We start from the raw sequence: 144,179 nt of genomic DNA on the forward strand, positions 1-144,179 counted from the left end.
TGTCCCCCGCCGTGATGTTGCTGGAATATTTCTAAAAGCGGCGTAAAACTCACTCACTCACTATCTCTGACGTCGCCAAAGACATATAACAAGCCATGGCGTCAACTCTAATGGTGTCGATGTTTCGGGAATGTCAGAACATTTGAAAATAAGGCTGGTGCTCTGTTAATAATGGTGCAACATTTGTCAAACTTCTGCAAGACAATATGCGAATCTAAGAACGTATGTGCAGACATAACAGCGTCTTCCTTTTCACTATTGCTACCCCTCTCATGTTGAACGATTTCTTCATTTCTTATAATTTGTAATTCTACCCAACATTTGTACTGGAAACAAAACACCACGAAAATATATTTACTTGAGATTTACCACAAGTTTACCTGAGTTACAGTGTCATAATGCCAAGCGTAGCGGAGTTTTTGCCCCCTTTTTGTTTATGCATTTGTAACCCCTCTGCCGTGGCTTGACGTAATGGAGGCATAACTGTCCTTGTCATTTATGGAAAGCCAATTTTATATTGAGCACATAAGGTTTTAATTAAGCAAACAAATCCATAAATATCCATGTCGTTCAGATCTCAGGCAGCATTTTTTTCGCTTACAGTTTCGGTAAGAAAAGTTATAAAGTCGTCTTAGAGTCTTTGTAATTGTTTTCGATGAAAAGTTTACTTCAATGCATAAGAAAATTTCGGAAAACTCTTTGCAGAATCTTTTTTCGGCCTTTGTATTTGAATGTGCATTTCCACTACCGGATACGAAATTTGATATTCTGCGTTTCTGTGTACTTTTTTAGGACTATAGGTAGATCAAGTGCGATTCTCGTACAGCTTTAACGTTTCAGACCATACAATAATTGGCTTCAGAAAAAAATCGGCAGGCAGGGAATCGTGAATGGAATTTCAATCCAAGTTGCACAGAACGAATTGCCAGGTCAAACGATGCTTTGCACTGTACACAGGGAGATTTATTGTTCAAACAGTCCCATATTTTGACCATGCTATTGTTTCCAGTGACAGGTTTAGGTTATTTAGGCCTTGACACTTGCCTCGACTTTACCATTCAGCAAATGACTAGCTCTCTGAAACCCGATTTCTGGTGTCCCCCCACCGTTATATTTCTGGAATATTGCTTAAAGGGGCGTAAAACCTTACTCACTCACTCACTCATTCTGAAACTGGCGATCTTTCATAATGTCTATGTGTCATCCTAGAATTTGATGGCAGATCGGGCGTTTTTTCATGGAGTTACGGTGATATTCGTTATTATTTTTGCTTAGAAGAATCTAATCAATCAAAAAGTACTCAGTCTAACTATACTCTCGATGTCCAATGTTTGAAAAGCTTCCTTTTTATTATGAAAGCCAAAATTTCACATATGTGGGTAATGTGTTTAACGAGATATTAGATATGCATTTATTGCCGATTTTGCGTTTTGGGAGGTACCAAGATAAAAAGTAAAACAAATTGGGGATCGTGAGGCCGGAACACTGCAAAACCAATTTGCTTGATGTTGACAGATAATATGTAGAAAAATAAAGACAGGTGCATTTGTATCATTCTTAGTTTAGTGAGGCTGACTACTTTTTGAACGCCCCTCGTATGCAAGTATATCAGGCTAAAAGGCCGGACGGGAGAACGTCGGAATGGCCAGCAAGTCCTAACTGGACACACAGAAGTAATCAAGCTACAGAGACATTGTTATATAACTGACATGATCTGGAGGAGATGAATACAGATACTCAGTATGAAAGTGTCCACGTGTTCATAAACAAACTGGCTCTGAAAATAAATTTCTGCAGACATTTCTGGCAGAATTGTTTTCTAGCAGAATGAGTACAAATTAGGTTTAATATTTACTTTCTTTGAATGACGTTTTCTTCCTGATAACAACTACAAGTTGGAGGAAAATGGTTCCCAAAAGTAGAACGCCGCGCAAATAGACATATCTTAGCCTCTTATGAAGAAGAAATAAAACGAATTTGGTGATTTTTTTTTGACGAGTTTGTTGACCTGTAGGAAGATATTAACAGAGAACTTTGTAATGTCATATACATTGGGACCGCACATTTATGGTTCATATCTAAAACGTTATGATTTAACAAATAATGGAAAGTTCGTTTCCATATGTTCAAAATACTTTTTTTTCTAAAAAAAGCATCGTTTGGTAGTTTACCTAGGCTTTTAGTGGTATTACACAGGCTTGATAAACTTACTCATCACCACGTGGAAATGTATTCAAGTCACATGACTACAGTGCTATCTCTCGTGCTATCGCTTTCTCGTCTCGTGCTATCGATAGCACTTTCTCGTCTCATGTTATTGCTTCCTCGTCTCGTGATATCGCTTTCTCGCTTTCTTGCCTCCGAATTTTAAAGCGAGAAAGCGATGGCCCTAATCAGCCACCATACATCGTTCCATGCAACTTTTGGGTGGTACAAGAAAATGTAGGCGGCGCCTTCTATTTCCAGCTTAATATCTGTGTCACAAGAATTTCCACATGAGTAAAGTAACTGAGATTCAACAAAACCGTACATGCCTGAAAGGACGACGGTGCGATTTACATAATATACTTGGTGATTTCAGCAAATTACATTTAGATGAAAAGGAACTTCTTTCCTATTATGAACAGCTTAACACGTTACATTAATGGTAACCGCAGTGCACTGAGCAAACGTCTTAACATTGATGACAGCGCGTGGTTCGGGATTCTTGCTGTGGCGGAAATACAGAGCGCTATTTTTGACAAAGAGCAAGCAGGATGCTTATGCCATTGTGTGTTAACATGAATGGGATGGGACGATTCACAATATACCTGAATATATACAAGCAACATGACAAAGACGTTATTTACTGAAAATTCCGAGGTTTGAGACTGAGAAATGTAGTTTTATCTCCTTCCAATCCGATGATGGGTTACTGTGATTCATTCCGACTGATACAAAACTGTATTGTTGAGAGGGTCATTATAACCATCCAGAGAAGCAACCAAATAATACTCTTTGGACGCCATATAGGACGGGTAATTGTAACTCGACCGTGCGCACAGCTTCTGCCCATATTTACAAAAGCGACAGTGTGTTGAAAGGACGATATGAATGTAAGTCAGTCATGAATGTTTTCAGGTCGGATTTGGTTTAGCTTGGGTACCGGTGTTGTTAAACGCCGGGCTCGGCGATATTGCTATATGGCGGCGGATTGTAAATAATCAAGTCTGGACCAGACAATCAAGTGATCAACATCATAGGCATCGATCTACGCAATTGGGATACGATGACATGCGTCAACCCCACCCGATAGTCGTGTCTTACGACAAGCATGGGTTGCTGAAGACCAATTCTACCCCGGATCTCACGGGTGTAGACAAGCATGGGTTGCTGAAGACCAATTCTACCCCGGATCTCACGGGTGGGTAGCCTAGTGGTTAAAGCCTTCGTCACGCCGAAGACCCAATTCCGATTCCCCACATGGGTACAATGTGTAAAGCCCAATTCTGGTGTCCCCCGCCGCGAGTTTTCCGCCTGTCATCTTCCTTTTCAGACATTACTAACAAAGCACAAAAGGCAAGAATCAGTAAGGACGTGGTTTCGAGGATTATACATCTGCCATATACAATTCAGTGTTCTATTGCCCAGTTCGAGTGACCATAGACCATATTATATATTTTTTCCTGCTGAATTCAGAGTAGATATTACTGCAGAATTAATTTAATAATCATATGGTATTTACATCATATGGCCTTGTCCGTCTGTAAAGTATTCACATCATATGGCCTTATCCGGCAGTAAAGTATTCACGTCATATGGCCTTGTTCGCCTGTAAAATATTCACATCATATGGCCTTATTTGGCTGTAAAGTTTTCACATCTCATGGCCTTGTCCGGCTGTACAGTATTCATATAATATGGCCTTGTCCGGCTGAAAGTATTACAATCATATGGCCTTATCCGACAGTAAAGTATTCACATCATATGGCCTTGTCCGTCTTTAAAGTATTCACATCATATGGCCTTGTCCGACAGTAAAGTATTCACATCATATGGCCTTATCCGGAAGTAAAGTATTCACATCATATGGCCTTATCCGGCAGTAAAGTATTCACATCATATGGCCTTATCCGACAGTAAAGTATTCACATCATATGGCCTTGTCCGGCAGTAAAGTATTCACATCATATGCCCTTATCCGACAGTAAAGTATTCACATCATATGGCCTTGTCCGGCAGTAAAGTATTCACATCATATGGCCTTATCCGACAGTAAAGTATTCACATCATATGACCTTGTCCTACAGTAAAGTATTCACATCATATGGCCTTATCCGACAGTAAAGTATTCACATCATATGGCCTTGTCCGGCGGTACAGTATTCACATCATATGGGCTTATCCGACAGTAAAGTATTCACATCATATGGCCTTGTTCGACGGTACAGTATTTACATCATGTGGGTTTGCCCAACCGTATAGTATTCACATCATATGGCCTCATCCGACAGTAAAGAATTCATATCATATGGCCTCGTCCGACAGTAAAGTATTCACATCACACGTAAATCCATGTAACATGGATGAACAAATGGTAACATTTAATTTTAGCATCGATATAATCATAAAGTAACCAAAAATATTGATATACTTAATTGGTGAGTATAATAATGATGCATTTAAATGAGACATGTTCCTGCCAAGTGTCATTGCAAAATGGCCACATCATATGGCCTCATCCGACAGTAAAGTATTCATATCATATGGCCTCGTCCGACAGTAAAGTATTCACATCACACGTAAATCCCTGTAACATGGATGAACAAATGGTAACATTTAGTTTTAGCATCGATATAATCATATAGTAACCCAAATTATTGATATACTTAATTGGTGAGTATAATAATGATGCATTTAAATGAGACATGTTCCTGCCAAGTGTCATTGCAAAATGGCCAAAGCTCAGGTCATGGTTCGGTTTATTCCAAACGGCCGAGGTGACCGGGTGAGTTGACTGCGGTTCAGGGACTTTGACACAGATTACTACCCGGTTTTCACACTGTCCGCTTGGGTTCATCGGGTCGGTGGAAACTGGGCGTGACACGAGAATTTCACTGGCATCTCTAAGAAATATCAACACGCATCTCTGAACAATCTACATCTCTGAACAATCTACACGCATTTCTGATTGGTTACAGGTCTTGCCTGACATACAAACGTTATGCTCTTGAAACGATTTCTATCCTAGCTTGAAGTCCAGTATGTTGACACAGAAACGTACAAAACGTGTGGCAGAAAGTGTTGCCAGTCTTTCTTACTTTCTTAAAATGTGCACATTGTTTGGGGTTTTTTCCAAACCACCCTCATCTTATTTGTGCTAAATGTAAACGTGGAGTACCATGTTTTCACTTCTATCATGCTGAGGTATTTCGTAGTATATTCAGCCTTCATTGTCTCCCGTTGGATAAGTTGCCATGCATTAAATGCAAATTCCTTTCCTCAGTATCGATGCCAAAGCGTCAGCACGATGCCAATGCATATCTAAGGGCATCACACATGACAGGGAACTTTGAACAATGAACGCAAACTTCTACAAATCCACAATAATGTGCAAAGGAAAAACACAGTTAGCAACACAAAAAAGTGTCCAAAACGCCATTCTGTCTACTTCGTATGCTTACAAGAAGTGAGTGAGTGAGTTGAGTTTTACGCAGCACTCAGCAATATTCCAGCTATATGGCGGCGGTCTGTAAATAATCGAGTCTGGACCAGACAATCCAGTGATCAATAGCATGAGCATCGATCTGCGCAATTGGGAACCGATGACATGTGTCCACCAAGCCAGCGAGCCTGACCACCCGATCCCGTTAGTCGCCTCTTACGACAAGCATGGGTGACTGAAGATTCATTCTAACCTTCACGGGCCCTTACAAGAAGTGGTGGTGGTGATGGAACTGGGTTTAACGTCGTGCTTGAGAATATGTCGCTCATATGACGACGTGCATGCGTGTGTATGTGTATGTGTGGCTGCTTAAGCTGGTTTTATAGTGCTAGCTCACTGAGATACCATGCCGCAGCGAAGCATGAATACCCCACTCAGACACAGTATACTGACTCCGAGCCGACCAGTCCTTGTTGTGCCCATTAATGCCGAGCGTCAGGCAGGACCAACAAGTACCATATTTTAACGTCTTTTGGTATGACGCGGCCGGGGATCGAACCCGCGACCTTCCGCTCTCCGGGCGGACACTCTAACCACTACAACACGGTGGCGGTTTACAAGATGTAGAATCGTCATAGCATCGAATGAAGTTCATTCTCGTTGCAGCCCTGATAATGATGTGGCAGAAACGTTTTGGTGGAGGGTCACACGAGGCGTGGGTGGTGGTCAGTACACCACATTGCTTCACCCATGAACGTGAGCCACAGCGATAAGAAAATATGAAAAATGAAGCTATTAATTCGATCTTGAAGAGGTGGGGCTGCGGGGTAGCCTAGTGGTTAAAGCGTTCGCTCGTTACGCCGAAGACCCGGGTTCGATTCTCCACATGGGTATAATGTGTGAAGCCCATTTCTGGTGTCCCAGCGGCGTAAAAGCGGCGTAAAACCATACTCACTCACTCACTCTTAAAGAGGTACACCTTCAGAGTTGGTAGGAAACCGATTCCTGTTCTCGTGTCCACAAGATGACATTTATCTCACAACCCGGACAGACACGCGTGAAGGAATGTGTATATGACCTCTTGGTCCCGTGAACAATATGGTGAAAAGTAACGATGCCCCCTTGCTCTAGTCATAACTGTATCATGAGGGAAGCATACATGGAAAGTAGGTCATCTGTTCCGGAACCGTGACGGGCAATTCTCATTGGAAGATAGTCGTAGATATCAGAGTGGGAGAGTTCTCATAGTATACTTGCACTAGCACTGGTCTGTAGGAGCGGTCTGACAACTTGCCGGTTAATACGTTCCATATCACCCTGAAGGTAAGGTTCTACTGCTTTGAAGGGTACAATGCGTAATGCCAACGTTTTGTGCCCCGGATGTATTATCTCATGACTAATATGCTGAGTTTGTGAATACTTTAATAATGTACGAGTACGAGGTAAAAGTAACTGCTAACTGTATCTTAACTATAACTAAAAATGTTTCCTACTCCGTAAAAAGAACACCAACTAAATGTTAAAAAATAATCCATATATCACACGCTACAAGGAGAAACACAAGATGTACTTGGATATTCACAGAAGACAGAAAAGTGTTCTTCAGAAATGAGTTGAAACAGCTCGAAAGCTTTACCATAGAAGCCACGAACAATAACGACCTTTTCTGAAGATCCATCAAATATTCATACCATTGATTACTCTCAGATATGTTCCGCCCACCGAACTTACTACATGTAGAATACTTAAATACCTCCGGTTCATAATGCACAGTTTTGCAAGAGATTGTAAGCCAGGCGCAAACAGGTTTTTCAGAAATAAATTTACGTGGGAAAATACGAGACTTGAATAGCCACTATTCAGATGAATTACCTGATGGGTTTTAACGACAATTTGACCTCAACATTTTAATTAAAAGTGCTCATGTGTCTTCGCATTTAAGATGATCTCATACCAGTTTAAAAGGTCCCATGTATTACATAATTATTTCGGATGTTAAATATATTTTATACCAAAGACTTAGAGAACTAGATTATATTTAACATCGAGACTCGCCAATAACAGTAGATTAACACATTAATCCATTGTACTGTATGAATAGGACCAGATTTGTTTCTCGCAGCCTTGACTTGGCTAAATTATTATTCAAACCGGTTTAAGAAGGACATACGAGCTGTATGATAAGACGCAATTGATGGCAGGGCATTTCGCGTCATTGAAAAACACTGCTTTGTACTTACGCAATCTTGATAACCAAACATGTCTAGTCCGCTGTCTGTATGCCGTAATCTTGAATTGTCAGATCTGATGTCATGCTTCCGACTCTCTTCTCGAGAGTCTACGAGCCTGACTGAGGAGGATGTCTTTCTAGCTTATATACCGAGTCGTTATGATTTATAATGTCGACATCCATTCATTGATTCGATTCGTGAGCGTCCTTGGAGCTGGTCGCTAAGCAAGCCGCAGCATCAAAAGGAAACCCACAAATCATCTGACTCTGGCGTCGCCATTTTTCACCCTCAAGCAAGACAATCTATTCTAAAGTCTCGGCAGGGCGCCTAGCCACCGGCACCCCGGGCTCCTGCCCACCAAACAAACTGCAAGTACAACTTGCTCTTGTAAATATCACCATTTAAATCCAATCTGTAAATACCATAAATACCATAAATTGTTTTGTAAATATTTTATGTTTGTTTCCTCAACCTTATATGTTTCTATTGTTCTTCTTGTATATATTGTATGTAACACAAACCCCCCACACCCACTGCCCCCTCAACTCTCAACCCCCCCCCCCCACCCCACATGTCATCCCCACTACCATCAACATCACTCTCTCCACCCCAAACAAAGATTTCCCCCAACTCACCTCCCCAAACAACATCAATCCAATACCAATTAACTTCGGCATAGACCTAGAACACTTTCTCCCATCCCAACCCATGGAAACCAACCAATCCCCACCACCACCACCACCCCCCACAAAAAATCCCAATACTCAGCAAAACAAAAAACGCCCACATATCTCACCTGAAGCCTCACAACAAGCAAACAAAAAATCATGCGATAAAGATACACCACCCCAACCACTTCCCACCAAACACCTACTACTCGCCTTCGCCACAAACACCAACACACCACTCAACCAAACATATTCAACCAACAAATTTGCCCTCTGCCTCAAAAAACAAAATATCACTTACAAATACATAAACTTCTGTGGCAGAGGGTTTAAGGTCACATTTCCAGACGAACATGCACTAAAAAGTACACTCAAACACACACTCATCGATGGAAACACTATTAAATGGGAATACCCAAGGTGGCAGACGCAATCACAAGGAGTTATACATATCGACAACAGGGAAACACCAGCAGACATACAAGAGTACATCCACATAGCAAACAACATCAGCACCCAACCCAAAATCATCGACTACAAAACAATCAACACAAAGCAACCATCTGCAAGCAAGCCAAACACTCAAATCACCTTCCTCACATTCCAATCCACCACACTACCAAACTACATCACATTCGGAGCACTCAATTACAAAGTCCATCCCACACGCAAAAATCCCACACAATGCAAAAACTGCTTCCAGTACAATCACACTACAGAAAACTGCAAAAATTACTCACTATGCCCAAGGTGCGGGTCAGACATGCACGACATAACAGAATGTACACTCGCCACATATTGCATACACTGTGAAATACATGGACACTCTGCAAACCAAGACACATGCCCCATAAAACAAACACAAATACTAAAATTAAACAAGCACCTCAAACACACTGACCTGCCCAAACCTGCAACCTACAACCACAGAACAAATTACTCACTACTATCACTATCATCCTCTACCCCCTCAAACATCTCCTCTTCCTCCAACACCTCCACCCAATCCTACCATCCCCCCACCCGCCCCACCAAATCCCATAAATCCTGTCAACCTCCATCCCTACCTCACTCCCAACCACCCTCCCTCCCCCCACCAACCAAACCACCCCCAACACCCTCCCCACCCCTCCCCCCACCAACCAAACCACCCCCAACACCCTGACCCACCCCGCCCCAAACCAACCAAACCCAAGTCCCAACCCAACCCCAAATACCCACCCCCAAACCCATTAAAACCATTACTTCTGCTCCCCAACCCCACCCCACCCAACCCACCCACACAACCTGCTCCAAAACTGCACCCCCAACCACCAAACCCCCCAACCAACCACTCCCTCCCACATCCTCCATCCCCCGCCCAACCTTCTTTCACTGCATCACCAAAACCCCGGTCACTCCAACCTAAAAAATCCACTACATCTGCCCCTCAAACAAACCTCACACTCACCCCACAAAAAATAAACCACAACCTAAACCTCATCATAGAATTCATCACTGCAGCAATACTTATGCAAAATCCAACAGCTAAAAAACTACACAATATTGCACGCAAAAACAAAATATACCACAAAAGCCTAGTCAGTCTCATCATCGCAGTAAAATCCCTATCATAAACAACCCACCACTAAAGCTACCCTAGCACCTAAACCGCCCATTCTAAATTTCTGCCCCATCCATGGCTTTTTATAATATTCTATTCCAAATTACCGCAGTCATGGCTCTGATGCAATGGAACTGCAACGGCCTCCGAGCAAACGGACATGAGCTTAAGGCACTCATCGCCCAAAACAAAATCTCGCCCCAAATAATTTTCTTATCACCAAAATTCGCCTTCAAAATCCCAGGCTACAATTATATCAGGAAAGACAGACCTCGGCCAATAAACCTCCCAGGTCCCCCAGCTGGGGGCCTGGGGATATTTATTTCAAACAAACTTAACTATTCAGAAATTGACATTCCAACCACTAATCTAGAAGTCCTGGCTATAAAAACAACAATAAATAATAAATTATTAACATTCATAAATATCTACAGAAGACCCTCTATTAAACTTATACCCCAAGATTTAGACAATATAGCAAAATTCTTAACGCCCAACACCTTTATCCTCGGAGACCTAAACTCTCACCATCCATTATGGGGCACAAAACCCCATACTGACAATAACGGCTTTCTTCTATCTAACTGGGGGCGGTGGGGTAGCCTAATGGTTAAAGCGTTGGCTCGTCACGCCGAAGACCTGGGTTCGAATCCCCACATGGGCACAATGTGTGAAGCCCATTTCTGGTGTCCCCCGCCGTGATGTTGCTGGAATATTGCTAAAAGCGGCGTAAAACCAAACTCAGTCAGTCAGTCAGTCTATCTAACTGGCTAGACGACCACAACCTCATCACACTAAATGATAACCAACCAACCAGATACCCACTCTCCCACGTTCAATCACCCACAGCAATAGACCTAACAAACACCACCCCTACATATACAAAATCTTGCCTATGGGAGGTACATTCAGACACCTAGGGCAGTGACCACTGCCCCATAAAAATTACCATATCTACACTACTTACACCAGAACCACAAACAAATCCCCATACTACCCCCACCCCCAGCACAGAAATCAAATACAATGTACACAAAGCAGACTGGAATAAATTCACTAAACTATGCAATCAAGTTAACCCATCCAACATAATAAACACTGACACAGAAACCTTTAACTCACAGCTTACCAACACCATCATTGATATAACAAATTCATGCATACCCACTTTTCGGACCACTCAAGCACAGAAAACAGTCCCATGGTGGAGCCAAGACATTATCAATGCCAGAAAGGCACGAAAAAAGGCCCTCAATAAATCAAAGAGGGACCGTTCAAAATTACATTTGGCTAAAAAACTCAGAAACAACACAAAACAACTAATCAAGGCAGCAAAAAAGGAACACTGGAGAAAATTTTGCTCGACCCTGAGGCTAAACCAACACAACTCTAGAAAAATGTGGAAAAAATTTAAAGCTATTCAGGGAAATTCCAAATCCATAATTCAACCAAAACTTCCGAACCTCCCCACAAATAAAGAAAAAGCTAATACAGTTGCTGCCCACTTTTCGAACACTAGTAGCTCCACCAACTACACAGCAAACTTCCAAAACATCATTAAAACCAACCACCCTACTCACCTGAGCCACCCCACTCACACCTACCCATAAACAAAAACATAAACATACACGAACTTAAGGCAGCTCTCAAACATAAAAAAACAGCCTCAGCCCCTGGTCCAGATAACATTACATACACCATACTCAACAAACTTCCACCAAACATGCTAAACTTAACACTCACACTATTTAACCATATCTGGACCACAGGAAACATACCATCTTCATGGAAAACAGCTAAGGTGGTGCCAATTCTAAAGCCAGGGAAACCCATTAACTCCCCAGATTCATTTCGACCTATTTCCCTCACTTCACACTTATGTAAAACACTAGAGTCTATAGTAAATAATAGGCTAAAACATCAAATCCAAACCCACAACTTAATTAAGCAGGACCAGAGTGGCTTCACTCCAAATAGGCAAACTTTAGATCACATTGTACATTTGGAACACGATATTAAGGTAGCCCAAGCACAAAAACAATACACGCTGGCCATTTTTATTGACTTTAGCAAAGCTTTCGACATGATCTGGCACAACGGCCTAATCCAAAAACTACAAGAAAATGCCATACACGGGCGTATTTGAAATTTCATACAGGCATTCCTCAAAAATAGACAAATAATAGTCAAATCTCACAACACTGTCTCGGATCCTTTTCCACTAGAAAATGGAATCCCACAGGGGAGCATAATTTCCCCAACACTTTTCAACTTTATGATTAGCGACATATTTCCGGACAAGTGGCCAGAAATTTCTACTGCAAAATTTGCTGATGACATTTCCTTCTGGACATCATCCACCTCAGGAAACCAAGCCACAATCAAAACTCAAAGAATGCTAAATCACATACAAAACTGGGCCCATAAATGGGGGTTCCACATTAACGTTAAAAAAACCGTTGGCATCTTATTCAAAAAGCAAAGAATGCAAAATTATACACCCAAACTCCATCTTAATAACCAAGAAATCAAGTTCGAAAAAGAGGCAAAATTCTTAGGTGTAACTTTTGACCAACACATGACATGGACACCCCACATTAATAATCTGGTCAACTCATGTCAAAAAGATCTAAATCTCATGCGAGCTATCAGTGGTACAAACTGGGGAGCCGACAAACAAACACTTATTAATATATACAAAACTCTTATACAGTCTAGACTGGACTATGCTGCTCCGGTCATCCACTCCCTCTCCCCATCCAACCTTCAAAAACTCAATTCTATACAGTACAAAGCCCTTAAACAAGCCCTAGGCACTAGGACTGGCACCTCCCACAACACTCTTCTCCTACTCACAGGCATCCCTTCAATCAAAACACGAATAAATCAAACTGCGCTCAATTACTGGGCTGGGGCCCAACACAACCCAATATACAAACTTATCACAACTAAATACACCAACACTAAAAAATCCACTATTAAAAAATTTAAAAACAACCCAAACAAAGCCCCTCTACTCACTCACCTCAACAGTCTGCTTCACTCACAACACCTAAACACCATCCAGCACACACCTCCCATAACAAGCTACATTCATGACAAACCCCCACCCTCTACAGATACCACCCTAGTAGAAACACTCCAAAATCTCCCTAAAACCACTGACACCCAAACCAAAACAAACCTCATCCAAACCCACATCAACCTAAATTACCCCAACCATACCCAAATATATACAGACGCTTCAGTCGGTACAAATAAACGCATAGGCATAGGCATCCATGTACAACAAACACCCCCCTTAACAACAAACCTCCACTATACAAACCACACAAACATTAACACAGCAGAATTAACAGCAATCCTAACTGCATTACACCTCATCCCCACTATGCCCCACACCAACATCTTAATACTCACAGATTCCCTCAGCGCCGTCAAACAACTCCAACATAAGCACTCAAAATCACGTAACGACCTAATACACAACATAATTATACAGATTCACTCACTGCAACAATTCAATAAAAGCATAACATTAATGTGGATACCAGCTCACACTCACAACCAAGGAAATAATACAGCAGACATAGCAGCCAAACTAGCCACCACACAAAACTCACCAGCCATACAATTCCACACAACCAAAACTGAAATAAAACAACTCATTAAATCTCACATAATAAACCAAAACTACCAACACAACCTCAACACAAACAAATCCACCTGGGTCAAAGCCATCATAACCAAACCTATCACCAAAACCCTCACCTACTCAAACAACAAACACATGGACACACTCATCACTGGACTAATCACTGGCATAACAAACTTAAACCACGCATTATTCAAACAAAACAGACACCCAGATGGACTATGTACACAATGCAAACAACCAGAAACAATTGAACACATATTTACACACTGTCACCTGCAACAAACAAACATCACACAACTACACAGCAGTATACCAGCTAAATATCACAATAATATACATCTACTTTTTAATCCCCTCAACCCGTCAACTATCTTCCATGCCATAGCCACCTTCCTACAAAACTCCAACCTAATCAATAAAATTTAGAACTTCCCAAACAATCCCCACCACACTACCTCTCAATAGCTTATATATTTAGACCAGGCTTCCAAACCTCATTTATCCATACTATTACTCTATCACCAACATAAGCCTACTCAATTAGACCTGGGAAACAAATTTCACCTAACCATAGTTGTCTTATATTCGCTAAAACGTCCGCGCCCTCTCTCAGCCAATCAGCAACCTCTTAAATGTAAATAAACCCAGCACCAGCCCTCGTGTACAAAGGTCACGGCCTCCCTACCAAGCCAGCTCACCCACAGCCTTATAACCACTGCCACGGCCTTTGCCTTATCGTCTCCTTCACCCCCCACCCCACCCCCGTTACAAACCCGTTTTTTCTTTCTTTATTAGGTCCCCTATTATTAAATAATACAGCTTAACTGTACCACTACAATTTAACCCCCAACATGCTATACATTTACTTTATACTCACCCTCACCCCCACCCCACCCCCAACCCTCACCCCCTCACCCCCACCCCCAATTTTATCTATCACATACTTATTCCAACTCCTCTTATTATTAACAACTGCTTTATTTTTCTCTCTTTCTTTATAATTTCGGCTTTTTATTTTATTTATATTATATTTTTAACTATTTTATCCTAAAACTAGTTAAGCTTAATCCCCCATAATTTACATTTTTTGGGGTATGGTGGTTTATCCCTATTATTACATTATTAATTAATTATATATCAACCCCACCTACCCCGTCGGCGACATTGACCATGCTAAAAGCCGATGTTAAACTTTAAATTTCGTTCGTTTATAATGTCAAATGGGGCGGCGGGGTAGCCTAGTGGTTAAAGCGTTCGTTCGTCACGCCGAAGAACCGGGTTCGATTCCCCACATGGACACAATTTGTGAAGCCCATTTCGGGTGTCCCCCGCCGTGATATTGCTGGAATATTGCTAAAAGCGGCGTTAAACCATACTCACTCACTCACTCACTCACTAAAATGTCAAATATCGAGTACGTCAAATATTGAACAGGAAAAGCAATAATGCCAAATATAACCGATCTCAAATAGTTTGTTCCCAATTAAGCCTTGTGTATTGTCAGGTTTACACGCGCAACACGTTTCTCGTGACAGCAAATTATGTTTCTTTCATGAATATAGAAGACCGTGTATACTGTTTCTAGGTTAGGATCCATGCAAATAAATATTTATTGTTTATATTTTTCGTTATACTTTTGTAAAAAATCCATCCGAGGTGAATAGAATTTCATTCTGTTTGTATGCACAGTTGAATACAGCATAAAACCCCACCACCATGTTTCTCATAATGCAGCTGCAGAATTTTCCACTCTACAAACACTGACATGTCGTCATGCTCTTAATCCGTTCAAGAACATGACATGACTCAGGTCGATTAACCCGAGCTTCTTGTCGCATTTACAGTACATTAGAGCAGCAAAGCAAAACGTCTGAAGGTATGTGCAGCTTAGCTTCCTGATTATATAAATACACTGTTATTTTGTGTAACTCACCATTGCAATTTTTCACCTGAAAAACCTTTAACCTAAATCAATAATTGAACCATGGTTTTTCTGAATGGGAATCGATATCTTCAACTCATGCGTCTTCACTGTAGGTATCGTTTTATGTGCTATCGGTTCTCACTCAGAGAAACACATGCTTTAATTGACATCTTCAATCATATCAAATCGGATATCGCCTAAACCGCTAGCCCCATTTTATATGGTATCCAGCACGTCCGCCATGCTATTCCCCGTACCTTGTCTAAACCTGAATTCCACGCAGGATATTATAGGATATTTATATAGCGCACATATCCACGCACTAGTGCATGCTCAAGGCGCTGGTATTTTTCCCCTCGATCATTGGATGTCAATATCAACTGCACATCGTATTAGCAATCTCAACTCCCTGGGGAGTATACAACTTTTGCTGCCACTAGGCGCACCGAGTTATTGTGGCTTTCTCATCCTAATCTCTAGTGCTCATATGCAAAGACGTAACGGTGACGTGAGGTCCATCCACCAACTCTATCTCCCGAATGCATATCAGTAAAACCTGTGTTATGTTTCCCCCTATTGTTTTTCCGTTGTCCCACATTATTGTTTTCTGACGTTACTACCCAGCTAATACAGAAGCGATGTTGAAAAGTTTGGCTGCAATATTGCCGATGTGATGTTAAATATTAACTCACTCACTCACAGAAACTGCAAGTCGTATCAGTCTTGTGGTTCAGCTTTAACCACGGTGTTCCTACATATGCAGTGTCTACACAGTCACATCAAACTGCATTAAAACTCAATGGCAGAAAGCGACGAAGTGTACTCTTCCAAGTCCTCAACTGATTCTACAATATCGAACCTAGGAGCGTGGTCATTAACAGGACATACAGTACAACCAGAAATTATTGAGAATTTAAAGATTGTAAATTTGATTTTTCCACTTTTTTTTACTCACGTTTTAAATGTGAATATTAGCAGAATATAACTACTACTCCTCGAAAGTCATGAAACATGGTATGTTCATACTCAGCGTCTGTCAGTGTTCCTAATACCAAAACTAGCACCAGCATATATGATTTCGACCTTTATCAGTACTTGAACATTTCTTTGCAAAACCGAATGGAGAAGAATGGTATGTGACGCAATATCCTTGTATGAGGAAAATAGGTGGAAACTCAGATTATTACTGAGAAGATCTGGTCAGATACGGGTCAACTCATTCAAAATTTGAGCAGCATATACTATGAAAATTAGCATTAACCTATCCTCATCATAGATATTGCATCCAGTGTTCTCTTAAGAAAGCTTCTAGACCAATTACATCTCGATATTCCAAATGTTGCAGACATGCGTTTGATTATTCTGCAAATATGTCCTTCATCTGAAAAAAGTATTAGACAACCCTCTCTTTAGTAGTACTAGAGTGGGGGTTTTGCCGCACATGCGGCTTAGAGGCTTATTTTTATGAAATAAGTACCCCAGCCCCCCTTAAAAACGGCAATGGTCTATCGAGAGGCATCCTTCGATGTGCCTCCAGCAAAGTTCCGAATATTGACTGATCGGGAGTCCCGGTGGTATGAAGGTAGAGCGTAGGACTCGTAATCCAGCGGCGGAAACTTCTGCAAGTGAAACCAGCACCGTCGTTGCTATTTTAAACAAGATGGTGGTCCAACCTAGTAACGGCGGCCCTGGCAGATCCGTCGTTGCTAAGCCAAACAAAGATGGCGGCCGAGCTTAGCAACGCCGTCTAGACCTGACGTCAGAGTATTTCTCTTTTTGTGGCCTGTCACGTGGGTATTGAATACAAAGCAAGGCACACAGCCGTATTAAGGCTGCTGGCTGGTTGTAGCGAAAAGGATGTTTGAAACCAGACGCTGAAAAACATTTTTAGTAGCCACAATCAATTATTTTAAAATCGGGTTACATAAGCTTGGAAACCGTACGAGTTACATTGCTAAAAAACAATTTGCTTGATGTGCATGCATCTAAACAGAAGCTGTATCCTATCTGCTCTCGCCTGACTGCCTACGGTCGGGTTGACCTCGTGTGGGTTTCTTGAAAAGTAGTAGTACGATGAGGGTTTATTATTTTTTTACTAGGTTATGTTTGCATCAACAAAACAGTTTAAGGTAAATCTTTGATGAGATCTTTGTTCTTGGTAAGGAAGGTTTGAATGATTTGTTGTCGACCCCGTTCTATGAGCTTTTGTTTCTCGTCTTCACCGATGTCAGCGATTTTTCGAGTCTTGGTTCGAATCTCTTCTTTCATGCGGTGGTATTTCGCGATTTCGCGACTTCCTCGGAGATTTTGCTATCGATGATCGCGGTGAAAATATGATTGTTGATCATGTTTAACTTGGCTTCGGCAAGAACCCTGATCTCGTCATGCTTCAGCCCTTTCCGTTGCAGACGACGTGAAATGAATTTAAGGGCTACTCCCGCCAGCCCCGATCCCGCGACAGTTATTTCTAACCTGAGGACGACGGGTGTGGCCACGATGGTGGATGATAAGCCAACGCCTGCTGCGCCTAATCCCATGCTAACTGCCACGATGAGGCTCACGAGCACACTCCTTTGCGAGGGGACGTAAGACGCGATGAAAATCCCCTGATTGAGGACTTTCGTTAAATAGTGATCCTTCGACTCCGCAAACACGTAGGGAGAAACGAGGGTGGTATCGAGTAGCCAGGCGATTTGGGAGGAGATCAACGTCCATTGGTTATCATCGGTGAGGACGAACTGGTACAACGTGTTTTCTAAGAGACCTCGGGTCTCAACATTGTCTAAATCGCCTAGATTGCCATCGAATGCCGGGACCATCATCCATTTGTTATTGTCGTTGAGGACGACATTGTACTGGGTGTATTTTAAGAGACCTCTGGTGATGACATCGTCTAAATCCCCTAGGTTACCACCACCACCGCGGACGTCCGCTCGCCTGTAAGTGTTGTTTCTTAATTCTAAACCGTATATTTTGCCTTCGACCCCGGGATCGTCTCCGAGGTCGGAGATCGCTGCGGTAGGACAATTTCTAATTCGCATGACCGTTCCTGGACCCGAAGCTTGAGTCATCATTGTTTGATGTGCAGTGTGGCGCTTAGATAGCCGATATGTATGGGTTTATGTCTTATGTCTAAAACGGATAGTTTCAATTCCGCAATGTTGCCCCGCGTTAACTTTTTGTACTGTAAGGTCGAAAACGATTCCGTTCTGCCGTCGTTGCACTTTTCCGTTTTGACGGGCACGGATCTCAGCAGCGTGGAAGGGCGTTCGCCTTGAATGTTGTCCGTCATGCTTACGCGATCGAGATGAACGAACCTCGTTCTAGACCACGAGGCTCGGTAATTTCGAACCCGTGATGGTGTCTCGGGGTTGTACGTTGTTCGACGGGAACCCAAGCGTTCTCGCCAAGGGCCTACCGAATCGGATGGGTTTTTTCCCATTCGTGAACGTCAGCGTGCCATTCGACTCGTTGACTTTGAGGCTGGCTCCCATGGGTTTGAAAATTTCGTTGTTGAGCATGCAAACGCTGTAATAACTGTCGGACAACTCGTGGCGATTGCCATCGATGAATAGCTTGTTGTTCCCTTGACGTTGTTCCCTTGACCCGCCCATCGCGGGTAGTAGGTGAGATCGCAGAGCACGACTTCGAGGTCCCCCCGACATGCGCAGCAGTAAAACGGGCTCGACGTTCGTGATTCCCGGGAGCGTGACGTACATGTTACACATATACGGGACACTGCGGTATACTTTCAATATGGCTACACCCAAGTACCAGCCGGGAGTGATTTATCATAACAGCGATAATTTAAGTCACGCACATGAAAATCGTGGTGGATGCGAAGAAGGGTTCCCGACTTTCGAGCTTGATTTATCCTTGTATTTGAAAGGTATAGGCTATTGGTCACGAACGTCAAGGCAGTCCACACCTGGTTTCACAACCCGATGCAATTCTGGCAGCATCAATTCAATTTCGCCGTGTGGTGCGCGACGACCGGATGCGGCGTGACCTTGAACAACACGCGTCGCGATCCGCTGAGTAGGTCCGTGTTCTATTTCCACGTGTACTACCAAATCAGACGCATCCTGAAAGAGATAAACGGCCGGATTCAGTAAAGCTTTTAAAACTCGTTATGGTTGACCTGTGGCGAACATGGCCATATTTCACCAGTGAGACAAATGCCCCATACAATTGTTTTACCACATATTTAACTAATGCTCCCATGTTTTTCTTAAGGTGAAATATTTACTTGCTTACACAGTTGTTTGTTACGGATGCCACCGGTGGAGCAAGGTATGCGTACCTCTCTCCCCAACACGTGGTGTCCTCACTCACTTTGGCCGACATTCTAATGATTATTAAAATGTTTTCGAAGTTTTATTTATTTATACCGTCACAGTATTGTCTAAATGATTATTTACAGTCTGTCTTCCTATCAACGTGCCAGAGTGTAGTGTGAAAAACAAAGAAACAAATTTACAAAACTATTACAAAAAAGCTGGATTCACGCCTGTAAGAAATAAACTCTGATTTATCTACGTTCAACATCAATCAACAAACTGGCAAGTTATACTAACAATGTGATAATGAGGACATGTATGATTGTGTAGTTGAAACACGTACATATTATGTTTAAGCATTTACGTTCAACTCAATGCACTACAAAAATGTATATTTGGGGTAAATTGCATATGTGCAACAGCTGACATGGGGAAGTACTGTCAGGACAGTCTACAATGTCATCCAGTACCAGATTGTAGTATCTGACTGCATTTACGATGAAAACGTCATATATTCCGGTCAACTTGTAGACTGTGGAGGCACAGAAGCTGAGTACGAGTTATCCACCCTTGCTTGTCGTAAGAGGCGACTAACGGGGTCAGTGAAGGTCCGGGTTAGAATTTGTCTTCAGTAACCCATGCTTGTCGTAAGAGGCGACGAACGGGGTCAGTGAAGGTCCGGGTTAGAATTGATCTTCAGCAACCCATGCTTGTCGTAAGAGGCGACTAACGGGATCGTGTGGTCAGGCTTGGTTGACACATATCATCGGAACCCAATTGCGCAGATCGATGCTCATGCTGTCGATCACTCGATTGTCTGGTCCAGATTATTTACAGACCGCCGCCATACAGCTGGCATACGGCTGAGTGCGGCGTTAAACAACAACCAACCAACCAGCCATCCACTCAAACAAATTAAACAGGCTTCTAAAAGGATTGGAAGATTGCAAATTATATGTTCTTCTGAAAAACACTCCTTCATTAATCTGATGCTTTGTAATTTACATAACAGATTTCCAGTTAATATGGATACAGAAAATATTGCTTTGGTACAAATGGAAAGACTTTTGTCGCTTCTGTTTGTGTTATGTTGATGTCGACGAGCTCAGAATGTGCTCCTTCAAACTTCAGTTAAACGAGATTTGGTTGGTTGGTTGTTGTTTAACGCCGCACTCAGCAATATTCTAGCTATATGGCGGCCGTTACAACATATGTACAGACTTAGCGGAGGAACAAGTTAACGAATGGCCTAAATGTCTCAACAAATCTGAAACGACCTTTTCTGATCAAACACGAAATGCACGTGCATACTGACGGTATCAAACAGCTTACGCGACACGCGAGCAACACAGTGGTATAAACAACACAGACAATATGCCACGTTTGAGTCAAATCGAAAGAGTGAGTGAGTGAGTGAGTTTAGTTTTACGCCGCACTCAGCAATATTCCAGCTATATGGCGGCGGTCTGTAAATAATCGAGTCTGGACCAGACAATCCAGTAATCAACAGCATGAGCATCGATCTGCGCAATTGGGAACCGATGACATGTGTCAACCAAGTCAGCGAAATTGACCACCCGATCCCGTTAGTCGCCTCTTACGACAAGATAGTCGCCTTTTTATGGCAAGCACATGGGTTGCTGAAGACCTATTCTACCCTCAAATCGAAAGAGAGAGAGCTGTAGCAATGGCCCATCACACCGTAATTGCCAGAACCTTCGCTTGCACCCGAGCAACTGTCATCAGACTGATGCAACGACTAAGACAAGCAGACAATATACGCCAGGCGGGCCTAGGAGTGGTCGAAAAGGTTTGGCAACGCCCGTTGATGATCGCCACATCCGGACAATTCATCCGAGAAATCGACGGTACAAGAACACCATCAGTCGACATACAGCGTACCGGCGTCTACCGTGCAGTGCATATGACTCTTAACGTCGATTGACATTGGCCAGACGAATTCGACGTTGGCAGATGCGCGATTGGCGACGTGAGATGTTCACCGACGAGAGTATCGTTTTGCTTGTACAGTAGTGACGGTCGGGATCGTGTTTACAGACGATTATACCCCCATTTCACTGGGCTACGACCTACCAAGACTACCCCGACTAGTGCCGATTCGTCACCTACGATGCTATCGTTCTTAGTCAGCCAGTTTTTGTTTATATTTTCCTGTTCTACGCAGTATCTACGGTAAACGTACGTAATGGACGATGAAGAGACTGTAAACGTACGTATAAATGCCGATAACACTGCGATTGAGCACCCGTTGTTGATACGATTTAACCCAGTATTGGCCGATTGGCTACGTTTAAATCACGTTTCTGCGGCGGTTATTTCTACGATTCACTCCCGATTCCTCACGATGCTCGCCAACACAGTGATGTAAGGCTTACGATATCGAAGACTCATTGCCGTAATTGCCGATTACACGCGAAGATTACCGATCGACGCCGAGTAAAGTACGTATAAATGCCGTGTTAGACAAGTGAAATCGGCCTCCAAACCACAAAATGGTCCCGATTCTGGGCTATAAAAGCTGACGATGACAGCCGATTCTTATTATCTAGCAACACGCTCACAGCTGCACAACTACTTCTTCTGCTGCAGTTTTGAGTACGTCCATGGTTGAGGTTGGAAAGAAGATTGAACTTTGGAAACTATGACAAACTCATGTCTGAACTGCTTCATTCCCTGTCTCCCAGACTTACCCAAAACAAACTACAACTTCAGGAAAGCTCTGCACCCTGGTCTGAAGTTAGTAGTTATCATAAGGCATCTAGCCACTGGAGACAAGTACCCCTCCCTCTCCTACCACTTCAGAGTGTCAATACACACCATAGCAATCTTTCTCCCAGAGGTATGCCAAGCCATCGAAGACCAATACAAGGATACAGTGATTGCATGTCCTGTCACTCAAGGGGATTGGAAGACCATCAGTCTGGAATTCTAGCAGAAATGGAATCTCCCTCATGCTGTTGGTGTCCTCGATGGACAACACGTCGCGATTCGTAAGCCACCTGGTAGTGGAAGCCTCTTCCACAAATCTCCAATGCCTCAGAGTTGAAGGAGTGTATAGAAGATGGCAGCATATGCTTGCCCGAACCTGAACCATTGCCAAATGATGATCTGGATATGCCTTACGTCATACACCGCAGATGATGCATTAGCCCTTCGTCAATATCTAATGAAATCTTACTCAAGAAGAGGTCTGTCAGAACCTGAACTGCCAACTACAGGATCTCCAGAGAATGGAGAGTCATGGAGGATGCCTTTGGTATTCTTGCAAACCAATGACAATTTCTTCTCAACACTTCGCAACAGGGTTCAGATGTGGTTATGATTATGGTTGAAGCTGCCGTGTGTCTCCATAACATAATGCGAATGAGGTACACTGGGTTGCAAGAAAACATGGTGGATAAGTAGAACCCTCTTCCTGTTGGGTGTTCTTTTTGTTCTTGCCATGTTTCAATCTTTCAATTACAGCAGTTGAAATTGGAGTGATGTTGACTTCGATCGCCGGTGCTTTTATACCTTTTCTGTCAGACTGATGTGAATCGTGCAAATCGTGAGTAACGCGTGAACATTACGTAAGTGGATCGTGTCTTATTTGGGAGGAATCGTGTTTATGCGTGGCTTTGTCGGGAGTTTATCGTGGTTGATCGTGTGTGAAGCGTGGCATTACGGGGATGACACGTGGCCGTTTCTGCCTCTCAATAATGGTACGACTCGTTCACGCTTCACCTACGGTTAAGCCGATTGCTCATGATGCTTGCTGATGCATTCCCGATTAACTCCCGACACACTGGCGACTATCCCGATCAGTCACGCATAACTTACGACTTTTTCAATCGGCTCATGTTTTTGAACCTGTTCAAAAACTTGGGCCGATTCAAAAATAGCCTCCAGACTATGCAGACGCACTCATGTATCTTGCTGATCTCTGACGACTACTCCAGGTATATTTCCGACATTATACGATCGCTGGCGATTTTTAAAAATACATTCAACCGGGACCGATCGCAGCCCAGTGAAATGGGGGTATTAGGTGAACATTTAGCACCAAAATGCGTTCAGCATGTCCGACCGTTTGGAGCCGATAGCATGATGGTGTAGGGAGGGATCTGCGGAGATCTTAAAACGAGAATTCTGATTATTAATGGCAACCTGAATGCTCGAAGATACCGGATGAAGTTTTGTGACCAGTTGTGTTGCCATTTATCCAGCAACAACCATATGTCATTGTCTACCTACACAATAATGCATGGCCTCATACAGCAAGACAAACCAATTTCTGCATAACGCTAACATCGATCGTTGTTTTGCCGTGGCCAGCGTGTTCTTCCGACATGAATCAGATAGAACACTTTTGTGACTACCTGGATCGACAAATCAGAAGACCTGTCACCACTCAGCAGCTGGAACAATGTCTTTCCTGCGGGAATGGCAACGCATCAGACCTCGTCGTCTTACGTCATCAAAGCGTCGACGTTTATTGTCTCACTAACTATTGATTCAATATTTGATGACATTTTGAAGAAAAACGCCTTCTTGAGTTGTGTAAAAGTTCCGACTATTATACCACATGTATTTCAATGTCAATCAAACCGTACTTTAAAATATGTATTAATATATCTATGAATAAATGTATTTATAACACAATCTGCCGCTGCATAATGTATAACAATGAATTAAGTAAATCATAAACATACATTCATCGAGACAGATGGTCTCACAGATAAGTTCATCTTCATTTATCTCCAAGGGAAGCTGTGCTCATCTAAATACGTCCCTCCTCTCGACCTCTTGCTCTGGAAAGGTAGGTATTACTTCCGCTTATCGACTTATCCGGGTAGCCTAATGGTTAAAGCGTTCGCTCGTCACGCCGAAGACCCGTGTTTGATACCCCACATGTGTGAAGCCTTTTTTGGTGTCCTCCGCCTTGATATTGCTGGAATATTGCTACAGGCGGCGTAGAACTACACTCACTCACGTTTATACAGGCAGCGGTAGAGTATTCTGGTGGTTAAAGCTTTCTTGTTGCCAGGCAAAAGGTCCGGGTTCGAGTGTGTGGTTTCGCTGGCCGTGTTATTGGATTTCTGTTTGAGGCTCACCCACACACTATCTCACACTCTTCATTTACTATTTTTCTTTTATTCATTTTTCTACCATTCAATTTCCGCTGATGATACAACATTGCACCCCAAGATATTCTTAATGCATGATAAATTGATTTTCTATATTAATACACTGGTTATTAATTAAATACATTTGGATGATTTATGTGAAAAGCGTGTTCAGTAATATCAAGGCGTGTTTTCTGATAACATGGTATGTTTAGTGATATTATGTTGTGTTTAGTGATAACATGGTGTGTTTAGTGATAACATGGTATGTTTAGTGATATTATGTTGTGTTTAGTGATAACATGGTGTGTTTAGTGATATCATAGCGTGTTCAGTGATATTATGGTGTGTTAAGTAGTATCATGTCGTGTTCAGTAATATCAACGCATGTTTAGTGATAACATGGCGTGTTTAGTGATATTAAGGTGTGTTTAGTAATATCATAGCGTGTTCAGTAATATCATGTCGTGTTCAGTGATATCATGGCGAGTTCAGTAATATCATGGCGTGTTCAGTGATATCATGGAGTGTTTAGTAATATCATTGAGTGTTTAGTGATAACATGGCATGTTTAGTAATATCATAGCGTGTTCAGTAATATCATGGCGTGTTCAGTGATATCATGGAGTGTTCAGTAATAACATGGCGTGTTTAGTAATATGGCGTGTTCAGTAATATCATGGCATGTTCAGTGATATCATGACGTGTTCAGTGATATCATGTGATTACATGGCATGTTCAGTAATATCACGGCGAGTTCAGTAATATCATGGAGTGTTCAGCGATATCATGGCGTGTTCAGTAATATGATGGCGTATTTAGTGATAACATGGTATGTTTAGTAATATCATGTCGTGTTCAGTAATATCATGGCGTGTCCAGTGACAACATGGCGTGTTTAGTGATATTATGGTGTGTTCAGTAATATCATGGCGTGTTCAGTGATTACATGGCATGTTTAGTAATATCATGCGTTTTCAGTAATAGCATGGCGTGCTCAGTAGTATCATGGCGAGTTCAGTAATAGTATGCCATGTTCAGTACTATCATGGCATGTTCAGTAATATCATGGAGTGTTCAGTAATAACATGGCGTGTTTAGTAATATCATGGTGTGTTCAGTGATATCATGACGTGTTCAGTGATATCATGTGATTACATGGCGTGTTCAGTAATATCATGGAGTGTTCAGTAATAACATGGCATGTTCAGTGATATCATGACGTGTTCAGTGATATCATGTGATGACATTGCATGTTCAGTAATATCACCGCGAGTTCAGTAATATCATGGAGTGTTCAGTGATAACATGGTATGTTTAGTAATATCATGTGTTCAGTAATATGATGTCGTGTTCAGTGATATCATGACGTGTTCAGTGATATCGTGTGATTACATGGCGTGTTCAGTAATATCACGGCGAGTTCAGTAATATCATGGAGTGTTCAGTGATATCATGGCGTGTTCAGTAATATGATGGCGTGTTTAGTAATATCATGTCGTGTTCAGTGATATCATGTGATTACATGGCGTGTTCAGTAATATCACGGCGAGTTCAGTAATATCATGGAGTGTTCAGTGATATCATGGCGTGTTCAGTAATATGATGGCGTGTTTAGTAATATCATGTCGTGTTCAGTGATATCATGTGATTACATGGCGTGTTCAGTAATATCATGGCGAGTTCAGTAATATCATGGAGTGTTCAGTGATATCATGGCGTGTTCAGTAATATGATGGCGTGTTTAGTAATATCATGTCGTGTTCAGTGATATCATGTGATTACATGGCGTGTTCAGTAATATCACGGCGAGTTCACTAATATCATGGAGTGTTCAGTGATATCACGGCGAGTTCAGTAATATCATGGAGTGTTCAGTAATATCATGTCGTGTTCAGTAATATGATGGCGTGTTCAGTAATATCATGGAGTGTTCAGTGATATCATGGCATACTCAGTAATATGATGGCGTGTTTAGTAATATCATGTCGTGTTCAGTGATATCATGTGATTACATGGCGTGTTCAGTAATATCACGGCGAGTTCAGTAATATCATGGAGTGTTCAGTGATATCACGGCGAGTTCAGTAATATCATGGAGTGTTCAGTAATATCATGTCGTGTTCAGTAATATCATGGCGTGTTTAGTGATAACATGGTATGTTTTGTAATATCATGTGTTCAGTAATATCATGGCGTGTTCAGTGATATCATGACGTGTTCAGTAATATCATGTGATTACGTGGCGTGTTCAGTAATATCATGGAGTGTTCAGCGATATCATGGCGTGTTCAGTAATATGATGGCGTGTTTAGTGATAACATGGTATGTTTAGTAATATCATGTCGTGTTCAGTAATATCATGTCGCGTTTAGTAATATGATGGCGTGTTTAGTGATAACATGGTATGTTTAGTAATATCATGTCATGTTCAGTAATATCATGTGATTACATGGCGTGTTCAGTAATATCACGGCGAGTTCAGTAATATCACGGCGAGTTCAGTAATATCATGGCGTGTTCAGTAATATCATGGAGTGTTCAGTAATATCATGTGATTACATGGCGTGTTCAGTGATATCGTGTGATTACATGGCGTGTTCAGTAATATCATGGCGAGTTCAGTAATATCATGGAGTGTTCAGTGATATCATGGCGTGTTCAGTAATATGATGGCGTGTTTAGTAATATCATGTCGTGTTCAGTGGTATCATGTGATTACATGGCGTGTTCAGTAATATCACGGCGAGTTCAGTAATATCATGGAGTGTTCAGTGATATCACGGCGAGTTCAGTAATATCATGGAGTGTTCAGTAATATCATGTCGTGTTCAGTAATATGATGGCGTGTTCAGTAATATGATGGCGTGTTTAGTGATAACATGGTGTGTTTAGTAATATCATGTGTTCAGTAATATCATGTCGTGTTCAGTAATATCATGTGATTACGTGGCGTGTTCAGTAATATCATGGAGTGTTCAGTGATATCATGACGTGTTCAGTGATATCATGTGATTACATGGCATGTTCAGTAATATCACGGCGAGTTCAGTAATATCATGGAGTGTTCAGCGATATCATGGCGTGTTCAGTAATATGATGGCGTGTTTAGTGATAACATGGTATGTTTAGTAATATCATGTCGTGTTCAGTAATATCACGGCGTGTTCAGTAATATCATGGCGTGTTCAGTAATATTACGACGTGCATTCAAATTAAGAAGTCTCTTTATGTTCATCATAGAAGAAGTAATTTCGCCGACTAAGGTATCCTTAAGGGACTGAGTATGAGTATTTTATTTGTTTGAATCTTCCAATCATCATTTAGTTATCTTGTGCCAGATGATTTGGAGCTATCATGAATACATAAAAAACTCTGCTTAAGTTTATCGGGAACGTATATTGGTTGTTCATAAATAATACCCGTGAAGATCCGGGTTAGAATTGATCTTCAGCAACCAATGCTTGTCGTAAGAGGCGACTTACGGGATCGGGTAGTCAGGCTCGCTGACTTGGTTGACACATGTCATCGTATCCCAGTTACGTAGATCTCATGCTGTTGATCACTGCATTGTGTGGTCCAAACTCGATTATTTACAGACCGCCGCCATATAGCTGGAATGTTGCTGAAAGCGGCGTTAAATAACCAACGAACCAACCAATCTAGAATAAATATAGGTATACGACTCAATCTGCATCTCATAATGTATAACAATTAATGTAATTCATATAGGTTGTGAAAATGTTTATAAAACAGCTGACACAGAAAAGACGTATGCAGATTATGTGCATATTTTGCTAGGTGAACTCATTGTATATGACATGTATAGATATTGTACAGATCCCGTTACTTCAGCTCAATTACACATATCATTACAACCAAGCTCAAGTTATTAATGGGCATCGTCACGGAACCACCTCCATCGGTGTTGTAGTACTCTGTAGGTAGTGGACATTAACTCCACACCGAATATGGTGTGCGCCATCTGTTAATTATGGTGGCTGATTAGGGCCATCGCTTTCTCGCCTTAAAATTCGGAGGCGAGAAAGCGATATCACGAGACGAGAAAGCGATAACGATATTAACGACTGTTCGAACTATAGACCCGTTGCCTTAACATCTTGTTTATCCAAGGTCTTTGAAAAATGTATATTTAAATATGTCTTTAACTTCATGAGAGAAAACAATTGCCTCTCAAATTTACAATCTGGATTCATGCCAGGAGATTCAACAGCTTACCAACTCACGCATTTGTATAATTTTATTGCTAAAGCTATAGACAACGGAAAAGAAGTAAGAGCTGCATTCTGCGATATAAGCAAGGCATTTGATAAAGTTTGGCACAAAGGGATTATCCATAAACTAAAATCATGTGGGATAGATGGGAAGTTACTGAAATGGTTTGGAAGTTATTTGCAAAATAGAATGCAAAGAGTAGTTATCCAAGGTTACAAATCAGAATTAAAACCGATAATAGCCGGAGTGCCCCAAGGATCAGTCCTTGGACCTCTTTTATTCTTAATATACATAAACGACATAGTTGATGGAATCGAAAGTAATATACGCCTTTTCGCAGACGACACAATGTCATCACTCTACGTAATAATCGACGATCCCCATACGAGTGCATTTATTCTTAACTCAGATTTAGACAGAATATCTAAATGGGCGGAAACCTGGCAAGTAAATTTAATCCAAACAAAACTGAAACTATCCAGTTTTCACACAAAACGAAACCCTCTACGAAACCTCCCCTCTCGATGAATGGTACACCTATAAATGAAGTGCAGATTCATAAACACCTAGGCATGATTTTTCAGGAAAACCTCCTCTGGCATTCCCACATTAATGAAATGATAAGGAAAATTAGCCCTATGATTAATTGCCTTCGTAGTTTTAAATATAGACTATCACGCAAAACTCTCGAAACAATGTATAAATCTTTTATCTTACCTCTATTTGACTATTGCTGTCATCTCTGGGACAATTGTACAAACGAACAGTCCTTGTCACTAGAAAACCTTCACTTAGATGCCTTACGCACAATATGCGGTGCAGTTAGAGGTACAAGCCACGCCAAACTATATCATGAGACAAACCTGACTTCCTTATCGAAACGGAGAGAAACTTCTAAATTAACATTATTTTACAAAATGGTTAACCATATGGTTCCTGACTATCTCTGTGATCTTGCTCCAGGGAATGTTTCTGACAACAGTAACTACAATTTTAGGAATAATGCAAATCTACTAATTATGCCAAATCGTTTTTGCCCGATACAATTAAACTGTGGAATGACCTACCTACAAATGCTACAAACGCTTCCTCTGTTGGACAGTTTAAGAATTCAATCACACCACAAGTTAATACCAACACAATGTTCGATCTAAATTTTGGTAGTGGATTTTGTCAAATAATACACTGCCGCCTTAGATTGGGATGCAGTGACTTAAACAGTGATAAGTATAATCGTTTCATTTCTGATAATGTTTCTTGTTCCTGCTCACGAGATTATGAGGATGTATTCCATTGTTTTTTCATGTGTCCTAAATATAATACCATTCGATACGAATCGTATTTCTATGTGAAAGGTTTCTCCCTGCGGGATGTGCTAAATGGCAATAACTCAGTATCTCATCAGACGAATATGGATATTCTACGGTCAGTCCATCAATTTATTATTACATCAAAACGTTTTGATTCATAAAGTTTTGTAGCTTCTCTTATTTTTTTTATTTGTATCAACTGGCCACGAAACAAAGATAAATTGTTGATATCCATGATTGTTATTATTCAGAGATAACTTGTTATAACCACTATAAATATGTATTATGCACAAATGTAAACCTTCACATGTATTATGGAGCGGCATTAATATAAGCCATTTAGGCTTGTTTGCAATCCTTTTCTTTCTTCTTGAATAGAATAAAATATGTTTAAACCAGAAAGCGATAACACGAGACGAGAGCCCTAATCAGCCACCATACTAATCAGCCACCATACTATTCACCCCTGTGATAACTGATACAGGCAGGACACAACATGAGGAGCCTGATCATGCTCGCGGGAGCATGTGTGTGGGCGTTGCTATGAGTGATCAGCGAAATGTATTCAATGAGACACAACGAGCACCTGTCTCGGCATAACCTGCTGATCCCTGCCGCTGTCAACATACACACCTGAGTGGCGCTGTATGAAGCGAGCTTGGCGCTGAGGTGATCACAACTCCCGCAGTTACTTAGACTTACGGCAATCGTGAGTGAGTGATGTTAGTTTTACGCCGCATTTAGCAATATTCCAGCTATGTAGAGGCGGTCTGTAAATAATCGAGTCTGGACCAGACAATCCAGTGATCAACAGCATGAGCATCGATCTATAATTGGGATACGATGATATGTGTCAACCGAGTCAGCGAGCCTGACCACTCGATCCCGTTAGTCGCCTCTTAAGACAAGCATGGGTTACTGAAGACCAATTCTAACTCGAAAACAGTCGTCATTTGCAGTCATTACTTGCTTGAAGTTGTTTGCTAGCGTCGTTTACAATCCTAACCATTGTTCTTGGTAACCGTTAGAGCATTGGCGTTTAATGGTAAGAGAGGGGAGATCACATTATGAATATTGTCGAGCCTTCTTTCTTTTCTTTTCTCTCAGGCTGAGGCAGTGAATAACAATGTCTGGACACCGAGGGAATTGGTCAAACTGGCTGGAGTTCCTGTTCTCTGTGATTGGTTCTATGGTTGGCCTGGGGAATATATGGAGGTTTCCGTACATCTGCTTTCAAAGTGGAGGTGGTGAGTGTGTTGCTGCATGATCATGGTTACAACCAACACTGTCAAAGCTGAAAATATTCCTTGCAGTAGACCAAATGTTATTTATATAATCTAGGGTAACAAATGGATCGTTTCTTTTACATAGAGGCGTTCGCTCGTCACGCTGAAGACCCGGGTTCTATGCCCCACATGGGCACAAGGTGTGAAGCCCATTTCTGGTGTCCCCCGCCGTGATATTGCTGGAATATTGCTAAAAGACGGCGTAAAACCCAACTCACTCACTCACTCTTGACATAGCCTGCTTTGCCAGTTGGTCCTGTCTTACAATGTCGGATAAACCGGGATAAACCGGGACAAACATGACGACTTGGACAGTGCTGGCTAGGTGGACATCGGGTCTTTATACAGCAAGTTGAGAATATATGCAGTTGACAATATACTCAGTGTACCAATTGTGAATCATATGCCATGACACATCCGGGTCTCGAACAACCCAAACAGGTTGTTTTGTTTGATTGACAGTCAAGAAGTTTGTGAGTGAATAATAATGCATACGACTTTATGGATAACAACCATGCTACAGATGTTATTAACTAGCACCCTATTAGTCTGTTTTTGCTCTTTTCACTGGTAAATCCTCCTGCTCATTGGCTTCATGACCCCGTGCTATTTGTTATATATAGGTTATCACGCGAGTGTGTTTTGGGATGGTTAATATCCTGCATTAGGAATAATCATTGTATTTAGCGAGCCTTGGCGAGCTAAATACATAGTGTTTATTCCTAATGCAGGATATTAACCATCCCTAAACACACGAGTGTGATAACCTATTTATCATACAATGTCATTTTTGTGTTATGCTTTAAAAAAATGCGATTTCAAATGCTAAAATCATGAAACTAAACTTCGTTGAATGTCTATGACGTCACAAATATGTGCGGAGTAATACGTTACGTCACAAGCCCGGTGACATAATTTTCTCCTGATCACTCAGTGGTCATCTAGTTCCCATTAAGCTTTTATACTAAAGCACGTATTGTTGTCAACAAATCTTAGCTTACGTTTGAAAAATAACAACATACTCACGTGGACTTTCAGAAACCTTCAATCAACCTTTTGAACAACCAAATACGCTTTAATGTTAGCGTGACACTGTGCACCGTTCTCTCGCTAACACTGACAGTCGGTCGGGGAACTGATGTTGGTATTTTCGTAAGCCTATGAATTTCTATCTTCGCTTTGTAATCTACTCCATCTATCAAAACCAGGCATGAATTTTCTGGGATCAAAGCACTGACAGTACCGTAACCACGGCCGTTAATCTGGACACGACCGCCGACCCTTGACGCCATGTTTGTTTACACTGTGAAAGTAGTCCCTTAAATTTGCATATGACCTCTCTAATTTGCATCGATATCCGTATATGACCCCAACGGATACCGAAAATATTCGTTGGCTTTATCCTGCCGAGAACACTATTCATTGTATGATAAACTTATTCACAGTACATGTATGTATATATTCTTCTCAATGCTTGAATGTAGACACTTTTAGCTTGAAAACGATGTAAGAATCTGCACCCAAACGTCGCTCTGTTAAAAAAACAAGAAGTTGTTATCCAAGTCGTATGTTTTAGTATCAGCTCCAACAGGCTGTCGAGTGCGACCCGTGAAGATCCGGGTTAGAATATTGCTCTTAGTCACCCATGCTTGTCGTAAGAGGCGACTAACGGGATCGGCCCGGGTGGTCAGGCTCGCTCACTTGGTTGACACATGCCATCGGTTCCCAATTGCGCAGATCAATGCTCATGTTGTTGATCACTGGATTGTCTGGTCCAGACTCGATTATTTACAGACCGCCGCCATATAGCTGGAATATTACTGAGTGCGGCGTAAAACTAAACTCACTCACTCACTTTCGAGCGCGTGTCATCATATCCCTACAAAGCATTACTTATTACGCTGTTTGTCCGGTCAAGATCTGATTATTTAACAGCTAAATTACGAAAGCCTTAGAGTACACCTTATAAACTTACACTACAGCCCAAACTATTGTTAGTACAAGACGCTACAATGTGGTGGGTTCATCATCTTCAGAATCGTTTTTCCCACTTGGACCAATTTGAAGAAATGAGTTCCATTTCCGGTGGTAACCGATCTGGATAGCTCCTTTCTAGCGCGCAGCCCCCTTCCCCTACACTCCGAACGAATGCACGCTGACATCACGTGGGTGCAGTGATGCAGATGTTGGTAATCGTGAAAAGGTTGATGTTTTACATTTCAACTGACTCGGTCAATCAGACTTGGTGGTCTTTTGCAGATACATCCCAACGTTTCTGAGGAGCTGAAATACTTATAATGCAGCGTTCACTGAGATGCATGTACTTTTGATATTATCCAAGTACCAATAAAAAGGTAATGTGTGTATGTTTGCCAAATCCCGACAGCTGCCTTCCTGATCCCCTACTTCCTGGCCATGTTTGTGTGCGGAATGCCAGCCATCTTGTTGGAGCTGATGTACTCCCAGTACTCCAACCTCGGACCCGGAAGAGTGTGGATTATCTGCCCTTTGTTTCAAGGTCAGTGTTCGTTTCTCTATGTTGTTCATGTAATGTATTCAGGTCAGTTTTCGGTTTTATGTGTTGCTAATGTCATACATGTTATATTCCTCCGATAATTTGTGTAAGGTACCATGATATTGTCATGATATTGACAGAATCGTATAATTGACTCTTCTTTCAGCAGAGATTTCATATTGATGTGGAAAGGCTTTTGTCGTTTCTATTTGCAGTTGGCTCTTCGAGGTTCATAGCATTGTACATGGATATTGTTTGCCAGTGTGGAGATAATGATAGTAATCTAGAGTCACAAACAAAATATGTGGTGGAAACACTTAAAGGATCAAAACAGTCCATCCGGTGCTGATCAGTTCTTCTTTGTGACAACCAAAGTGGTTAATAAAAGAGATGAACACTTTCGTTTAAATCCTATCCATTTATCCTAATACCCCTTAGTGGTTTGACAAATTTCACGTGCACCACATGCCTGCCATTTTCGTAATTTGTTTACATGGTTTGGCATCAAGTGAGTGAATGTAAAGTATACTGAACCACAAAAGAAATGTCGCACCGATAGCGGTTTCTTAAAGCACACACTTTAAATCACTCTAATTAACAATCAAAACGGAGGATTGGGTTCAACTTAACAGTTATGGTTAACACATTCAAAATCACCAAAAATGGTACCATTAAGATACCCCAAAGTCAGTTTTTTGTGTGGCATCGATGAAAACGTTGCATCGTCTGTACATGGAATGAATAAGCCGGTTGATAAAGACCACAGACACTTGGGTCCATACTCTGTGAAATGCCTGATCGAGTCAGGCAGCGGTTGTCGGCCTTGGGTGGAGGTCATTCAGTCTTCTTTGAATCTCGTCCCAATGGTGTTCTACTGGACTCAAATCCGGACTGAGTGCAGGCTATTGTAGGGTTTGGATGCCATGTTGTCTTAGGAAGTCAAATGTTACTCTGGTAGTGTGGGCACGAGCGTTGTCTTGCTGGAAGATGTGATTTCTGTAACGTCCAAAATGTGGTACAACGTGGGGTCTTATGACTTGTTCAGTATAGCGAGCAGCTGTCACGTCATTTCCTCATCCTGGACCAAGATTCTGGAACACCACGGTGCCAGTTATCTGGTTCAGACACCATGATGCTTGGACCACCCCACGAGTCTCTTTCAACAATACACTCATTGGAAAACAGTTTCCCACGCCTTCACCATCCTCTCACTCTCTTATCGACTGTCGAAACACAATATCGGCTTTCATGAGAAAATAAGCACAGTTCCCTATTGTCGATAACGCCAATTTCGATGCTGAGTTGCCCATTGCAGTTGGTTTGGGCGGTGATGAGCGGTGAGGACAGGACTACGATATGGTCTGTGACAGCAGAGGTTTCTTCCGCGCAAACGTCTACGCACTGTATCGGCACTGGTTGGTCTGTTGTGAGTTCAAATGGTCTGGCGTGCTGTTTCCGTCGCTCGGGGGAAGCGCCCATGCAGATGTTGGCGCACACTCTGTCGGTCTTAACGTTGTGATGTTACTGAAGGTCGCCCAGTGCGTGGACGGTCTTGGATGCTGTTAGTGACCTGATACAACTTGGCAGTCGGTAGATTGTCCTAACATGAACATTAAAATGATTGGCTACCCTCAGTGCAGTCTGACCAACTTGCAAGTCCGAAGACTTGGTTCCTCTGATCTCTCGTAAGTCGTGCCATGGCGATTGTGTAAAAACAAAAATAATTTCAGGCGAGTGTGGACTCGCTTTCATTGGTAGGGTTGTCACGATATGCACGTGCCTTTGCATTTTCACGAATGTCATACGGAAGCTTTGACCACGATTTCCTTTTTAGGTGCGTTTGGTCGATATGCTTTTTCATCAGAAAACACACTGTTGTTGGTAATAACTGTCAATTTGGATTCAAAAACATGACAAAACGATACAATCATAATACAAAAACATTTTGTAAGAACAAAAAAATTGCATTTGGTTTTGAAAAGCGACGTTTCTTTTGTGGTTCAGTATATTTGAAACCCTCTCCTCCGGATGATACATTCATGCAAAAATGTGGTAGGTATTATTTCAAAATTGGAAAAGTTTGTTTTGTCCATGTTCCAGGCATATGCCATTGCAAATTGTTTAAGCTATGTACAAATTTAACTGTGTTCCAGGAATAGGTTACGGCATGGTTGTCCTCACCGCCATCATCAGCATCTACTACAACGTCATCCTCGCTTGGACTCTGTACTACATCGTGGGGTCATTCAGTTCAGTCCTACCGTGGAGCACTTGTGATAATGAGTGGAACACTGACCTTTGCCACGTAAGGACTGACCAGTCCAATTCATCACACGTGCCTCTGCATGGGAATGAAACTCAAGTGAACACATTGTCAGAGCTTGGAACAACCAACATCTCAAACGTGCTGCTGTCTAACATGACTAACCGGACGTTGACACCTTCGGAAGAGTATTGGAGGTGTGTTCCACGTTGACAAATATTGCTGCATGTTTGTGTGTATTCCCACAGGGGCTTGTAACACACAATACTGTCACCAAGGCATATACTGTTCCTGACGGGGTCTTAACACTATATTAAAAGAAAGGTGTGTAACGAGGTCAACACACCAAGTTCGTTTCAGGGCGAATTCAACAATGCCCACAGTCTAAACCTCTTTAAAGCCGTACACGCATTTCAGGCCATCAGATTTACTTACATAATGAGACATACATCACAAAAATCGAATCAGCACTTTGGAAACTAGAGTCTTCAGGAGCTAAAGAATTGTAATCTTTCGATCCCGAACCAAAATCCCTGCTCAGAATTTGTATGGGACATATTATATTCATAGCCAATCATATCGCTGGCTCTTGTCAGTGCGGGGTTGGTCAAGGCCAAGGTCAAGGACAAAATCTCGATTAGTGCGCTGACAGGTGCGATCAATTCAGTATGTTTGGGTGCGTGTCGTTTGTGTACACGATGAAATAAACACGAAAATCGGTTAGTTAGCAATACAAATTCTGAGCAGGGACTTTTGCTCGGAGCTGGCTACGTAAATATTTAGTACCGTCTAGCCTACATATAACATTATGTCCATGAAGACTTGGACGTTATAACCAGGGTGAAGTCAAAACTAGGGAAGCCATTCTAGTCAGTCATAACCAAGTTGTTTATAACATTCATATATTTTTGTGCCATATATTTTGTAGAGAGCTAATGGTTTCGTTGATCATTTTGAGTCATGCCAGTCATAAATGTACGGAGCATGAACTACATTCTGTCTTCCGCAACAATCCCAGGTCTGCACAAAGTGTTTTTATAGTGCAATATCTGACCTCCATGGTATATTCACGGCTGTGTGTAATAGAGTTTTTGGCGTCAAGGTATACACTTTTCTGGGTTTCATTCTTCAAGGTGCTTATCAGACATTTTGTGTAGTATTAAGCGGTTGCCTGCTATTTCCCTTTTCAGTTTCGTTTTACGTAAAATATTGGTACTAAAATCATATGATACTTGAAAAACCTTTACATATGGTGTATGCCGCTGGACTCTTTTTGAATATGTTTAAAATAATGCTTTCCTTTGTACATGCTAATATATCTCCTTTACAACAATCTTCACGTGTATGGGATTCCTTGCTGTACGCCAACACGCCAAACTTGCTTCAAAGACATTAAGATGCACATGAATTCTTAGTAAACTTCATATTCCCGAGTTCTATTTAGGAGAGGGGCGGTGGGGTAGCCTAATGGTTAAAGTGTTGGCTCGTCACGCTGAAGATCCGGGTTCGAATCCCCACATGGGCACAATTTGTGAAGCCCATTTCTGGTGTCCCCCACCGTGATGTTGCTGGAATATTGCTAAAAGCAGCGTAAAACCAAACTCAGTCAGTCAGTCTATTTAGGAGAAACATCTTGATCGTGATCCCAAATATTACATATGTTACATTTGACCACTATCTAAAAGGCATCGTGTATCTATAGCTTTCGGCCGTTGGAGCTGCTCCAATTTACACCTGTCAGAGGGGTACACAAAGTACGTGATTTACACTATCAGACTTCTAATTTTTGTCGAAGCCTCGCTGGCTGAGTGAGTTAGATGACTGACCTTGTGTGCTGGCTATTATGTGTCTGATTCTGGGTGTGTGGATTCGAATTCCGGAATGGACTCAACCTAACAAAAGTACTAGAATCTGTACTTTATTGAGAAAGTGTAATCCTAAATAAAACACATTTCACATTTGACCACTTTCTAAATGGCATCGTGTATTCATGGTATACTTCTACCTGCACCTTTAACTCGAAAACACTCTAGCATAGCATCAAACATAAGACAATTGCACATTTAAACCAAGTGACTAGAGCTGTGCCAACTCTTACCAACATCCATATATATTTTCATGCATATCTAACTGTTCCCAATACACTCGAGCGCATCCACCTGCTGTTATTACGAAGCTGGGGACAACACTCCATTTCCTATGCGATGTCTGCTAAATTTCTTCATTTTGCTGTACACCCTCTAAGGTACCCAAACACCAAAACAATGAGGTACTTAAAATATACGGACAAGATACAGTCAAGGTCTATTTATCTATTAAATTCAAAACTGAATTTCAGGGCATATGAGAGAGACACCAAAACTACATACATGCATTTTTTTAAGTCAAGAGATTTTTTATTATGCATCCTAAAGCTTTATGTGATCAAATCCCAGAAACGATGTTTAATCAATGTACTTCAGACACCACGTGCTTCAGATGTCCTCGGGCATCGAAGATGTGGGAAGTGTCCGGTGGCAGCTGCTTGTGTGTCTCCTGGTAGCCTGGCTGGTGGTCTTCCTCAGTCTTATAAAGGGCATCAAGTCATCGGGCAAGGTAGGGTCATTACAATATTTATTACTTATATGGGAAGGAGGACACAGGGTAGTATTTTCCTGTAAGTCCTTAAGGCGGTTACACCTTTTGGTGAACGTTGATTGGCTGTTTAAAAAAATAAACAGCCAATTAACGCGTGGGGATATGGGGATTCCCCACATCGAGGGTTTCCATATGGAGAATGCTGTTCATTTAGCATTTTTAGATCGAAAACTGATATGGGTAATTGACACAGATGGCACCATGGTCAGTTATGATGTGGTAGATCTTTTTACAAAGATTCCACTTGACGAAGCCCTGGACATTCTGCGCACCAACTTAGAAATCTGCATCAATGACACAGATACTTAATTATCCGTTGACAGCATCATCAATCTTGTACATAGTTGTTTTGAGACTTCTTATTTCAGTTGGCAGTACCAAATATACCAGCAAATACATGACTTACCCGTGGGCTCTCATCTGTCACCTCTCATAACAGAGATCTACATGACTAACTTTGAAGAAGCTGCTCTGTCCACCTCCCCCATCAAACCCTTATGCTGGTACCGGAAGGTGGATGACACATTCACTATCCTGGAAAAGAGTCTCCTCCATCCTGCTCGACCATCTCAACAAACAACACCAGCGTATCCAGTTCACCATGGAGACTGAGAAACTACATCAACTCCCTTTCCTAGACATCACCATTCAGAACTCCAACAACCAGCTCATCACTTCTGTCTACCGTAAGCCAGCCCATACTGACCAATACATCCACCATCACTCCAACCACCATCCCCAGATCAAGAGAGCCATCGTTTCAATGCTTGCAAGACGTGCTAAGAACATCTGCAGTCCCTCCAATCTACAACAAGAATTAGCCCACCTCAAATCTACCTTCATCACCCTCAGTGGCTACCCGAGACACCTAGTAGAAACCACCATCAAGAAGACATTAGAATATCAAGATCAACCTCCTACTAAGCCTGAACCATCCCCTATTTGCATAAATATTCCCTATGTTTGATCCATCAGTTATCACACCAGCAGACTTCTAAAGAAAACTGCCATCATTGACACTACCTTCTCATCTGGCAAAACCCTGAAAACTTTATTAAAAGCCAGTGGTAATGGAAGCCGTGAAACTATCCCTAACCCATGAGAATGTGTGTACAAATTGAAATGTACATGTAGCAGCACCTACATAGGTGAAACAGGCAGGCCTGTATGTACTCGTAAAGAGCACAAAGCATCGGTGAAAAACTCGGACATGAAATCAGCGTTATCAGAACATGTGATCAGAAATCCCAGCCATACCATCCATTGGGATGACACTGACATTTTGGCCGTCAACATCAGCGATTGGCGGAAAAGGATATTGATGGAGGTCATCTGGATCCACCGCACCAAACCTTAAAATCAATTGGTCAGGGTGTTTTTCTACCGAATGCATGGTGCATAGAATAATGCTTTCAATGTACATGTTTTCCCTTGTTCCCCTCAATCACTGTACATGCTTATTTGTGTTTTCATATAAGTGTTTTCCTATTGTTGTTTTCATAAGTGGCTTCCATCATCCTTCATTGATTTCATAAGTGGCTCCCAATCAATCCTATCATGTATGTCCAATCCTTTACACTGTATAAACATTCTGTACGTCCTTTGTATAAACATACCACTTAATCTCTTTGAACTCTGTACATTTCATCTAAACACATCACCTAATCTCTGTACATCTCAATCTGTAATACTATCTCACTGGCTTCCTGTACATTCTATATATATTGCTTGTATCATATTCTGTCATTGACCTGATGAAGGGACAAGAAGTAGGCCAGAAACGTCGTGTTGTAAATCCATACCATACGTTATTGTGCTACCTCCCAACTTCTCCCCGACCGCGTCATACCAAAAGACGTTAAAATGTGGTACTTGTTGGTCCCTGTCTGGCGCTCGGCATTAATGGGTACAACAAGGACTGGTCGGCTCGGAGTCAGTATAATGTGTCTGAGTGGGGTATTCATGCTTCACTGCGGCATGGTATCTCAGTGGGCTAGCACTATAAAACCAGCTTCAGTCTGGGCTAGTACAAGCAGCAACACATACACATACACACGCATGCACGTCGTCATATGAGCGAAATATTCTCAAGCACGACGTAAAACCCAATTTCACCACCACCACCTCCCAACTTCTAAATGCCCATCAAGCATCTATGCTGACACACCTTGATTTAAGTGAATAATGTTCACAGCAGCGCCAATTTTTAAGGAAACTCAGTCAGTCTCATATTTGAATGTTATTTATAACTGATATTACTTTTCAGGTTGTGTACGTTGCAGCCACCGTTCCGTATCTGATTCTGATAGCTCTGCTTGTTCGTGGATTGCTGCTTCCGGGTGCTGTAGAAGGAATAAGATACTATGCTATACCACAGTGGTCGAAATTACTGGATGCTAAGGTTTGTTTGTAGAATGAATTAATTTCATTACAACTCATAAAGGTTAAGTTTTGTTATTTTAATGTAAATGTGTATTTAGTATGATTATCCTGTCAGTCTGACCCGTGAGGATCCGGATATAATTGGTTTTCATCAGTCAATGCTTTTTACGGTGGTCAGACTCAATATATGATGGTCATGATGCGTAGATCGATGCCTAAGACTTCAATCACTGGATTGTCTGGTTCAGACCGCTGTCATTTAGCTGGAATGTTGCGGCTTTAAACTGCTGACTGCGGCTTTAAACAACAAACATATATCTTTCCTTAACTGAACCGAAGCCTTGAACAATGTCTTTTCCAAATCTAACAGTGAAGCATAACCAGAATAAGTTTTAAATTCGATAATTTTATGTTTCTTTCTTTAACGCTGCACTTAGCAAATATCACGAATATATGGCGGCGGTCTGTAGATAATCGAGTCTAGACAATTCAGTGATCAACAGCATGAGCATCGATCTACGGAATGGGGATACGATAACATGTGTCAACCAAGTCAGACCACCCGATCCCGATAGTCGCCTCTTACGACAAGCATGGATTGATGAAGCCCAGTTCCAACTCGGATCTTCACGGGTTTTAAATTAGATGATCAATAAATGAACTGTTCGTCCAGGTTTGGCGTAATGGTGCCTCCCAGGTGTTCTTCTCTGCTGGTATTGGCTGGGGAGGGATAGCTACCCTGTCCAGCTACAACAAGTTTCACAATAATTGTTACAGGTATGAACTGGGTATAGTATTATTGATTATTGTCTCTTGATATATTGCTGGTCCACCAAAAGTACCACAGAATCCCTGTTTCAAAGATTAACCAAACTCCTTCACAGATATTATTTGAGACCACTGGAATCAATGCCACATGCTTTCTCAAACACCTCTAGGATTCACGTGCATTTTTGCAAAAAAAATGAATCAAGGAAAGGGCAAAGTTCAATGGTGTTTCAAAATTTGATTGGTCAACTTCGTACTATACCACACGACAACATTTTCCTTGATTTATGAGGCATAATGAAGACTGGTTATCCTCTGGCGTTCTCTCGCGATCCCGTTTCTTATATACAAAATGGCGGTAGTTGTAGATTCACATTATAGAACTGGCAGCTGAACTGACCTCATGGACCTGTTTCTGTCTCAGGGATGCTATGGTGCTCCCTCTGTTGGACTGTCTGACCAGCTGGTTTGCAGGATTCATCATCTTCGTGTTCCTGGGTTACATGGCCAACCAGTCCAACCTGCCTATCTCGGAGGTAGTCAAAGAAGGTGGGTGTGATATTATCCTGAATATTCACAGGGCAATCTCCATACCTCATTCATTACATATATTCCAAACAGATATCGCTGTACAAATAGTGTACACGAATCATCCTGAACGACGAGGTTTACTATGGCTTCAGAACATCTACACAGAAACATCGCATATATTTCAATAAAGAAGTGTTATATCCATAGAAAAGTCCCCCTTGTTCACAACAACTTCCAACGGCCACTCAAAGAAGTGTGACTTTTGTAGACTGACATTCATGCCCTTTGGTTTACGTACAACTGTGATTCAGAGGGAGTTTGTCGTTTTTGTCACGTTTGATACAATCATAAGACACAACTGTACTCACCCACATACTTGTTTCGTAAACAATACCATACAGATGCCTTGACTGATCCGTTGTCGCGACCAATTCACAGCCGACATGTGTAGTCTGTTCGTGGAACTTGAGTTCTTGCTAAAGATCAAGGAGTCTTGACAGGACTTTATTATGGCAAACATGGAAATTTATGAAAAAGACCCGGGTTTCACTTCGATCCTTGTTCATACGTGTCGTATTTTCCAGGACCTGGTCTGGCGTTCATGGCGTATCCTGATGCGGTGTCGACTATGCCGTTGCCGCAGTTGTGGGCATGTCTGTTCTTCCTGATGCTGTTTACTGTGGGACTTGATAGTCAGGTAAATATTGTCCTTTTATTGTCTTTGACGACGTCGGACAAAGACGACATTAGTGCATCGATTATATATAACATTTCATCTTATTTACTGTTCACCTGAAACTGTGAGCTGATGTCGGGGTCTGTTCGTCAGTCGTCCCGTATCCCTCAAACTCAGCAACCACTGGACCATTGAAGTTCAAATTGTCCGCAGTCACATTAAAAAATGCCAAATTAATTTGTGAAACAGAAAACGAGAATTCTTTACCATGTCATCAAATCACTGTTTTTACCATGTTAATTGTATCTTAATTATTAAATAGATAGTTCATTAGAGATACCGTTCGGCATCATTCGTTTTACATCATTCAAATGCTAAATATAATATTTCTGAACAAATGTTTTTTAAATATTATATATGTGAATCGTTTCTGAATAAATGTGCACTCGGCGCATCTATAAAATCATTGTTTCGTCACTCTCACAATACAGTTTTAAAATGTTTCAAAATAAAGAAGGAATTAACACAGTATATTAAAATGCAATGCTCCAATTAATGAAAACATCCGTATCAGTTCGTCCACGTCCAGACCATTGTCACGGCCCTCACCGACGCCTTCCCAGCATTCCTCGGACACCGGAAGCTCCTGGTTACAGCTTGCGTCTGTTTGACTGGGTTTATTTTAGGCCTGACGTGCGTTACTCAAGTAAGTACAGACATATATCACTGTTTTGTCTCACATCTCACAGTGCGTCATCATGTTCATGCGGCACCAATCCCAGGACCTTACAATTTGCAAACGATGCTTATGGTTCAATCTGTTAAGAAGATGCAGTTGCCCAATTGTACAAGTGCCTTATACATGATTGTCCCTGAAAGTGATTCTCCATTTGTCAGCAGCATAGCCATCGCGGGTACCGACCACACCAGTGTAATATAATTCAAAGGGAAGTATTACACAACATAGTGAAGCAATAAACACACAACACTGATATGGGGTCTTCGCGGACATCTGGTCATCAACGATTAACAGTTATCCTTTCATGCAACTTTCACAGGTGTTTTGCCCTTAACGACATATGTAATATGAGTAGGCGGACAATAAAGACTTGTTTATACCTTGCATGTATCGACGTTTTATACTCTCTTAACTCGATTGCTGGGGCGGTGGCTAGCCTAGTGGTTGAAGCGTTCCCTCGTCATGCCGAAGATCCGGGTTCGATTCCACAGATGGGTACAATGTGTGAAACCAATTTCTGGTGTCACCCGCCGTGATATTGCTGGAATATCGCTAAAAGTGGCGTAAACTGAACTAACTAACTCACTCCATTGCTGTGTTGTTCGTACAGGGCGGTATCTACGTGCTGACGCTGATGGACTGGTACGTCGGGAGTATATCAGTCATGGTGCTGGCGATGTCGGAGATGTTGGTCCTTGCCTGGGTATATGGTGAGCCTACCTGTGGGGATTACATTTGTCAGAGTCACCAGTGGTAACGTTTCAGAGGTCACATGGGGCTTACCCCCCACTGAGTGAATGAGTTCAGTCACCTCTGCAATATTTCAGCCATATAGTGACTGTGACATTTCATACATTAGTCCTACACAGAAAGGACTGAAAGACACGTCGTCATAGGACAGGGAAATAACTACAATATCACTGATATATATCTAAAACTAGTATTAACCTTAACATATGACTAGTCATAACAATACATTATACAGCACCATGTCCACCAAAAACTTCAGTGAACCCTTGAATGTTGTAACCTTGAGTAAGAGTCGTATGATGCTGTTTACCCAATTGTACCTCAAAGGTTGAGAACTGTAAACACCAAGGGATGGAGCTGTTGGAATAGGATCTTTAAACCTCGCGAGGCGCCACTTCCGGTACTAAGCTGGTTCCTGGATCCCTATGCGCGCGCAAACTTGTGATATGCGAGACGGGGCCCAGCTTACTTCCAGTACCAGATTTCCGGTGACCAGCCGGCTTGGTTCCCTGGGTCTGTGGAGAGTTTGTGTCACGATATGGCTGAAATATTGCCGATGTGACGTTAAATAATAACTCACTCACTGTGGAGAGTTTGTTGTCAGCCTATGCATAGCTCTAAATAGATGCATATATATATTTATGTACGATATTAGATCATCGATATACCCGAAAGTTGAACTTCTTTGAAAAAATTTACATTGTTTTGATTTTGACAGTCCAATTTTGAATAATCTGCATAAAAACACACCCGCAAGAAGGAGAGAAAACGTGGTGCCCATGGGAATGCCTACTTCGTGTCTAAATGTTTTACCTCCAATGTTACACGGATGGTTTCAGTGAGGAAGTCGAGCATTTCAGATATAGTTTTCTCAGTAAACTTCAATTGACATTTGTTTTCATTTGTGACATATTGTCCTGAACCTCTGAAGATATATGTATATATGTATATATATATATATAGGTATATCTTTGTTCACAACGTTTATTAGCAAATACCACATGGGTAAAAAAATGAAGTTATTCCTTAAATTTGTCACGTGTGATTGTGGCATACACGGCTGAAAAATGAAATGTTTGGACAGAAGTCTGTCCATTCTGAGATTGTAAATATTTTGGGTCAAAACAGTGGATTATGTATGCTAGTTCACACATCAATATGGTGACTGGTGCCCTAGAAATACGTTGTTTTAGATGTTGCTAAAATATGGCATTTGTTGAAGATGTGTGACGTGTGTTTATTCAAAGCCTGCAGCACAAACGGCCCTAGCATATGCAAGCGCACACTTCCCCCATGTCTATGCGAACATTAACCTGAAAGCGTTCTCTGGGCTGTTTACACGTCTCGAACAATTTGGTAATGATGAAATTTGCTTCGTGTATAATGGCTCACACAGCAATATTTAAGTTATATGACGGCGCCTGTAAATTGTATCTTTGTCCATATTCCTTAAACTGAATTGTTGTCATGAGTCAGTGATAAAACCTAAACTGTCCTGTTATATACAGGTGTAAACCGTCTGTACGATGATCTGGAGATGATGATTGGCTACCGAGTGTCTCCTGTCTGGAAGGCCATGTGGCTTGTCGCCACACCTCTGTTTGTCTTTGTGAGTACTCAAGGAGTCAGACAGCTGTTGGGTTCCTTAATGTTGTGTAAATTCAAATCTCTGCAAATAATACCGCATTGTATATATCGTACTTATCACTAAGCTGTTCGCTCTGACGCACGGAAGGAAATAATGTGTCGTTGTTTCTTGTACAGGTTTTGTTCATTGCTGGACTTACCAGCATGTCTCCAGTAGCTCTTGGTGGGAGGGAATTTCCTTATTGGGCACAAGCAGTTGGTTGGCTGATAGCAGTTTGCCCTTTACTTCCAATACCTGTGGGCATGGTGCTGGCCATTTGGAGGGAAAAGGATGGGTCTTTGAAAGAGGTTAGTAAATGAGGAGAATTCTTGCAAAGCCAACAAAAAAGAAAGAAAAACGTTTCACTGACATGCAGGCAAACGTTCGTGACATTCAGACATTGTGAATACAAACACTAACACCTCCATATTCGTGACCTTTGCCACCTTCGGAGAAGATTAATCCTAGTAAGACGTTATCACAACACGTTCACCTTTGAATAGATTGTATTACAACTCATTTTGTAACATTCCAGCATAATCGCGATGGGGATGCCACAAGTGGGCTTCACACATTGTAACCATATGGGGAATAGAACACAGGGGCTAGCGAACGCTTGAACCGCAAGGCTCATACACATGAAGCATTGTTTATATACATCGACACCACCTGTTTAAAGGTATTCTTTAAAAAATCAATGTTACATTTGTTCGCTCGCTGTCATGAAATATATGTTGTGAATTAAACCTTAAATATGACATCCCCTTCCCGCTTAACTCCAGACTCGCAGCGGTGGCCTAATGGTTAAAGTGTCCACTCGCCACGCTGAAGACCCAAGTTCGATTCCCCACATGGGTACAAAGTGTGAAGCCCAATTCTGATGTCCCCGTCGTGATATTGCTGAAAGCGGCGTAAAACCATACTCACTCACTCACTCTCCTTCTACGAGAGAAAATGCTTGACAGAAAATATACCTTGTCTCATGTAACCACTAACCCCTGTCTCTTAAATAGTGGGGGCGGTGGGGGTAGCCTAATGGTTAAGGCGTTGGCTCGTCACGCCGAAGACCCGGGTTCGAATCCCCACATGGGTACAATGTGTGAAGCCCATTTCTGGTGTCCCCCGCCGTGATGTTGCTGGAATATTGCTAAAAGCGGCGTAAAACCAAACTCAGTCAGTCAGTCAGTCTTAAATAGTAGGTCTTTTTAAATTTATTGAAAGAGTTCTGTGTCTTTGTTATGTTTTTATCGATTGTGCATAATAGGAATATCATAACTGAGTGTGTTTACAGAGGCTGATCCAAGCAACCAAGCCCAGGAAGGAATGGGGGCCAGCACTCGGTGGTAAGACTGAAGAAGGGAAGGACGAGATGGACCTGAAGACTAAAGATATGCTGCTCAGTGACGCCCTTAGTTAATGAAAAAAGGCGAATTGTTCATGCTAGATTTTAGATAACAGTGGAACTATCAGATGGACTTTCCTCTTGTTGATTGGTTAGATCGCCCGAACTATGAATACCCTCTACCTCGTATCCCCTAAATGGAATATTGTTTTTTGCTCAGTTCCCGTTTGCGTTGACATCGGTGTCCTTGTCCCCCAACCTGTCCCAGCCAAAATTGTCCAGGTATTATAGTAGGCAATAGCAGTGCTTGTAGACACTGGTAGGTAGTCTTCGGTATGTGGCAGATATCACTGGATAATAGGCTATGGCGGATGGTAGATATGGCTAGTAGAACTTGGTGAGTGATGCACTGTACAAAAATGATTTTAGAACCCGACCACGAACCCAAGCACATTCCGTGTCACGTACGTGCATCACTCCTTTACAGGCTTATACATGTTAGCATCGTAAATTGTGATTCCAATCTAAACATTTCTACAGGTTCTGTAAATGTTTATGCCTCTAAACACGTTAAGATTAATGTTCAGGATCTAAATTCCTAAGTGTTACATGACAGTGTATTATAGATAGTTACGACAAAACCGTTTCCGGATCCAGTAGAAATCGCGTTGTAAATGAGAGTCGATTGTACAATAGCGACCACATTTGTTTGTTTGTTTGTTTGACCCCGCACTAAGCAATTTTTAACAGTATGACAGCTGTCTGTAACTAATCAAGTCTGGACCAGACAATCCAGTGATTAGCATCATGGACATCCTTCTACTCTGTTGAGGTACCATGACATCTGTCTACCGGGTCAGCGAGCCTGATCATCCTATCTCATGACAAGCATGGCTGCTGAAGATCAGTCCTAACCAATATCTTCACGGGTCTGCTAACTTTTATCTCTGACTTTATTGTACTGCATTAATATCACAGTATCATTTATAATTGTAATATCTCTACAGTATCATGTACTGCCATTGAATTTGGTAATATCACAGTATCATGTACTGCCATTGAATTTGGTAATATCACAGTATCATGTTCTGCCATTGAATTTGGTAATATCACAGTATCATGTTCTGCCATTGAATTTGGTAATATCTCACAGTATCGTGTACTGCCATTGAATTTGGTAATATCACAGAATCATGTACTGCCATTGAATTTGGTAATATCACAGTATCATGTTCTGCCATTGAATTTGGTAATATCTCATAGTATCGCGTACTGCCATTGAATTTGGTAATATCACAGAATCATGTACTGTCATTGAATTTGGTAATATCTCACAGTATCGTGTACTGTCAATGAATTTGGTAATATCACAGTATCATGTTCTGTCATGTAATGACAAAGTTCGTTATTATTTTGCAGTAATTTGTTCGTGATCCTATACATTACAGAAATACATTCACAATCAAAGATTGAAGTTTTAATAAACAATGTTTGAGACTTCTAATTCGTATTGTCTACTAACTATGTCTTTTCACGGCTGATGAGTCTATATACAATCTACACACAAAGGCCACAATATAATCGCCACAGAATGCTGATTATAGCTTATATCAAAGTGTGAATGTAGAGGCACGTTGTGGCACACTAATAGTGCCCGGGGCACTGATGCTCGCCTGCATTATATCATCGAAATGTTGAACATCAGTGACAAATGAGCCGAATTATGTTCATTTGGCGCAAAATAACGGTGAAAGGTTTATAATAGACAACTGAATGTGATGTGATGACACCAGGTGTTCACTAGAAGACTAGCATATGGTGGTGTGCGGTCGTGTACATAGAGGGCAGGTCACAAATCAGGGGAAGTTAAGCAGTGTTGGGTATGGAGGGTCCTTGGATGGGTGACCAGCTTGACTCCTGAGAATTTCTAGGACTTCTGTCCTGCCCCACAACGAAACAGCTATGCGGCCACACCCTAGGCAAGTGAGTTTGTTCAAAATTGCCTCTGTTCACCCAGCACAAAATGGGTACCCGGTGGTATAAGTCATGACAATTAACCTTCTAGCATCTCACAGGCAGCTTGGGTTATCTGGGGTAAGAATATCTATCATGTTGTGTGAGCTTAGAACATGGCCCTGCCCTGTGGAGTACCGCACTATATATTATTATTGCCCAATTATCATTAGCACCCACACCATTTGCATAAAAGGGTGTCTTTCTGGACAACAGACACTAGAACTCCCTCAATACATATTTCTTTGGGCACCACAAGGCGGTGGGGCAGTCAACCGGTTAAATCATCCGAATTCGATTCCCCACATGAATACAATGTGTGAAGCCCATTTCTGGTGTTCCCGTCGCGATATTGCTGGAATATTAAAAAGCAGCGTAAAAACACTCACTCACGTGCAGATGTCAGTGGTAGACAATGGAGGCGTACGTTGGTGGAAAGGATCAGTCAGGTAGTGGTCGCGTTAGACATCCATATCAAAACATGTAATGTCTCGGAAAGCCAGTTTAAACATGTTAAGGACGTCAGGTAATAGTATCATGTACTGCCATTGAATTTGGTAATATCACAGTATCATGTACCGCCACTGACTTTGGTAATATCACAGAATCATATACTGCCATTGAATTTGGTAATATCACAGTATCATGTACCGCCATTGAATTTGGTAATATCACTGTATCATGTACCGCCATTGAATTTGGTAATATCACAGTATCATGTACTGCCATTGAATTTGGTAATATCACTGTATCATGTACCGCCATTGAATTTGGTAATATCACTGTATCATGTACCGCCATTGAATTTGGTAATATCACAGTATCATGTACCGCCATTGAATTTGGTAATATCACAGTATCATGTACCGCCATTGAATTTGGTAATATCACTGTATCATGTACTGCCATTGCATTTGGTAATATCACTGTATCATGTACTGCCATTGATTTTGGTAATATCACAGTATCATGTACCTCCGTTGAATTTGGTAATATCACAGTATCATGTACCGCCATTGAATTTGGTAATATCACTGTATCATGTACTGGCATTGATACACACATCCATATCAAAACATGTAATGTCTCGGAAAGCCAGTTTAAACTTGTTAGGGACGTCAGGTAATAAGTTCATTGACAATCTGACACTAAATGAATAAATGTAGACGGAGAGCAGTTTCTGTCACCATCTGTGTTTGTGTGTGTGCATGTGCGTGTGTGTTTTAGTTCTAGCTTATCACGTAACAACATATAGCATTGAAACCGAAACATGAGTCTCATTAACCTATTAAGACAATGATCAACTTTTCAGCCGATCCGAATTTTCTCGTGTGAAAGTGAAAATACACATCACAAACAACTATGGTTACACTGCATCCCAATTTGTTGTGTCATAAGAAAATAGTATTTACGATTGAATTTTAATTTTAAACTTTAATAACATCGTATTTCTACATTTCATGGCGAGGTGTAGGCAGCATGACCTTAACTAAGACGTCACAGAATGCCCCTGTTTGATGAGGTCGTAAAATGATTCACAATGCATCTGACTAACTGGTTACACCTGTTATGTGTCTTGTTTACTTATTCCGTGTAGTTCTGTAGCGCACAATGTGATTGATATAATATCAATTCCGTACCAGACCGCCAAACATTTCTAGCGGCAGAGCCTCGTTTTGAGATTTCCACGATTTCCATGTTTCCGTTTGTCAGAGCTAGCCGTACGACAGAGCACTCTGCACAATGTGTTTACAAGGATTAGAAGGAGCGTAGTGTTGCAATAAACAAGTGCTTAGATGTATCAAATAATACTGATTAATATTTATGTATCCAGTTAAATGAATTGGTCTCAGAATTCTGGAGTGGTTATTGTACTAAGTTGCGCAATAGCACGGAACCCAGTCAAGAGTAAACGAGACTGTTGTGTAATCAATGTTTTGACTTGCAACACAACGAGGAGATCGGGAGTTCTATGGATATACAACTTCTATATTATCAATACGAGCGACGTTTCCGTGTAGGTACTAACACCGTTATCAAGTAAATAAAGCAGGCAAGGCTATATATTCATAATAAGTTTGAACAGTAAGTTCATTGGTGTTTACACAATTAATACGGTTGATGTCCTCGTTCAAAACACTTTTAAATGCCACTCGAAGAAGGTAACATACACCACTTTAGAGCATTTAATTATGCACACCAGCATCATTTAATTACCATATCGATCGGCCCTTTTCCTGACACACTTTAAGCACGACCCTTGTCATCTGGAACGTCAAGAAATATCCTCGACACTGAATATGATGCAACGTCAATGATCGAGCCCCACCAGTGTTTCCACGCCATATGCTGAAAGCCTGTAACAGCAGCGGCCAGCCATTCTCGGGCCAGTCACCAGGAAACAGCCAGTGAACCCACGTGGGACGAGGTAGGATACTCCAGCCATGATAATTGGGAAAACACTGGGAACTAAATTACATCACAGAACCAAAAAAATGAAAAGGATCGAATAGTGTGAGTAATCTAATTATGTTTCGCTGCTGTTACATTAATATTTGTATCCAGACAGATATATACATGTCAGCGAGATTCAGTGCATGTTCACGGTGTGTGTCCAAAAGCCTGCTTCGCCATATTATATATTCAGCGTCATCAATGAAGGGTCAAGCTATCGGTAACACTATTTTTTAAAAGTTGTAATACTTTCGTTTTTGTTTTTAATTATATACAACTGAATGTTTTACAAACTTTTTAAACAGTATGAAAAAAAACACACCAGGCCGTTGAAATGCCATTATTACGTTCTTAAATGTCAGATACATTCTGTTACAAATGGCACATTTGTTATTCAAATTGTCAATATGGAAATCTACCTGCCACCTGGTGTCAATGATTTCCACGTGCAGGTTGTTCTATCAGTGGAAAGTAGACGGGCGATACACGTGTTTTGATGCTTTTTAACTGTCGTTAACTGTTCAGGTACCTGTTTGTAGCTTAAAAATCGCAGCTTAAAATGATACATTTTTTGACACTTGCTGAAAGGGGTCAGACTATAGGCCTTTTGAAATCTGGTCAAACTGGTTGCTGTCTGCTTTAATGTGAGTCAGCGTGCTATTGGTAGAGTGTGGCAGAGATTTCAAGCCAATGGGTCCGTGGAATATGCACGTAGACCAGGTCGCCGCAGAGACACAACTGCCCGAGATGATTAACACTGCGTTACGTAACAGATTCCTTAACTCAGCAGAACTTCAGACAGAAAACTTCAATGTTAACAATGTAAGGATATACAGGAGCATCGTTCGTCGACGTTTAAGGGCAGCCGGATTGCGCTGTAAGCGACCTGCAGTTCGTCGACCACTAATAGACTAGTCAAATTTCTAAGAAATGTGGATTTTAAGGATGCATGAGGCATTTTTGAGTAAAAGCAAGCAAACAACATTTTCTGTGGTAGATTTTCGTGCTGAATACGAATCTGTTGTTTGCTAAGCTCAAAAATGCCTAATTAGGTCACAAATTGGGTTCAAAGGTCAATGAGTGCAAAATTCATGTTTTTTTAAAAAGTGTTTTATTTATCATTCTCCTTCCATACAATGAACTCAGTTTACAATATATTGATTAATAATGGTACCACAAGATTTGAAAATGTTGGATTTCATCGAAATGCTGAAGGAAAAATTTCATATTTTTGCAAATATCTCCCTTATGGAGCGGTTTTTAGTTTTTGCTTGAAGAGCTACTTTTTACAAGCATTTTTGCTCAAAATGCAAAGCAAGGCTGAATCTTTTCCTTTTGTTGACAGAATTATATTCTAGGCAAACTGTTTAGATCACAAATATCGCCTATTAAGCGCATAATTACTTCAAAGGTTAATGAGTGTGACAGGAAGTGATAGGCATTTTTACATGTATGCCACACGAATGCTTTTATACTGCTTCGCATGCATGTCAAATGAAACTGCTTTCATTCATGCAGTGAGTTTGATTAATGATTTTAGCAACATAATTACCCACAGAACAGTTCAGGAAATCACAGGAACAGGTGGGAACCCTATCCGATAATGTGTCAAATACATAGTATGAAGATGAAGGCGAAAGTGGAAAATATATGCATACAAGCCATGTTATGTGCTATCACTGAAGGATCGAGGCTGTACTAAAAGACTTTGCTATCACATGTTTGATTTTAGGAATCTTTGTGCTGGAGGATTTTGTTAGTTGACGCACTGCTTGTACTTTTTTATACAAAAGGTGCAGAGTGTGTGTACCAGGAGAGGTCACCAGTGGCGGTATATACTAGCACTGGTGTAAGTTTGTTTCTATTCACAGGTCAAGGTTTATCATTTGAGCTTTGTATCATATGTCAGGAAACCAGTCAGTCTAAAAATACCCTCTACAACCAGATAGAACTGGGCATCTCATCCATCTTTGAGGCCACCCAGCTCGGGCACAAATTGAAACATTGCAAAGTTCGGTCATCTGTTGACAGGCTTTCGTTCCTCTTTGAAGAACCTCCTGACGGCAACCCTAATCTAAAATGGCACAAACTCTGTTATTCAGCATACACACATTAGGCAAAAATAAATGAAAGGCTTGCCAAGGAACAGTCCAATGCTTCACAAGGAAATGAGCAGACTGGTCTTTCAGATGAAGGATACCAGCACCAGTGGATCTCCCAGGACTCAGCAGAGCTCTAGTAGAGGAATGGAATGCGATTCCGCAAGCTTTCTTTATGAACTTGATAAGGAACATGAGAACAAGATGCACCTTTGTCTTGGACGCGCGTGGAGGGTACACAAGATATTGTCATTTTAATTTTGGTAGGTTGGTCTAATCAACTGATGTTTGCTAGAGCTGTTTGAACTTTTTGTCTGTATGTCACGATGTGTCACGTTTGTCAACACATTAAACACTATGATGACACTCTTAGTTCTAATACTTCCGAGAAACTTTTATTTACATGTGCTGCATATCATTTGACCCTTTATTATATTCGCCTGAAGCTCCTAGTATTCATCTTGGTTAACACTGTAGTGTTAATGTGAAGAGGGAGCAGACCGTATCGAGTCGTCTTTCTGTTCAGCCAAACCCGTGAATAACAATGTCTGTGCACCGAGGGAATTGGTCCAACTGGCTGGAGTTCCTGTTCTCTGTGATTGGTTCTATGGTTGGCCTGGTCAATATATGGAGGTTTCCCTACATCTGTTATCACAGTGGAGGTGGTGAGTGTTTGCATAAGACCAGTGGGTATTCATTTTGCTTTAAATATGGTATTTTGGTTCTTTAAGAAACCTAGCGCTCAAGCTATAGTTCCCGGAATACAATACATCTGTAAGGTAGTAAGGTTCGGTGACTTCGTAGATTGGTATTTATGCCCCCAAAGATATTTACGTAACGAGGAACTAATACTTTTAAACAATCACGGTTGATATCATTACAGAGTACTGTATTGTCTCTCTGTGTGTTTAACGTGCAACCAAATGTCAATGCTTTTTTAAACATAATGTATATTTACTAGTACGGGGAGCACAAGAAAGATTATGTAATATTCACCTAACATTGCACAAAGAAAAAGATAAAAAAGAGTATTTTAAACAAACCATGACAGGTGCCTTCCTGATCCCGTACTTCCTGGCCATGTTTGTGTGCGGGATGCCAGCCATCTTGTTGGAGTTGCTATACACTCAGTACTCCAACCTTGGACCCGGAAGAGTGTGGATTATCTGCCCTTTGTTTCAAGGTCAGTGTTCGATTCCCCATGTTCTTCATGTAATACATCTCATATCCTGTTGTGGTTTAGGGCAAACAGTAAAAGTTACTGGTTGGGCAAACAAAGCTTGTTAGACATTTCTGGTGTTGTCAGCTGGGTTCTTGAACCGGAAGTAATATGAGACTAAACAGAAGTGGTCATCACTTCCAGGGCTCTTTTGGGTTCACGTTTTTTTCTGCAGAAAACAACTGTTTTCTGGGCCATACCGGAAGTACCAATGACTTTGCTACTAGCTGAATAAGGGTAAAGTGGATTTCCTACTACTTTATTGCAGAAGGCATCGGTGCTCCACAACTTGCAATGACTTAAACAGTACAGATGTAGGCTAAGTGAGCTAAAATCAAAGGACTATCTAGTTCCTCACAGCTACATTCCTGCCTGGTTTGGCGTTCTGTCGACCTTCATTTAACGGGAAGATAAATGAAGACCTTGAGTTTCTGTTCCTCGTTAATTTGACTGTAATCAAGGATGTCCTGACAGTTTAATCTGTGTTCCCGGCATATGCTGTGGCAAAATGTTCTAAGCTAGGTAGAAATTGTAACTGTGTTTCAGGTATTGGTTACGGCATGGTTCTGCTCACCGCCATCATCAGCATCTACTACAACGTCATCCTTGCCTGGACTCTGTTCTACTTCGTGGGGTCATTCAGTTCAGTCCTACCGTGGAGCACGTGTGACAACGAGTGGAACACTGACCTTTGCCAAATACGGACTAGCCAGTCCAATTCATCATACGTGCCTCTGTTTGGAAATGAAACTCTTGTAAAAACAACATTACCAGATCTTGGAACAGCCAACTTCTCAAATCTGGTTAACATGACTGACCAAGCGGTGACACCTTCTGAAGAGTATTGGAGGTATGTCACCTGTTGTAGGATGTGGCCGTGTATTTGATTCTGATGTATGTCTGATGTGATAAAAATATATTACAAATTACAACGATGGAAAGAAGATTAGAATGGCGAAAATCTTGTAATATTTGCTGAACAGGAACGATTTCTTACGGAAAGACAGATTCTTTATTTCAGTGGATGCGACGTTTTGGTGTAGATATATTTACTGAAACTTTTAGAAATTGTGTGCTAGGATATACAAAGTCAATAAATGTTTTATTGCCATCCTAAATAATCTTAATCCACCGTTATAATTTAGATTTTGTTAACTATTGTTTCTAAAAAATGACTTTTAATACGTGTACTTCAGACACCACGTGCTTCAGATGTCCTCGGGAATCGAGGATGTGGGAAGTGTCCGGTGGCAGCTACTTGTGTGTCTCCTGGTAGCATGGCTGGTGGTCTTCCTCAGTCTTATAAAGGGCATCAAGTCATCGGGCAAGGTAGGGTCAGTTTGTGTATGTTTGAAGCCCGAGAATCACAGAGGGCAGTCGAAACATGGTGTATAATCTTCCTTTATACCGTAGTGTTTAACCTTCCTTATATACCGTGGTGTACAACCTTCCTAATTTACATACTGTGGTGTATAATCTGCCTTATGTACCGTGACTATAGTGACACGGCTGTAAATTCGTAATTCGTCGATCATCATGCGTTAAGTTCAGGAAGCACCGTTGTGCCACACCAAGTTGACACGTCATGATATAGCTGAAATACTGTTGAATAAAATCAACTCATTCACTCATTCATTGCTTTTTATCACTGTTCTCATTTTATTCAGGTTGTGTACGTTGCAGCCACCGTTCCGTATCTGATGTTGATAGCTCTGCTAGTGCGTGGATTGTTACTTCCGGGTGCTGTAGAAGGAATCAAGTACTATACTATACCACAGTGGACGAAACTCATGGATGCAAAGGTTAAGAGTGCTATGTTTTAAAAGTTAATTATATTACTACTATTGTTGTTGTAAAGATCGGATTGTAAGTCCAGCTTTTCGTGTTCTCCAGTTCTCACTAGAATGAGGTTAAAACCAGATGAGGTGAGGTGAGGTGAAATTGGGTTTAACGGAGAATATATCGCTCATATGACGACGTGCATGCGTGTGGATGTGAAGATGCGGCTGCTTGTACTAGCCCAGACTGAAGCTGGTTTTATAGTGATGAATTATTGATGAACTATTCTTCTAGGTATGGCGTAATGCTGCGTCCCAGGTGTTCTACTCTGTGGGTATTGGCAGCGGAGGAATTGGCACCCTATCTAGCTACAACAAATTTCACAATAACTGTTACAGGTTTGAATATGTATAACATTCCGGTACATCGTATTGATTGTCGATGTGCTGTAGCGTAACGTTATTCTTGTATAACTGCATAAACATAACACATACGGTAACACGGGCAAGAGTCCACTGCTATAACTTTGATACTAGTTCAAGGTGAGCCTGTATTGCTACAAGCATGATACAGGCTACACTACCAAAGGTTGCCAACACGTCTAAAGCAACATAAATAGCTGTGTTGGACTTTGTTCCTGTCGCATGCCCTAAGACCTATGGGCAATAAACAAATCTCGGTTTCAAGAAAGGGGAAAACCCATGTCAGTGAGTACTTTACATTGTGCATATGACAACAGTTTTCTTGAGTTATGAGGCATTATCTAGACTGGTTATTCTCTGGCGTTCCTGTTACTTATATAAAGGGACGGTAGTTTGAAGATTCACATTACAGAGTTGCCCATTGAACTGACCTCATGGATCTGTTTCTGTATCAGGGATGCTATGATCCTCCCTCTGTTGGACTGTCTGACCAGCTGGTTTGCAGGGTTCATCATCTTCGTGTTCCTGGGTTACATGGCCAACCAGTCCAACCTGCCTATCTCGGAGGTAGTCAAAGAAGGTGGGTGGGATACTTCAAGTATCATGGCGAGGGCATGCAGTGCTCACGTCCCCATTGCATACATTTAAAACGAATAAAATAAATATTTTCATCAAAAACAAAATCTTAATATATAAATAAAACGAATATACCACTGTAGAGTGTGTTTCTTGTTCTCTTTTGGCTGGATCACACACAGGAAGGCACTGATCTGATAGATAGATCCCGATAGTTACTCAAACACAAACCTTTATAATCAATGCTTTTTTACACTGTATGTATCTCACACAAATGATTTGTACATTGAAAGTCCAAAATTTGGCTTTCAATAGTGTAGTGTATATACGCGTTTGCTGTTGTTTTACACGAGTATTTGATTGTATACTAAGACAGTTCAGGTACTTTGATAGTGAATACTGGGTATTCTTTAGCGCTGACGTATATTCATCAGGGTCGGAACAGTTGTGGAAACAGAGTCTGATATCACCTCGTCCGTTGTTCTCGCTACATGTCCACTGTCGGCCCTTCTTTGTCTGAACCCTTAACCTGTCTTGTGTCTCATGGTTCCCAGGACCTGGTCTGGCGTTCATGGCGTATCCTGATGCTGTGTCGACAATGCCGCTGCCGCAGTTGTGGGCATGTCTGTTCTTCTGATGCTGTTTACTGTGGGACTTGACAGCCAGGTAAACAACCTGGGTCAACAAATGAATAAGTAGTTTGAAAATCCTACCATCTGAGCGCCTGACCACCCGATCCCATCAGTCACCTTTACGACAAGCATGAGTTACTGAAGATTCTAATAAGGCAGTGAGTTGGTGATTTGAGACGCGTATTCCGTACACACTATGAGTGTAGACCTCGACTTTAAAGTCTCATGTAAGAACAGCCAATCCTTAAGGAAGTGCTACATCAAAGTCCTTCGAACGATGTGATGTGTCCAGGAAATATAAAACTGTGACAACCATGGACACGAGCCCCTCACAGTGTACAATGTCTACATGGTGGGAAACGAAGTTGCCAAGTGCTGGGTGTTTGGAGTATAAGGGAGGTCACTCTATCCTCACAGCTGTCATGGGAGATCTAGAATACCACTCAGACACGTGACCATTTACTTTTTCTGCCACTATTAATCATCTGAAATAATACCATTGTGACTATTATCTTAGAGATTTGAATTATTTCTTTTACATTAATGTAGTAAGTGTGATTTATATAAATGTTGAAGTCAGACATGAAAGATGAGTATAGTGTAACACAGTGGGGAACGTAGAGTTATATCATATATTATTTCTAATGCATGTACTTGCTATGGAGCTGTAGGTAGCTGAAGTCCCGGAATGATTTGCCGAGGACCGGTAATGCCAGCGTTAGGGATATCTAGCTTGTTCCGGACAAATTTGGGCAGCTGGATTAGTCCAGCAAATGAAGTGGAGAAATTACATCTCTTGTGTATGACTTTGTAAAGACTACCCCATATTATTTGACTTTCTTTTCGGCGTTCGCACCTTTTAATAACATGCTAAACTATTCAAGGGTTATTGGCAACGTTTCAGGGTGATCATTGGTAATTCTCTGAGTATTTAGAATTTGAAGAAGACTCGCAATAATGTCTTGCACTGTTCTGAAGTGATTTTACTTTACACAAATGTTCTTCTTATGATATGACAGAACAGAAACTTTCACACATCATGAAAAGTGAGTGTATTTGGGTCATTCTCAAAAAAAGGCCAAATTCGTGCTATGAAAAATATGAAAATACAAAGCATCATACTGAATTATCTCATTATTGTTTTGAATGGTCAACACATTAAAAAATGCGGTCATGATAATTTGCACACAGGAAAGTAATAAAATATTTTTAAAATAAACTTTTTTAAAGTATCAACTGAAAGTATAAAAGTACTCTTTTTCAAACTTTGATGTCAGATAAGGAATTTTTCACATTTGTCATTATTTACAAACTTTTTCTATTTTCAAATATAAATTAAATCGTTTCATTATTCTCACATATTTAATTCATTTCTGGTGTCCCCCCGCCGTGATGTTGCTGAAATATTGCTAAAAGCGGCGTAAAACCAAGCTCAGTCAGTCAGTCACATATTTAATTGTAAATTTGGCAAAAAGGGCTTTGTGTGAGAAGAATGTAATGGTAACATATATTTTTTTTCTGAAATAACTTGTATACTTAAGACTGAACATGTTTTATGTATACAGTGGTATTAAAGCTGTTTTCAGTTATCATAAAATATCAGTCTAACTGTTAAATTATTGTTAGCAATTAAATGTTAGCAAATATGCATGTTACACCACTGATATTTTTTTATATCCCTCCTGTTACGCCACTGAACTTTCTGCAACTTACTGGAACAGTAAACCAAATCAACAGCCATATGATGCTTTGGATTAATTAATAATCATCATTGGAGAACGGCTTTCCAACATGTTGCATTGGAAAACAAATGATATCAACAGTTAAGATTAAAATGTACAAATTCAAAGAATACTGTGACACCAATGACATGTTGTGTTACACCACTGATGTTTCTTTACCTCACTCTAAATATAAATTCAAATTAATTGCCTTTAATTGATAATTAACAGATTTAAACAGCTCAACAGCAAATTCTGAACACTCAGATTTTAAAAGGTTTTTAAAAAATAATACACAAAAGCAATAAAATGAACAAATTGTAGTAATATTGTTACACCAATGACATTTTTTGTTACACCACTGATTTTTATTGAATTAACTTCAAAGATAAATTCAAATTAATTGCCTTTAATTGATCATTAACAGAATTGAACAGCTCAATAGCAACTTTTGAACACTCAGATTTTAAAATGCTTTTCAAAAATAATATTAAAAACAATAAAATACTGTTACACCAATGACATTTTTTGTTACACCACTGATTTTTCTGAACTTTATATACTAATATACCAGAACAAATTACCTTCACAGACTTTACATGAGTTAATGGTCATAAAATATACTGGATAAATACAATGCAAAGCAGTTGAGTTTTGTGAACAAGTGACTTAAATGAACATTTTGTCAGTGGTGTAACAAAACCTGTCAGTGGCGTAACATTTTCCCATGTTATACCACTGACAGTTACACCACTGACCTATGCCCACTTTTATGAACTTTATAACAATTAATGCTCCCTAACCACAGACCACCTGGCATAAATGTTGATGTTTTAGCAACTTCGATGTACTTTAAATACACATTGTTATGAAAAAGAACACATGAATAAGAAATCAACGTTACTCCACTGACTCGATAAAAAGTTATGATATGAAGTAGACTCACCATCTGCATCAAACTTCAACATCAAAATAAAATTTGGCCTCCACAAAACTTCTAGGACCAGAAGAAAGTCATCAGCAAAGGGACCATTTAGTGTTTCATATTTTTTACTCAAACGAGATAATTATTAATGTCACAAGTTTATATTCGTTACACCACTGACTGTGACATTTTGGAAAGTCATTGTTTTCATTGTAATTATGTGTTTTCCATTCTGTTTTTTTCAATATTTCATGCAGGAATGTGTTTTTAATATTGGTGTTTCATTCTAAATCTTTAAAAAATATGCATAAATACCCTGGAATTTAAACTTTACTGCAAAGTAATGTCGCTGTCCACTGACAGTGGTTTTCTTTCAAAATGATGATAAAAACCCAATTTTGTCCCAAAAATAACAAACAGGTACACCATTTTACATCATTATGAGGAACAAAATACATTTTTCTTTCATAATATGATTTTAAAAAAAAAAAAAGTAAACAATATTTTCAGAGCAATGTGTTAGTGACCAAAAGTTGGGCAAATTTTGAGAATGACCCATTTATGTGCAGGATATATTTTGAGTGTTATTCAACTTCAACTGAGGATATGAAGAGAAAGGACATAAACGTTCCTATTACGTCTGAGATCTTAAACCAAGGGCGGTGGGGTAGCCTAGTGGTTAAAGCATGTGCTTGCCATCAAAAGGCGACTATCTTGTCGTAAGAGGCGACTAACGGGATCAGGTGGTCAGTTTCGCTGACTTGGTTGACACATGTCATCGGTTCCCAATTGCGCAGATCGATGCTCATGCTGTTGATCACTGGATTGTCTGGTCCAGACTCGATTATTTACAGACCGCCGCCATATAGCTGGAATATTGCTGAGTGCGGCTTAAAACTAAACTCACTCACTCACTCACTAGTGGTTAAAGCGTTGGCTCGTCACGCCGAAGACCCGGGTTCGAATCCCTACATGGGTACAGTGTGTAAAGCCCATTTCTGGTGTCCCCCCGCCGTGATGTTGCTGGAATATTGCTAAAAGCGGCGTAAAACCAAACTCAGTCAGTCAGTCTTAAACCAAATTCACTCACTCACTTTCAACACATTTCACAGCACAGCACAGCACAGCACAGCACTTATAAAGATAAAGTAACCTTAAACCAAATCCTTCAATAAACAACAAATATTCTTTGTCAGTTCGTCCACGTCCAGACCATTGTCACGGCCCTCACCGACGCCTTCCCAGCATTCCTCGGACACCGGAAGCTCCTGGTTACAGCTAGTGTCTGTTTGACTGGGTTCATTTTAGGGATGACGTGCGTTACACAAGTAAGTACAGACATATACCTTTGTTTTTGTCAAATCTCGCAGTGTGTTTCAATGCATAAACACCTGAAATCTCACCGTGCAGAGATTGACCTCCTTAGGGCAGCACATTATTCACGACACACTCAAACCATTGTCAATTACATCTTTGTGGTTGAGAGGTACTGCATTGCTGAAAGACTATGACGACATTGTTCCAACGAACTAATGTTCAAATGCTTGGAGTCATGTCCTGAACTCTAATCTGAGACCTTCAGTCCTCATGTGGCTAAGCCTCTTGTCATGGTGTAGCCTGTTGAGAAGACCGGGAGGCACAATTATTTGTGGTACTGCTATGACAAACTATGTCCCTACTGAATGATGGCACATTCGCACCTCACCAGTGGTCGTGGGTTACTTGGGAAACTTCCAGAAGCCGCCGACACGCCCTGGAACAACTACACTAAACTAAAGATAACCCTGCACAGTCACATAAACACATGAATACAATACAAACTACATTCACAAGCGTCCTCTCACCTAGATCGTCATGTTGTCTTTATAGGGCGGTGTCTACGTCCTGACACTGATGGACTGGTACGTCGGGACTATTTCTCTTGTAGTTCTGGCGATGTCGGAAATGTTGGTCCTAGCGTGGATATATGGTACGCTAGTCCCCCCAGGACTACATATTACATCAGTTTACTTACGAATGAGTGAGTGAGTGGGTTGCGTTTAACGTCATTTTAGAAAGTATCCCAGTTATGTCTAGATGTATCAGCTTGTGGTTGGATGAAAGCCTGAAGAGATGTAGGACTAGATCCTTAACTACTGTGGTAGATCCCACAAGCACGAGTAGGGAATATATATACTTACATTGTGCCATGCTCGATATGATATCTCCACGACTGTGTATGATAGCCTATTGGTGCGTAAGTACTTGTTGCCCGTTCGGTGATTTCCTTACTCTAAAGACCGCCTCCGTGGTGTAGTGGTTAGAGCGTCCGCCCGGAGAGCGGAAGGTCTCGGGTTCGATCCCCGACCGCGTCATACCAAAAGACGTTAAAATATGGTACTTGTTGGTCCCTGCCTGGCGCTCGGCATTTATGGGTACAACAAGGACTGGTCGGCTCGGAGTCAGTATAATGTGTCTGAGTGGGGAATTCATGCTTCACTGCGGCATGGTATCTCTTTGGGCTAGCACTATAAAACCAGCTTCAGTCTGGGCTAGTACAAGCAGCCGCACATACACATACACACGCCTGCACGTCGTCATATGAGCGAAATATTCTCCAGCGCGACGTTAAACCCAATTTCACCTCACCTAACCTTACTCAAAATCAACTGCAACAATAACAACATTACGCATCATAATATGTGCAACAATGACGTGTACGTTTAGACCATACCCGGAATTCGAACCGTGGATCTTTCTCCAGAGAGGTTAACCTCGGAATTAAATGACTCCACATCTGATATATTGATTTATTAAACTGCATTGTTGACATGGGTCAGTGATAAAACCCAAATTATCTTTTTATATACAGGTGTAAATCGTCTGTATGATGATCTAGAGATGATGATTGGGTACCGGGTGTCTCCTGTCTGGAAATCCATGTGGCTTGTCGGCACGCCTCTGTTTGTCTTTGTGAGTATATTTCAGGGATGATCACCTCTTATTTCTGTCTCCTCAATGTGTTCGCTCAATTTTTGGTTCCACTGCCGACCAAGCATACGACACAACTAGACTTTTCCCAGATGTCAAGGACTTAACAAGATAGTTTTCTGTACCCCTTTGTATCACGTAATTAAGTAGTCTTTTGCCCGGAACTATGCTAGTTTAAAGCACAAGACTGCGAGTGGCAATAGAACTGAAGATTTCGACTGAATGGTAACTATGGCAGAATAGAATACCGTATTAAAGTTAAATTAAGCACGTTTATAGAGTATAAAACATTACTTCTTGGCGCATCATTAGCGAGAGCAAGGATGTCAGGACCCGACCTCTGAGGTTGTCTCACCGGCAGCGGATCCTGGAGGCCTTGGTTCTGTTGGACCACCACAGGGATTGGGTCTTTGAGTCTTGTTTTCAACATATATTTCTGATAGGAACGTTTGGACTGCTTCTGCTTTTGCTTCAGTTGCTTCTTGTAGTTAGATCGTGAACAGATATACATGAGTGAGTGAGTGAGTGAGCATGGTTTTATGCCGCTTTTAGCAATATTCCAGCAATATCACGGCGGGGGACACCAGAAATGGGCTTCACATATTGTACCCATGTGGGGAAGCGAACCCGGGTCTTCGGCGTGACAAGCGAACGTTTTAACCACTAGGCAACCCCACCGCCCCAGATATACATGAACTGAAGTTGACGAAAGATTTGTAAACCAATAATGGTTATCATGCTCTCTGACTGACGTCTGACTGACTTGTTTTTTCTTGTACAGGTTTTGCTTATTGCTGGACTTACCAGCATGTCTCCAGTAGCTCTTGGGGGGAGGGAATTCCCATCTTGGGCGCAAGCAGTTGGTTGGCTGATAGCAGTTTGCCCTGTCCTTCCAATACCTGTGGGCATGGTGCTGGCCATTTGGAGGGAAAGGGATGGGTCTTTGAAAGAGGTCAGTACCAAAAGGAAAATTCGGAAAACGAAATTAGAAGATGCATGCCACTGAACGTTCAGGAGATCCAGACCACCAAGATAAAAACGCCCAAGCATAAATTCTCCTAAACTCTAATGCTTTACGTCGCTTTCAGTAAGATGGTGGGTCATACTGGGGCTGATTTTTAGTCCTTTGCAGCGTTTTCAGAGTCTCCACACGAAAAGTGAACTCTTTGTTGTTGTTGTTGTTATTGCTGCTTATTGCTTGTTTGTCTAAGAATATCATGTCTAAATATGTTTACAGAGGTTGATACAAGCCACCAAACCCAGGAAGGAATGGGGGCCAGCACTCGGTGGTAAGACTGAAGAAGGGGAGGACGAGATGGCCCTGAAGACTAAAGAAGTACTGCTCAGTGACGCCCACAGTTAATGAAATGAAGCAAATAATTGTTCATACTAGATTTTAGATAAAGGTAGATCTATTAGTTGAGCTTTGCTGATTGTTTAGTTCGGTACATAAGTTTGGTTGTTTGCCTTGTTTACAAAGAGTTTCATAGCAACGTGCCGTCATTGAATCGCATATCACTGTCGTAAATAAATGAAGATAGCGTCACAAACGTTGTGAGACGTCTTTGAAAAAATGAGAAATAGAGTAAAAAAGCAGTTGCCTCAGTTAAGATCATCATCATTTTTCTACATTTTCTAAGACGAAAGGATACTAAACAACATACTCTGAACAAGGGATGGTCTCTTCCTGGGAAAGATGTTGAAAGGCCTCGTCTTGGTACTTGGGTTGACAAGAGCAATTCGCTGGGGACATGAAACTACATTTGGCTGTTGAACAATAAATTCTGTATCCTGTTTCGCTTAGAAGAAATGAAACTGAAAGTAGATATACTTGGGTGATCGAGATCAGTGAGTGGTAGACATCGGTGGGAGGTAGACATCGGCGGATGCTAGACAAGGTCTGGGGTAGACATCGCCATCTGTTGGCTTAGTGTGTTTGCCCTCGGAAGCAGCATTCACCTCTCTTCATACAAAAGTGTCACTGGCTTCCAATCAAGTTCCGGATAGACTTCAAACTTCTTTGCATTGTGTATAAATGTTTGCATAATCAAGCTCCTTCATATCTCTCTGAACTTCTCACTGTGTACTCCCCTACCAGAACTCTCAGATCTCAAGACCAGTGTCTTCTCTCCATTCCCAAAGTTCTCCTTTCTTCCTTTGGCAAGAGGTCTTTCCAGTACGCCGGTCCTACTCAGTGGAATTCTCTCCCTCGTCACAAAAAGCAGTCTCCCAAATTGAAAACTTTCAAAATTAAGTTAAAGACTTTCTTTTTTTCCAAAGCCTATCCCTAAACTCAATCTTTCTGTCATCAATTTCAATGTATACTTATTTTACTATTTTATCCTCTGTATGCATTGTATGTATGCTTTTATGTAGCGCCTTGAGCATGTATCAGTGGGTGGAAAATGGCGCGCTAAAAATATCCATTATGATTATTATCATCAGTGGGTGGTACTCATCACCATGGTATCTCACTGGGCCATATGAATAGAACAATAATTACACAGCTTACTTGATATCTTAATGTGGGCAACACGAGCACCTTTTTAAACAGTCAAGTTTGGACGAGTACACCCACCCTCAATAACCTGTACGTACCTTGCTATATACTAGTAATTATGTGATCACGTTACATATATACAGAACCACACTAATTACCCTTTAGAGCCTTAATAATTTGCCTTTGGTAGCGCAACGTCACAACATCTATTATTTATAAAATGGGCAATACATTCACGTATTGGTAAATGATACTCCGGTGGTATTGGCGACACTGACTGTTTTAGGCTACTTAATGAACCGGGAGATCAGACTATGAGGTTGGTCGCGGGTCATAGTGACCTGATGGCGTGGGTCGTTGCTTATAATATCGACCGCTGGCTTGTCTGTTCCAGATTCAGGGGCAGTGGAGTAGCCTAGTTCTTAAGGCGTTCGCACGTCACGCTGAAGACCCGGGTTCGATTCCCCACATGGACGAAGCCCATTTCTGGTGTCCCCGCCCTTATATTGCTGGAATATTGCTAATAGCGGAGAAACATCCTACTCACTCACTGTTCCAGATTCAGTTAGTTACATGCTACATGAAATAGGTGATAATGTACAACAATATAACCCAATATAGCCGCAATATGAAGCTCCAAGTACCCCCTTTCCAACATCTTTATCGAGGTTGAGATACATGCCCAATTGTTTAGTTTTACCTTTGGTCTATCTGAAAGTACGAACTGCCATAGTTCCAAGTCGGTGTATAACAAAACTATTTGTACAATATTGACAAACTTTATGGATAACAACTTCTTTTACGATAACCTGCATCGAAACGTCGTAAAAGAAATTAAAAGAAGTTGTTATCTATAAAGTTTGTCAATAATGTACTTCCCACCTTCTAAAAACCCACTCAAAGAAGAAAACTACCTTTGTACTTCCCGTTTTTGTATTTGGTTGTTAGCTGTTTCGGAAAAAAACCACTTTCTTATTAAAATCTTGTTTCTAAGTTTATGATAAAGCTAATCTACACTTCACGTTTGCATTATGCGCTTTCGGGAAACACTTCTCTAATTCGATAGATCTATAAAACTGAATACTCACCTAAGCTGGTTTCACCTTAACGGGCAACACGTTTTGAGCACACTCGGTTTTTATGTCGCGTGTTGTTTTATGATCTCTGAAGACGGGTCGCAAGATCTTCACTTCAAAACACATGAAAGTATTATGGTTGTATCTTTACTTGTGGCTTACGCATCCCCGTTTAGATTATATTGTTTCCGGTACTGAAATATAGGCCGGAAGCCTGCCTAACTCTCTTAAACCGGAAGTCCTACAACAGTAGCTTAATCTATAGATAATGTTCTTTATTTGATTATTTCACTTGATGTTTCGGGAAAAAAATATACACCTCAAATCAAATCATTACCTCAATATTGTCATCAAGATTCAGAATTCTGTGGCACGAGGTGAATAAGGTCTACAGTTAGTACTTCCAGTTATATAGATTTTATTGCCCCACTGACGTTGACATTAAAAACATACGCTTGCAATGACAGACTTCCAATTAATTTTTTGCAAAGATACTGAGATTATATTTAACACCAGACCATCTGTAGATGAAAAGGTAGCTAACGGGATATGTTTCTTTGCAATTTATAACAATGAAGTTAAGTATGTAGAAAATGCTGCCAAAACACTCTCCCCAGCGGTACTATATTTGGTTTCGAAGAAGGGATCGATTCCCCACATGGATACAATGTCTGAAGCCGTTTTAAGGTTTTCCCCTGCTGTGATATTGGTGGTATATTGCTAAAATCGGCGTAAAACGATACCCACTCACTAATCCAATACTTCATAAATTTGAGACCTGTTTACATGGTCCGAGTGGTGTCTCCCCTCCAACCTTATAACGTCTCATCAATCAGGTCGGTGCCCCTTGTCAACCCTGACGTTTACAGACACCAAGATTTACTTACTGCCGCCTGCACTATTCGTCACCTTGGTCGAGTTCAGCATTGTAGAAGTCATGTTATACAATCAAAACATTTCACTTAGAAGATATTTCAGCTCAGTTGAGGAGCATTCTCCAGCGTCAGGAAGACCTGGAACGCCGGTTTGATCAGAATTTTAACTCGCCGGCAATTTCAGCGCCGGAGTGTGCCAATCGTTAATGGCGGCTTGACGGACGTTAGGCCAAATACTACAACTACTAGTGACCGGCATCCATCTGCTCAGTCGTCTGGTGGTGACTTCGTTGATCAGGACTTGCAAGGCCAGTTTCAAGCTATAAGGGACAGCCTTCAGAAGATCAGACTACCTCCAGAACTTCGACTCATGAATCTAAACGAGGTGTGAGCGCTAACAACAAAGCCCACTTCAACACGCTAGCCCGTTCGGCCCGGTACGTGGAGACGTCACTAGAGCTATTAGCTTCTTTTGATGAGGGCAGAACACCGAGTCTTGACCAGGTTGCTTCGCTGTTTACTATTCTTAAGGCTCATATGTGTTATCTTCAAGATGAGCATGCTGCCTTACTAGTACAAGGACAGATTTTTCCCAGCACATCCAGATTTCTTTCGCGCCTTACAGAACAATACTAGTGGCTTTTCCCCTATTGCTTTGGAATGTTTGAGGAGTGCAGCTTCAATCGCCGCTATTACTAGACATCATAATAGACATCACAGACATTCACTAGAGGTCGTGGTGGTCATGATGATTTTTCACAATTTTCGAGTCGTTCCTTTCCCCAGACTCGATCTCCAGTCGGATAATACCCATAATTATGATAGGGGTGGTAGAACTGGCCATTATAATTATTGTAGGCGATATGAGGTGTAGGCGATATGAGGGCAAGCCCCTGTGCTCCCTTTTTTTTAAGTACAGTCACACTTAATAGGTATATATACGATTAACATAATATAATTCATATGTAGAAGTACATCGTATACACAAATTTAAACAATTATTTGTTATTATTAAATTAAACCTCGAGTGTAACTCCTGGCTACAGAGTCGGTGGGCTTCTCTAGTTTTCTAAGGCCTAATTTCACCCCGGCTCAAAGAAACAAAAACACAAACCGGATAATGACATATTTTTATTCAAATATAACAAGCAATGTGTTACCCATGCAGCATACAGACTGCCATATGTGCAGTATGTTTATGTCCACATTTGAAAGAGATGAGTCTCTCATTCATCACCACTCGCCCCTTTCCGTAACCGCTATTCGGCTTGTCCCGGAATAACACGAGTTGGTCACGAATGCTGAGTCTGTTTCTATTCTATTCCAGTTCCTTTTCGTTCCTATTCGAGTCTCTTTCAAAATATTGTCTTCTTTCAAGTTATGTTGGAGAAAAGTTAACGTAACTAAGATGCAATCTTTGGTCATTAAAACACCTGAGCAAGTTCATAAGGTTCTGAAATTACTCTGACCACTGTCCATGAAATTTGAAATAAATACTGTATAACTAGGGACGACTTGCTACTCAACAATTGAACAAAACACCGGGTAATGGTTACCAAGGTAATTCACGTATCTTCCACTCTTGTCAATCTAAGGCCAACGTCAGAAGGCAAACCATACAAGGTATTTTCAAATTAGTAAACTAATAATAACATTCCAATCTAAAAATGCCTAGAGGCCAACAATATGATAATTCTGTGTGTGCATGCATGTGCGTGCATTTGTGTCTGTGAAAGTATTCCTGTTGCTCACAGATTCAGACCACATATAAATCGCTTTTCAAGGAAATTGAAGAACTCCTATTTAATGAACCCATACATTCAATATATGTTTGAGCAAGGTATAGCAGGGCATAACAGGGAGCCAAGTGTCCTGTAAAGTAGCTTAGGTCAAAAGATGGTTATTGAAACAAAAGTCAACATGATTTGTTAGTCCAAACAGGAACAACTATAAAGAATACATGGAAGTAATATATATTTGGACGGATGTTTGTATGGTAAAATACTTCATAACAAAACAATGGTTACCTGTATATAAGAATATTATTTGTGTCCAATTTTTTACGGACTAAATACAAGCATGCAGGATTTCCATGCTGAAGCGTCTGAAGCCATCATATTTGATGTATCACAGTAACAATATACAGGTACTACTGACTAGAGCAAGGCATCACTGGCAGACCAAGGTCATCTGCCAGACTGTTTAGCAGGGAATCTAACCATCCAACAAAAAAATAATGTACTCATAAACAAAATATTCTACAAAATCTCTTAAATAATGTGCATAATTATGTAATAGACTAAAACAACATAAATTACCTTGACTAAGAACGAATAACACTGTTGATTATTTTGAAACATCTACCTTCTGTTCAGTTGAAAAAATACATCTATCCTCAATGTGTCATCTCAACTTGACAGAGATTACCTTTCCATAAAACAATGATTCACTGTAGCATATGTTATATTTGGGACAACACTTTCTTAGTATAACATATGTTACATTTGACCAATTTCTAAATAGCATTGGGTAATCAATGATTCACTGGTCGGTCCAGTTAACTTTTCCAAAACATGAACTAACTTAATGGGGTACACAACTTGGTTCTGTCTTCCCCCTCTATAATACTGTGGCAGTGAGGACAACAACGTTAATGTGCAGCACCATTGGTAAGTAGAACTTCCCTTCTCGGGCTCCTCCTGGTGAGAGGTGGTGGGGTAGTCTATTGGTTAGTGTGTTGGCTTATCATACAGAAGGCCAGGGTTTGATTCCCCAAAAGGGTACAATGAGTGAACCAATTTCTGGTGTCCACTGCTGTGATATTGCTGGGATTTTGCTGAAAGCAGGTAAAAGCTTACTCGCACACTCCTGTTAGACATAGGATATGTGTCCATCTAGTTCTACTCTCACACTGACCATGTCAGGCCTTTGAGTTGTGTAGACTTGAGGCAAAATACATGAGCATGGGTTGTTTACAAAAATACATTATCTGCTCAAAGGAAAGCATGTTGAACATTAGGATGTATCTGATGGAGAAACACAGACATGCCATGGATATTTCTGATAGTGGGGTTGTACATTTTGGCTAACACAAAGATGTAATGGTGAGTTTTTTAACTAGTGCAGTCACTGTTGAGTACAGTATTGTCCAGACTAAGAATCATCTGCTTTCTTAAATTCTGGAACATTGTATTAATATTGTACAAGTACTCATTCTACATCATGGGTTAAACTGTTGGAACATTAGTAATAAACATCCACTCACAGGATGAACAAAGTTATTAGATATTTATACCTGTGCATGTATTGCACTTGTGTAGTGAGCGAAACTTGTATTTGGTGGGTGGACAGTACCGTTAGTATCTTGAGCAGAAGCGAGTCCACACCCTCATGCAATGACAGACAGGGAATACTTGGCTGTTTCCTTTATAATGCAGATGAGGGCAGCTCTGTTGTCAACCCTTGTATAGTATCAATAAAGCTATGTGTAATGCAAGGATGTTGTCACAACCTTCTATAGCAGTAAACTGGCAGACAGCTCTGTCTGTAGGGAGAGAGTTGCCACAACCTTCTCCAGCATCAAATGGCAGACATTGTGTCTGTAGTGAGTCTGTTATCACAACTTTCTCCAGCATCAAATATCAGACAGCTCTGTCTGTAGTGAGACTGTTATCACAACTTTCTCCAGCATCAAATAGCAGACAGCTCTGTCTGTAGTGAGACTGGTATCACAACTTTCTACAGCATCAAATGGCAGACAGCTCTGTCTGTAGTGAGTCTGTTATCACAACTTTCTCCAGCATCAAATAGCAGACAGCTCTGTCTGTAGTGAGACTGGTATCACAACTTTCTACAGCATCAAATGGCAGACAGCTCTGTCTGTAGTGAGACTGTTATCACAACCATCTACAGCATCAAATATCAGACAGCTCTGTCTGTAGTGACACTGTTATCACAACTTTCTCAAATGGCAGACAGCTCTGTCTGTAGTGTCACTGTCATCACAACTTTCTCAAATGGCAGACAGCTCTGTCTGTAGTGAGACTCTGTTAGAAAGCTGACATTCCCCACGAGAGTTACAAGCCATAATCACAAACATATATTCCGTGTTCGGCTCTAAGCCAAACACACGATGTTCCTGGCGCCCATACAAAGACACGCTCTTCCAGAGACAGTGATGACCCCGGTCTGATGGCCGATACAGCAGGAAGTGGGAGATCTTCTGCTCGATGGCAACGTCCAGGGGGCTGGAGCTGCACACCTGTATTGACGACATGAAGCGGCGGCACAACGTCTCCAGGATCACCGGCACTGAAACACAAGTTACAATCATGAAGTACATACTGGTTTAAAGCATGACTGTTCCTAAAAGTTCTAACAAAGTTGGCCTTCAGTTTTAAAGATACATAGCATAAAACAAAGACACTAATGTTGGTCTTCTATGTAAACACTACACTCTTTCCGTTTGTCATTGAGACAATTGCACTATACCTTTGACACTGTCTAGACTGACTCTGACTGAGAGTGCGACACTGCACCACCTCAACATACCTGGGACAACACTCTCTCTCTGACTGAGAGTGCGACACTGCACCACCTCAACATACCTGGTACAACACTCTCGCTCTGACTGAGAGTACGACACTGCACCACCTCAGAGTTGGCGCTCTTCCTCAACATACCTGGTACAACGCTCTCGCTCTGACTGAGAGCGCTACACTGCACCACCTCAACATACCTGGTACAACGCTCTCGCTCTGACTGAGAGTGCAACACTGCACCACCTCAACATACCTGGGACAACGCTCTCACTCTGACTGAGTGTGCAACACTCCACCACCTCAACATACCTGGTACAACCCTCTCGCTCCGACTGAGAGCGCTACACTGCACCACCTCAACATACCTGGTACAACGCTCTCGCTCTGACTGAGAGCGCTACACTGCACCACCTCAACATACCTGGGACAACGCTCTCACTCTGACTGAGAGTGCGACACTGCACCACCTCAACATACCTGGTACAACACTCTTGCTCTGACTGAGAGTGCGACACTGCACCACCTCAGAGTTGGCACTCTTCCTCAACATACCTGGTACAACACTCTCGCTCTGACTGAGAATGCTACACTGCACCACCTCAACATACCTGGTACAACGCTCTCGCTCTGACTGAGAGTGCGACACTGCACCGCCTCAACATACCTGGGACAACGCTCTCGCTCTGACTGAGAGTGCGACACTGCACCACCTCAACATACCTGGTACAACACTCTCGCTCTGACTGAGAGTGTGACACTGCACCACCTCAACATACCTGGGACAACGCTCTCACTCTGACTGAGAGAGCGCCACTGCACCACCTCAACATACCTGGTACAATGCTCTCACTCTGACTGAGAGTGTGACACTGCACCACCTCAACATACCTGGAACAACGCTCTCGCTCTGACTGAGTGTGCAACTCTCCACCACCTCAACATACCTGGTACCACGCTAACGCCCTGACTGAGAGTGCGACACTGCACCACCTCAACATACCTGGGACAACGCTCTTGCTCTGACTGAGAGTGCAACACTCCACCACCTCAACATACCTGGGACAACACTCTTGCTCTGACTGAGAGTGCGACACTGCACCACCTCAGAGTTGGCACTCTTCCTCAACATACCTGGTACAACGCTCTCGCTCTGACTGAGAATGCTACACTGCACCACCTCAACATACCTGGTACAACGCTCTCGCTCTGACTGAGAGTGCGACACTGCACCACCTCAACATACCTGGGACAACGCTCTTGCTCTGACTGAGAGTGCGACACTGCACCACCTCAACATACCTGGTACAACACTCTCGCTCTGACTGAGAGTGTGACACTGCACCACCTCAACATACCTGGGACAACGCTATCACTCTGACTGAGAGAGCGCCACTGCACCACCTCAACATACCTGGTACAACGCTCTCACTCTGACTGAGAGTGCGACACTGCACCACCTCAACATACCTGGAACAACGCTCTCGCTCTGACTGAGTGTGCAACTCTCCACCACCTCAACATACCTGGTACCACGCTAACGCTCTGACTGAGAGTGCGACACTGCACCACCTCAACATACCTGGGACAACGCTCTTGCTCTGACTGAGAGTGCAACACTCCACCACCTCAACATACCTGGGACAACATTCTTGCTCTGACTGAGAGTGCAACACTCCACCACCTCAACATACCTGGGACAACACTCTCACTCTGACTGAGTGTGCAACACTCCACCACCTCAACATACCTGGTACAACGCTAAAGCTCTGACTGAGAGTGCGACACTGCACCACCTCAACATACCTGGGACAACGCTCTTGCTCTGACTGAGAGTGCGACACTGCACCACCTCAACATACCTGGGACAACACTCTTGCTCTGACTGAGAGTGCAACACTCCACCACCTCAACATACCTGGTACAACGTTAACGCTCTGACTGAGAGTGCGACACTGCACCACCTCAACATACCTGGGACAACACTCTTGCTCTGACTGAGAGTGCGCCACTGCACCACCTCAACATACCTGGTACAAAGCTAATGCTCTGACTGAGAGTGCGACACTGCACCACCTCAACATACCTGGGACAACTCTCGCGACTGACTGAGAGTGCGACACTGCACCACCTCAACATACCTGGGACAACACTATCGCGACTGACTGAGAGAGCGACACTGCACCACCTCAACATACCTGGGACAACACTCTTGCTCTGACTGAGAGTGCAACACTCCACCACCTCAACATACCTGGTACAACGTTAACGCTCTGACTGAGAGTGCGACACTGCACCACCTCAACATACCTGGGACAACACTCTTGCTCTGACTGAGAGTGCGCCACTGCACCACCTCAACATACCTGGTACAAAGCTAATGCTCTGACTGAGAGTGCGACACTGCACCACCTCAACATACCTGGGACAACTCTCGCGACTGACTGAGAGTGCGACACTGCACCACCTCAACATACCTGGGACAACACTATCGCGACTGACTGAGAGAGCGACACTGCACCACCTCAACATACCTGGGACAACACTCTCACTCTGACTGAGAGTTTGACACTGCACCACCTCAACATACCTGGTACAACGCTCTCACTCTGACTGAGAGTGCGACACTGCACCACCTCAACATACCTGGGACAACACTCTCACTCTGACTGAGAGAGCGACACTGCACCACCTCAACATACCTGGTACAACACTCTCGCTCTGACTGAGAGTGCGCCACTGCACCACCTCAACATACCTGGGACAACATTCTCACTCTGACTAAGAGTGCGACACTGCACCACCTCAACATACCTGGGACAACACTCTCACTATGACTGAGAGAGCGACACTGCACCACCCAAACATACCTGGGACAACGCTCTCGCTCTGACTGAGAGTGCGACACTGCACCACCTCAGAGTTGGCACTCTTCCCGCCTGAGTTGACAGCAGACAGACAGAAGTAGTAGGTGGTGGCTCGGTACAGATTCTCCAGCAGCAGGACCTCACAGCTGCTGCTCTGACTCAAGCCCTTGATGATCTGCCTGTCTTCGGGGCAGCTCCTCACAGTCACTGTGTCCTGTCACATGGAAGGAACTGTGTCACAATCACACAGACAACAGAAAGTAAATGTCTCCAGTTTAGTTTGGAGTCAGAGAGTTGGTTTTAGCACTGTTACTTCAGTCAAGACACAATGGAGACATTTACCACTAATGAGCAATTCCAGTAATTTACAAAGTTTCTGTCAGTAGTCATTTTTATCGTGCAAGTAAGCGAGTGAGTGAGTGAATTTAGTTTTATGCCACACTTAGCAATATTCCTGCTATATGGCGGCAGTCTGTTAATAACTGAGTCTTGACCAGACAAGCCAGTGATCAACAGCACGAGCATCGATCTGCACAATTGGGATACGATGACATGTCAACCAAGTCAGCGAGCCTGACCACCCGATCCCGTTAGTCACCTCTCACGACAAGCAAGGGTTGCTGAAGATCAATTCTAACCCGGATCTTCACGGGTGTATCATGCAAGTAAGTCAAATTGACCTTACACACTTCCTAGGTGGGCGACCGCCCCCGTGGTGTAGTGGTTAGAGCGTCCGCCCGGAGCGCGGAAGGTCGTGGGTTCGATCCCCGACCGCGTCATACCAAAAAGACGTTAAAATATGGTACTTGTTGGTCCCTGCCTGGCGCTCGGCATTAATGGGTACAACAAGGACTGGTCGGCTCGGAGTCAGTATAATGTGTCTGAGTGGGGTATTCATGCTTCACTGCGGCATGGTATCTCAGTGGGTTAGCACTATAAAACCAGCTTAAGTCTGGGCTAGTACAAGCACATACATACACACGCATGCACGTCGTCATATGAGCGAAATATTCTCAAGCACCACGTTAAACCCAATTTCACCTCACCTCCTAGGTGGGCATTTTAGAAGTTGGGGTGATGAAAAATGATGACACTTTTTACAGATATACAACTTCTTTAATCTGTGAAAGGTGACGTTTCGACATAGATTCTAATGTCGTTGTCAAGCAAGTGATTCACCTTTCACAGAATAAGGAAGTTGTATATCCATAAAAAGTATGATCATTCTTGACCTTACACACATTACAATAAATGAATGACTGTCCCCTCCTTGAGGCAGTAACACAGAGCTAGATCTCATGTTACATGTCCTTGTGTCATTGTCCTGATTCATCATGCAGTTTTAACATGTCGGTCTTAGTTGACATTGACTCACCATGGTCAATACTGATTTAACATCTATTTAGATGAAAAATTTGAAATATTATTACTTCATCAAAACAAACTTGTTTTACATATCATTAAAATCAGCAATTTTTCATGTGTCTTCTTAGTGAGCTTGTTCTATTGAAATCTGTAGAACCTACAGATAGCCAAACACAGTACTCACACAGTGTTTCATCTTGCAACAGAGGACATTAATAAATCAAACATGCCAAGGACTTGATCAAGGGTCAGTATAAGGACATTGTTTAAAACAAAAACAACCTGTTTGCAGAATGAATGCAACTGCCAAATGCCATTAAGACAACTACCAACAATCTGGCCCCGATTTCTCAAAACAAACTTAAGTCTAAATTTTTGACTTAAGTAAGAGTTTTTACTCAAATATGAGAAAACACAGGAAAATGCATTTCCCAGAATAAAGTGAAATCGATATTAAACTCAAACATAGTAGACAATTTGAGTTTGGTGGATAGATTACTTTACTTGTTTGGGCATTTTTATTTTCAAAATGCAGTTGAGTTAAATATTCAGCTGTTTCAAATTGTAAAACTCAGTTTGAAGTTTGAGTAAAAACTTAAGTTTGTTTCGAGAAATCGGGGCCTGATCTCTGAGTAGGACTTATTAAGTGAACATGAATCAATAGTAGCAATTCCACAGAGTGAAGATCATACCTCTATTCCTACACTCTTTTGTTCCTCGGTGCAGTAGCGGAGTTCATAGCTGTCAATGACCTCCTGGCACACCCTGGACGACGACACCACTAGTGCTACTGCGTCTTCACTACGGGAACACTTAGTCACATCAATGATGGGGGTGGAGGGGGCTGCAACAGCATGGACATTTGTTTGTTTAATACCACACAGTTATTCCAGCTATATGGCGGCAGTTTGTAAATACTCCAGTCTGGTCCAGACAATCCTGTGATCAACAGCATGAGCATCTGACCTCGATCAATGCCATTCAGAAAGTTGTCAGATGTTTCAAGTTCTGTTTGGAATTACACATTCCAAGTGCAGATTACATTCCTGTTTTGGGGTTGAGTCCCATCTGGGATTTGAGTCAGGCCAGCACACAAAGTCAGTGATCTAACCCACTCAGCCACCTCAGCTTCCACAAAAATGGAAGTCAGACAACTGGTAGTCAAGATCACATACTTTGTGACAATTGAAAACTGGCACGGCCAAAAGATATGAAATCACAATGCCATTTAGAAAGTGATCAAATGTAACATATGCCATATTTGGGATTACCCTTTCTCAGACGTTTTATGTAAGACATGGTGGCTGAGTGGGATAAATGGTTGTGTGCTGGCGGCAGTTTTGCGAATGCTGCAGTAGTGGTTGAGTGGGTTAGATTGTAAAATTACAAGATTCTGTACTTTACTGAGAAAGTGTAATCCCAAATATTACATATGTTACATTCAAGAATGTATCAGTGATGTGATCTCAGCTGTCTGAGTAAGTCATTACTCAAAGAACTACTAAATGTGATCTCACCTGTCTACTAATGCATGCCTCATTGATTCAGCAATGTGATGTCACCTGTCTACTAATTCATGCCTCATTGATTCAGCAATGTGATCTCACCTGTCTACTAATTCATGCCTCATTGATTCAGCAATGTGATCTCACCTGTCTACTAATTTATGTCTCGTTGATTCAGCAATGTGATGTCACCTGTCTACTAATTTATGTCTCGTTGATTCAGCAATGTGATGTCACCTGTCTACTAATTCATGCCTCATTGATTCAGCAATGTGATGTCAACTGTCTACTAACTTATATCTCACTGACCTCCTAAAGTCATCATTATATCAGTAATAACATTTCACCTGCCTACGAATTCATGTCTCGTTGATTCAGTAATGATATCTCAGCTGTCTACTAATTCATGTGTCATTAATTCAGTAATGGGATCTCACCTGTCTTCTAATTCATGTCTCATTGACCACATAAAGGGATCTCACCTGTTTTCTAATTCATGTCTCATTGACCACATAAAGGGATCTCACCTGTCTCCTAGTTCGTGTCTCATTGACCTCATAAAGGGATCTTACCTGTTTTCTAAGTCATGTCTCATTGACCACATAAAGGGATCTCACCTGTTTTCTAATTCATGTCTCATTGACCTCATAAAGGGATCTCACCTGTCTCCTAGTTCAGGTCTCATTGACCTCATAAAGGGATCTCACCTGTCTCCTAGTTCAGGTCTCATTGACCTCATAAAGGGATCTCACCTGTCTCCTAGCTCAGGTCTCATTGACCTCATAAAGGGATCTCACCTGTCTCCTAGTTCAGGTCTCATTGACCACATAAAGGGATCTCACCTGTTTTCTAGTTCATGTCTGATTGACCTCATAAAGGGATCTAACCTGTTTTTTAATTCATGTCTCATTGACCTCATAAAGGGATCTCACCTGTCTTCTAATTCATGTCTCATTGACCACATAAAGGGATCTCACCTGTCTCCTAATTCATGTCTCATTGACCACATAAAGGGATCTCACCTGTCTCCTAGTTCAGGTCTCATTGACCACATAAAGGGATCTCACCTGTTTTCTAATTCATGTCTCATTGACCACATAAAGGGATCTCACCTGTTTTCTAATTCATGTCTGATTGACCACATAAGGGATCTCACCTGTTTTCTAATTCATGTCTGATTGACCACATAAGGGATCTCACCTGTTTTCTAATTCATGTCTGATTGACCACATAAAGGGATCTCACCTGACTCCTAATTCATGTCTGATTGACCACATAAAGGGATCTCACTTGTCTCCTAATTCATGTCTCATTGACCACATAAAGGGATCTCACCTGACTCCTAATTCATGTCTGATTGACCACATAAAGGGATCTCACCTGTCTCCTAGTTCAGGTCTCATTCACCTCATAAAGGGATCTCACCTGTCTCCTAGTTCATGTCTGATTGACCACATAAAGGGATCTCACCTGTTTTCTGTTATGTCTCGTTGATTCAGCAATGTGATGTCAACTGTCTACTAATTTATATCTCACTGACCTCCTAAAGTCATCATTATATCAGTAATAACATTTCACCTGCCTACGAATTCATGTCTCGTTGATTCAGTAATGATATCTCAGCTGTCTACTAATTCATGTGTCATTTATTCAGTAATGGGATCTCACCTGTCTTCTAATTCATGTCTCATTGACCACATAAAGGGATCTCACCTGTCTCCTAGTTCATGTCTCATTGACCACATAAAGGGATCTCACCTGTCTCCTAGTTCATGTCTCATTGACCACATAAAGGGATCTTACCTGTTTTCTAAGTCATGTCTCATTGACCACATAAAGGGATCTCACCTGTTTTCTAATTCATGTCTCAGTGACCTCATAAAGGGATCTCACCTGTCTCCTAGTTCAGGTCTCATTGACCACACAAAGGGATCTCACCTGTCTCCTAGTTCATGTCTGATTAACCACATAAAGGGATCTCACCTGTTTTCTAATTCATGTCTGGTTGACCACATAAAGGGATCTCACCTGACTCCTAATTCATGTCTCATTGACCACATAAAGGGATCTCAACTGTGTACTAATTCATGCCTCCCTGACCTCATAAAATTATCTCACCTGTCAGGTAGTGGAGATCTCTCAGTGCTGCCTTCTCCCTCTTGAAATCCACAATCTTGGCCTTGAGGCTACCAAGGTCACATGGCTGGTACTGGCAGCTCTCACAGTCAGTCTCAGCCTTGGATATCCTGGAGAGAAACAAACAGTAAGTCAAGGAAACAACCCTATCGCAGGAGAACAAATGATTGTCAGGGAAACAATGAGTAAGTCAAGGAAACAACCCTATCGCAGGAGAACAAATGATTATCAGGGAAACAATGAGTAAGTCAAGGAAACAACCCTATCACAGGAGAACAAATGATTGTCAGAGAAACAATGAGTAAGTCAAGGAAACAACCCTATCGCAGGAGAACAAATGATTATCAGGGAAACAATGAGTAAGTCAAGGAAACAACCCTATCACAGGAGAACAAATGATTGTCAGAGAAACAATGAGTAAGTCAAGGAAACAACCCTATCGCAGGAGAACAAATGATTGTCAGGGAAACAATGAGTAAGTCAAGGAAACAACCCTATCGCAGGAAAACAAATGATTGTCAGGGAAACAATGAGTAAGTCAAGGAAACAACCCTATCGCAGGAGGAAAACAAATGATTGTCAGGGAAACAATGAGTAAGTCAAGGAAACAACCCTATCGCAGGAGAACAAATGATTGTCAGGGAAACAGTGAGTAAGTCAAGGAAACAACCCTATCGCAGGAAAACAAATGATTGTCAGGGAAACAATGAGTAAGTCAAGGAAACAACCCTATCGCAGGAGAACAAATGATTGTCAGGGAAACAATGAGTAAGTCAAGGAAACAACCCTATCGCAGGAGAACAAATGATTATCAGGGAAACAATGAGTAAGTCAAGGAAACAACCCTATCGCAGGAAAACAAATGATTGTCAGGGAAACAATGAGTAAGTCAAGGAAACAACCCTATAGCAGAAGAACAAATGATTGTCAGAGAAACAATGAGTAAGTCAAGGAAACAACCCTATCGCAGGAAAACAAATGATTGTCAGGGAAGCAATGAGTAAGTCAAGGAAACAACCCTATCGCAGGAGAACAAATGATTGTCAGGGAAACAGTGAGTAAGTCAAGGAAACAACCCTATCGCAGGAGAACAAATGATTGTCAGGGAAACAGTGAGTAAGTCAAGGAAACAACCCTATCGCAGGAGAACAAATGATCGTCAGGGAAACAATGAGTTAAGGAAACATGCCCCCCATTAGTCAGCGAAACAGCATTATGTCAGGGAGAAACACCAACACTGTAAGTCATGAAACACCACTGTGCTGCTGGGAAACAATCTTATGTCCACGAAGACATAAAGGTGAAACAGAACCGCAGTATTTTGCCTTCAGTTCGGTATACCTGTAATGCAATCTAAAAATTCAGTATTTTCGGTTTTTGTACCGTCATTTCTATCTGGTCAAAATGACAGTTTTGTTCATTCAAAATAACAAAGATTATGGTTATTGTTTTTCCATGTTATTAAAATGTAAGGTTTGGCTCTTGTTGTCAATTTTCTGCATTATGATCATATCTCACATACCAAACTGAAACGGACCGAACCAAAGGACTTGTACCGTAATACGTACTGTACCATGGTAAGAGTGTACCATTTCACCCCTTGGAAACATGACCACTGTACATGAGAGAAATACCACCAATGTATATCATCAACAACAAATCATGTTTAATTACTAGCGGCATATTTACTGCTTTGCCAGAACCTTAATGGATGATAATACAACAGTGTACCAGGTGAGAGTGATCACGTTCAGGTGTACAGAGTTACCTGATGTCCTCAAAACAGACATACAGGATCACATATACTCCTTGGATCATAACTGATATAGGTCTTTACAGAATAGGAACTTTATAAGAATGTTATCATACCTTTCATTCAGTGCTGAAGCAACCTGAAAAATAATGTATAAATTTACACGTAAGCCAGGTGTTTGATTAGTAGGAGCAGGTGACGATCAGTTTGTTGTGGAATTACTTGAAACAAATATCCAATAATGTCAACATAATTGCATCATGGAAAGACTTTCCTGCTTAAAACTGCTCCACGGGAATAATTCTACAAGAGGAATATAGTACAAGGAACGATTACACTACAGGAACATTCTGTAACACAACCACATGCTGACACATCAGGGGAAATAACTCTTCACCCTCAACTCACCTAGTTATGGTATTATGCATTCATAAAATCTCTTATTTCTGTATGATGATGCTGTTATGAAACTATGATTTGAGGATCACATTTTGAGCTTTATAACATTTTTTTGTTAATTAAAAAATAAAATATACCCATGTATATCAGCTTGGGAATTATCACATTTGTCATGTTGGAAGGCTGGTTCAGCATGTACATACTCATAGATTCCATGCATTAAGAATAAAAGAATACAGATACTTGATCTTTACGCTGAGCAGTGTGGACTGACTGACTGAGTTTGGTTTTACGCCGCTTTTAGCAATATTCCAGCAACATCACGGCGGGGAACACCAGAAATGGGCTTCACACATTGTACCCATGTGGGGATTCGAACCCGGGTCTTCGGCGTGACGAGCCAATGCTTTAACCACTAGGCTACCCCACCACCCCGAGCAGTGTGGAGGGAAACCAGTGTCACTGAGGGGTTTGATTTTAATCTGTGTTACCAAATATCCTGGTACAATAGGTCTGGCAGAGAGCAGACAGTGTAGTGGAGTGGCTAAGATCAAGTTTTCATAAGAATTGTGCATTTGATGATAAAAGCACCAAATTTGGTCAACGTATAAAAGAACATGTCTGAAATAATATCAGATATGGAGGCACCTCAAATTTTGAATCTTGTGCACATGCGCAGTACATAAACTTTGACATACTATAGTGGTGGTTTCAAATACCAAAATACATGAAGAGATGGTACATCTTGTTGCCCTGCCTGGATCTTGACTTTAAGTGAGTGAGTGAGTGAATATAGTTTCATGCCACTTTTAGCAATATTGCAGCAATATCACAGCGTAGGACACCAGAAGGGTTCACACAATTTACCCATGAAGGGAATCGAACCCATATGTCTTCAGCATGACGAGCAAACGCTTTAACCACTAGGCTACCCAATCGCCCCACTTGACTTTAAGGTGTGAAAACAAGGACAGGTCAGTAGTGAGCACTATAAAACCTGCATGGCTCTAAACTGGTACAAGAACCCACACACTCACGTCATACAAGTACATGCACATCACGGTATATGTACCATAATCTTAAATGTGATGTTTCAACCCATGTCACATTCACTTATTTCATATCAACATGTACAGACTGATTGACCTTGGAAAACATAACACTGACTGACTGAGTTTGGTTTTACGCCGCTTTTAGCAATATTCCAGCAACATCACGGCGGGGGACACCAGAAATGGGCTTTACACATTGTACCCATGTGGGGATTCGTACCCGGGTCTTCGAGCCAACACTTTAACCACTTGGCTACCCCACGGCCCCGGAAAACATAAGATATAAAAATGACCACATTTGGGGCCTACAAACCAGCAGCCACCAACTAAATCAAATATGCTGCTTTAGGTACATTATGAAAGATCATCATTATTATAATCGATTTATATAGTGCCGAGTTCAAGCTAGGCTGCTCACAGGCGCGCTTTGTTTTTCCCTCGATCGTAGGATGTCAGTCTCAACGGCACTTTGTATTATCAATCTCAACTCCCTGGGGGAGCATACAACTCTTGCTGCCACTAGGCGCACTGACTTAATGTGGCTTAACTGGCTTTCCCATCCTTACAGGTACCCATTCACAGCTGGATGGACTGGGACACATAGTCACAGTACTTTGTCCAAGTTTTACTGCTCGTTGCTGTACCCGCAACTAGGTGTTTGCACGTATTCATGTGGCCACCATCTGGTCATATACCAACGGATTCGTGGGTTCTTTTAAGTGCACAGACTTGTGTACTGTACACTATGGGTTGTGACAACACTGAAAGAGTCTGCACACAAAGTTGACTCCGAGGTTTTTACACCTGGTCACAGGTGGGCTCGATCCCGGCACCCCATGCTCGCTAGATTACTAGCCTGGCGCCTTAGCCAGCTCGCCCACCACGCCCCCCACAATGGTACATTTCTGTTGGAGGAACATAAAGTTGGGGATGTGTAGACATGTGTAGAGTACCGAGGGCTGTTCTCCCTTTGTCTCACCTCCAGGAAGGAAGCAGGGTCCCGCTTCAGTATGTCCTCGGTGTAGGTCTGAAGACTTTGGGAGGATCCCAGGATCTTCTCAAACAGTTTAATGACTTCCTCCACAGTGTTCTGTCTGACCCGCTCCTCGTTCTCAAGGTCGGCCAGGAAGAAGCTACGCTTGTTTTCTACCTCCGCCAGCAGAGAGTCACACTGCATGTTGATATCATCCCGCTTCCTGTCCACCAGCAGCTGGAGGCAAAACGTTTCTTAATAAATCCATAAGTAGATGAGGTTTCACTGTTTAGACTCTTTTCACAAAATTCCAGGCAATTTGTTTCTGGACACATTTAATTTCATTAGGACATTTCAACTATAACAAATTAAACTAAGTGATCATCATTTTAAACTTGTCAATAGAAAAATGTAAATGAATACCTACAAATATGTCACAATGCAAATATATATCTAATCAACTTTGAAATATCAATGGTTATCATATCCTTATACCACTAGGGTATGTTATGTCCATTGTTCTGGCAGGTTGATTTTCTGTGTATCAACCTTCTATCTGCACGTGCAGAGGTTGATATGTGGATAACAACCTTAGCGGTGCAGGAAACGCACGTGCACCCTCTGCGGGTGATATGGATTCAACGCTCTCGCCTGACGGCTCGAGCGTTGAAATCCATATCACCCGTGAGGAGGGTGCTAACATATACATATCCTGTTTTCGAAAGGTATGTCGTGTGTAAAACATCCTCACACCCTTGTAAGTAAATGTAATACACCTTCATGTCCTTGAAGTGGTTGTATATATAACATACCACCTTGTCCATCAGGTGATCCTATATATAACATGCCTGCATGTCCTTATGTGCTTACACCTGGAATTACACATAATGTACGTGCAAGTTCTTGAGGTGATCCTATATAACATACCTGCATGTCCTTGAGGTGATCCTATATATAACATACCTGCATGTCCTTGAGGTGATCCTATATATATAACATACCTGCATGTCCTTGAGGTGATCCTATATATAACATACCTGCATGTCCTTGAGGTGATCCTATATATAACATACCTGCATGTCCTTGAGATGATCCTATATAACATCCCTGCATGTCCTTGAGGTGATCCTATATATAGCATACCTGCACATCCTTGAGGTGATCATATATATAACATACCTGCATGTCCTTGAGGTGATCCTATATATAACATACCTGCATGTCCTTGAGGTGATCCTATATATAACATACCTGCATGTCCTTGAGGTGATCCTATATATAACATACCTGCATGTCCTTGAGGTGATCCTACATATAGCATACCTGCATGTCCTTGAGGTGATCCTATACATAACATACCTGCATGTCCTTGAGGTAATCCTATACATGACATACCTGCATGTCTTTGAGGTGATCCTATACATGACATACCTGCATGTCCTTGAGGTGATCCTATATATAACATACCTGCGTGTCCTTGAGGTGATCCTATATATAACATACCTGCATGTCCTTGAGGTGATCCTATATATAGCATACCTGCATGTCCTTGAGGTGATCCACTATATAGCATACCTGCATGTCCTTGAGATGATCCAATATATAGCATACCTGCATGTCCTTGAGGTGATCCTATATATAACATACCTGCATGTCCTTGAGGTGATCCTATATATAACATACCTGCATGTCCTTGAGGTGATCCTATATATAACATACCTGCATGTCCTTGAGGTAATCCTATACATGACATACCTGCATGTCCTTGAGGTGATCCTATACATGACATACCTGCATGTCCTTGAGGTGATCCTATATATAACATATCTGCATGTCCTTGAGATGATCCTATACATAACATACCTGCATGTCCTTGAGATGATCCTATATATAAAATACCTGCATGTCCTTGAGGTGATCCTATATATAACATACCTGCATGTCCTCGGGGTGATCCTATACATAACATACCTGCATGTCCTTGAGGTGATCCTATACATAACATACCTGCATGTCCTTGAGGTGATCCTATATATAACATACCTGCATGTCCTTGAGGTGATCCTATATATAACATACCTGCATGTCCTTGAGGTGATCCTATATACAACATACCTGCATGTCCTTCAGGTGATCTTATATATAACATACCTGCATGTCCTTGAGGTGATCCTATACATAACATACCTGCATGTCCTTGAGGTGATCCTATATATAACATACCTGCATGTCCTTGAGGTGATCCTATATATAACATGCCTGCATGTCCTTGAGATGATCCAATATATAGCATACCTGCATGTCCTTGAGGTGATCCTATATATAACATACCTGCATGTCCTTGAGGTGATCCTATATATAACATACCTGCATGTCCTTGAGGTGATCCTATATGTAACATACCTGCATGTCCTTGAGGTAATCCTATACATGACATACCTGCATGTCCTTGAGGTGATCCTATACATGACATACCTGCATGTCCTTGAGGTGATCCTATACATGACATACCTGCATGTCCTTGAGGTGATCCTATACATAACATACCTGCATGTCCTTGAGGTAATCCTATACATGACATACCTGCATGTCCTTGAGGTGATCCTATATATAACATATCTGCATGTCCTTGAGATGATCCTATACATAACATACCTGCATGTCCTTGAGGTGATCCTATATATAAAATACCTGCATGTCCTTGAGGTGATCCTATATATAACATACCTGCATGTCCTCGGGGTGATCCTATACATAACATACCTGCATGTCCTTGAGGTGATCCTATACATAACATACCTGCATGTCCTTGAGGTGATCCTATATATAACATACCTGCATGTCCTTGAGGTGATCCTATATATAACATACCTGCATATCCTTGAGGTGATCCTATATACAACATACCTGCATGTCCTTCAGGTGATCTTATATATAACATACCTGCATGTCCTTGAGGTGATCCTATACATAACATACATGCATGTCCTTGAGGTGATCCTATATATAACATACCTGCATGTCCTTGAGGTGATCCTATATAAAACATACCTGCATGTCCTTGAGGTGATCCTATATATAACATACCTACATGTCCTTGAGGTGATCCTATATATAACATACCTGCATGTCCTTGAGGTGATCCTATACATAACATACCTGCATGTCCTTGAGGTGATCCTATACATAACATACCTGCATGTCCTTGAGATGATCCTATATATAACATACCTGCATGTCCTTGAGGTGATCCTATACATGACATACCTGCATGTCCTTGAGGTGATCCTTTATATAACATACCTACATGTCCTTGAGGTGATCCTATACATGACATACCTGCATGTCCTTGAGGTGATCCTATACATAACATACCTGCATGTCCTTGAGGTGATCCTATATATAACATACCTGCATGTCCTTGAGGTGATCCTATATATAACAAACCTGCATGTCCTTGAGGTGATCCTATATATAGCAAACCTGCATGTCCTTGAGGTGATCCTATACATAACATACCTGCATGTCCTTGAGGTGATCCTATATATAACATATCTGCATGTCCTTGAGGTGATCCTATATATAACATACCTACATGTCCTTGAGGTGATCCTATACATGACATACCTGCATGTCCTTGAGGTGATCCTATACATAACATACCTGCATAGCCTTAAGGTGATCCTATATATAACATACCTGCATGTCCTTGAGGTGATCCTATATATAGCATACCTGCATGTCCTTGAGGTGATCCTATATATAGCAAACCTGCATGTCCTTGAGGTGATCCTATACATAACATACCTGCATGTCCTTGAGGTGATCCTATATATAACATATCTGCATGTCCTTGAGGTGATCCTATATATAACATACCTACATGTCCTTGAGGTGATCCTATACATGACATACCTGCATGTCCTTGAGGTGATCCTATACATAACATACCTGCATAGCCTTAAGGTGATCCTATATATAACAAACCTGCATGTCCTTGAGGTGATCCTATATATAGCATACCTGCATGTCCTTGAGGTGATCCTATACATAACATACCTGCATGTCCTTGAGGTGATCCTATCTATAACATACCTGCATGTCCTTGAGGTGATCCTATATATTACATACCTGCATGTCCTTGAGGTCATCCTATATATAACATACCTGCATGTCCTTGAGGTGATCCTATATATAACATACCTGCATGTCCTTGAGGTGATCCTATATATAACATACCTGCATGTCCTTGAGGTGATCCTATATATAACATACCTGCATGTCCTTGAGGTGATCCTATATATAACATACCTGCATGTCCTTGAGGTGATCCTATATATAACATACCTGCATGTCCTTGAGGTGATCCTATACATAACATACCTGCATGTCCTTGAGGTGATCCTATACATAACATACCTGCATGTCCTTGAGGTGATCCTATACATAACATACCTGCATGTCCTTGAGGTGATCCTATACATAACATACCTGCATGTCCTTGAGGTGATCCTGCTGCAGTTTGAGAGTGGTCATCATCTTGCACTGGCTGTCGGTCAGTCGCTCCAGACTCTCCTTCAGGTTAAGCTGAGATGCAAGAACATCTAATGTCATATCCATGGAATGATGGTTCAATCTCTCCTACTCCACACTGAGTGTGTATTTGTCACTTATTACCAAGTCAACATCTAAATCGTTTGCATTTAAATCCACTTTCATTCTGGGGGATTGGGGACTTTTGGTGAAATACAGGAACATATGCTGTGTAAAACTCCTACTCAAAACAAATAATACCTTCAAAACTGACTCAGGGTTCCCACATTTTTGTGATAAAAAATTCCATGATTTTGTCAGACAACATTTGTTTTTCCCAGACACAACAATATATGCCCTAGGATATACCTTTAAACATATACTGCTGTGTCTGAAATAAAACAATATCTTAAATACGGCCTCTCATCTCCACTTACAGCTGTCCATTCACACCTCTGTATGATAAGATGATATAATAAAAATGAAACATCAAGTGTAGCAATTTTTCTTTTACGCTTTAACTATCTTTATTGACATAAAACCAATATAAAACATGTTATTAAAATTGATAATGGTTTAATATCTTAAAGTATAAACTGCAGACACACTGCATAATAACAATCACTTTCCTTCTGTTGATATAGTCCAGTTACAGTACTACATTTCTTGGCTATATGTATAATACAAACAACCATGATATAAGAGCCTGCAACAAACTTCTGTAATTAACTAAAAACATTACAGGTCTGCATGCATGTATATGCATTTGAGAAAATCTGCAATGCAAAAAGTGCAGTTCTTCCAGCTCTGGGGGCAGTGGGGTAGCCTAATGGTTAAAGCGTTAGCTCGTCACGCCGAAGACACGGGTTCGAATCCCCACATGGGTATAATGTGTGAAGCCCATTTCTGGTGTCCCCCGCCGTGATGTTGGTGGAATATTGCTAAAAGCGGCGTAAAACCCAAAAAAAACCTCCAAAACCCAAAACCCTTTCAACCATCAAACATTGAATACATCTTATAATGTTTAGAGTTTTATTACCACATGTACCGGTATTTAATAGAATAGAATAGAATAATACTTTAATGCCTTTTCAGGAATTTGTGTTACATCATGTAAGCAAGTACTTACATACATGCAAATTAATCCAGATACACATGTTCATGGCTGCCATAGCCCTTGCAGTACTTTCAAGATATACAGTTTCGTTAGATAAAAAAACAACAAGATTATTCCATGATTTCATCCATTTTTGTCAAATTCCAAGGTTTTTCCAAGGATGGAAAATGGGGTGTTAAATTTCCAGGTTTTCTAGGTCTGGTGGGAGACTTGTGACTGGGTAAATCAACATTAATGTACTTACTTTCAGTTTTGCGTATCCCTCTTCAATGGAGACAGTAGGGTGGTCAACATGAAGCTCAGCTTCATCACATGCCAGACAAAATGGCCGCCGACATTGATGACAGAACAGACTCAGAGCTTCTCCATGTTCAGAGCATAGCGCTAATGATGCCCGGAGCTCCTTCCGGGGTTCAATCAGTTCATGATCTGTGAATGGTTCTCTGTTTGGATGTGACAAACGGAGACAGTTTGAGCAATAAGATGCATTGCAATCAAGACACGACTTCTTTGCAAGTCTGGGGGAATTCTCACACAACTGGCACAAAATTCCATCCGATGATGTTTCTGAGCTGACGGCGAGGGCTTCTTGTTCTTCCTGATCCTTGCGTCGCTCTGCCTTGTACTTGTCGATGATGTTCTCAAGGGTGATAACTCTTGGCAGACTCGAGATGCCTCCGCTGATGTAACAGTTGTCACGGCACACAGGGCAGCGGATGAAGTCAAAGTCAAACAGATTCTCCGCACACGGGGATCGGCACAGGATGTGAGAACAGGGGAGGATTATGGGATAGTTGAACAGCTCGAGACAAATTGGACACTGCAGGTCACTATCCACCTCCATGGTTCGACCTACACTGGACCGACGCCTCTGCAAAAAATATAACATATATGTAAAAAACCTGCTCCTTCCTTAGTTTACACCTTGATATATGGCAGCTGGAAAGATGAGTAAAGAAATTAATGTAGCTCCTTAACGATAACTGCTTTTGCAATATTTACAGGCATTGACCTAATGCATCATTAATTCACAACATTCAAGCAACATTAGTAAGTTATCATGCATATTATGTTCTGATTGGAGATGATTAAAAATTGTTTCAGTGGCAACATTTTTATCATTCAGAGTACAAATGAATTAACCATGGTGCACCTAATAAGGTATTTTCATATGATATTTGGAATTCAGTTAAAAATACTTGAGATCCATATTTAGGCTGGAATAGTTAGTCGTAACTTGGAAAGTGTGTCCGTTTCATTTTCACTGAGGTTGATTATGTCCGAATCTTTTTAATTTGTTTAGTAAATCCCTGTGTGCATTAAGAGTGTTCATGTGATCATAGACTTCCAATTTAATTAGCTGTTACAATGTATATTTATTAATGGTATCAGATGATTAAATTAAATGTAACAAAGTATTTTTATTAAATGAATACATTAATAAAAGGGCATTTTAAATCCTTACTATACTTTCTGAAAACCACCTGTGGGGAACCTAGTCCCACCAAATCCTTCAACATGATCTCACATGATAGCTCACTGTATCAATCACTGGATTGTCTGGACCAGACTCATGTATTTACATCATTCTATCGGGAATACACACATGAAAACACAGGCACACAACACAGATGCACACAACCACAGACAGACTTTCCATTTACCGAAATGCAGATGGTTGCTAATAACTACTGATAATGATAGACCTACTCTACATGTAAAGCTTTCATAAGAAATCACTAAAAGTATACAGATTCAGTGTTTTTGTTGCTTTTATTCACTGTCAACATAACTGAGTTATCTTATGTAAGTTTGTATATTGAATATGCCACTCTCTTCACCCAGCAGTGAATGGGTACCCAGAAGGAAGAGACTGCAATGTCGCTGTAAACCTTCTACCTGCCACCTCACAGGCAGCTTTGGATGTATACTCCCCAGGGAGGTGAGAATAGTGAGTGAGTGAGTGAGTAGAGTTTATGTTGTTTTTAACAATATTCCAGTAATATCATGGCGGGCACACCAGAAATGGGCTTAACACATTGTACCCATGTGGGGAATCAAAACCTTTCAAGGGTCTTCGGCATGACGAGCGGACACTTTAACCACTAAGCTACTGAGAATAGAATTCTAATGCACTCCGATCCAGTGACACAGGAATAATGTGCTTTGAGCATGGTTTTCACCATGTACATAGTGGCTATTAGATTGTTATTATTATCATAATTATCATTACAACAACAAAGGAGTTCAGTCAGGTGAATTATGTCAATCCATGTGCCGTCTAATGATGAACCTATCTAGTGAGTGAGTGAGTGAGTTTAATTTTACACCGCTTTTAGCAACATTCCAGCAATATCACAGCGGGGGACACCAGAAATGGACTTCACACATTGTACCCATGTGGAGGACAAGCTTAATTAACCCATAACCTTTATATAGTGCTATAAGATTGAATTAACGTACATGACATGACTTAATGGCGCGGCCACTGTGATGGTGTTGTATAGACATTTGGAGTATTAATTTCCCGGGCAAAGGAGCCGTCAGATTGTTGTGACTCTAAGCCGGGCGGTATTGTCGTAATCTGTCAAGTGTTAGTCTATGGCTGTAGAAGGCAGGTGTTGAAACCCTTATCACCTCCAGTAAGTCCTCTACCTAACTGCATTGATAAGACTCTTAACATCTACCTAATAAGATCCAAATATAATCTATCTAAAAATATGTTATACTGGAGCAGAGTTTTAAGTGGCTAGGAGCAATGTTCAAGCAATAGCGCAACAGGTAGACATAAATATTGTTAACATTGGTTTCATATTGTTTTGGTGAGATCACCGTTATAGGATACTATGATATATCACTACAATGAAACTACCTCACAAAGCATTGCAGATCATTGTGATGTCATCATGTACCATGATGTCACACTCTTCACTAATCTGTCTGGCATTGAAGCTAATCAGGTTAGCTGTAACTTTTACACACACACTCAGACAGTGTATATTACTGACTACTAACTGAAACGCTTATTTTGGATGATACACAGAAGCTTATCCTTGTGTCTTTTGATAGGATATATGTCAACTCTCATTGATTAAGCAAAGCTCACGGTTTTAAACATTTATCAAAAGACATTTGGACAAGTTTCTCTGTTTCCCATTGTGGTGATCAGTGAAGTCACTGAGGTTACAACCACAGAAGCAGAACAATAAAATATTTATCTACCTTGGGCGTGACAAGAACAGTTCTGGAGTTTCATTAGAATAAACAAACTAATAATTCAATACTTACAAATTTTATGGAAAATAAATTCTTGTTCTTTTATCATGAGTGTGATGTTTCGATATAGGTTCTTGTACAACATCATTTCTGCTTGACAACAATACAAGAACATGTATTGAAACATAAAACTCATGAAATAAAAGAAGCTGTTATTGTTAAAATCTGTCAGTATTTTACTTCTCAGCTTCTATAACGCCACTCAAAGACGGTTAACTGATAATTGTCCAGTGAGATAAAACCTAAATTTTGATACACCACTACAACCAGAGCTGTAAACTCAAAATATTATTATGTCTGAAAAGTACACAGGATTCAGGGTTTGAATTTAGGTCCCTATGTCCTCATAATGCTTGCCATACTTATTAAGGTGACCAAGGCAATCAAATGGTCAGACTAAAGAGACTTGATTGTGTGTAATCGTACCTCCCTGGCCTGGAACATTACTCATATACAGATCAGCCATGAATTTGTCTTGTCGGGTCACCTTCCTAGAGTGAATATTGCTCAATCCAGTAATAAATAAAAAACAACATCCCCTATTGATAGTGATAATGTGATACTTCACACTATTTACCGTTACACAGAAATGTTTAGTCAGCATAATATTAATCTGAAACAAGCCAGTGGCCTTAACAAAGACAGCTTTCTGACTAGTATGCCATGGTCATTGAATTACAAGAAGAATTTTCATAATCTAGTTGCATATACCAGTACTTTCCACACATACATTGTTATAATTTGGGGTTTTATAAATGAAACATCCATACACATCAATAATGGATGCAGAATTATCTACCATGACCCACTGGATAGGAAAGGGAATGCAAGTTGGAATGATTGAAACCAACTTTAATGAATACATATGAATAATGAGATATTTCTGTATAGGCCAGGACACCCAGTATTAGTCAATGCCAAGTGCTCGCTCACTAGTAAGTTTGGATTCTAACAAGGAAATCCCCATATACTGTAAGCTAAGTCATGTCAGATCTTGTTTGTCTTGAATCAAAATTATAATTGACACTAATTCCAATGTTTAAACCACAAAATTCATTATACAGTGTCCCAGTGACTAACAGATTATGGACCAAGGTATTTCCCTTCAAAATAACAACAAGCATAACTAACAATGTGTTGGGTCACCTTCACTGAATGACTGAATGACCGAGTCTGAATGAACGTCTATATTTACTCTGGACAGGTCCAAAGATCCTTGTGTCCGTGTTATAAATGTAACAGTTAATCAATTACAAGACCCATTAAGATCAGGAATATAATTTATCTTCACTAATGGGAAGGTCAGCACCCTAACTTGGTTAACACATGTTATTGAATCCCAGTTGTGCAGATCGATGCCCATTGATGATAATAAGTGGATTGTCTCGTTCAAGTAATTACCGACTTCCACCATAAAGCTGGAATATTGCTGACTGCAGCGTTCAAACAACAGACAAAGCAAATCAATCATAAATATTTAGTGCCATTATGCAACATATGTTCTATTTGCAGCTATGTTCTATCCTTCTTCAATGTCAGTGTGTCATAAAATCTTGGTAGGTCACTAATATTACCAGGGCTCCAGATAATTTTTCAACATCAGGAGTATGAACTCCTTATTTTTTCAAAATCTAGGCCCTGGACCAAGCAACCTCACAACACGTACACTAGCACCATCCAACATAACTTTCACCAACACAGTTACTGTTCTCAAACAATGCCTGTTGTCAACAATTCTTCATTTGTTTACATTTTCCAACCACATTAAACTCATAAAAATATTAATGGCAACATATTGCAACATCTATCAAAATAAAGATTTAAGTTTCTCAATATAATTAAAGGTGTTAAACAGCCCTAATATTATATATAGAAACACCACAAGTAGTGATCTTCGTCAATCACACTGAGTTGCATACAGCCCTCCCTGACCGTGTTCTATACAACGGCTGGTGTCAGACAGTACAATACCGCCACATAAACAGTCATGCTTCTGTGTACATCTTACCTTTAACACCATTTGTAGCATTGTGTACCTGTCAATTTCAAATGTCACACTCCCATACTGTTGTTCCTTCCATGTCAAACGTAATCCATTTCAACACTGACAGTCCAGCCATGCCGATATCACAGTGAATTAGCATTGGGTAATATCCAGTATCACACTCGACAAATTTATAGCATGAACTAAAAAAAGACGTCGATATGAACTCATTGAAATAGATTGGATTAGTCCGAGCAGCATAGTGAAATGTACATGCTTCGTAGGAATGTCATTACAATAGAGTAATGGAGTCTGCTGGTTTCTATACAGTTCTTGCTAATGCAGTCAGCTGTGTAAGCCAGCACCTTGCCCTCAATGACTGGGGAGTGGATATAAGCTTATTTACTCACTAGGGAGAAACAGCATTGTTAATTCACCGCCTCTACCAATGAAACTCACACCACGGTTGCTCATTTCGTTTGTACTGGTTGGGATATATACAGCATATCAGTGTTTAAATCAACACCTGCGATCTGTTAATGAAATGCACACCACCGCTCATTTCGTTAATACTGGCTGGATATACAGGGCTATATTGCTTCAGGCCAATGACGTGATTGGTAACTCTCTCTCCCCAAGCCAATCAGTCCTAAATGTTTTATTCCCTTACAGCATAGATCCAGGCAGGGTAACAAGAAGTGCCATCTCTTCACAGGTTTGGGTATGATGCAGCTTGGAATCAAACCACGGACCTTACTTCACTCAGGCAGACTCTCTATCCACTGGACCACAGATGGTCAATCAAGCACATAACAGGACGACCATTTAATATCCTGGAGAAGCACTTCTATTTAAGTCTGAAGACTATTTTCTCAAAGGCCCAGGATTCACACAATGTTTACAGAACACCACATTGTTTTTAACATCCACCTTGTCCATGTAGCAGGGCATGGAGTCATCCCTTAGAATACATCCTTTCCTTGTGAGCTTGCTGATGGGTTAACCTCTTTGGACAAGGTGTCCAACTTCCAATCAGAAGTTCTGTGTTCGAATCCCAGCATGGAACTCGGAAATGTTATGGGCAGATTTATAACTTTAATGAAATCCCATACACCCAGCCAACACTTCAGCCTCACCTTCCCTTCAGTATATTCTGGTGAATTACTTAGCAGGTCACTGTTTAAGGTTATAATTTTAGCAGTCAATGAAAATGACAGCTGGATCATGATCCTAAAACCAGGATATCATGAGATCATGATCCTATACTGAAGATAAGGACAGATATTGTCGTCCTGTGGCGGGGTCGTGGACGACAAGACAGCCGCCATTCATGATTTCAGGTTTGTTTACAAGCCGGCATTACCTGCTTGTACTCATCTCTGTGTTGCCAGGCAACAAACACATCTTTTTATGCAAACTGATTGAGTGGCTTTTGCTACCGGTAGGGCTGGATATGCTTACTCTTTACATGAACACCTGGTGTCATTACTGATTTTCTGTGATCAAATCATATAATTCAAAATTTCTTTATACATTATGTAAAGTGTTGCATTAGAAAACAAGATTGGTTATTTACAAGTGTCGAATTTTCACATCTATATCTCAATATGCAAATGCCTAAACTGGATAGCATGTCATATCTCATTAATGAGGGGGGACACACAAGTTTCCAGGGAAACCCAAATAAAAACTTGGCAGCAGGTAGAATATATTTCTACAACCTGTGGACATCAGAGTTTTTACAGCTTTAAGGCCAGACCAATTTTATTTCTTGTTTTACGGACTTTGGTCCTCAGAAAAATAAAAATAAAATCACCAGTCAAAATAATATTCCTTCTAAATAATAAAAGTATTTTACTTTTGGCAATTTATGAAGAGCATATGGGGCAAAAAACAATCAAAAAACATTTTCTTGTAAGTTTACATTTTTGGCCAATTAAAACATTAGGATTTTATTTTTTGAGAAGGGAAATTTTTCTTTTTTTTTTTTTCTTACGACCGGCGGATCCGTAAAACAAGAAATAAAATTGGTCTGGCCTAATGAAATAGATTTTTATAGAAATATCCCAGCCCCCAGCCCCCAGCCCCAAGTCTGAAGATTTACCACTACAAAATAAAAACAAACAAAAGGTATAATTTATGGAAAATCACACATTTTCAATTTGTACACAACAACATAATCCAGTATGACTAGTGTATCTGGGCATTGAAGTTGGTAGTATTGGACCCTTCTGTTTCCACCCTGGGGCAAGGCTCAAGCAAATGAGTTCTAGATCCCATATATAACAAAGTCTGAGCTTCAAGCATACTTAACTCTCCTATTAACAACTAATTCCTCAATTACAGTCCACACTGGCCATGGGTAACACCATTACCAGACAACACCCTAGGCAGGCATCAGATCTAGGGGACATATCATAACTGCCAAAGTTGAAATATATGCTTGTTACTTACTCAGCGGACTGTTGCAGGATTTAGCAGACATCTCAAAATATTGTTATACATTTTTATGTATATTGTTTAGTTGTCCATAGATTTATTCGAACAATATGATGTCATGATAAAGAAGCTGCCAAATTGTTAGACATCCATCAAATATTGCACATTCTTTATTATGACACCATGTTGGTCACATTAATCTATGAAAAACTAATAAATATACATATGCAAGGTAACTACATAATTGCAAAAAGACCATATTTCCACAACAAAGGCAAAATGTTTTACAACACAAGAAAAAAGCTTGATCTTTTTCACCATTTACCAAGTGGAATGTCTAGTATTTACCACTCATTGTATTAAACTGAAGGTTTTGTTGGTCTTTTGTTGACACCACAGTCATAAATATTCCAGTAATATATAGGACCGCAGCGTGACAAATAATCAAATCTGAACCGAACAAACCAGTGATATATGTTATTAACATTGACCAACACTGGGTACAATGACACACAATCTGTGAAGTCACGGAGCCTGACCACCAAATTCTTTCAGGTGGCTCTTTCAACCACGAGATGATGCCAAGAATGAATTCCAACTCAGAACCTTCACACTTGGAACTGTCATTTTACCAGTGTAAGTCACTGGTAACCTTCATCAATAATATAGACTCCTACCATGAGTACCTGCGCACTGAAGAGTGTATCAGAACTACTTCTAGAAGTTTGGTAGATGAAAAATGAGGACTATATTTATGGATATACAACTTTTTTATTCTATATAGACGTTGTTTTGAAATAGATTCTAATGTTGTTGTCACTTGCTTGAGCAATATTCCAGCAATATCATGGCAGGGGACACCAGAAATGGGCTTCACATACTGTACCCATGTGGAGAATCGAACTCGAGCCTTTGGCGTGACGAGCAAACGCTTTAACCACGAGGATACCCAAACGCCCCTCATGCCGAAGACTTGGGTTTGATTCCCCACTGGCTACAATGTGAGAAGCCCATTTCTGGTGTCCCCGCCATGATATTTCTGAAATATTGCTAAAAGCGGCGTAAAAACATACTCACTCACTGCAAACACTTGCTGAATATTTTAGTCAAATGTGAATAAAGAACTATGGTTATACCGAACTAAAGTCTGAGTTTGTTATAACAGTAGTGTACCATGTCGGCACTATAAAACTTTCACTACCAGCATAAATATTCCCACCGACACAGGTTACTACTACAATACTTGGAATACTCCTGAACGTGTCGCTCCAAATCCATTCCTTTCACCTCCCTTCACCATCCTTAAATGACACGAGTGAGACTAAGAAGCTGCAAGACTGAGAGTAGATCTAAACCAAACTCTCATTAAGAATTCACAAAGAGTTGTTCGGATTGGTTGTTGGTTTCACACTCGTTACTTCAAAAACAACAGCTAAAATTCACACTGGTGAAAAGACAAACATATCTTGATGAAACTGAAATAAAAGATGCATAGGCAACCCAAAAGTATAGCCAGATAGCGATGTACAAACAACCACTTATTGTGAGAATTTATGCTATATAACTTAAAACCCAAAAGTATAGACAGATAGCGACACATAAATCACCACTTATTGTGAGAATTTATGCTATATAACTTAAAACCCAAAAGTATAGACAGATAGCGATGCACAAACCACCACTTATTGTGAGAATTTATGCTATATAACTTTAAAATGTATTTATATATTTTGAGAGGCCCCCCGATGATTATCTGGCCAGTTATCTCCCATTTACAAGTAGGACCGGGTACCAGTGAAAAGAAGTCATTCAGTCAGTGTAAACGCTGGGTAAATACTTTTACAGGTTGACAAAGACCGAGCGGAGTCAGTGATTGATTGTTACGTACAGGTTCATGCACATTACCCGGCTGATCTACCTCTAGTCCTGCACTGGGGAAATCTATACTGTCAGACTACTGGCTTCAGGGATTTACCTGGACCGGCTCTGTGAATCAGCTCCAAGTCTACAGCATGTGTCAGTAAACATTCCCTAATTGTAATTAAATAATTCTCAATTAATGTTATCAAAGTTTTCCAGCTTTGTGGAAGTGTTTTGCATTTCACTGATAACACGAAGAAAATTTATCGTTAATTTTAAAAGCAATTTTTAAATACTTTTGATAATACAAATGTGAAAAATATATAAAAATCCTAATAATTAATGAATTGATGATGGTTTTGCAAAAAGTCTGGAAAGGAGACATTATTTTGCAAATTCTGGAGTTATGGTCACTGAGATGCAGAATCTCCAGATTTGACTATTTTACCGGTACATACAAATAGCTAAAATACAAAATAAATACATTTCACTTTTGTACAACTGGGACATAAGGTGATATTTCTACGATATACATGAATTTGATGACAGCATGTAAAATTAACTTGAGTGAGTGAATCATGTTTTGTGCCACTGTCTCCATTATACAAAACTTAACAGCAGTGTAGAAAACCAACACACAAATCTGAGACTAATGGATTATATGTCCCTTGTGAATGAATGCTGTAAGTCCTGGTCCGGGATCTAGCAGCTCAGACAGATAATCCATAACAGCTTTTGTCTGATTAATAGCTGATCTTTCACTGAACAGCAAAACCCTGTTTAATTCAGGATGGAAAATATACGCTCGGTAAACCCCCACAGTAATGCACTTCCTGATTAACTTATAATGGTGTAGAGTGAGTGTTGTCCATTTGTGATTATTTTTCCGACTGCGATAAATGGCAGCTGGGACTACCACTTCTGGATCACTATTACTGAAAAATTGTGCTCCCTTGTTTCACAGAGTACGAGACAAACGAAGGTCTTTAATGGTTCACTGTATCAAGATGAGTTAATTGAAATTAAATAACAATAGCAATATCTCATTAAGTATGGAGATAATACTTATGAAGGAAAGGATCCATGCACAGGGACAGGAGCAGTAAACGTCTAATGCTTCAGAAAATGTTTGTATTAGTAAGTTAGATCTTGCCGAGTCTAACCAAGACTTACATGCAGCGGTCGAAATTAATGTCAGTCCTTAGACCCGAAGCTGACTGAAAAACACTGAGATCCACAGCTTTTGTTTTCTGCAGGTACTTATGGCCGACAGATTTTACATCCCCAATAACTAAGAGTATTATTTCTATATTAAAATATTGGCAGGGGTGAAAATAACTTTAATATTGCTAGTGTACTCCGGTACAGTGGCACATGTAAAATCACTTGCCCTGATAATTTTTCCACTATACCGGCCGTTTTCTTGTTGATTTTTTAAAATAAACAACATAATTAACATTGGAAAGTCAACTGGACACCGGTACAGTGTGATATACAAATTTGCTTGCCCGAAAGAAAAAACACTGGACTCGGACGTCGGGCAATGGGTTATTTCCACCCCTGATAGGGCCTACACATTCTGATCAGGACCCACAACCTTTTATGGTTCTGGGTCCTTAGGGCCTGCAGCTATTCAGGGTTAAGGGCAAATACTCACGCAGCTTACATGGTACATGTATTATAAAGCATAAAAGAAATGTAAAAATCAGTAGGTAAATCCAATACATCTGACATCCTAATACATCAATACAAGAACACATCTACCTTGGACAAATCTTACCGTGACAGGACCATAAGAAATCCACACAGAAATCAGATCACTGATGATAAACTAACAATTCCTCACACTGTTCAATATCCCACAATACAGACCTTACTTCTCCACCATGGTGTTCCGACACAAAGCGACACAACAGCACTTGATCATCAAGTCCAACACTACACCGTTGCCTACCTTCAACCTGCACACATTACACCAATCACAGACCTCTCCGCTGGCTTATCAGGACCCGCCTCTCATCAGTGAAAACTCCCACAGTAATCAAGCTCTTGGTTTTCACGGAGGTGGTATAACACTGTATTGTTAACTGGAAGGGTACACAAACAAGCCACTTGGAAACGTGGGCCTGCAAGGGAGGAGCGTGGAGACTGGGGTCACCTAAATTGTTTATTTGGTTCAAACTACCTTTGAACTGACTGAACTTTTATTGGGATTACTCTGTTTACACATTGAAACTTTTTAAACCTATTATTAAGTCTGAATTATTTAGTGCTTCTTATAAGCTGCTAAACATGAAGTGATAGTTGCCTCCACAAATCCAACATATTGTATGTGATCACATTTGAGGCCATATAAACTGAATTCCTTGTTTTTCACACATTTTGACAAGATGCAGAAGGAAGTATAGCAAATAAAAAATCAGGTTCATTTGTGTGTTTTTTTCTTCTAACAAACATTTTAAAGAAGTTTTTCGACTGTGTGAGTTTGGTTTTACGCTGCTCTTAGCAATATTCCAGCAATATCACGCGGGGGGGACAACCAAAATGGGCTTCACGCATTGTACCCACATTGGGAATCAAACTCGGGTCTTTGGGTGACAAGTGAACGCTTTAACGACTAGGCTACCCTGCCAACCCAGAACTTATTGTTCAACGCTACATTCAGCAATATTCCACCACTATGATGCCAGTTTGTGGAATAATCAAGTCTAGACCAGACAATCCAGTGACTGACATCATGAGCATCGATCTATGTAATTGGGACACGATGACATGTGTCAACCAAGGCCAAATCTAACCCGGATCTTCCCGTGTCTGCAAAATTTTGATCAAGCCGGGTATGATAATCAGGCTGGGAAAAGTCAATACAAAAAGAGACACCATACAAATGTAAGTCGAGAGTCAGATAGGGCAAATCACTGAAGAAACACAAACAAAGACGTGTAAACAACTAAAAGTTGTACCGTGACCAAGCAGGCACGAATTAGTGTCTGTGTGCACAGCCAGGTAATATATATGAACACTTATGGTAGCTGTGTCCACTGTATGACCCCCTGTTGTCTATACTGAACAGTAGTGGACCTGCCAGTGTGTACTGTCAACATTATTACACTGTGGTGACAAAGAATCCTTGACAGCAAGCTATCTGGATTTTACCACCATCAGTGAAAGAGTGATTTACATTCAAATCTGAAATATTCCCACAATATCACTCAATTTGTAAGCACTCAACAGGGAACAAACAGATTCTATCACCCTTTTACAGCTAGTCAGATTTTAAGACATGGATTTCCTGTACCCAATGCTTATCTCCTTGTGGGAATTCCAAGACAGAATAATTCCTCAGTACCAAATCATTTTCTTCCTGTGGGAATTTCATGATAGAAAAATTCCCAGAAGTCAACATTTGTCTCCACCCATCATGTGCCAAGTCACATACTGTAACCACCCATTGGCACTCAGCATGTGTATATGAATGACGATATGAATCACTTTGAGAAAAGGTGGTGCATCCTGACCCACAAATGGCATACATCACAAACACATGCAAAGGGAAGTGAACTGTTCATCTGAAAACACATTGGAACATATGGTCACATGTAACTAGCTCAAACAGCTTTCTTGTCTATGATGAAAGGGTAATGAGAACCAATTCTGCCCCAGAGTTTCCTAGGAAGACAAGGATGGGGTTGATCTCCTATTCCATCCCAAGAATCCAAATGGAGAAACAGGCATGTGGTGCTTACACTGGGAACTATTCTCTCATGGAATGACTATGGATGAATAAGCATGGGCAAATTTTCTGTGTCCAGAACTGGGGAACTTCTCTGTCCCAAGAACCTCCATCAGGAGACAGGTATAGGGTACTGGTGATTTATTCTAACATGGGAATCCCAACAGGGAGACAACCCTCAGGTGCTGGGGAACTTCTCTGTGACAAGAACCTCCATGGGGAGACAGGCATAGGGTACTGGTGATTTATTCTAACATGGGAATCCCAACAGGGAGACAACCCTCAGGTGGTCGGGAACTTTTCTGTCCCTAGAACCTCCATGGGGAGACAGACATAGAGTACTGGTGATCTATTCTAACATGGGAATCCCCACAGGGCGACAACCAATAGTGCTGGGGAACTTTTCTGTCCTAAGAACCTCCATGGGGAGACTGGCATAGGGTACTGTGATCTCATTAAACATGAGAGTCCCCGCAAGATGACAGTGACCCACAGGTGGGTGACAAGCCTATAGAGAAAACATTGGGCTCTACGGACCAATTCTCCCAATGCTGTTACCTCATACCATAAAATATAGAAACAAGACACATTAAGATAAGTATTAAGAAAATGGTTACAAATAAATTTAATTTAAAAAATGTGTGTAAAACTTGAACTACTGCAGAAGCAATAAAAACAACTACCTGTTCTATATACTGCCTGCAAATATCTACTTCCCATGGTCTAACTAAAGCATTTTGGTAAATTGTATCATACATGTTGCAGTGAAGCCTGTACTAGAAGCTATATGAAGATACTTACAGTGAGGAAAGAGCACCTGTATCTCTGGGGAGAGTCCAGCAAGTCCATTGAGTATTGCAAGGGTAATTCCTCACGCCGCCACACTTTCCATAAATGATACATGTAAGTCGGCGCTGCCATGGAGCAAAGAAACAGTCACAACAGCTACCTTAATGAGCACACGTCATTAATGAGATGAACGGTTTATACTGGTGTCATACACTTAGTTCCTTAACAGTTGTAGCTGTAACGTGTTCCCTTCGGCTATCTTAAAATGGTTCATCAATATCAAAAGTCAATACAACCTACCAACCCTACATATATTGTCATGCTAATGACGAAGGATAATAGTCGACTTGATTATGTTTGATCAATATTTGTTTCCCCACTCAATCAATGAACAACATAAAATTGCTTGCAATGAAATACAATTTCGACTTTATGCTATAAACTGAAGCAATAACAATTTATTCTTCTATCGGAATTATATTTTGAATAGCATGTTGGTTAATATTTGATTCCAATGTCATCTTGATGCATTTAGTCCACATACTGAACACACAGTCCAATTCCACAAAATCAATCAAAAGTCATCAAAAACAAGGAGGCAACACATCCTCCCTGGCTGACTCCACGCTGAGAATCAGTCTGACCTCAATATATCTCCATATAGAGCTTGTCATCCTCACAAATCATATCCTCGCAAACATTATCCATCCAAACACAGATCATGATATTTAAGCACATAGACATCTAGTTTCGGTCCTCTGCAATCCTTAAACATGACCCAGCTCACCTCTTACTATTCAGACCTTTACACCTCAGATGTGAGAATTGAAAAATTAATGACAAGGACTGCACCAAATCATTTCATCAGCAAAAGTATGGACCAACCACCAACCAATCAATGGCACATCCGATGTCACATGCAGAGTCTGTCGTGCCTGGGAAACATTTGTCTTTCATTCACGATCAATTGATCCATTTAGATGCCTTTCTGAGTAAGCATTTACCATAGAGGTAATGCTGAACAAAATCAATACTTTAAGTAAAAAGAAGTCTACTCTGCTGTTCACAGGCTTAATTGTTATTGGTTGCCAAGTTATATGTAAAAGTGTAAATATTTAATGGCTTGGACTAATTGCTATCAGCCAGAAGTGCTTAGTAGATTAAATGGTGTAAAGTTGAATCCCAATTCTTCTACCATCTGGATGATTAATTTTTTTTAACCATTCTATAAAATACCATGAAATTAAATAGATTAAACATTCCAGAAGCAGTCAAGTAACACCATAACTTGTTACTTTGCAAATAAAACACTTTTATCAAATGTACAAAAGATTTGTAGACACAATAATTTGACAATTTTATCACCTAATACACCATTAATTTTGTTCTCACCAGCAAAACATTCTTCACAACTTGTAATCTCACAGGTGAATCACGCTATACAGGTTAAGAAACGTGCTGTAGACAAGTTTGAACCCTACTGGTAAAGGAAAGCACCACATCAACTTGTTTAATCACTGACTTGCTGTTGGGTTAGCAAGGTGATCATGACCTTACGACTTCAAACACATTTTAACATTTCAGAGCTCTGACATGACTTGAAATAATGTGATATATCACCCTCAAATATATCAATATACACTGGAATGGAAGTACAACATGCAAGAATTCATAATAAGGCATTCAAGAAATAAAAACTATTTCAAACTTTGCTGGAAACTCTATAGGGCTGTGTATTGGGATATACTGCAATTGAGGGACCTGTACAACATGTTGTGATATATTGGGAGCTAAAGTGTTTGACAGTGAGTGACACTAATTACACATTCAAATCCTATATTCTCCACACTAAGGCCCTAGAAATAAATGTTTTGGCTCTGATAACTGCAAGCTCAAAATAGGCTGGAAAGTTTGGGATTTATTTTCTTTTTTTTCACAATTTATAGAATGTAAGTATGCCATGTCAAATAATCACGAAGGGAAACATCAGTTGTGAGTGAAAATGTGTGTAAAATTTAACTTAAACCGTAGAGATAATAACAAAAAATAACATATTTTTTATATTATAAATACTGGTTCCCTGAAAAAATATTTAAATACTCATCGCTCGAAAAATGGCAGTATATACTATACTGACCATATACCAGGAATACTGTGCAGTCCTAAAACTTGAACGCTTTGCTCCAAACATAAGCTTCATATTTGTGTACAATTAGTAACCAAATCTAGCATTGCAGCCTTGATCAAATACATTCTTGTTTATTTCTTTACTTTGTGACAGCATCAAGAATAAATGAACTCTTCTGTAGTGAATAATGTACAGAAGCAGTACTAAACCCTGCTTATGGTAACAGTTAGACAAGCATTACTGTTGTAAATCTATGTGACAAGTGACACATTTCTGCCACATGGACAGAGAGAAATCAGAAATTACCTGAAACAGTACCTTCACCAGAATTGGTTTTAACATCTCCTCACTGACACAAACATGACCAGGGCCTGGATTTTCGAAACTCTCTTAGCGCTAAGATAGTCGTAAGTTAATGTTAATGTATAACACTTACGACTATCTTAGCGCTAAGAGAGCTTCGAAAATCTAGGCCCAGGAGTACAAATATATATTGTATACCGACTGACTGAAGAATGTGAAACTGTGTTGAACCCAACCTGCCTGTGAGCAACATCTGATCAATAAGTGCACCACACCTCCTCGTGTGATAGCTCTGCATGCACAATAATTTATTCATTCTGACGAGAATCATTTTACCATGATCATAAATAATGGATTTAGTTATTTTGGTTTTGATTTATGACATTCATCTACACATTCATATTCATTTCCAACATTTATACTGCCAATTCTTGATGCAAATGGAACTAACACCATCTGTCTGTGTTGTCTGCAGGGTAACAGTTCACCAGAACAGTCATTCTCTGGAAGAAACTTAAGGTTCTATCAAAATTCTGCGATGGAGGTTAATTTAAAGCTATTGATTAATGATCCATAAATGTTGATTCTTGTTGAATTCAAAGGTGCGCTAATACAAAAATGTTATTGTAAGTGTCATGATCAAACTGCTTTCAGGTGAGTGAGTGAGTTTAGTTTTTCGCTGCTTTTAATATTCCAGCAGTATCATGGTGGGGGGACACCAGAAACAGGCTTCATTTGTTGTACCCATGTCGGGAATTCGGTGTGATGAGCAAACACTTCAACCACTTGGCTACCCCACCAGAAATGGGATTCACACATTGTTTTCATAAGCAAACATCAATTTTTTTATTCACCAATGTTTTAAATGATTTGTGGTTCATATGAAACTGAGTACTAGTATATGCTTCATACTTTGTGTTCAACCATCTCATGTCACAGACAGACATGTCCTACCTGCAGTGTATCCTACTCAACACCAATCCTCCCTCCTGGAACTGTTGTTATACATCATTCAGCATTGAAGGATCTGAAAGAACATCAATATCCTTAAATACACCAAACCAGAATGCATGTATCCATCTGGTGTACCTTGACCAGTCAGTGTTCTGTGATACACCTTGATACATGCACAACCAAACATACAATACAAGCTCATCATTCTGAAAGAGACAGAATTCTTTAATATTTAGGCTTCAAATGGCAGGTGCAGCAGTATCAGTGATGATTTATTAATTTCCAATATTCAATCCGACATTTTGACTCTATTGACAGTACTGTAAGTTTGTAACGACAAACAAACAAACCAACCAACCAACCAACCATAAGTTTGTACACTTATTATTGAAAGAGTCCTTCTATTAACCTTCTCGGAGCCGCTATAGATTATGTTCGCCACCCATTAAGAAAAAGAAAGAAAGGCTTACCCTAACCCTAACATACCCTAACCTAACCCTGAGTATAAGAGGAAAGGGTTATTGGTAAACATGTTAAAATAGTTACAAAATAAGGTGGCGAGCATATTTTATAATCGCACCATCTGCTCATCACATTAGTCTCAACTTCTACATATCCTGTACTTAACGTTCATGTCTATTCAGAGTCATGTCCTAGGATTTGGTCCTAGGGTATCGTGTGTCCTAGTATATGAGAGGACTCCATATGACATCTCACTACAACCAGTACCTCTGCCGTATGGACACCCTCCACCAACTTAATCTCATAAGACATATTCAAAATGGCAGCTACCACTGAACATTTAGAACTGTCACTTTCAAAAGACTTTCCATAATTCAAAATAAATTTGCTGACAGCTTGATATGAGATATACTACTTTCCTGTTAACTAGACAAAGCATAATTGTGAATCTTAGCTCAGCCGTGGAATCTGCCATAATACATCCCACGTGATGGGATCAGAGGTGAGGGTAGCAGCGTGTTCGCTCTGTCCTGGCAAAGGCAATAGACAGTAGAATATAATCCAATGCTTGGACACACAATCTACAAACATGTCTCTCTTCTCACTGACATAAAGTCACATTGTAGTACTGTTTCTATACCCTGCGCAGCTTATCTGGACATACGCCTGTACACGCTCAACATGGGAAACATATCTGACAGAATCTCGTTGTACTGTCTGGAGTAAAACACTCTTAAATTTTACCCTGCTTAAAACAAGGGGAAAATTAGATTTGTCTTAAAGTTTGCCAGCGCCGTGAGTAAGGTGTTTGTTCAAACTATGATGTTTAAACTACAAGGAGTATACTCTCATCAATTTGTGAAATTTGTTAATATCCTTTTCAGTTTCTGAATCCTCAGGTTTAATTTGCAAACAGTCCTAAATATCTTAAATATGAACATGTGGTCCTTTGTCACGCATTTATCCAGTTTACTCGGGTGAAAGTATTGTTTGACTGGCTTAAGTGAACAATCTTGTTTTTCGGAAAATGAATGACTTCTTTGTGTGTCCTGGAACTATTTTATAAAACAAAATTACCCCTGTAGGAGCAAAAAACAATCTGTGTCATTACATACAAACTTCAGATATTTACTGACAAAGCTGTTTCTTCTTGATCGTTCAAGTGACATTGGTGTTTTACTTAAGTACAAGAATGTTACACAAATATCAGGTTAGAATATAAAATAAATCAAGTTAGAGGGTTGTGGTTCCCTAACAGATCTACATAGCATTTGTCTTAAATAACTTGTGATGATGTTTCATACACAATGGGGGCGGTGGGGTAGCCTAGTGGTTAAAGCGTTTGCTCGTCACGCCGAAGGCCCGGGTTCGATTCCCCACATGGGTACAATGTGTGAAGCCCATTTCTAGTGTCCCCCATCGTGATATTGCTGGAATATTGCTAAAAGCGGCGTAACATGATACTCACTCACTCACTTATACACAATGCAGGGAAAAATACACTTTCCGCAAAATAAACTTGACAAAAATGTACACAAATTTACACAATGAAAATAACTTCCAACAAAAAAATTGTTTTTCATTGAAACATATCTTTCTAGTCAGTAGACCTAAATTTCACCTATAAGCATTATTTTAAGTAAGACATCTGACAAAAAACTTCTGTCTATCCATGAAAATCATGAAACCACTGTTAGCAAACATAAATCCAAGTTTCCTTACCTAGGAGTGACAAGATACACGCAGGTGAGGTACATCAACCAACTGTCTACCTGTCTGAGCAGATACACCACACTAACCTGAATTGGCGTTCTTATTGCTCCAGTGTCATAAACAGAACACTGCACATACAAATCAACATTCTAGCAGGGAAATAACAACCTTCTTTGAAAGCCCAACACAAATGATTAATGCCAGCTCTACACAATAGCCTAACAGCCACATAGTGACTCGGTCTTGGAAACGTGATGTACTCAACTGCCGAATGTCGGCATAAGAGACAGTTTTTGCTTGTTTGTTGTGGAAGACTTTCAAGGGTCAGTAAAATATTTGTTAGAATAAGACTGAAGCCCCTCATTAAATGTGTTTGATGTCTGGCAAACTACCGGTTCTGGGGGACTTCACACTTCATATACCTGGCTCTGATAATGGATGTTTGTCTATACCTGTAATCTGACACTACATAGGTACCTTGTCCCTGTTTGACAAGTGAACTGTTAATATATATCTGCTGGAATAGCCTTGTCTCTTCTTTGATGTGTCTTTGATCTAGTTGTGGTACTTTTCCTTTATTTAAACCAAAACTTTGAATGGTGAATATATTCAATTGTTCAAATTTTTAGTCTGTGTAATCATTTTCAGGATATATTATTTATTACATTTTACAGACAAAACAATTTTACTTTTTGTGACATGTTAGTATTTTGTTTCACTAAAAACTAAACGAAAGTGCACTAAAATTCGAAATATTTTTGGATATAACTAATGGTGGTCCGATTAATTGAAATAATCGAAAATTGGTTGCTGTGACTAAACAACCAAGCAATCGATCATGTTTTCTCATAATTGACCACCAAATATTTTGGAACACTTGTTTGCATAACAATATTTTTCACAAGCTTGGTTTTGTCTGTGTCATTAAATTCACATTTCATAAGCACTACAAGCTTGTTCCAAGTCATGATTGAATTTATTGTAAAAGACTCAAGGAAATTTATGTTCCTAACATGCTAGTCATACTTTAAAGATGTGAAATTTTCAAATGCATTTTGTGCAATTTGCAAAAAACAACCAAAAAACAAAAGAACTACATGGGATTATTTTGTGTGTTGTTTTTTAATTTTGTGCATTAATAAACATAACATGAAAATTTAATAAATGATGCAAACTGATTATTTTTGATGGCCGATGGGTTGTAATGAAGCAATCATCAACTATGAGATTTCAACCAAGTCCCAACACATGATATAACAATCCTTGCCCAAAAAGCTGAATATGTCCACAGCACCTTTGCTATGGTAAATACATAGATTGTGGGGTCAGATTTGACAACTGGAATCATTATCACCTGACATAAACAGAGAGTGAGTGAGTGAGTGAGTTGGGTTTTACACCACTTTTAGCAATATTTCAGCAATATCAAGGCAAGGGGCATCAGAAATGGGTTTCAGACATTGCACCCATGTTGGGAATCGAACCCGGGTCTTTGGCGTGACGAGCGAACGCTGTAACCGCTAGGTTACCCCGCCCTCCTTTTATTAACAAAATCTTACATTTTCAATCCAATAGTTCTCAGAATGGAAACATGTAACAAAACCCCATAAAAATGGCAAATGTCTTTCTATTTCTTGATGGCACCGTAGATATCGGTCATTTTGACTAGGGCTTTAGGACTACAACCAATTTCTGCCACTGTGTGTGGCTCTTTGCTCATGATATCAATCACCAGTTTCACTGGCCCAGTCTTGATCAATCACAGATTGGGGCGGTGGGGTAGCTTAGTGGTCAAAGCATCCGTTTGTCACAACGAAGACCCAGGTTCGATTTCCCACACGGACACATTGTGTAAATCCCATTTCTGGTGTTCCCCGCTGTGATATTGCTGTGATATTGCTAAAAGCGGTGTAAAACCATACTCACTCACTATCCGCAGACTGCTTGAATATAGCTAGAGTATTGTTGAGTGAGATGTTACACAACACACATAAATCTACCAAATACACCCAGAACACAATTACTGTGTGTTTATCATCCAGTGTGTTGAGAGGGTCATAACTCCCCATGTGGCTGTGTAGTGCTACTGAGTATTTGTACATGAATGCTCCAGTTTGCTTCAAGTATTCCTGACGTAGCTCCTCAAACACAAGAAAGACAAAATTTTACTTACTGATAAGCCTTGACACAGTGTATTGTGTCTGTTGTAAATCATTCAATGCTATGAGATTTGGCCTAACAGTTGAGGAGTGTGCTGAGGGACTGTAGTAAAACATGTACTGTAGCGAGGATAGGTTGCAAAGCTTTATATTAGATAGTATTAAGGGCTTGCCCAAACTTTTCAGCAACAATCATGTGTAAGCTCGGACTTATTTTGTACAATGGTAGCTACGCCCCTGGTGTAGTAAGGGGCTGCAGTAGAACATACTGTAGTGACACCTTGTACCTAGCTCACAGTCAGGGTGTGCTGAGGGGCTGTAGTAAAATGTGCAGCGTAGCAAGTACTGGCACCTAGCTCACAGTGAGAGAGTGTATTGAGGGGCTGTAGTAAAACGTGCAATGTAGTGAGTACTGGCACCTAGCTTACAGTGAGACAGAGTATTGAGGGGCTGTAGTAAAACGTGCAATGTAGCGAGTACTGGCACCGAGCTCACAGTCACAGAGTGTATTGAGGGGCTGTAGTAAAACGTGCAATGTAGCGAGTACTGGCACCTAGCTCACACAGTCAGGGTGTGCTGAGGGGTTGTAGTAAAATGTGCAGCGTGGCCAGTACTGGCACCTAGCTTACAGTGAGAGAGTGTATTGAGGGGCTGTAGTAACACGTGCAATGTAGTGAGTACCGGCACCTAGCTCACAGTCAGGGTGTGCTGAGGGGCTGTAGTAAAATGTGCAGAGTAGCAAGTACTGGCACCTAGCTCACAGTGAGAGAGTGTATTGAGGGGCTGTAGTAAAACGTGCAATGTAGCGAGTACTGGCACCTAGCTCAGAGTCACAGAGTGTATTGAGGGGCTGTAGTAAAACGTGCAATGTAGCGAGTACTGGCACCTAGCTCACAGTGAGAGAGTGTATTGAGGGGCTGTAGTAAAACGTGCAATGTAGTGAGTACTGGCACCTAGCTTACAGTGAGAGAGAGTGTTGAGGGGCTGTAGTAAAACGTGCAATGTAGCGAGTACTGGCACCTAGCTCAGAGTCACAGAGTGTATTGAGGGGCTGTAGTAAAACGTGAAATGTAGCGAGAACTGGCACCTAGCTCACAGTCACAGAGTGTATTGAGGGGCTGTAATAAAACGTGCAATGTAGCGAGTACTGGCACCTAGCTCACAGTCAGGGTGTATTGAGGGGCTGTAGTAAAACGTGCAATGTAGCGAGAACTGGCACCTAGCTCACAGTCACAGAGTGTATTGAGGGGCTGTAGTAAAACATGCAATGTAGCGAGTACTGGCACCTAGCTCACAGTCACAGAATGTATTGAGGGGCTGTAGTAAAACGTGCAATGTAGCGAGTACCGGCACCTAGCTCACAGTCACAGAGTGTATTGAGGGGCTGTAGTAAAACATGCAATGTAGCGAGTACTGGCACCTAGCTCACAGTCACAGAATGTATTGAGGGGCTGTAGTAAAACGTGCAATGTAGCGAGTACCGGCACCTAGCTCACAGTGAGAGAGTGTATTGAGGGGCTGTAGTAAAACATGCAATGTAGTGAGTACTGGCACCTAGCTTACAGTGAGACAGAGTATTGAGGGGCTGTAGTAAAACGTGCAATGTAGCGAGTACTGCCACCTAGCTCACAGTCACAGAGTGTATTGAGGGGCTGTAGTAAAATGTGCAATGTAGCGAGTACTGGCACCTAGCTCACAGTCACAGAATGTATTGAGGGGATGTAGTAAAACATGCAATGTAGCGAGTACCGGCACCTAGCTCACAGTCACAGTGTGTATTGAGAGGGCTGTAGTAAAACGTGCAATGTAGCGAGTACTGGCACCTAGCTCACAGTCACAGAGTGTATTGAGGGGCTGTAGTAAAACGTGCAATGTAGTGAGTACTGCCACCTAGCTCACAGTGAGAGAGTGTATTGAGGGGCTGTATTATAAGACATGTATCGTTGCTAGTAATGGCAGCTGGGTCACAGTCAGAGAGTGTGTTAATTGCTATGAGATGCCGTACAAAGCTCATGAAATCCTACAACACATATTTTCTACCCATGTGAGAGCCTCCTATATGCCTCCCGCCACACACTTCAGTGTTCCCTTCCATGCATCTCTTTCTGTTGGAAAAATATTTAAAATTATTAGAAACTGGTGTTTAGAAAAAATGTCATTATTTCATGTATGTTGAGAAATGAAAACTGGTCATGCTGGACTGATTTTATGGGAGCTTCACCATAAGCCTCAAACATTCCTGTCTGCATTCCTTCCTCCTTCTATATGCTATACAGGCCATCAGTCAGATAAAGGCCAACAAATCATTCTCACACACAAACATGACATTATTTTTAACACATCGCATACTAAATGTTACTGTTATATCCTGCTCTTCAATAAGAAAGATTAATGTGCAATTACTTATGTTTTATTGTTTTATGTTCACCCACATACATATAAATATAAATAACCCATGACATGTGTGAAATAAAGACTTTTTTCTGTGTAACTGGGACAAGGATAGATTCACCTTTAATTCTAGACATTAGACAAAGAGGTATCTGGACATCCAAATTCAAACCTGCCAGGACTGTTCCTATAATAAACCTTATAAGTCGATCTGCTTTAATGTGTTTACATGGAATAACTGAAAGGAAATCCCATATAGAAAATAACTAGCAATGGAGACAAACCTACACTCATTTCTATACATTAGATATGACATGGTAGCACCACAACTTATAACCTGTTTCAGTAAGGCCATATACCCCGGTATATAATATTATTGTTTCTCATTACTGCACAACACAAAAATTCCACCCAACCCTAATATTCTTTACACTTTTTTATCCTTATAGTAATATATCTACACTTTGACTCTCAAAATGTACATGAAAGTTTTGATTTTCTATCTGAGAAAGGGCGTACATTTTCCACAGAAATCAAGGGGTTTGGGACATAAAATATATAAAATGGAAAAATAAAATCCGACCGCCCGACCCATATTATTTTGAAAAAAGTGATGAAAAACAAAAATATTTTTTTAGGTGGCCTAATCTGGAAATGAGGACTGATTGACCTGGCCCCGATTTCTCGAAACAAACTTAAGTCTGAGTTTTGACTTAAGTTAGAGTTTTTACTCAAATTTGAGAAAATGCATTTCCCAGATTGAACTGAAATCGATATTAAACTCAAACATAGTAGACAATTTGAGTTTGGTAGATATATTACTTAAGTTGTTTGGGCTTTTTTATTTTAAAAAATGCAGTTGAGTTAAGAATTCAACTGTTTCAAATTGTCAAACTCAGTTTGAAATTTGAGTAAAAACTTAAGTTTGTTTCGAGAAATCGGGGCCTGATTGGTCATATTGCTACCGCCTCAGATTCCGCCATAATCCGTCACGTCTACATAATTACCAAAAACATACCTGTGCCTGGGGACTGTTGTGTTGAGTAATCGTCTCAAAATACTTGCGCTTCAACTCAGCCCTCAGTTATGTCGAGTTTCAGGTGAGCGCCATCGATGCCGACGAGCTCTGGAAACAAAATTTGACCTATCTGAAGGAACATTGAGATGCCAGAAACATGTGTATTGTTGACCGTTCGACTGTCGACACTAGTACGGTTCCTGATCTACAGACATCTTTTACGAGGTGCGCAGTTCAGTTATTGCGATGCACGAGGGTCTTCTATTTATGTCCCAGACTTTGTTATGGTACAGCACCGGAAATGCCGTCAAGGAAAAGTTTACCACATATCACGTTTCACTTCCGGGTCACAGATTTTGCGTTGTCAACCCATGGATCCACTATTTTAAGGACTAGATGTAAGCTATTTGTGTCAGGAGAGCTGGGTGTTGTGATTTGACAACTCATGTTTAGTAATCGTCACATTTTGTTGAAAATAGAGGGGATGGGGTAAACGCCGATTTGAGCAGTATTCCAGTTATATCAGAGCGTGTCTGCTTAGCGGGGGAGGGAAGCCCGAAGTCAAACTGGTCGCGGATCAGGACTCGAACCGTATGCTTCTCGCGTGCTCGACGGATGCTTCTCTGCAGAGCGACCTAGCGGCTGGAGTACCCGGTCCCGCTGCATCTGGATGTTGTATACCCCATCATGTAATGTATGGTGTCACTGTGTCTATAAACGACGTTACGTGTGACGATCCGATCAATATGCATCCAGCTAATATTTAATATTCTCTTTATCATCACAATAAAGGGCGGTGGGGTAGCCTTATTGTTATTTAGAAGCGTTCGCTCGTCACGCCGAAGACCCGGGTTCGATTCTCCACATGGGTACAATGTGTGAAGCTCATTTCTGGTGTCCCTCGCTGTGATATTGCTGTAATATTGCTAAAAGCGGCGTAAAACTCACTCACTCATCACCATAAACAGTTCCATTCCGTTATCACACCTCTAGAAATATTTTACGGATGTTTCAGTCAGTCCGGGCTTAAAATAATGCATGATACATATTAGCCAGCATCGATTCGGGTTCGTTTTTTTGTCATCAAGGTCAACATACGTTCAAAAAGAACCAGTTTCCACGGATATTGCCATAACTTGCATAAAGATGCACTGACAGGCAAAACAGGATTGTATTGTGTTGAAGTGGAGCATATTTCGATCACCTTATTATTTACAGACCCGTGAAGGTCCGGGTTAGAATATTGATCTTCAGTAGCCCATGCTTGTCGTAAGAGGCGACTAACGGGATCGTGTGGTCAGGCTCGCTGACTTGGTCGACACATGTCATCGGTTCCCAATTGCGCAGATCGATGCTCATGCTGTTGATCACTGGACTGTCTGGTCCAGACCCGATTATGTACAGACCACCGCCATATAGCTGGAATATTGCTGAGTGCGGCGTACAACTAAACTCACTCATTATCTACAAGTATATCTCGCGAATCTCCAGTTAACAGTAGAATAGTACAACAATTACAGTGTTTGTCAAATTAACAACTCCATGTTAACCTAATGCACCGACAACTAATAACCCATGATTTGGATGAAGTGTCTCAATGAAAGAATAGATTTGCATGAAAGCGAGTGAGTATATTTTTACGTCCCTTTTAGCAAATTCCAGCAAATATGGGCTTCACACTGAACCCGGGTGTTCTGCTTGACGAGCGAGCGCTTCAACCACAAGGCTACCCCACCGCCCCTTAGTAAAAGCAGGCGGATACAGGCTAACGTTTGATAATAGGGAACAGCATCGTATATAACGGAATAATCCGAGCAGATACGAGCGTTTGGTTCACGGGTCTCATTGACAGTCGCCCCGGACATCTGGGACACCCGGCTTTCACGTTTAGGGACCGGTCATAATTTATGGCTAGGGGGTGTTGATGCTGATTTTTACGGAGAAGCATGTACAATGTGAATGAGAATGACCCTCCCTAAGATTTATATACATAATAAGTGACCCCCACCCACCCACCCCACACACACACCCACCCACCTCCTGCATGTCATGTACAAAATCAAGTACCCCCCTCCCATAATTTCTAAGCGTAATTTTAAACTATACTTATGTACAAAATTGATGACTTCCCCTAGTACATGTGCACAAAATTGATGATCTCTCTCTCTCTCTCTCTCTCTCTCTCTCTCTCTCTCTCTTAGAAACCTCATCAGCCCTTACAGTTGGCACATACACATGCTATAGTGAATGAACCTCGTCTTTTAGAACTGGCCTACATATGCATAGGCGGATCCAGAGAGAGATAGAGAGGGGGGGGGGATTACAGGGGTGTGCGCACCCTCCCTTTTGTCCTGAAAGTTTGTTAAATTTGATAAATGACCATTGAAACTCGGCTGAAAATGCAGTGTGCACCCCTCCTTTTCTCAATAGTGTGCACCCCCCTTTCTCAAAAAGCTGTATCCGCCCCTGATATGATGCACATTGATACTTACAGAAAAAACGGTTTCTCCCCAGATTGGAAGGTACTCCACTCAGATAGTATTTAAACGCTCACATGACACCAAGCCATTACAGCAAAACAACGTGCACCCTTCCAACAAGGTTACCTGACCCTCTTTAACCGCTGTGCACCCTACACACAATACTGTCAGTCCTGCACGTAATCAGCTTGTAATTCTCCCACAGAAAACTGGGTAATGGTCTATCGCTAATTTCTGTTGCACGAATCGGTTAAGTTCTATTGAAAAGACAACGAAGGTTTTGGTTGAAGACATTAGGTTCAAATCTCATAGCGGATCCATGTTTTCATTCAAGCTTTTACACAGGCTATTGGCAGCGAAAGAGATCCTAGCGAGGCCTGTCGTGCAGTGTAGTGAGTTTACAGAGGGTTTGTATGGGTGGTGCTAAGTTGGCGGAGGCACGCGATGTGTAGAGAATGATCCTGATGGACGATAAGATATCAAATGAGTGTCACGCTTGTGGGAGAAACGTAACTGAAATATGAGACACTGCGTTGTTACAGCTCTCACATGTTCGACAGACAAGTAATTTAGCGAACAAACAGAGGAGGTATTGTGCGCATGTATGTATTATGTATGTATGTACGTACGTACGTGAATATTGCTAAAAGCGGCGTAAAACTAAATTCAGTCAGTCAGTCAGACGTCTGTGTATGTGTGGATGGATGGATGGATGTGTGTATTTACGTTCATAGACATGCGTATTCGTGTATACGTGGATGTGTGTGTGTGTATTTTAATGTATGCATTTGAGTGCGTGTATAGCGATGTGTGGTGTGTGTGTGTATGGGGGGGGGGGGGGTATTATTATGGTTCATTGCCAAGTTACATATCAATATCAATATATGGTCTCGACGTTGTAAACAATGGCGTGTTTGAAACAGTCATTCTTTGTGTGTATATAGAATCATAGTGATCATGTGGTGCTGATACACATCACGTCTAGTCGACTCCAAGCAAAGTTTGCCAGCCTGCAGTATGATTGGAATTCAAGACTCCCTTATAGAGGGTTATGTGAATATAAGCAATATATTCCCCTATTATCCCATGGAACAGCTCTGGTTGAGAAGTTATAACGACAGAAACGGGTTAAAAAGTTGATGATTTGACTTATTGGAAAATGAAACTTAAAAGACTTGGCTCTTGGCTGGTAATCAGTAAATTCGCAAGCTTTATGCAGCTTAATATTTACAAACTTTATGGATAACAACTTGTTATATTTCGTCACTCACGTGTATAAAAGAAGTTGTTAAAATCTGTTAATTTTGTACTTGCCAACATCTAAAATGCCACACAAAGAAATATAATTTATGCAGCTCGTTGCGTGAAGTTCGTGTTGCATTGAACTGTAAGACATGCGGTGGTTGGTTGGTTTGTTGTATTACGCTGCACTCAGCAATTCTCAGATTTATACTCATATATATTTGCACATGTTTTCCAAAGAATCACAAATATACACACAATCCTTCATTGATAAGACGCGTACCTGCAGGACATAAAGACCACATAAGTAAAATATTCAAAAACAAGTGATGACAAGAGCTATTATGTGAAAACGAGGTGATTGATCGATGTCCACCTTTTGTGGTTAAGTTACCCGGCTACATGTCCGAAATCTGTGATAGATGTTAATTATCAGTACGTACCCAGCAGGCACATCAACGTTGTTTCAACGTTGAGAATAGGTTGATCCTCAACGTTGAAAATAGATTGAAAATAGGTTGTATATGAAAGTTTTTTTGACGTAGATATCTGACGTGGAATCAACGTTGAAGTTTGACCGATTATCAACGTTGAAAAAAGGTTGATCCTCAACGTTGAAAATAGATTGAAAATAGGTTGTATATGAAAGTTTTTTTGACGTAGATATCCGACGTGGAATCAACGTTGAAGTTTGACCGATTATCAACGTTGAGAATAGGTTGATCCTCAACGTTGAAAATAGATAGAAAATAGGTTGTATATGAAAGTTTTTTTGACGTAGATATCCGACGTGGAATCAATGTTGAAGTCTGACATATTATTAACGTTGAAAATGGGTTGTTCCGTGGTTGTGTCTGGGAGGTATTACACTTTCCTGTAAATAGACTCGCATTTCATCTTTAAACTACAATAAAGTAGCACCAAACTCCTGCATCCAGCTAAAATACCCAAAAAGCTACCTGCAATAAACAGTGTTCAAACAGAAAATTGCAGTAAAAATATTTACCTGATAAAATACTTGGTTAAAATTCCACATTCAATATAATGTTCATTTAAGTTTTATGTCAGTTGGACGTATAATTCCAGTAAGAAGAAAAGAGTATTCCAAATTAAGAAAAACTATTTCCTGTTGTATTGTTACCTTGAAAAGGTGAAAATTGTCCCGAGAAGACATTTTGTCTGAATTTCAGCTCTTTGACAGACCCCTGAATAAACACAATGTAATTACTTTCACCATGAAAGGGATCCAAGATGACCAGGAACTATACCTGAAGACAGCACATAAAACAAGTCACTTTTCATGAAATCTTTATGAACACACACGCACACAGAAAACGTGGTTTAATGCATAATGTAAAACATCACACATGACTTAGTCTGTAGGTGATCTCTGTTGTGCTAATAACACAATATCATCTGCATATAGCATCAAAGTGACATTTACGCCACCAATTTCAATACCACAGTTCAGATTTTTCAACACAATTACAACTCCAAAAACACAATTATCAGCTCCTCTTCTTTCTGCCACTCCCTGCCTGGCGGTCAGGTGGATACTTCAGAAATGTTCCTAACTCTTTCTTGAAATTTGCTTCGGATGCATTCCCATCTCATACCCTTGAGATAGGACACATTCTGAAATTTTATATTTAAATACATGAATAAGTTATATGGAAGATATATTATCTTAAATGATTCAAGTATTTGTTTAATCAATCACTTGAAAGGTTCATTTCACTGCTGTAACTTGGCATGTGAACATATGAACAGCATCAATACAAAATATGACGAAAAGTGTAAACAATTTATATTTTCAACCGAAGGAATGGAAGTTTTCTTAAACATTTCAAAGAAAATCCTCAATTGCAAGTTGATTATTTAATTAGACTATGAATTACCGGTAGGATGAATTAGACGATGCTTTACTGTCATATATTATTTGCTATGGTCATGATGAAAATGCTGCACTTGGTAATTAACTTACCAGAGATGATTGAATACAACCTTGTATTCTTAAAAGAAAACTTGCCGTTTTGCCCATCAACATTCATTCTTGACATCAAATTGTTTGACATTGTCCTGCAAAACAATGGAAGATTGTTGTTATTCTGTCAGATTTAGTTTTCTTTAGAGATTCTCGGAAATGATTATTTCAAATTAATAGGAGTTGAACTGATGTAGCAATTTTGCTACCAGGAGTCATAAATTGTAACAAAAGCCATTTTACATTAAATGATAAGAAAACAAAATGGGTGGTGGTTCACAGGTCAAGGAACAATAGTCTATTGTGGGAGGTCTCCCAACATCATTTGTTCCCAAACACAAGGAAGTATGGATCATGGAGTTCTGAAAACAATAATGAGCTCTCATAAGTATAAAATATATTCTCTATTATCTACTCTCTCTCTTTGTCATTTGTACACTCATAAAACTCAGATAAATAACTTTTTTATAATTCATAAATGTTTACACTTAATCTCTTATAGGAACGCTTAGGAAATCTCTCATATAATGAATTATGTGTGCGTATTATCTGCGACGTCATAACTATGCTTCTCTGAATCATGAACAATAAAATAATGAGATTAAACTCTACATTGCCAGAAATAATCTATCATACCATGAATAATAAGACACTGAATAACATCTCTTACAACTCCAATCTACACTCAAAAAGACTTAAATGTACTCGTAAACAAACATCGCTGGCTAACGCAAATTCTTGGAAACAGTGCATCTCTGACTCTCAATTCCAAGAAATGGAAGTCCTACTCTATTTGACCAAAGGGGTGACAGGTGGCCAAAACATATTGAAATGTAGGCCATACACTGAAAATAACTCTGATTTAAAACACTACAAATATACACCTTCTCACTAATATACTCGATAGATGATCTTAACAAGGGAACATGTACATAAAATGCTGATATCTAACAACACCTGTACTTTAAATAATGGACTCTTCCAAATCTCAGTATGTTTCACTGCACACATATTATATTGCAAATAATGAAAAACCTACCCTTTGACAAAAATTAAAAACATCATATTCAAATTCTACAGCTGACCAAATACCTGAAGAGTGTGTCTCCCAGCAATAAACATCTCTATATATCTATACATGTATGACTTCTGTCCTCTCGCGTGCTATCTTGCATCCAGCTGTTTACGGCGAAAAACAATATAGCGCCAAGCAAGGGAGTGCTCATTAAACTAAACATCTCCGGGAGAAATCATTGTCAATTTTTTCTCTTAAATGATCAACCTTAATATATAAATGAAAATAAAGACCAACTATTATCACCAAAAAAGACCAAACATTATCACAAATATTCAAAACAGGTGGTAATGAAAGAGCATTATCATCTTTCTCTTAAACTTTGTGGTGGATATACTGGAAACAAGTGAAATGTTAAAAAAACGTTTTACCTTAGCCTTGCTCCTTTTATGTGATCCACAAAATTGCTGCCACCCAGTCTTCGAAGATGAGATTTCTGCAAATTCCATTAAAATAATCTTATTTCATAATTAAATGTTCCTTACATTAAAATTCAAATCAGGTGATGGGTACGAAAGGAAATCTTATTCGATTATATAATAAAATGCCAAATACTGTTTGTTTTCACTGCTATTAGTGGCGGCCAAAGAGACAGCTGGCAGTTCCGGCAATTACTGATTGCGCGAATAATTGACCGCGCGAAGTAGTCTAAACTGTCAATTCCGCGAAAATTGCACCACGCGAAAATAAGTACGTTTACAGTATATGCATGCAAATATATTGAAAAATAACAAAACAAAATTTTGAGAAACATGTACTGTGACATACCGGTAACCTTGTGAGATAAAACATGAGCCCTAATTCAGAGTTTCTTGCTACTGCTAGATTTAAACGGCATTCCTACGTTTTCTTTATACATGAAGGACATACTTACCAAATAAACACCAGCATGCCGTGAAGATGGTGAAAATAGAACGATATTGCGTTGAACTTCGCCAAAGTGAACTGACAACGATCAGCTGCCTTTGCGCGCGCGATAATTGTGCGCATGTCCGGATATGGCCAAACGAGGCGATCGAAAGGTCAACATCTGGCTTGTGTTTGAAAGCAAATTGTCGGGAATTATACAATTTTCACAGTTTTGTGGGAAAATATCAAATGTAATGCAATTTGGATAACTGATGACTTTATACCTAAAACTGCGATTTACGTAATATTTCCGTCCGCTGATCGATGCACAATAAAATAATATATAAGATTATATCTGTCACTAGCTCGATCTTGATCTTTTATGAAAATAATGTTCCGAAATGATAGTTGCTAAGTTGGATACCTATTACCAATATGAATTATGTATCAAATTTGCCAAGGAAACAATTGGTTGACATTTTGTTGGTTCCTTACGTTGAAACAACGTTGACAACTAAACGAATCTCGACTAACTTTCTTTGGTCGCATGATAAACGTTGAATCAACGTTTATGAAAGGTTGATCAACCAAACAACCAAAATTCAACGTTGATTCAACGTTGATTCAACGTTGTGTGCCCGCTGGGTAATGTTCTCTATATCATGTACACGCTCTATATCGTTTGTTGTTGAAATGCATCGAGCAGTGATTGGACTTCACTACACTCCGTTTGGCTCAAAAGCGGACCGATGAATTGCAATCTAACTCGAAAACTAATAAACATAACATACTCAATGAAACGCTGATCATAATCAAAACATCATACCAACTCTGTGAGGTGTTGCAGAATTTTTGTCCTAAAAATAATAAAGTTGTTTAACAATCCATCATTAAAATCTTGACACCGTTCACTGTTTGTTACGAGGTAGGAGTGCAGAGAAAGGGACAGCCAGGTGTTCGAGAAGCACGTTGACAGACAAAGTTATTTATTCATTAACCTGTGCTGTGCCGTCTCCATCCGTTCTCGAGTTCATCGGTCCGCTTTTGAGCCAAACGGACTATATGTATGGGTCAAGTCCAGTAAGCAGGGTTATCTTAATGGCGGCCGTACATACAGGTGCAGTCGGAATACCAGACTGACTGGCAGTGAAATGATGATTTGGAGATTTTACGTGCGCTTCCCGACATAATGCACATTTCGCACACGGCCATTTAGTATTTGACAGTTTAGATGTGAACATATGTATAGTTATAGACAACAATGGACAGATAAAGAAACAACAGCATTGCCTTGGACTAATTGATGTCGTGGCAGACACGGCCAAGGCGAACGTGCGCGAGTTTAGTTTTACGCCGCTTTTCAGCAATATATTGCTGAAATATTGCTAAAAGCGGCGTAAAACTAAAGTCACTCACTCAAGGAAAGGCTACACAACGTCACGACCGGGAACACCCAAATATTGCAATCGCTCATTTAAGTATACTATTCACACTTTGCTAAGGATCAAATCATGAATTCAACAGAAAACTAGCCGGGGACACCAGAAATGGGCTTCAAACATTGTACCCATGTGGGGAATCGAACCCGGGTCTTCGGCTTGACAAAGGCTATCCCAACACCCTAGACGGCAAAGGGGATGACATTTAAAGGTTACAAGTGTCATACACAGTAATTAATGAAAGTAACAGAGTGGTAATGCTAGGTTGGTAAAGCTGTCACTCTTGTTTCATCTTCATTGAAGGCCAGGCTGAATCTTTACATTAGGCCCATTAACACCCGGGTTGCTGAACACAAGTCATCAGTATGCAAACAGAATGATAAGTCAGCTATATCGGAGCACAAGGCAAATAACCCAAGTCATGTAATCATGTGGAACGATATTAGGGTGATTTCGAGAAATAACAATGACTGACGTCGGAGAAAACTACAGGAAGCTGTCGAGATAAGGAGACATAAACCAGCAATTAATCGTGATCAAGGTGTATACCTGCCAAGTGCATGGGACCTCTTGATTAACTTTTGATGAACTTTAGATACAAGAAAAAACGAGTCTACTATTCTTTTTGGAAAGCCTGCTATCAAGTAACCTTTGTGTAATTAGCAGTTGTTGTGTATTAGCATGAATTTCATCATTATGTAAACTCTTCAAACTCACTTATACAGTAAGTTATGACGTCATAGTGACGACGTCATAGTCCTAACTGCCAGTTCACCTGATGAAGGGACCTGGAATGGTCTCGAAACGTTGTGAGAGAAATTAAAAAAGAAGTTTAATCCATAAAAATATCTTGGACATCAATGTACAACTTCTAAATGCCACTGAAAGACAACCTTCTAATAGACATGAAGTACGTTATACTTATTTACTAAATGTGACACATTCCTTGATTCTATCCCATGCTTGCTATGATATCAGCATGGAGTATTCGTGCCTCACAATTTGTGTTTGTGCTACCGCGATACTTCGTGTCTTCAGTTTTGAATGAACGCATGACATGACTTTCATCTCTTCTTTGACTTTTTTCGTATTCTCTTTTCGCCTGAGCGTATTTCCTTCTGACATTAATGTTTAATTCATAAGACCGCATTGATAGTTGCTAATCGGAGAGATTTCCCACTGAAAGCCGTCTTTGGGGCGAAACCTGTACAAACATTGCCTTGTGTGTGTTGAAGACAGCTGTGAGTTCAAATCGATGCCGGTTTGAAGATTCCTCGGTTTCCCTCCCTGACTCAGTTCTTGTTGAGATAAACAACAATGTCATCCCACCTTTCCTCACAAAAGCTTCAGTCAACCCTTTAAGATTTGTCAAGAACGTTGCTCAAATCAATGTCAAAACTATCAAGTACTTGAACGTTTTATAGTTATTTTCTCTTCTAATAACAACTGTTTCCGAACATTTGCAATGATGCTTCACCTACTTTCCTAGACACTAACTATAACATAGTTCTAACATATAAGAAAGTATTCTTGAAACACCTTTTGCGATATACGAATAGTTAGAAGATGATCGCATTCAACATCTCAAGTGTGAATCTAAGACAAGTTACCTTAATTGTTTAAAATATTCTACTGATATACTGTGGCCATATCTCGAATTACTATTCAGCCATATGCTAGAATCTCCCAATTCATTTGGTACCAGAGTTCCAAATCACGAACAGATTACAATCACATGGGCAATACACTATTCAGTCATGTTAGCAATTTACCTATTTGTGTCGTCATCAAAAAACTTGTTTATGGTTAAACCCCAAAATACGTGGTAAGAAGTTGTTAGGGAAAGGGGGTGGTGGGGTAGCCTAGTGGATAAAGCTTTCACCCGTCAAGCCGGAGACCTGGATTCGATTCACCACATGGGAACAATGTATGAAGCCCATTTCTGGTGTTCTGCACCCTGAAATTGCTGGAATATTGCTAAAAGCTGCGTAAAACCCAAGTCACTCACTCAAGGAAAGGCTACACACGACCGGGAACACCCAAATATTGCAATCGCTCATTTAAGTATACTATTCACACTTTGCTAAGGATCAAATCATGGATTCAACAGAAAACTTTGATGTGGGGTCAAATTTGGTTTAAATATCAAAGTTTATTGTTAGCATGGATCCAAGGTCATTGCATGTTGTGGATCCCATACCTGCTATTGACAGGTTGTTTATTTGTCAATGACTCGTTCCATGATTTGCAAAATGGTTGATTGGTGCCATGAAAACCAGTATTATGGTTACTGATGTATCAAGTGCTTAAAGTAAAACTAAAGTGGCTGTTTGGCTAAAGATGTGTTACCATATCATTATTTATCCAGTTTTAAATGGATATAATTTGAAATTATAAATCTACGTTTAAGTAAAGTTGTGAATTGTTGTGATCCTTATCAAAGTGAGAGTAGTACACATGTATACATTAAGGTACTAATTAATGTGGGCAATTTGTATCGTTTTGTGGATTTAGAATGAGCTCTAGTTATGTTGTAGAAGCTACAAACATACACATAAATACAGGCACAAAAACACACACTCAAATATGTGTATGCATACTGTAATATAAATTTACCAATCTTAATAATGAATTCACGTTTTCACATCGGATCATGTTATGCACCTTTACGGCTTCAACCCTGCCTTTCATTTCTGGGACGTTGATGTATTTCACGGACCTGTGAGTGCTTTCGACCAGCGTTGACATTAATATTAGATCTACAAAATATCTCTATGTTAATCATGTTACAAGACATTGGTGCAACCCAATAGCCCAGGTTTGAAAACACGCTCATACTTTTGTTGAAATTATGAACTCTACCCCCATCAGCTTGAAAAGAAATAGTTACAGTCGTCTTCATCAATAATGAATATTTCGTGCGCAACGGCATAACTGTTTCACAGAGACGAGAGTATGGCATGCAGTATGCCTGTGTAACACGTGTTTATGAATATCAATTTGAAATATTCCATATATAAAGGTACATTCCATTTGTAAAGGTACATATACTTTAGAAGTTTATAGGAGAGCTGGTTGCGTGTAACTTAAATTCTCTTTCATTATGCTGGTGTTAATAACTTGACGTTACAAAGATCCATTTCTGTATACCGATATTCGACCCCGTACCGTGCTAGAGGCAATATAATCAATATAAAAAGCTCTTAAAATCTGGCCATTACATTCTAGACATGACATCTTTAATATATATTTGCGAAAAAAATAGTAAGCGAGACTTCATCTGTCGATCGATCAATACAGACATTGAAAAAAAGAAAATAAAGTTCAGCGAGCACATTCTTCCCAGGGCTGGTTTGTCCAGCCATATATGTTTTGCCAAATGGGAAGCGTCACCTTCTTTTCTTTTAAACATGAAACAGGAAATATGAAGCGAATTGTTACGGGGATTTTATCCAGATAGAAATTCTGAAATGTTTACCAGCATTTCAGCATACCAGCTGCGATGAAATATGATATTATGGACTAAATTGAACGTTCCATTCCCTCGTGGTGACGCTCACTCTGTGGAGTTAGAAGGAATCTATTCTATCGAGAGGAGACATTTGTTTTAACGTTTTCGATTTTCACATAGACGACACAAAGAGGCTTGTCTACCAATGCTGATTACTCCGGCTGATTCTAGGTTGATTCAAGGACAGGTAACCTGTCCTTGTAATGAATATATTCATTCCGGATGATGGTCTGTGCCATTTGAATCTATATATCAACGTGAGTTCAATGACATATGAGTTATTAACTCCTGTCCTGACTTAAGTTCCTTATTTCAGTGTGTTTTTTTAGATAGGCTCGTCCGGCTTGTACCTGATATTTGAGAGCATATGAAGGGTGCCAGGAATCTGTGTCGATGTATGTATGTATGTATGTATGTATGTATGTATGTATGTATGTATGTATGTATGTGTGTATGTGTGTATGTGTTTGTTTGTTTGCGTGTGTGTGTGTGTGTGTGTGTGTGTGTGTGTGTGTGTGTGTGTGTGTGTGTGTGTGTGTGTGTATATATGTGTATGGATGTATGGATGTATGGATGTATGGATGCATGGATGCATGTTTTGAAAAGGGCAATCTCAATTTCTAGTTTACAATTACTAGCTTCATGTATATCCATGGTGTTGTCCGGTTAATGTTTAAATGTAGAGGCGTTTTAGTACAATGCATTTGTAGTGATGTTGAGGAGGTTCATTTAAGTTGTGCACGCAAGAAAGTGTAACTTCAAAAATTTGAAGAATGTTCATACACCTTTATATTTCACTTTTATATGTTTCACAGAGCAGATTTCTCCTCGTTCGTTTTCATGTACCACGTACGTTTGATGGTTATCATCTCCATAGAGGTTCTGAGGACCAAGGTCAAATGTTATGAGTATCACATTTACGACTGACACACACGTCTTGGTTTTTACTGTAAATGCCCCGCGACAAGCGCTTCCCAAACCACGAGGATGACCACGTTGCTACAGAAAGTCTGCATGGTTCCCTATTGCAGCATGTACGGTGTTTAGTCTTGACTATACATATAAAGGTCAGTATAATGTGGAAACTGTGATGCGAATCTTAACATGCCTCTCGACAGCATGTTACTCTTTCCTGTAGTCGGTGTAGTCGTGATGGTGACAGTTGGTGCAGCGTTCGAGGTTCCATCGGCTGCGAGATTTGAAGGACTAGTACCCAATGCCGTTCTCAAACCATCATTTGCAGAAGGTATTTATTTTTGAGGTTTCCATCAGAATTTTGATCATTTTTGTCTTTATCGTGCATTATTTGTGTTATGATAAATTTGCTTTTTCTAATTATTTTGATTGATACTACTGTATGGTCCTATCTGTACAATACAAAAGAAAACGCGTAGTTATAGAACATTACATAAAAAGAGCTGTGTTCATAAAGTATCCATCATGTTTCTCATCATGGTCTGAAGAAATAAGGGACTCAATATTGAATGTCCTGGTACCTGTGTACGTTTGGCAGGGTGATTGATTTCAGCTATTGAAATATAATCTTTTCTCAAGTGACTACTTCAAAAAGCTAATTTACTCTAAAAGCATAAAGTTCTCTTCTTTCATATTTTCAGTTGAAATGTCCGTGAGCACAATGATACGTTTTAATTTTGACTTGGACGTGTTATTGTTTTGAATATACAACCTTAGACCCCTTGAAAAGAATATCAGTCATGGATTGTGCCTAACAAGAATGCAAATGTACGTTGTTGAATTTTCACACACGCAATTGCTGTCACAAATTTACTTCTATTTAAAGGTAAAGACATCATTAAGAGCATCAAGTCGTCAGTGGACAATCTAGTGAATGCGTCCTCGTCGGTAGCAGGTGAGTCAGTGGGTCACTAGGTCTTTTTCCTCTCAGCAGGTGCGTCACTAGGTCTTTGTTCCCTCAGCAGGTGCGTCACTAGGTATTTGTCCTCTCAGCAGGTGCGCCACTAGGTCTTTGTTCTGTCAGCAGGTGCGTCACGAGGTCTTTGTCCTCTCAGCAGGGGGATGTGATGCTAGAATCAAACCAGAGTTTTGAGCAACAAAAATGGTCTAAAATATAGGCTGGAGTGTTACAATAGCAGTGCGACTTATAGAGAATCTCACCCAAGTATCTACTGATATCAGTTATATCAACACCAGTTGATGAAGTTACAAATGTTTAATTTAATCAACGTGTGTTGATAAACTCTGTCAAAAAAGAAACGCAACCCCTGTATTTTAGAGATTTTGATCTGAAGTTTTAAGACGACACAGCATTTTTTTTATTTAAGACAGAAGTCTGAAATTTGGCAGAATAATAACCAAGATGGGCATGTTTAAAATTGTCATTTCAAAAGTCATCTCACAGACACCAGTTTGTCACCAGGGGGGCGTCTTTCTCAGTATCTCGTATGAGCACCACGAGCTGCAATCACTGCACGGCATCTCCTTGGACAAGAACGGATAACACGCCGGATTCTTTCCTGGGGAAGGGCTCTCCACTCCTCCTGCAGTGCAACGCCGAGCTGTTGCAGCGTCTGTGGCGGCGGCTGACGTTGACGTACGCGTCGACCCAGAGTATCCCACAGGTGTTCAATAGGGTTGAGGTCTGGTGATTTAGAGGGCTATGGCAAGACATTGACGTTGGAATTCTGCAGAAAGTTCATTGTTGCACGTGCAGTATGAGGCCGGGCGTTGTCTGGTTGAAAAATCTGTGTCTGTTGGTCAATAATCGGGAGAAGGTGAGGCTGTAATACGTGGTTGATGTAACGTTGGGCTGTCAGGTTCCCTTCAACGATCACCAAGTCTGATTTCTGGTTGTATGAGATGGATCCCCAAACCATAACGCTTTCTCCGCCAAATCTGTCCCCCTGTCGGACGCAGATGGGCGCAAAACGTTCATGACGTCTCCTATACACACGTTTTCTTCCGTCGTGATGTTGCAAAAGAAAACGGGATTCATCAGAAAACCAGATGCGCCTCCAGTTTTGTAAAGTCCATATCCTTACGTTGTTGCACCACCTGAGTCGTCGGCGGAGATGTAGGGGGCGTAGTACAGGTCCAACAACTGGTCTACAGGCACGTAAACCCGCTTCTTTCAGACGGTTCCTAATCGTTTGAGCTGACACTCTCCTCAAACCTGGTATTTGTGTGGCAGTCACGGTTGGTAGGGCATGCCGATTACGCAGGTGATGGACCCGGATGTACCGATCTTGAAGGGGGGTCGTGATTCTTGGCCTTCCACTTCTCGGGCGATCGTTGGTCAAATTGAAGTTGTTGTAGCGGCTCCAAAGTCGGGATATCGTTGTTTTGTGAACATTTAGGTGCTGTGCAACAGTTCCAAAACTTTCTCCGGCTTGAACACGACCAATGGCGATATTTCGGTCGGCAGCACTCAATCGTGGCATTTTTCACACAGCTTTTCATGCGACAAATGAATGAATATAATACGAAAGCACATGGGCTTTTATACACCCCTACATTAACTGCCATTTTCATGATTTGCATGTGTTTTTTTTTTGTGCGAAGTCACCATGAGGGTCATTTCATGCGTTGTGACGGAATAAGCAATAAAATACACTTATGCGTACAAATGCAGTTGTTTGGATGGTAATCTTCATTAATTACGTGTATAATTTCAATACATTCGAATAACATTTAGTTTGGAAGCAATAACTTCATTCAAACGAATTTTTCATATCTGAGGACAGGGGTTGCGTTTCTTTTTTGACAGAGTTTATATTTGATATCAGAAGACACGAGGGTGAGATTCTATTTATTATAGAAACACACCCTTAATTTAAATTTCAATGAAAAATGTATGTCTCTGAACACGGTACTGCTGCTAGACTTGCAGTGCAGCGATGACATAGCATTGTGACGTCATCAAGTTCATGACGTCATAGCATTGTCAGGGCATTGTAAAAAATCTCCTGTCAAGACGCTATCTCCTAGGAGATATCGTTTGATCTCACACAAGCAATATCTCCGGTGGAACACAGTATTGGATGATGAATGTAAAGATTGCTCCAGCAATAGATCAATCAAAAATGAAAATACAATCAAGATGGCAATAGGGTGTTGGCATTACCAATGGTATGATGGTAGTTTGTCAGGTAATAGGCTGATGTGTATAAACAGTGTAGTCATCAGTTAGAAGTAGTTGTCTGTTTCATATAATCATGAATGGATGCTGAAATTGTTTGGTTTAGCTTTGCGATTTGTCAGGATAGAGTATAGAACTGAGGCTGTATCTTATGGTCCTATATTTTGGAGGTGTGACGAAATAGTGAGTAGTTTCCCCACAGGAACAAGATTGGTCTTTAAAGATATGTCTGTTACATGTCCATGTCACTCACAAGCATTTATGCCAATTCATCCTAGTTTTAGTGATAGATTTGACACATTCTCGATCGGTAGTTCAAGTTATAATTAACATCTATATTGAGAATTTATCTAAAAGATCCTTTATGTCAAACTGCGTTGATCAGATTTGACGGTAAATTGTTCCAGAAGTTAGTGGTGGTGGTAATAAATGTTCAGTTCTGAAAAAGAGGAAACTTGCTTTCACCACTCAGCGAAAAATTAACACATACTGAAAACTAAAGTAGTCCTCCTGAAACTGATCCCTGAGACACGCCTGCATTGGAAAGGTCTAAATCTGGGATTATTGTCAGTTTCCGGCTTGGTCAATAAAATTTGCTGTGTTATTACACAAAATATGGCAATATTAATTACACATTAATTTTCCATATTACTTTATGTAATTATACATTACGTGTCACACATAAAGTCAGTGTTAATAACGAGTCTTTTTGCAAGTTACTGTCACGCGTAAAAGCAACACACACACACACACTCGCGCGCGCGCGCGTTACTTATCCTGCATAATGGCTTATCCTGCATAATGTCAGTGCTAATATATACGTCTTTACAGAGGATGTGTCACGGATACAATCAATGGTGGAAGAGAATCAGAAACGTATTCCTGAGATTGCAGGTAACACACCGGATCAAAAGTCCGAATTTCTTCCTAAAATGAGTAAAACCTTCGGAGGCAAAAATGTCAAGGTCTCCAGGATAATAATTGTATGATGCCATTCATAGTCTGTGAACCTAACTTTTTGGTCTGCATTTTTTGCAAATATCATTATTGTTATTCGTTTCAATGTAAAAGTGTTTACATGTACCTTCATGTTTCTTCGTGATTTAACATTAACCTATTTTTAATGTCAAGGTGACCGCCTATAAAAACGGTTACCTATATAACGTACCTATCATTATGTTTTCGTGATTGTTTTGATCAACTCATTCCGGGTGTGGGTTCAATTGATGTAATGTCTGACAGGTGACGTAAGCTTGTTGTCCCACGACGCAAAGACCTTGACTAAAAAGGCTGAAAGGGATGTTCCCTTATTATCAAGAAAACAACCTACAGACAGAGCGTTGAAGTCTTTGGACATACCACGTACAACATTGTATAGCATAGAGTTCATCAATGGATCCGAAGAACCTGGGGTCCGTCTCAAAACCCAAAAGTTCACATGTGTTGGATAATTTTAATCTATCTGAGAGAAATGAACATGTGTCTTCACGAAAACGTAAGAAGATTCTTCAGGGCGAACATATCCCCCTCTCTAGATACACAATATGTAACCTATTAGTGACGTTTGGGTTCAGATACAAGCGTTTATCTAGTACAAAACTGTCACTTTGTGAAAGATGTGACCTTGTACAATGAGAACAAACTATTTACGTACAATTGCAGAAAAACGAGCAGAAGGTTGTGAAGTTATATACCTCGATGAAACATGGATTCATGCTGATCACACATCATCATACCAGTGACAGCTCTCTGACTCTGGTCAAAACAGAAAGATACCACCAGGGAAAGGGGAAAGACTTATTATTGTCTATGTGGGATCACATTTAGGTTTTTTACCTGGATGTGATCTTGTGTTCAGGTCAAAGTCAACAGACTACCACACAGAGATGAACGCTTCTGTCTTCACGGAGTATGCAACATAACAGCTGTACCTGCCCTGCCAGAGAAGTGTCTGGTTGTGATGGACAATGTTCCTTACCACAGTGTCAGAGACCCGCATCAGGAAACCCGGTCTTCCGCTTCTAGGAAACCACGCTTCGAATGAGTTGATCAAACAATCATACACAAAGTAATGATAGTTATATAGTTATATAGTTATATAGTTATATAGTTTCGTGACATTAAAAATAGGTACCTGTTAAGTCACGGAGAAACGTGAAGGTCCATGTAAACACCTTTACGCTGAAACGAATAGCAAAAAAAAATGCAGTCCCAACACATAGGTTGACAGGCTAGTGTTTTGGAATTGTTGGGCTGGATATGGCAACATTGTCAGCAAATAGTAACGGTGTGTAAGACATGTTGTGAATAATAGAGTGACAATTTTCTACTTTCGTGGGTCACACAAGGTGCTTAACGTGTCTCATATCTGTTTTGCACTTTCATATTCAGTGTCAAAGCCCAGCGATATTGTAATATTGCGTCGTTCGAGTTAGTAGGAATCTCTTCTTTTCCTGATAAACGTGAAACGCATCTCATCGCTAGCACACGGAATCTAAGTGGGTTTGATCGATTACTGGCCATTAGGTGCCTGACTCTGAGGGGTGTGGATTCGAATTCCGGAAGGGACTCAGCCTAACAAAAGTAACAGAATCTGTACTTTACTGAGAAAATGTAATCCACAAAAATGACATGCATGTATATTACATTTCACCAGTTTCTAAATGACGTTTTTTACAGACGTGTTTTTTACAGACGTAGTGTCACGCATAAAAGCAAGGCCAGTCAAACACGTTTTCCTCGAAGGTTTCCCAAGAAGGCAATGTTAGTCGTAAGCAATTACTTGTAATTTATCCTGCATAATGTCAATGTTAACATATACGTCTTTACAGATGATGTGTCACGCATAAAATCAATGGTGGAAGAGAATAAGAAACGTATTCCTGATGTGGCAGGTAACACAATGGATGAAAACTCAGGTTCCTATTTTCCGAATTTCTTCCTAAAATGTGTTAGACCTCCGGAGCCAAAATGGCAAGGCTTCCAGGATGATAATTTGTAGGATGTCATTTAGTTCTGGAATTGTTGGGCTAGATATGGAAACATGGTCAGCAAATGGTAACGGTGTGTAAGACATGTTGTAAATAATGGAGTGACAATTTTCTACTGCCATATGTCACACTACCAACCGAAACACGTCAACTTTGAAATTGTTTGAGGGTAATAACATCTACTGTCATATTTCACAAGTGTTTTAATGTGTCCCCAATGCATACATTTTAACCTACAACTGTTACTAGAAAACTATCACTTCCTTACAATTTTGACCATTCTATCATAAAACTGTTTGAAGAGTATAATAAAGATGAGATCAATGTATCTTAGAGACGAGGCATTTACATAGGATACATGGAAGAGCAGAATGTATTAGAACTAAATAAAGGGTTGTTCTTAGCTTTTGGAAAGGGATATTGATCTCAGCTTTAAAGCATCAACGTCCGGGAGTAGTAATACAATACCGTCCGGTAATACCGCGCACCCAAGCACATCGATCGCAACACGGCAACTAACGTCTCTTATTTTTTTGTGGTTTACGTGACTAAACATGATGGTATGCATCATATTTACCTAGAAATTGAGTTTTATTGACGACTATAAGATTCTAACGTTGCATTATGCGATACGGTTGACCCTACCGTCGTTCTGACGACATTGCTTGCTGTCCGTTAATTCTGCGCAGCAGCTGATGGCCATAACATCCGAAGTATGGAAGCGTATTAGGGCCAGATTATTTTCAAAAATCACTTAATCAATTTAAGGTTTAAAATTCTGAAGGAAACTAATTTTCATAAAACTGTCAATTTATCTGTCAATTACTGTTATTTACTAGCCTTTAGTGATTAAAGCCAGTCCTTTGTAGAAATGTCCGGATTTCAAGCGTAAATGTGGTAACAGGCGATGTTTATCCTTTGATACGGAAGTACGCAATTGCAGGAATTACCGGACTCGCTTGTATATGTTATATTTGGGATTACACTGTTTCAGTAAAGTGGTACCCACTCTCGTCGATTCCCGGATGGGACTCAATATTAGTAGTTAAATCTGTACTTTACTGAGAAAGTGTAATCCCAAATAAATGTTATATCTGACCAATTTCTAAATGGCTGTTCTTGAATAGCCAGTCCCTTATATCTACACAAACATATTGCATATACCGTAAACGGTAAAATAATAATGGAAATGATATACAATGATCAATGAACATCAGTGATGACACCCGGTGTTCGCGAAAAAGAAAAGCCAGATTTTAACATGTGTTAGTGTTGCCCAGGGGGAGTCTACAATATGACGGTGTATACTGGGGATGTCCATGGAGCCGGGACGGATGAATATGTCATGGTACAACTGATTGGGGAGCAGGGTGCGTCCAAGGAACAGTACCCCGACAGTGCACGGGACGATTTCGAGAGAGGATCGTAAGTTCAGTATGCAAGTTACTGGATACGATTATTGCCAACACAATGTCGACATACAACATGCTCTACTGTGTAGTGTGTGTCCCTGACAATCCGTTCATGCACATCGCGGTATGTGGAGAACAGGCCCCGATTTCTCGAAACAAACTTAAGTTTTTACTCAAATTTCAAACTGAGTTTGACAATTTGAAACAGCTGAATTTTTAACTCAACTGCATTTTTTAAATAGAAAAATGCGAAACAACTTAAGTAATCTATCCACCAAACTCAAATTGTCTACTATGTTTGAGTTTAATATTGATTTCAGTTTTTTTCTGGGAAACACATTTTCCTGTGTTTTCTCAAATTTGAGTAAAAACTCTGACTTAAGTCAAAACCTCAGACTGTTTGTTTCAAGAAATCGGGGACAGTATAGTTAGTTTCTTGTACGACTGTGTGTGTATTACTTTATGGTCCTACACGAGTAGGCATATGCACAACTATACGTTCCATATTCCAATGTGTCAATGTATATTTTCCATATTTCCATGTTTGAATATGTTTGACGTTCAGTTCATGAAGATTCAGGTGTGTTTAACACAGCGTGCAGCTTACAACTTTAGATAGAGACGGAGTATGTTGCTGCTCAAATTATTTATAGTATGCCAGTTTACCAACGCAATCGACGTTCAGGGTGACCTCTAGGTTAGACATTTTATCCCCTCAACCTCTTTAGAGTTGTCAATGACTTGATGTTCCTGGTTGTTTACGCTGCCCGCTGACTTCCCACACTGAGATGTTGAAGCAGATTTTATCATGTTCAACACATGACATGGACATGGCAATAAATGTATATGTGTCACTAAACCTACTCGAAACCTGTAACTGCTGAGTTTTCAGAAAGTATTTTGTTAATGTTTAAACACGAGTACGTCTTTATACCTACCTCTTCCTTGGTATTCAGTAACCCATGCTTGTCGTAAGTGGCGACTAGCGGGATCGGTTGGTCAGGTTCGTTGACTTGGTTGACACATGTCATCGTATCCCAGTTACGTAGATCGATGCTAATGTGGTTGATCACGGGATAGAGCTACAGAGAGTACAATCACTCATGTGGTAAAATATCATCCTGAATCACCAAGTAAGATGTTTCTCAAGAAGCTGGATCAAATTGTGGAAAGCAATTGTGGCTTGGAAATTGTGAACATAACCGAAGTAAAAGTAGGTGGAAGAAATAAACGACTGCGATTTTTTAAATATTTTTAAGAAATCTGATAATCTAATCTTACCTATTAGCAAACTTTTGGCAGCTTTAATAATGCTAATCTTCCAAGACGATGAGCGGTGTACATATGGTATTTGTACGATAACTGTCAGGCTGTTCACAACAATAGGTTATATTTTCACTTATCTACGAATCCAACAGTATGTCCACCTTCAGGACACCAGCACACACCTACTTGTAATCTATGTGGTATGCGTGTTCTGTGTTGAACGCAAATTAACGCTTCAGTAATAAGTCCGCGTTAAATGGCTTTCAGTATATATGTTGATTTGTGACGATTGTGTTTTCAGAGTTGACTCCTTTCTTCTAGCACTGACGCCACTGGGCACTTTGACAGAGATTAAAGTCAACTGCAGTGAGCAAAACGCCTGGTTCCTGGACAAGGTAAGGACCTTACAGAGAACAGACTTTATGGATAACAACGTCTTTTATTCGTGAGTGCGACGTTTCGATACAGATTCTTGTACGGTTGTCAAACATGAATGGTAAGGACCTATTGACGACTCCTCTCATCAAAGCCTTGCCCCGCAGCATTACACTACTAGACGTTTGATAGGGATATGTGACACGTGTTGGGGACAGCATTCACTCGGTGACATCATCTGGGTTTGGGCAAGGTAACTATCATTCATGCCTTGCCAGCTCCTCTCGGTTGTATGTGAATGAGGGAAGGTTATGACCGTTTGGAAACGTATTTCACTTACATGACGACGTGTCAGCTTTTATGTGGTGGGAAATCCAGAACTACACATTTCTCAGATGTTACAAGATTGGTAGAAACCACTAGAACAGGTCTAGTACTGACCAACGATTACGTCATGAAATCATACCTCTCCTCTGAATAGGAGGTCACTGACGTTTGGATTCACCATGCTGTGTTTCAGATTGTGGTAAATAAGGCGAATTTGCTGGAGACCTATACTTTCCATCATAACAACTGGCTAAATGGCACCGTTCGAATCTTTCCAAGTTCTGAGGTGAGCCTTTATTCAATGTATTAACCATTCCATGCTCTGCTCGGTATATATTTGTTACATAAAACCGACATTAAAGATAGGATCATACCAAAAAGGGCTGTAAGACCGAAAGCATCTCCTGACGCAAATATTTCACAATGGCATTCACTTTCTACAAAAGAAACCCTGTTATAACTACCGTTAATGCTAATATAGACAAGAATCTTTGATGAACAAAAGCACAAAGACATTTTGTAATTAAGCAGCGCAGTATTTGCATTCTATTATTCCTTTTCAGTAACAGTGCATGATTGCCATGATGACGAGACCAGCATGCAGATCGGTCATGCTCAGTTTGGGAAACTGATATTTGTCAAATACTGTTACAAATACAATGCACTGGTCCAGAAGAGCTGCGTTCTGTTTTAATTAAGTTCACAGAAAAAGCTGGCTTCGGATATACAAATATAACTATGATACCTGTGCGCTTCAAAGATTCGAGGGAATTGGCTATTTGATGGTTATTGAATGAGGCTTAAGTTCAACTTCTTGACCAAATGTCCTTGTTTTTTGAATCGTGTGATTCTGTTAATTTGAAATGCAAGAGTATGCTGCTATCTAATGGGCGTCACGTCGTCGTATAAATGATAACATTTTGATACAACTGTACCCAACGGCGTTAACCACTGATAATAAATACTCAGTTGTTATCCTTGTATTATCTATGTACTTTATACACCACTACCCCACATAGCAAATGTAAGGCAAAACTTCAGGGGTATTTTAATAAACGTGATGATCATAGATATCCTTAGGTATCTTTCTTCAGACCTTGCGGAGATGTGACTGAAGTTTACCGGGACTTCAGGGTGTCAAACTCTTGACTAGACTTGAAAAGTATGGGGATAGAACATTTAGACAAGAAGTTGGCGTCTCCATGGACACCAATGGATCTGTTTCGTTATGGTCGTGAATCAGAATTTCTGTCTGGGTGGGCAAAATCCAAATAAGGCAATCCTTGGCCCTAAGGCGAAGATGCTAACTTGAATATCGAGGATCTGATAAATCAATAATCATCAATTATATCTTTCCTCTGATTTACCCCCTAATACTTGAAACAAAGGAGACAGGTGAGACAGACTCGCGTGTTTCATATTTAGGCCCTGAGCGGGTTTGGATATATTGGGAGTGACACAGCAGACTCTTCACAACGCTATATCAGTGAGTGTGTATGGTTTTACGCCGCCTTTAGCAATATTCCAGCAATATCACGGCGTGGGACACCGGACACTGTACCCATTGTACCCATATGGGGAGTCGAACCAGGGTCTTCAGCGTGACGAATGGACGCTTTAACCACTGGGACGTATGACATGAGGAGTGAATCAAGGTTTTAAGGCGACATACTACTCTTGTTCAGGAGTTGTTCGATCAAGGTGACCACATCCAAGGCATTAGTTAAGCTTTAAAAACACCTTTTTGGTAGACATTTGGATTTTTGTATACAATTCCCTGTTTCTAAATTAATCACAGCACGAGCACCTTGTGTCATCCCTCTCTGATAGTGATTCATAAACAGATGTTCACGATATAGTGGGTATTGTACAATCGACAAATACCAGTGGATGTGGAAGGGTTTTGTCGCTGTCATAAAAAGTACTTCCTAAGTGCAGTCTGATGGTTTACACAGTTTCTTTGATCACCGCCGCTTGACAAATCCACTTTGAATGCACTTGTGACAAGGAATTTAGGGGAAAAAATGACAATTTTTTGTAGGCCATTAACACCTAGCTGCGTCACCATGTCCTCACCTTGTCCGCTTGGGTCATCAGAGAATGGGATTGTCTTGTATGTGTTCGTTTTTCAGAAAAGGGGCATTCATGGAGATTGTTCTCAGTAGCATGGGAAGCTCTGACTATAATTCTCGTACGCATATCAATCTACAGACTAACGCTCAGTCTCTGAATATATATAATTTTGATATATAAAAAACAGAAAAATCCTTTCAAACTGAAAAGGAACCCCAGGTGGATTCAAAACCTGAGGAATTATATACTTGCTTCATTTAAGGCCTTAGCATTGCAGAAAGGGTTAGGCAGAAGGCAAAATGATATGGTTCAGGGACTGTGAGATAGACAAACGAAAATACAAGGTCGTGCAGCAGGTACAGTGAGTAAGTGAGTGAGTTTAGTTGTACGCCACCTTTAGCAATATTCCAGCTATATCATGGTGGGGGACACCAGAAGGGGATATACACATTGTACCCATGTGGGTTGTCGAACTAGGCTACCCCATCGCCCCGCAGCAGGAACACAAGCATGGCACCACTGTAAGACATTAGCGCTCCGACATATATCACTCTGTTGAAACCCTGAATAGGTTCATGGTGAATCTGGGATTCGATTCGTGTGTGTGCGTGTGTGTGTGTGTGTGTGGGTGTGTGTGTGGAGGGGTATTATTTGTTTTTATTTATTTATTTATTTATTTATTTATTTATTTATTTATTTATTAAAATTATTTTTATTTATTTATTTATTTTTATTTTTGTTATTTTTGTTTGTGGGGGGAGGGTGTCATCATTCGTGTTGTACAAGCTACTCCATGAGGTCTTGGAAAGGTAGCACAGTGGTTAAGGTGTGCGCTCGCCACCTTCAGGGCCATGGGTCAATGTGTGTCACGGTGCCAGATTTACTTAACACATGCTAATTAACAGTAATTATATAATCATAAATTAAAGCAAGGAAACACAAACCAATTCCCACTGTACGTTTCCGACCAAGCCATAAGCAGACTCTGTGGGCGACCAAGTTAGTTCGTGACATTGTTACACAGCTGATTATCTTCCAATCTGGGACAGATGGCCGGGATCGATTGCCTGATATTCGCAGTAAATATGAACTGAGGTTTGGGTAAGTCGAAATCGAATTCTGCTGAAAAAACTTTCAATTACCTGTCAAAATGGTTTGTGTTAAAAAACTATATTCGTAGCTTTGGGCAGTTAATATGGCAGTGATTGGGCGAGATTGAAAGCATAATGGGATTTGTTTGGTTCAATTTATAAACATACGCCAGTGATTGGCTAGATTTTCTAAACTTTTAAACCGACTACTACTACTGCTGCTGCTACTACGCACACCTGCATGTCTCTGTATCATTGAAAAAATCTCGAATGAGAGGTCAGACCTCATTCCACCTAACCTCACCCCAAAAGAGGTACTTGAAATCTATTGAAACAATAGGGGAAATTCAGAGAGATGTGATCTCGAGAAGAAATTGCTTTTCACTGCCTACATCATTCGTCACCACTCGCCACTTTCCGTAACCTCCATTCGGCCTGTCCCGAAATAACACGAGTTGGTCACGACTGTGCCTACATTAAACGATTTTAAAGGCCTAGTATTTCTTATGTTACATTATTTGTGATGATCTAATGAATTTTTATTTCTGATCCTTGAGTTAAGGGGGCGGTGGGGTAGCCTAGTGGTAAAAGCGTTGGCCGTGTTTGCTTCCATCAACACACCCGAGAACTAGGGGCATCTTCATTTCAGTTAGTTTGGTTTGTTGTTTAACGCCGCACGCACTATTCCAGCAATATTAATGCAATATTCCAGCAATACCGCAATATTCCAGCTATACCAAAGTAATACAGTTATGCATCGTTACGTCAATGATATACTCATGATCTGAAGTAGAAGCTCGTATTCGCATTGATAATAAACCCAGAAGCTAGACCTTACCCTAACACAGTTTATTGTAAAATTTAATTGAAAATCATTTTTCTTTTTTTTTGCGTTGATATCACACTGAATTCTCTTGCAGATTTCTGGGTTAACTTATTGTTTCGACTTGGATATCAACACGTAGCATCCTCACCACACCGGTCCCGGTACCTCCCCACTAAATTTCCACCCTGGTTGTGTTTGGGGCGGTGGGTAAATCCCTC

At 40.6% G+C, this 144,179-nt stretch overlaps 2 protein-coding genes, 1 long non-coding RNA gene and 1 pseudogene across 9 annotated transcripts; 3 read left to right on the top strand and 1 right to left on the bottom strand.

Moving 5' to 3' along the window:
• The first annotated feature begins 6,870 nt into the window (after positions 1-6,870).
• Positions 6,871-49,062, top strand: LOC124291159 (sodium-dependent proline transporter-like). Of its 2 annotated transcripts, none has more exons than XM_046728093.1 (14): positions 6,871-6,967; positions 31,788-31,927; positions 34,353-34,484; positions 36,635-36,941; positions 39,207-39,339; positions 41,648-41,782; positions 42,437-42,540; positions 42,956-43,080; positions 43,647-43,759; positions 44,313-44,444; positions 45,088-45,187; positions 46,736-46,836; positions 46,992-47,162; positions 48,146-49,062. In XM_046728093.1, the coding sequence occupies exons 2-14, from the start codon at positions 31,807-31,809 to the stop codon at positions 48,269-48,271; spliced, it is 1,800 nt and encodes a 599-aa protein (XP_046584049.1). In that variant the 5' UTR covers positions 6,871-6,967; positions 31,788-31,806; the 3' UTR covers positions 48,272-49,062. The 2 variants fall into 2 exon arrangements, with proteins under 2 accessions (XP_046584049.1, XP_046584048.1); XM_046728092.1 differs by lacking the exon at positions 6,871-6,967 and adding an exon at positions 15,575-15,680.
• Positions 49,063-52,293: 3,231 nt separating this feature from the next.
• LOC124291160 lies at positions 52,294-66,821 on the top strand (annotated as a pseudogene).
• Positions 66,822-72,045: 5,224 nt separating this feature from the next.
• On the bottom strand, positions 72,046-117,148 carry LOC124291158 (E3 ubiquitin-protein ligase Midline-1-like). 6 transcript variants are annotated; one of them, XR_006902153.1, is made up of 10 exons: positions 105,789-106,421; positions 91,940-92,566; positions 90,537-90,632; positions 86,052-86,282; positions 83,738-83,760; positions 81,851-81,978; positions 78,920-79,071; positions 76,866-77,076; positions 73,305-73,768; positions 72,046-73,025 (listed from the first exon to the last, which is right to left on the bottom strand). XR_006902153.1 is itself a non-coding variant. In XM_046728089.1 (10 exons), the coding sequence occupies exons 3-10, from the start codon at positions 92,537-92,539 to the stop codon at positions 73,470-73,472; spliced, it is 1,740 nt and encodes a 579-aa protein (XP_046584045.1). In that variant the 5' UTR covers positions 92,540-92,566; positions 109,162-109,234; positions 116,905-117,148; the 3' UTR covers positions 72,046-73,469. The 6 variants fall into 6 exon arrangements, 5 of the variants coding, with proteins under 5 accessions (XP_046584045.1, XP_046584044.1, XP_046584042.1 ...); XM_046728089.1 differs by lacking the exon at positions 105,789-106,421 and adding exons at positions 109,162-109,234; positions 116,905-117,148 and having other exon boundaries at positions 72,046-73,768; XM_046728088.1 differs by lacking the exon at positions 105,789-106,421 and adding exons at positions 109,162-109,234; positions 111,346-111,451 and having other exon boundaries at positions 72,046-73,768.
• A 20,805-nt stretch (positions 117,149-137,953) lies between these two features.
• On the top strand, positions 137,954-140,646 carry LOC124291180. The gene is made up of 4 exons (XR_006902157.1): positions 137,954-138,016; positions 139,571-139,664; positions 140,165-140,257; positions 140,535-140,646. It is a non-coding gene; the product is annotated as an uncharacterized LOC124291180 (long non-coding RNA).
• The last annotated feature ends 3,533 nt before the right edge of the window (positions 140,647-144,179 follow it).

Source organism: Haliotis rubra, unplaced genomic scaffold (genome assembly GCF_003918875.1).
Source record: "Haliotis rubra isolate DU_JTF1 unplaced genomic scaffold, ASM391887v1 Scf484, whole genome shotgun sequence".
NCBI lineage: Eukaryota > Metazoa > Mollusca > Gastropoda > Lepetellida > Haliotidae > Haliotis > Haliotis rubra.

What these genes read in the sequence shown, in the direction of transcription:
- LOC124291158 (XM_046728086.1), bottom strand. Translation starts at nt 105,908, where the DNA reads ATGGCAGCGCCGACTTACATGTATCATTTATGGAAAGTGTGGCGGCGT. An exon ending in GCTTCAGCACTGAATGAAAG is followed by an intron (nt 81,979 to 83,737) that starts GTATGATAACAT and finishes GTTTCTCTCCAG; the next exon opens with GATATCCAAGGCTGAGACTG. An exon ending in AAAAGAGTGTAGGAATAGAG is followed by an intron (nt 77,077 to 78,919) that starts GTATGATCTTCA and finishes TCCATGTGACAG; the next exon opens with GACACAGTGACTGTGAGGAG.
- LOC124291159 (XM_046728093.1), top strand. Translation starts at nt 31,807, where the DNA reads ATGTCTGGACACCGAGGGAATTGGTCAAACTGGCTGGAGTTCCTGTTC. An exon ending in GCATCAAGTCATCGGGCAAG is followed by an intron (nt 39,340 to 41,647) that starts GTAGGGTCATTA and finishes ATTACTTTTCAG; the next exon opens with GTTGTGTACGTTGCAGCCAC. An exon ending in TTTCACAATAATTGTTACAG is followed by an intron (nt 42,541 to 42,955) that starts GTATGAACTGGG and finishes TTTCTGTCTCAG; the next exon opens with GGATGCTATGGTGCTCCCTC.